At 35.1% G+C, this 144179-nt stretch overlaps 9 protein-coding genes and 1 pseudogene across 10 annotated transcripts; 7 read left to right on the forward strand and 3 right to left on the reverse strand.

Moving 5' to 3' along the window:
- The first annotated feature begins 33858 nt into the window (after positions 1 to 33858).
- LOC131626642 (uncharacterized) lies at positions 33859 to 36945 on the forward strand. Its single transcript, XM_058897476.1, has 6 exons — positions 33859 to 34475; positions 34816 to 35083; positions 35172 to 35262; positions 35343 to 35470; positions 35582 to 35672; positions 35760 to 36945. Exons 1-6 carry the CDS (start codon positions 34338 to 34340, stop codon positions 35929 to 35931), a joined length of 888 nt encoding a protein of 295 aa, XP_058753459.1. The 5' UTR covers positions 33859 to 34337; the 3' UTR covers positions 35932 to 36945.
- An 826-nt stretch (positions 36946 to 37771) lies between these two features.
- LOC131626641 (protein LIKE EARLY STARVATION, chloroplastic-like) lies at positions 37772 to 40771 on the forward strand. Its single transcript, XM_058897475.1, has 4 exons — positions 37772 to 38283; positions 38949 to 39745; positions 39932 to 40122; positions 40266 to 40771. Exons 1-4 carry the CDS (start codon positions 37869 to 37871, stop codon positions 40654 to 40656), a joined length of 1794 nt encoding a protein of 597 aa, XP_058753458.1. The 5' UTR covers positions 37772 to 37868; the 3' UTR covers positions 40657 to 40771.
- Positions 40772 to 48069: 7298 nt separating this feature from the next.
- Positions 48070 to 49949, forward strand: LOC131626625 (calmodulin-like protein 8). The gene is made up of 4 exons (XM_058897459.1): positions 48070 to 48243; positions 48327 to 48484; positions 48578 to 48658; positions 49149 to 49949. The coding sequence occupies exons 1-4, from the start codon at positions 48168 to 48170 to the stop codon at positions 49284 to 49286; spliced, it is 453 nt and encodes a 150-aa protein (XP_058753442.1). The 5' UTR covers positions 48070 to 48167; the 3' UTR covers positions 49287 to 49949.
- A 273-nt stretch (positions 49950 to 50222) lies between these two features.
- Positions 50223 to 51620, reverse strand: LOC131626624 (uncharacterized). The gene is made up of 2 exons (XM_058897458.1): positions 51373 to 51620; positions 50223 to 51286 (listed from the first exon to the last, which is right to left on the reverse strand). The coding sequence occupies exons 1-2, from the start codon at positions 51413 to 51415 to the stop codon at positions 50445 to 50447; spliced, it is 885 nt and encodes a 294-aa protein (XP_058753441.1). The 5' UTR covers positions 51416 to 51620; the 3' UTR covers positions 50223 to 50444.
- A 366-nt stretch (positions 51621 to 51986) lies between these two features.
- Positions 51987 to 56981, reverse strand: LOC131626643 (pentatricopeptide repeat-containing protein At4g21300-like). Its single transcript, XM_058897477.1, has 2 exons — positions 54061 to 56981; positions 51987 to 53170 (listed from the first exon to the last, which is right to left on the reverse strand). Exon 1 carries the CDS (start codon positions 56834 to 56836, stop codon positions 54776 to 54778), a length of 2061 nt encoding a protein of 686 aa, XP_058753460.1. The 5' UTR covers positions 56837 to 56981; the 3' UTR covers positions 51987 to 53170; positions 54061 to 54775.
- Positions 56982 to 58509: 1528 nt separating this feature from the next.
- LOC131626634 (uncharacterized) lies at positions 58510 to 60977 on the forward strand. The gene is made up of 4 exons (XM_058897469.1): positions 58510 to 58893; positions 59221 to 59880; positions 59987 to 60085; positions 60759 to 60977. The coding sequence occupies exons 1-4, from the start codon at positions 58510 to 58512 to the stop codon at positions 60975 to 60977; spliced, it is 1362 nt and encodes a 453-aa protein (XP_058753452.1).
- A 16686-nt stretch (positions 60978 to 77663) lies between these two features.
- LOC131626640 (uncharacterized) lies at positions 77664 to 78707 on the reverse strand (annotated as a pseudogene).
- An 11173-nt stretch (positions 78708 to 89880) lies between these two features.
- Positions 89881 to 91441, forward strand: LOC131626635 (uncharacterized). The gene is made up of 3 exons (XM_058897470.1): positions 89881 to 90882; positions 90994 to 91151; positions 91246 to 91441. The coding sequence occupies exons 1-3, from the start codon at positions 89881 to 89883 to the stop codon at positions 91439 to 91441; spliced, it is 1356 nt and encodes a 451-aa protein (XP_058753453.1).
- Positions 91442 to 100153: 8712 nt separating this feature from the next.
- LOC131626626 (uncharacterized) lies at positions 100154 to 102098 on the forward strand. The gene is made up of 3 exons (XM_058897461.1): positions 100154 to 100328; positions 100436 to 100543; positions 101670 to 102098. Exons 1-3 carry the CDS (start codon positions 100229 to 100231, stop codon positions 101900 to 101902), a joined length of 441 nt encoding a protein of 146 aa, XP_058753444.1. The 5' UTR covers positions 100154 to 100228; the 3' UTR covers positions 101903 to 102098.
- Positions 102099 to 132678: 30580 nt separating this feature from the next.
- LOC131626644 (protein argonaute 10-like) lies at positions 132679 to 140513 on the forward strand. Of its 2 annotated transcripts, none has more exons than XM_058897478.1 (22): positions 132679 to 132971; positions 133998 to 134556; positions 135139 to 135347; positions 135488 to 135637; positions 135728 to 135861; positions 135952 to 136061; positions 136321 to 136427; positions 136523 to 136664; positions 136750 to 136866; positions 137126 to 137233; positions 137325 to 137396; positions 137560 to 137682; positions 137769 to 137928; positions 138123 to 138244; positions 138391 to 138528; positions 138624 to 138766; positions 138895 to 138957; positions 139087 to 139150; positions 139234 to 139369; positions 139477 to 139550; positions 139725 to 139851; positions 139998 to 140513. In XM_058897478.1, the coding sequence occupies exons 2-22, from the start codon at positions 134095 to 134097 to the stop codon at positions 140183 to 140185; spliced, it is 2949 nt and encodes a 982-aa protein (XP_058753461.1). In that variant the 5' UTR covers positions 132679 to 132971; positions 133998 to 134094; the 3' UTR covers positions 140186 to 140513. The 2 variants fall into 2 exon arrangements, with proteins under 2 accessions (XP_058753461.1, XP_058753462.1); XM_058897479.1 differs by lacking the exon at positions 132679 to 132971 and adding an exon at positions 133075 to 133613.
- The last annotated feature ends 3666 nt before the right edge of the window (positions 140514 to 144179 follow it).

Raw genomic sequence — 144179 nt, forward strand, 5'->3', positions numbered from 1 at the left:
AGGTTAAAACTAATTTGGATCCAAGGCCCAGCTGCTGCGTTTTATGAAGACTATATATTTTACGAAGAAGCTGCAGACTAGGATTAGGGTTTTGTATTGAGAAGCTTTGAGAGTTCTTTGTTTTTAAGTTTTGCGTTCTAGCTTTCTTGTAAGCCAAACAATCATCATGATGATTGTCTTGGTCTAGGTGTTTTGGTTTGAGTTGTAAGAAGTACTCGAAGCTTTTAAGCAAGAGTACTATTGTACTTGATCAAAGCTTTTAAGCAAGATCAAGTTGTGTCTTTGAAGTGTGTCTTCTTCTGTTATTAGTTAGAGCGTTTGTCATCACTGCTGTGATTGAGGGGGAAGTGAGTAGGATCTCTGATCTAAGAAGTTTTAGATTGAAGTTGCAATTGGGGTAGATATTAAGTGAAAGGAGTAATCTTGATCTGTATTACCTTGAATTAATATTACTTATAGTGGACTTCCTCCCTGGCTTGGTAGCCCCCAGATGTAGGTGGTGATTGCACTGAACTGGGTTAACAACTTTCTTGTGTTGATATTCAGTTTACTTTCTGTTCATTTGTTTAAAAGCATTCAGATAGTAATGTCGTGACATCCTGTACGACATCGCGTGTCTGAGTCCAGAATTTCAATTGGCATCAGAGCAGGCACCCTGCCTGTTTTTTTTTTACTGGGTGAGATCTAGGGACAGTATTTTCTTGGTACTATGGACAAAGAAGGTGGTGGATTTGTGATTAGTGTCATACCCTAATTTTTGACCCCCCTGAGATGACATATCTTCAGGATTTTTCATCAGGTCAAGACAAGTACCCAGAGCAGTCATTTCTCCATCTGGTACCTAATCGAGGATGCTCAAAAGACAAGAAAGCTCAGGCAAAGGATCAATCAATAACAAAGACTAATCTCTAATACAATCATGGGGCTCAAAGACTTCATTTTTTCTCATCTATGATTGATTAGACATCCAGTCATCTGAGTTACAGGTTTACTCAGGTCACCAGACTAGGGTTTTGAGCCTATCAAGGACTAAGATCAGGGATCACATTTGGGAAACCCCTAAAAAGCCCCAGAGGGTCATTCAAAAGACATCAATCTTCTTCAAATAACTCATATTACAAGATCTACTGGACATCACACTTCAATTCAAAGTCTACAGTCATTATTTTCACCTGGTCGACAAATTAGGGTTTTGACCTAATTCACCAAGATGGTTGACTTTTGATCAGGGAATGAATCCAAAACTCAAGACATGATTCAAGGATCTCTACTACCTCAATATAATCCATTTACATCATTCATTTGAGGAAAAGATCTTGTTTCTACACAAAAACCCAAAAATTCACTTTGTCAGGAAAAAGTCAACTGTGAAGGATCATCATTGACTTTTAAGGTTTTTGGTCAAAAAATGACTTTCAAAGATCAATATCATCAATATATGGATGTCAAAGTCATTTGGCCAAAGAAATTCAAAGAAATTCATCAAGGAGCGAAAAGTCGGGAATTAGGGTTTTTGAAGGCATGGTGAGAACTCAAAATTTCACCTACACAACTCAAAAAACTTCCAACATGAAAGTTGTAGATCTTGCAAAATAAAACAACATCTTACAAAGGAACTTTTTTCAAAAGATCAACCATTTATGAAGTTTTGGAAATTTTGAAGTTTAGGTCATAAACACTTAGAAATTTTTCTAAGTGTTTTAACCTAGTTTTCTTCCAACTTTGGCCTCATTTTTCACAAATTTCCCAAAGGATTCTGAAGAAGACATAAACTAATGATTTAAAGTAGATGTTTAGGGCTTTCCAAATTGTGTTCAACCTTCTCCAAATTCAATTTGAGCTAAGAGTTATGCTTGTCCAAAGTTGGCCTCATAAACTAAAATTATAGGTCATGTACAATTTGGAACTTTGCAATTTTGTGCATCTTGCTTCACTAAGTGGTGCTACACGACCTCTAATGCATCTGAAAACATACCATGCATCAATTTCCATCATTGCATAAAGATTGAAGAGAATATTCCAAAACCAAGCCATGTGATTAAGTAATGATTACATTCTTGAATTTATGGCAAATGATGAATCATCAAGGAATCTTCTCACTAGCCAATTGGAACCCTCCTCTGAATCAGAAATGTCCCCCCAAGATCCTGCAAGATCAATGGTTGGGGAAGCTAGCCCGAAAATGCATCATTGCACTTGGATATTTTCCAAACTTTCTTCATGGCTAAGGAAGCAAATCAACTTCACTAAGGAAGCTCACTCCTCTACTTCAGTACTGAACCATTTGCCTATAAATATAGAGGCATTCCTCATTCAAAATCACACCAAAGCAACCATAATACTTGCTTTCTCATTCTCTCCTTTTGCTTATTGTTTTTCAAAGTTCTTTGGCAAGAAGAATCGATTTCTTCAAACCAAGGCTCATCTTTGAAAAGTAAGCCTTCTATCATCCTCAGGGGGTTCATTTGAGGTGATCCAAGCACCTGGATCACTTCTGTAAGTAGAAGAACACCATTATCGAGTTCATTTTGGAGCACTTGCAGTTGGAGGACCATCGAGCAATTCAAAGAGTTTCCAACAAAGCCAAGCATCCAGGCACGTTCCTCTGGTCATAGTGAAGCTAACCAGATGGCTGCAGCTCATCTGTAACTCCAAATTCAACAACCTCCATGTTCACTTGAAGCTGAAATCGAGGGAGGTCCATAGAACAATTCAGAAGGATTCAAGTCACAATAAGCATTCAGTTAGCATCACTGGGTTACAAGGAAGCTATCCAGATCATCCATACAAGCCCAGGTGCTCTCAATCATCCTCACGACCTCCATTTTCAGAGGTAAGTTTTCAAGCTCCAGCTCCTTAATTCAAGTACTCTTTATGAAATAGCTCGATTCTATCTTGTTCAGCATCATCAGAGGATTAAAAACCCTCTATCATCATTCATTTATTCATCTTGTGCATCATTTAATTTTAAAATTAGGGTTTACGTGTTCTTCGTGTTCATGCTAAAATTAGTTAGTTACACTTAAGATAAATAAATTCTGAATCCATGGCCATGTTCCTCGTCCAAAATCAAGCAAAATTGATGTTTACATCACACCATTTGGTTGAGAAACAAGGGAGTTAGAAATTCAAAATTTCTGAGCTCAAGGTTGAAGACGAAGATGGTGGCGCGCGAAATTTGAATCTCATGGGTCTTTTTAAAATATAAACAATTCGTTGCATCTGAATAACAAGCTGCGCGCGCAGCTCAGCTGGTTATTGTTTTGTGGTGTGACCAAAGGGGCGTGGGTTCGAACCATACTAGGGCCAAACCAATTTTTTACCCCTTATTTTCTTTCTTTTTTTATACAAACTTCACTTAATTATTTAATCTATCAAATTAAGTCATTTTTACTTCATTTTTCACACACATGTCACTTAATACATATATTTTGTGTTTAATCAAAAAAATCATAAAAATATTATTTATTTCCTATATTTTAATTAGGTTTAAAATCATATGTTTTAAGTTATTTTCTTAAATACTTAATATACATTTTCACTTTGTATTAATCTAATTAATTGTGTGAGTAATTATATGATAAAAACCCTAATCATTTAGGTCTTAATTAGGTATAGATTTTGTCTGTACTTCAATTAAGTTGACTTTTGTCAAAATTCAAATTATGTTCAAACTTCAAAGTAAACAGACAATCGAGGTCTTCAAACAACAGAACCCCGTATCTTTTCAACTGTTTTCATAAACAGTAAACCATTTTTTAAATTGGGCCTCTAATAGAGTGTAAGTCCCAAAAACCTTCTCTTCTTAGCTTGTTTTCAAAACTGTATTTTCAAAATCTTCTTTCTGTTTTCAAAACATTCTTCTGGTATTTGAAGGGCATTATTCCCGGTGAAACTCTTCAGATACCTATGTGACCTTTGTCCATCTTCACTTCTTCTGTTTTCAAAAACCATTAACTGTTTATCATATATATTCAACTGTTATCAACAAAACAACAAAAATACTGTTGAGGCTCTGTACATACTTCTTCAATGGCCTCCACTCCATCCAGGTTAGGCTTTACAAGCTTTCAATTTACAGTCTTTATTTAAATTACTGTCAAATATAAACTGTGCATATATTAGTTTAGAACTGCGTTTGAGTATAAACCTTAGGACAGTTAAACTATATATATTATAGGAATATGACCTAGGATTGAGAATGTCTTCCCGGTGAAGGCTCTTTCCTAATTAGAGATCTGTAGTTCAAACCCCCAAGATGAATTATTCCCGGTGAAACATCTTGGCAAAAAACCTTAGAATCCAAATAATAGGACACATCCACCCAAAGAGGAATTATTCCCGGTGAAACCTCTTACCCATTTGCTTAGAGCCAAAATAAGTTCAAAACCACATAAGCTTTCTCTTGTGCTACAACAAGGACCCTCGATTAGCCTCCTCTTGGGCTTTGTACAAGGACCCACAGGCTTCTTAAAAGCATTTCCAGCTTCCTCTTGAGCTTGTATACAAGGACCCATCAGGTTTCTTACAAACATAGGAACAGGTCTTTAGTCACCTTTTAGCCTACCCTGGTGAGTTTTCTTCCAATTTAAACCAGACTTTAAAACAAGCTAAGTTTGTCTCAATTTTGCATTGAGTACACTCTTTGGAATGAGAGACATGGACAGTCTCTGTCACCCTTATCTTCATCAATCCTCCTTAGTAGAGTCTAGGATCTATGTTTTGGTCATCCTCAGCATTGAGTCAGCCTTCATCTTGGGCTTTAAACAAAGAGTCTCCACTAGATAATCTTTCTGCCATCCTTTTTTTCAATCTTAAATTCCCTGGAAAGGGTTAGCCTCCAAAGTCATTTAAAATCAATCCATTCCTTCATTTCAATAAAAATCCCTGGAAAGGGTTAGCCTCCAAAATTAATAAATAAATAATAGACTTCATTCTCTTAGGTAACAATTTCCCCAAAAGAGTCAAAATCCCTGGAAAGGGTTAGCTTCCAAAAGAAAAACAGTCTTTTTAATCTCCAGTAGAGTGAAAACCAACAAAAACAGTTAGCCTCAACCTTGGGCTTCATACAAGGCACCCAAACAATAAAACTCCCCTGTCAAGAGTCAGCCTCAACCTTGGGCATTGTACAAGGCAGATAATAGAGTCTCCCCAGTGAGTTCTTCATCACTCAGTAGCCACAACCTTGGGCTTTGTACAAGGCAGATAAACCATATCTTTCATGTGTCAAAGATTCCTAACACTTAGGATCTTTCCCCATATAGTCATACATACTTAATTCATTTAAGAGTCCGCCACAACCTTGGGCTTTGTACAAGGCAGAAAATAATATTTTCCCTAACTAGAGTCATAGTCTAAAAAACCCCAATTATCCTCAATAGTTAGCCACAACCTTGGGCTTTGTACAAGGCACACAAATAGAGTCTCCCTAAGTAGAGTCAGCCTCAATTCTGGGCTTTGTACAGAACACAAAAATACCCTGTAATTAATCCCCAGTGGAGTCATCTCCCAGAGTCAATAATATTAATTAATCAATCAAAAAGCCTCAAGCTTGGGCCTCATACAAGCCAGCTAAATTCAAATCTTTTATACAGTAGATAGACATAGCTTATCTCTATAGAGAGATATTTTTACTACTCTACCACATTCAAACAAACAAACATTTCAATTTCAATTTCAAATTCAATTTCAAATCAAAGTCTCCCATTTAGGACTCTGAAAGACATGCTCTGGCACATCCCCAGACTTGTACACTTTCCCTAATTTGGACGAGCATCTTTCTTTCATTTAAGAGGCATCTGACTGGCATACTTGCACACACACAAGTAAGGTCCCCCTCTTGAATGAAATGAATCCAGTTATTCTGTCACTCCTTTAAATGTTTGTGGTAGAATAGTACAAATACCTCTCTGTAGAGATAATTTCATGTCTCTTTACTGTAAACAGAGATTTAATTCCAAGCTTCAACCTTGAGCTTCAAGCAAGGCACCAAAAACAATTAATTTCCCTAGTTAGTTCCCCGAACTACATTAAGCTCTGACTTCCACTAGGGATATGTAGGCATGAGGTTCACAAGGAATCTCAGCGAGCTAATAAAATACCAAAAATAGTCAGTCTGTCTGTCTGTCTGTCTTTTCAAATCAATTCAATTCCTTCTCCTAACACAAAGGAGAAACTTTCCCAATCATAGCAATAAGCACAAACACAATGACACAGAGAAGGTTCCTGTAGAGTACTACAGATATGTAGGGTGTTTAAACACTTCCCTATGTATAACCGACCCCCCGGACTCCAGAATTTCTAGTCTAGGTGTAAATCCCCACACTTAGCAAACTCCTAGGGTTTAGTTGAGATCTTTTTTCCCCTTTCCTACTCGTAGGACAAATAAGAAAGTTCGTGTGATATCGTAGGAAGAACTGAAATAAAATTCATCCCACCACGGGCGCATTCTCCTTCCAAATTTCGCGTGAAGGGTCTAGCGTGCCGTCCTCCCAAGTGAAACGGGGAGGTAAAAGAAAACGACACCACAGTAGTGTGCTCATGAAAGATCTTGGGTGGAAACCCCTTTGTCATAGGGTTTTCTATCATTTGAGTTTGTCCTTAAATGTTCTATGAAAATTTATCCACTTTGTACTCTCTCCTTTTGCCCTTTCTTTTGGAGGTACTTGCCAAGTGAGCACTCTCTATCATATCTTATTTCACTCTCTCTTATTCTTGCACACAATATGAAATAGTGTTCTTAAGAGACCATTTATCCTTTTGACAATTATAACTTATCTTAAATTGACCAAATTATATGGGAAGAGATAATAATGCTAAATGCACGAGTAAATCATCCGACAACTCAAACTTTTGTGCATTAAGTTTGTTGGAAGCAATATTAGACATTTCTATAATGTACTCTCTTATGTTTCCTTTTCCTTTATACTTTATAAAAATCAAGCTTTGAAGAAGTGTTTATTTCCGCCTTACCGCTTTTAGCAAAGCACTTTTCAATATCACCAAGAAAGTATTTGTCACTTGTTATTTCTTCTCAAATAGTACCCCTAAAGGCCTCTAAAATGTCGCGCTTTATGAACATAAGATTCATGCGATTGAAGCGACCCCACTTCTAATGGAACTTTGTCCCTATGACTACCGTATAGCCTCCATTTTATGTCCATCATGCTGACTGTGGTCAATGTACACACAGTACGACAAGATATGATCATTCTCTCTCCTGGGACAAACTTGCAAGCATATGACCAATCAAAAGTGAAAGCTAAGGAACGTTTAAATTCGTGGATGATGTGATAATGAGCAAGGATCCATCCCTCAAAAACAATAAGAAAAAAGTATCAGTAACAAATATAAACAATAAAAATTAGTTTGTAACATAATAGTTGAATTTGGAAGTTACCGTAAGTAGGGTGCACGAGCTTGTCATCTGCTTTGTCGTCCACTTGCAAGCTTCATTTAGGTTGTGATACATGTAAACCAAGTACGCTGCCCCCTAATTCCACACGCGAATGGACTCCAAGTTGATGAAATATTTGAGGTAGGCCATATCAACATAGGTTGCACTTTTGCCCACAAACATGAGCGTGTCAACCAAGAACATGAAGTAGCACCTTAGGGCACACTCCCTGTGATACCCAATCCATAAATCATCGGCGTTCGAGTTTTAAGCTAACTCCAGGTTGTTGTGATACAATGTTTCCAACCAAGAGAACTTGCCATGTGCACCTTTGGTTGTTCTACACTGATTAAATGCTTCTTCGAGGGAAGCTCCCAACAAAGTCACCCTCATATCAATCGCATCAGCTCTCCTGATCTTAGAAAGGAAAGCTACATAATCCAACATGATAGTCATTTTGCTGATGGACAGGTGGAAAGATGACGTTTTTCTAGGCCATCTCTCAGCAAAAGCAGCTTGCATACCAATTATGATGTTGGTGTACCCGGATGCATAAAGAGCTATACAAGGCCTGAGTTTTGGAGTACATTTTGGAACCAGGCATCCTCGAGTTGATAAATATGGTGATTCTTTATTACATGATACACACTTTTCAGACTTGGACACTCCTGTTGAAAACAAAATATAACATGATCAGTTGAGTTTAATTTAGATACAAATTAAATAATTTAGGAAGTTCAGAAATATACCTCTTTGTCCCAAACATGAGGAGCCACATGTACATTAAAGTATATCAGCAAGGAAGTGTCCGTCGACCCTCTTGGAAACGGATCTGCAAGGGCAGCATCCGCAACAACTAGAAACTGAGGTGCAACAGGCTCATCCTCGTCATGGGGCTCATCCCCGTCATGGGTTGCACTACTATGTGATCCTAACCCCCATGAAAGTTGACTCTTAGAGGCCGACACCTCCCTATCATGAGTAAGAGGGGGGACGAGTGTAGCTTGCTGGTGCTAACTAACCCTCTCGCGACGAGTTAAGGAAGTTAGGGTGGGTCAGCCAAGCCTTATCCTTCCTTGCTTTACTTGGTTTTCAGCCATATCCTTAAAAATACATAAAAAATGATGACACGACAAAGAATTCAAATATGTATCTCCGAACACGTGAAACAACCAAACTCATTCATAACCCAACCAAACTCATTCAAATCATATAAACAACGTATCCAAACTTGTACACTAACCTATTTGAGTTATATAATGCAATAAAACGAGTACGTTTGAGTTAATACATTAATAAAAAATTCAAAAAAAAAGTTAAATGATAAACTTACTCTTAAATGTGTTAGTGAAGGTGTAAAGTACTATGATGTTGAATGTAGTAGGTAGAACGAGTTGGGGAAGGTAAGAAACACGTGAATGTAGCTTCAAAATTTGATCGTGAGTGTATACTGGAAATAGGTTGAGAGAAACTTTTATTTTTCTGAAAAATGAAGAAGGAGAAGAGGGAAGGTCTAGTGCGACCTTTAAATATGTTTATCTAGTTCGGAGATGTATCTCTGAACTAGTTTTTTATTTAAAAATAAATAAATGTTCAGAGATGCATCACCGAACATACCCTTTAAATTACTTCAATTGTGCATCTCTGAATTTTATTTTCAAAAAATGGAGTTTGGTGCAACGGAGATGCATCTCCGAAAACAGGGGCAATTTTGGAATTTCGTGAAGAGGCTGAGAGAATGTATAAGGATGGAAAGAGAAATTGCCTAAAAGTATATATATATATATATATATATATATATATATATATATATATATATATATATATATATATATATATATTAGAATGGGCTTGGTTTATCGACCACTTCATTAGACCTGTATTTTAACATGAAGTGGTAAAAAAGGTGTTTCTCATTATATCAACAAGTTTTCCAAAACTTTGAATGTCTTTTTTTAGAAGTTATCTTTTATCATGATGTTCATATGATTTTGTCAATTTTGGCCTCTTTTTCTAAAGCACTTCCCCTTTTTTCGATCTAATGTTTGAGAGATGGTATATTTTGGTCTCATTTTCTAAAGCATTATGTCCCTTTGGACCTCATGATTAAGGAACTCTCACTATTCTTTTATGATTCTTTATAGTCAAATAGGCTTCCTCACACTTTGTGTAAAACATTCCATATGTTAATGTAGGTTTTTTATAGACATGTCTTTATCTTTTGACATGAATTTCTTAATGAAGACCATCAAAAAGTTTTATGTATCTCCTTCACTATCATAATCACAATCAGACCAAACGATTGAGAATCCCTTTTTCCGTTTCTTTAGGATGGTAGGACATTCTAATTTGATGTGACCAAATCCTTCACATTCATAAAATTTAGGTACTTTTATTTTGATATGACTGTCTTTGTAACACCCAAGGCCAAGGAGGGAGAGGAGTGGTTGTCGGTGTATGAGGCATGATAATGAGACACTCCTGGGGTCAAAAAGGGCGAGGTGTGGTCGCCGAATTCACATCGAAATGAGAGGGATCATGAGGCTGTGCAGGTGTGGGACTGCATGGTTGAAGAAAGGCTTATAAGGATTGATTGGTACTACATATACCAACAAGATGCATCTTCTTTTCGGTAGCATAACAAATAAGAACTCCATTGTTAAGTGTGCTTGACTTGGAGTAGTATTTGGATGGGAGACCTTCTAGGAAGTTTCTTAGAAATCATGTGAATGAGGATAAAACATGCTGAAGTGACTCGTGTTGGTTTGTGGAGTCAGTCAGTAATCCTGAAAGCAGTTTGGGGTGTTACAAATGGTATCAGAGCAGATCTCTCCTAGTATGATGTGATTTAGGGATGAACCAAGCAAAAGTTGGTGGGCATGTAACACCCGAGGTCAAAGAGGTAGGGGAGTGGTTATCGGTGCATTAGGGATGACAATAAGACACTCATGCGGTCGAATAGGGCGGGGAGTGGTCGTCGAATTCACATCAGAACAAGATGGATCCTGAGGCTGTGTAGGTGTGGAACTGCATGGTTGATGGAATGATTATAAGGATTGATTGGTACTACATATACCAAGAATATGCATATTCTTTTTTATAACCTAACAAATAAGAACTCCATAGTTATGCGTGCTTGACTTGGATTAGTATTTGGATGGGTGACCTTCTGAGAAGCTTCATGAAAAGTGTGAGGAGTTAAAGCCTTGACATCCTAACCTTGGATGTGTCTTACTGATCAGTATTGAGTTTCTCTCAAGCTTCTTTAGCTTCAGTGCAAGTGTTGATAAGTCTGAACATGTTCTTGTCAACACCATTGAATATGGCATTCAGGGCTTTTTCATATTCAAGAGCTTCGTCATCTTCATCTTTGGACCAATTAGCTTCAGGATTTAGGCTTGTAGAACCATCTTGAGAAGTGATAACAGGATGTTTTCAACCTTTAACCACAACCTATGGATTTTAAAAAAGCAACCATAATAGATTTCCAATAGTTATAATTTGTGTCATCCAAAACAGGTGGCATGTTAACTGAACCTCCATCTTTAGTCTTGTCCATTTGAATACAAATATCCTCCTTAGAGCTCACCCAAATAGAATAGGGTGTTTTCTCTGGTGCCAATGGAAATTTTGTTTTTAAGGGACAAATGTTTGGACACAGTGTTGGAACAACTGGTCTAACAAGCTAAACAAGACTTATCACATAGATGGATAACAATACATAGTCAATTTAAAAGCAAATCTACACCAAACCGGAATCCAAACCAAACCATAGTGTTTAAGTCAGATTTTTTTAGTTCGGATAAAAACCAAACCAAACCAATGAAATCTGATGTTAATTGGTTCAAGCAACAGATTTCTACAATTCTACTTGCGAGCCCATTAACCCGGACCAACCAAAATTTATTCGTATAATTTATATCATCATTATCTTGAAAAATAGTATAAGGTATTTGTTAGAACAAGATTTGTTCTGATCAATATTCTTAGTTTTGATGATAACAATGTATATGAATTTTGTATGAGATAATGTGGTACTCTAATACTATGCAATTTCCATTTCAGGAATTATATAAAGAGTATGCACAAAATCAGCGCAAGAAGCACTGACTCAGAAGGTTCAGCATGCAACATCAGAACATGGTCTGGCAAGACATCAGAAGATGGTCAAGCAGAATCAGAACATGGGTCTATGGAAGCATCAGAAGGACTTGAGATCAGAAGCAGAAGCACTGAAGTTCTCATGGTATCACGCTCAAAAGCACTTCAAGGTCAGAAGACAACAAGATGCTCTGCACCAAGCTGTTTGACTCTGATGATATTCAAACGTTGTTCACACAAACATCAGATCAGAAGCAAGTACTAGCTGGCAGGCTACGCTGACTGAAAAAAGGAACGTTGAAAGCTATGAAAGTAATGTCAGTAGACACAGCGAAAGCAAGGCTCGAGGTAGTTGACAAAAGAGTGAAACATTAAATGCAATGTTGTACGGAATACACAAAGCATTAAATGCTCTCAACGGTCATCTTCTCAAACGCCTATAAATATGAAGTTCTGATGAGAAGCTAAGTTATGAATTCTGAATACAAGACTCTTATGCAAAAACGCTGAAACGTTGTTCAAATCAAAAGCTCTCAAACTTCATCATCAACCTCACTACATTGCTGTTGTAATATATTAGTGAGATTAAGCTTAAACTTAAGAGAAAATCACAGTTGTGATAATAGCTTTATAAAAAGCATTGTAACTCTTAGAATTTGTTTACATTAAGTTGTAAGAACTAGTGATCAGGTTGTTGATCAGTATACTCTAGAAAGTCTTAGAGGGTATCTATGCAGATTGTTCCTAGAGTGATCAGGTTGTGATCAGTATACTTTAGAAGACTTAGAAGTTGTCTAAGTGGAAAACCATTGTAATCTCGTGTGATTAGTGGATTAAATCCTCAGGTGAGGTAAATCACTCCAAGGGGGTGGACTGGAGTAGTTTAGTTAACAACGAACCAGGATAAAAATCATTGTGCAAGCACTTAACCGTGTTTAGAAAAGATTCAGGAAGAGAAAAACACTAAGTCAAGATGGTTGAGACTCCACCACCTACATCTACATCTGGCTCAGCTGAGCAATACAATGGAAATGGTAACAATGGTTATACTAGACCACCAGTATTTGATGGTGAAAACTTTGAATACTGGAAAGATAAACTTGAAAGTTACTTCCTTTGTCTAGATGGTGACTTATGGGATCTTCTGATGGATGGTTACAAACATCCAGTGAACGCTACTGGCGTAAGGCTTACAAGATAAGAAATGAATGATGATCAAAAGAAGCTTTTCAAAAATCATCATAAATGTAGGACTGTTTTGTTGAATGCTATCTCTCATGCTGAGTATGAGAAGATATCTAACAGGGAAACTGCCTATGATATATATGAGTCATTGAAAATGACCCATGAAGGAAATGCTCAAGTCAAGGAGACCAAAGCTCTTGCTCTAATCCAGAAATATGAAGCCTTCAAGATGGAGGACGATGAAAATATTGAGAAGATGTTTTCAAGATTTCAAACGCTAACTGCTGGATTAAGAGTTCTGGACAAAGGCTACACCAAGGCTGATCATGTAAAGAAGATCATCAGAAGCTTGCCCAAAAGATGGGGTCCAATGGTGACTGCATTCAAGATTGCAAAGAATCTGAATGAGGTTTCTTTGGAAGAGCTAATCAGTGCCTTGAGAAACCATGAGATAGAGCTGGATGCAAATGAGCCTCAAAAGAAAGGTAAGTCTATTGCATTAAAATCTAATTATAAAAAATACACTAACGCTTTTCAGGCTGAAGAAGTAGATTCTGAAGAATCAGAATCAGAAGAAGAAGATGAACTGTCCATGATCTCCAGAAGGGTAAACCATCTCTGGAAGAGCAAGCAAAGGAAGTTCAAGAGCTTCAGAAGTTCAAAGAAGCTTGAAAGAGGAGAATCTTCTGGAGGCAGAAGATCTGACAAGAAGAAGGTCATCTGCTATGAGTGCAATGAGCCTGGACACTTCAAGAATGAATGTCCAAAACTTCAGAAGGAGAATCCCAAGAAGAAGTTTCATAAGAAGAAAGGTCTTATGGCAACATGGGATGATTCTGAATCAGAATCAGAATCAGACTCTGAAGGAGAGCAAACAACACTTGCACTGATGGCCACAGTGGATGATGGATCAGAATCTACATCAGAATCAGATTCTGAAGAGGTATTTTCTGAACTATCTAGAGAAGAGTTAGTTTCCAGTTTAACTGAACTTCTGGAACTCAAGGCTCATCTTTGTATCAAATACAAAAAGCTGAAAAAGCAATTTGAATTTGAAACTAAGAAGCTGGAAGTGGAAAATTCTGAACTGAAGGAAAAAGTTTTAAAATTATCCAAAGATAGTGGATCTCCTTCTGAATCAGAAAAATCCATTCCTAGTCTCAATCATATTCTGAAAGAATATGACTCGAGCTTCAGAAAGTTCCTATCTATAAGTATTGGCAGAAGTCATCTTGCTTCTATGATATATGGTTTTTCTGGAAACAAAAGGTTTGGTTTTGGCTATGAGGGTGATACCTCACATAAATTTGAGGCTGTTGATGATTTGAAAATCACATACAAGCCATTGTATGATCAGTTCAAATATGGCCACTCACATGATATTAGGCTCACTTCACATGCACAGAGTTTTCACACTACACACACCAAGAAGCATGTGACACAACCTAAAAGATATCATGCTGCCAAACCTAAAGAATATCATGTTGTTCCTCCTGTTACTTATAATGCTAAACCCAAGTTCAATCAGAACTTGAGGAAAACTAACAAGAAAGGACCCAAGAAATTGTGGGTACCTAAGGAGAAGATAATTTCTGTTGCAGACATCCTTAGCAGCAAAGAAGACAAAGCACAAAATGTCATGGTACCTGGACTCTGGGTGCTCGCGACACATGAAGGGAAGAAGGTCTATGTTCCAAGACCTGGTGGTTAAATCTGGTGGAGAAGTCAAGTTTGGAGGAGATCAGAAGGGCAAGATTATTGGCTTTGGAACCATAAGTATTGGTAACTCTCCTTCCATAACTAATGTACTTCTTGTAGAAGGATTAACGCATAACTTATTGTCCATAAGTCAATTAAGTGACAATGGTTATGACATAATCTTCAATCAAAAGTCTTGCAAGGCTGTAAGTCAGAAGGATGGCTCAATCCTATTTACAGGCAAGAGAAAGAACAACATTTATAAGATTGATCTTTCAGATCTTGAGAAGCAGAAGGTGACTTGCCTTATGTCTGTTTCTGAAGAGCAATGGGTCTGGCACAGAAGGTTAGGACATGCTAGTTTGAGAAAGATTTCTCAGATTAACAAACTAAATCTGGCCAGAGGTCTCCCAAATCTGAAATACAAATCAGATGCTCTTTGTGAAGCATGTCAGAAGGGCAAGTTCTCTAGACCTGCATTCAAATCTAAGAATGTTGTCTCTTCCTCAAGGGCGTTAGAACTTCTGCACATTGATCTGTTTGGACCAGTCAAAACAGCATCTGTTAGAGGGAAGAAATATGGATTAGTCATCGTAGATGATTATAGCCGCTGGACATGGGTAAAGTTCTTAAAACGCACGGATGAGTCTCATTCAGTGTTCTTTGAATTCTGCACTCAGATTCAATCTGAGAAGGAGTGCAAAATCATAAAGGTCAGAAGTGATCATGGTGGTGAATTTGAGAACAGATTCTTTGAGGAGTTCTTCAAAGAAAATGGTATTGCCCATGATTTCTCTTGCCCTAGAACTCCACAGCAAAATGAAGTTGTAGAGAGAAAGAATAGGACTCTACAAGAAATGGCCAGAACCATGATCAATGAAATCAATATGGCTAAGCACTTCTGGGCAAAAGCAATAAACATTGCATGTTATATTCAGAATAGAATCTCTATAAGACCTATTCTAAATAAGACTCCTTATGAATTGTGGAAGAACAGAAAGCCCAACATTTCATACTTTCATCCTTTTGGATGTGTTTGTTTTATTCTGAATACTAAAGATCATCTTGGTAAGTTTGATTCTAAGGCACAAAAATGTTTCCTTCTTGGATATTCTGAACGCTCCAAAGGCTATAGAGTATACAATACTGAAACATTGGTTGTAGAAGAATCAATCAATATCAAATTTGATGATAAGCTTAGTCTTGAAAAGCCAAAGCAGTTTGAGAATTTTGCAGATATAGATATTGATATATCAGAAGCTGAAAATCTCAGAAGCAAAGAATCAGAAGATCAAGTTGCTGCATCTTTAGAGAATCTCAGAATTTCTGAAGAGCCAACGGTCAGAAGATCTTCTAGACTCACCTCAGCTCACTCATAAGATGTGTGAAGGATAGAAAAACACTTAGAAAGGGGGGGATTGAATAAGTGTAACTTTAAATCTTGGACGATAAAAATAAAATGCACAATTATTTTTATCCTGGTTCACTGTTAACGAAGCTACTCCAGTCCACCCCCGCAGAGATGATTTACCTCAACTGAGGATTTAATCCACTAATCGCACGGATTACAATGGTTTTCCACTTAGCCGCAAATAAGTCTTCCAGAGTCTTCTGATCACAACTTGATCACTCCAGGAACAACTGCTTAGTTCACTCCTAAGACTTTTTCTAGAGTCTACTGATCAACACGATCACTCTAGGCTTAGTTCACTCCTAAGACTTTCTGCTCAGCCAACTGCTAAGACTTCCTAGAGTATACTGATCACACGATCACTCTAGTTCCTTACAACTTAATGTAATTCTAAGAGTATTACAAATGCTTCTTAAAAGCGATAATCACAACTGTGATATTTCTCTTAATCGTTTAAGCTTAATCTCACTAAGATATTACAAAAGCAATGTAGTGAGCTTTGATGAAGATGAAGATTCTGAGTTTAGATTTGAACAGCGTTTCAGCAAGTTAATTTGAATTGTCTTTGTTCAGGATCGTTAACCTTGCTTCTCATCAGAACTTCATATTTATAGGCGTTGAGAAGATGACCGTTGAATGCATTTAATGCTTTGCGTGTTCCGTACAGCTTTGCATTTAATGTTATACGCTTTTGTCAACTACCTCGAGCCTTGTTCACGCTGTGTCTACTGACGTAGCCTTTAGTAGCTTTAATGTTCCTTTTGTCAGTCAGCGTAGTCTGCCACGTGTACTTCCTTCTGATCTGATGTTTGTGAATACGACGTTTGAATATCATCAGAGTCAAACAGCTTGGTGCACAGCATCTTCTGATCTTCTGACCTTGAAGTGCTTCTGAGCGTGATACCATCTTCTGATCTTCAGTGCTTCTGATCTCATGTTCTTCTGATGCTTTCATAGACCCATGTTCTGATTCTGCTTCGACCATCTTCTGATGTCTTGCCAGACCATGTTCTGATGTTGCATGCTGAACCATTTGAGATACAACTTCTGAGCGCTGAATTATGCGTACTCTTTATATATTTCCTGAAAGGGAAATTGCATTGGATTAGAGTACCATATTATCTTAAGCAAAATTCATATTATTGTTATCATCAAAACTAAGATAATTGATAAGAACAAATCTTGTTCTAACAATCTCCCCCTTTTTGATGATGACAAAAACATATATAAATGATATGAATTTGCGATCAGAAAGAGTAGACGGCAAAAGACAAATTACACAGCTATAGCATAAGCATATGAATAAGTCTCCCCCTGAGATTAACAATCTCCCCCTGAGATAAATAATCTCCCCCTGAAATAAATACTCGAAGAACTTTGATAAAAGACTTCCCTGATTATTTCGGTAGAGACGATCATATAAGCTTTTGTCTTCAGAGAATTCATAGCTTCTGACTTCTGCTTCCATTGGACAGCTTCAGAACTTGAATTTCTTTAGATCCTTAGAACACTCACAGCTTCTGACTTCTGCTTCCATTCAGGACAACTTCAGAACTTGAATTTCTTTGATCTTCAGAACATTCACAGCTTCTGATTTCTGCTTCCATTCAGGACAGCTTCAGAACTTGAATTTTCTGGATCTTTTAGGACATTCACATTTTCTGATTTCTGCTTCCCTCGGATAGCTTCAGAACTTTGAATGTCTACCAACATCACTTCATGCTAGATTTGTATCAGAACATTGTTGAATGTACCAGAGCATCATCAGAGCATCTCTACATCCTGAAATGTTACAGAACAAAAACTAAACGACAAAAGTCAGCATGAGCGAGTTAGAACATAAAACGTATGTTTTAACACATTATATGTATCAGAGCCATATAGGCTGAAATAATGTATCAGAGCAAATAATGTATCAGAGCCATAACATTATATGTATCAGAGCAAATAGAATTTTGTCAGAACAGGATAGACAATGATATTCAAATTCTATTATCAGTGCTTCTGATTCATTCTTCTTTCTTGCTTCTGATCTCTGAAGCTTGACAGCACTCAGCTTGCTTCAGTTTCCATGGTTTTGCTTCTTGTGTTTGCTTCTGAAGATTCACTTCACTTCTTTGTACCTGCAAAACACTTAAACCATATAGAACTTGCAGTTCTTGTTAGTGAATGTGTGGGAGCCTTGTTACCCAGCAACTGATAGATTTAATCAAATCATTTATCATTTATCTTTCTCCCCCTTTTTGTCATAACATCAAAAAGAATATTTAAAAAGATTCAGATGCATAAGACGACAAATAAAATGAAACACTCGGAGAAAGAAGTTGATTTCATTAAAGTTTCAAACAACAGGTTCAGAAGTACATGAAGAAAGGAAAGATCAGATGCACAAAGACAGATGCAACGAGAAGAAAGAAACAACACAGACTCAATCTAAGATGGCCCTAGTCTTGACAAGATCTTGGTCAGCATCTCTTGAACCATATTGTTGTGTCCTTCTTGCCTCACCATGAAAGCACTATACTGATCATTGAGTGAGCTTTGCTCATCCTGTCTCCTCTGAATCGCTTCTAGAGTCCTTGCAAGACGAGAAGGTTCATCAGAAGAAGCTTCACCGCTTTCATAGAAGCATCTCCATACTCTGCAGCAGGAATTTCAGAGTCTCCATTTTCTATTGCCTGAAGAATGGCAGCTAAATTCCTGGGAGCAGAGGGACCTTCAACTACGGGTGGGTCAACAACTTCTGGAATGACCAAGTTTGGATCTTTCTCAGACGGGTTTTCCCTCAGATAGTCAAAGAGAGTCTTGAAATCTCCGAGCAGAACAGGATATTGAGGTATCCAAACCACAATCTCCCTGCAAGGATTTGCTTCCAATGCAGCAGCGAGTCTTAATTGTTCCATCTCATCCGCAAAGGGCTTCTCTTCCAACAGATATCTGCCTCTGAGACGAGCAAACCAGAAGTCTTCATAGTTTCTCAGAATTCCACGAGGCCGTGGGGCAGCAGCTACACAGGCTTCCTGAAGTTCTAAAAACAGAGCATCTGATTCTCTGCGAAAGATCCTCCAGAAGTTCCGCATAGCAACATCATTCAATCCAGAACTTTCAGCGAGTCTGAGAGTATCAAAGGTACTTCTGAGATTCCTCTTTATGTTTTCAAAAACTACACCAATAGGATATACGGGGCGGGATTTTATTTGGGTTTTTGAAAAGGCAGGTTTGGAAGTGAAGTACGGATGAGGTTCTCTATCCAACCTATAAGAAGATTCTGCTTCAGTATCAGAATCTAACACTACCACTTCAGCTTCAGGACGAGGCTTGGGAGTGTAGTTGCAATCACGGAGCAGCTGCTCATGTGATGCAGAGGTTGGAAAAGGAGAATCACAAGGATTGTTTTGAGAGGTGGAGGGAGAAGGTTGAGATGGAAAGAGAGTTTGAAGGGGTTGTATATTCAAAACAAGATTGTCAACAGCTTGATCAGAGACAAGATTAGTGGAGGGTGAAGGAGACGGAATGGATTGAGGAGATGGTGGAGTTTTTGTGAGGGGAAATGGTGAGGGAGGAAGAGAATTGGATTTGTTTGCATGTGAAGAAGGAATGGTTATAGGGGAAGATGGTGGTGTAAGAATATGGACAACAACGGGTGATTCTGATGAGGCTTTTTCTGGTTCAGGGGTAGATACAACTTCTATTGGTGTAACTTCTGATCGAACAACAGGAACAGAAATAGGTTCAGAGATGCATATACCTTTGGAACCTTTCAGAAGCGCTTTGGTCACATCCTCCGTTTTCTTCAGCTTTTTACTCTTCGGCTCTTCAATAATCTTTGCTTTGCCTCTAGAGATTTCTTTTCTTCTGGCATAAGCCTGAACTTCTTGTTGATTTTCAGCTTCTTGAGGGATATTGTCTTCATCAGAGCTTTGAATAATCATTTTCCTCTTCTTGGTTATCTTCTTTTCAACAACTTCAACCATCTCATCATTTTTGTTTGACTTCTTCTTCTTTTTCTCTTTCTCAAAGTCATCAGATACGGCCTTAACAACATTAGCAATCACCTTTTTAGAAACCTCTTGTTTCTTAGAGACAGCAGAAGGATAATCATGCTTTCTTTTAGTCCTTTCTTCCCTCTTGCGATTTACTTTGAAAGGGGCACCTTTGTCTTGATCTTTAAAGCTCTTATTCTCTTCAAGAGATTTCAGATAAACAGTTTTGACTTCAGGTACCTCACTATTGAAGAAGGTTTCAAAGTCAGCCAGAACTGGTTCTCTTATGGTTCTTGTTCCAGCTAGAGGTTCAGGAACTTTGAGAAAAGTGTCAATGATTTTCATCTTCTTTAAAGAGAAGGCATTCAGACAAGCTCCAGTGGTGACAGCAAGATCTTTGATGATACCTTCAGACTCCAGACTTTCAACAATCTTGGAATGTATCAGAAGGTTTGTAATAATCCTACCAAAAGGAATGGTTGTTCCAGCATTTTCCTTTCTGAAAGCATTCCTGGAATCCTTTACTGCTTTCCACATATGGTTGAAGATAATGTAAATCGCATCAACCTTCTTCTGAGTGGCAATGCAATAAAGAATATACCTTTGATCATTACTGATGAAGTCCGAGGCATGAGTTGATTTCCTATGGTAGAAACACCCGAGAAGGATCTTTGTCCAGATTCTGTAGATATCTTTCAAATTCTTAACATGTGTAGTTTTCTTGACATTTGAATAGAGAGTGGATAGAATATCTTCCACATCTTCTCTTTGATCAGATTCAAAAGCCCCTTCAGGATTTTTCAGATCAAACATCACTCTTAGGATGTTTTCAGTAACAACGACAGACTTTCCATGGACGAAGGAGAGAATATCTTTTGGTGCAACCACAGCATGTACCCAGAACTCTTTGACAAGATCCGGATAAACAGGGCCAACGAACTCAGCAAACAACGAGGTCCATCCTTGAAAGATGATGTCTTCTTTAAGATGAAATTGATTTTCTTCAAGGTTATCAAAGTCGACCATGAGTTCACACAAAACTTCCAATTTGTCTTTGGGGATGGAGCATGCAACAACAGGGGTGAGTTCCTGGTGTGTTTCATCGTGCATATGAAGAAGAGTAGATGAACCAGCAAAATGAGATGAAGAAGCAGCCATTGAACCAGAACGATCAAGAGAGAAGAACAAAAATTGGGTTTTCGGTTAGGGTTTCAGAAATACTAAGAGGCTTTCAGACAGAATGTATGCAGGAAGAAAGTGAGACAAGGGAGCGAAAAAAATATGAGATGATTTGAAATGAATATATAGGAACGGATTTTAAAAAAAATTAAACTGAACAGTTTCAGAATCAAGAGAAATCAATTTTATTAAATGATGAGTGACGTGAGGAGAGAGAACGTGGTAAATGAAATGATTTAAAACAGTTACCTAGGTCGGCGTCTTTTCAACTGCACGCTTTGTACAAACCGTACAGACACGTGTTCATCATCAGATAATAGAAGACAGCTGTAAATATCAGAGAGATTTTACGCCTTCAAATTCTGATTACTGCTTCTGAAATGATCTAATTTCTCTTCTGGAGATACTCCTTCTGAAGTGTGCTGATATAAGTCTGAATGATCTTCTGATCCATTACTTCTGATGTACACAGCTTCTGGAGGTTCACTTCTTTGTTCTGCAGCTTCTGATAAGATAAAACTGTATCTGCAGAAATTCTTAAGCTCTTTGTTTCATCAGAAACAAGTTTATCATCAAAACAGATGTTTATTGATTTGTCCACAATCAATGTTTCACTGTTGTATATTCTGTAGCATTTAGAGCATTCAGAATAATCAAGAAGGAAACATCAAAGCCTTAGAGGCAAACATCATAGATGGTTCCAAGACTAATAAGCTTCTTTTCAGAATTCCTACAAACATAGTTTCTTCAACAGATTTAAGAGCCAGAACTTGGAAGACAATCTTTCTTCCCTTCAAGTGTTGAGACCAACTTGAGTCCAGGTGTCATGTCATGTTGATTGTTATCTTCTTTGTTATCAAGAGAATCTGCAAAAGAAATAATCCTTTTCTTTGGTACCCACATCTTCTTGGGTCCTTTCTTGTTAGATTTTCTCAAGTTCTGATTGAACTTGGGTTTAACATTATAAGCAATAGGAGGAACAGCATGATAATTTTTAATGTGAGTTTCATGATATTTCCTAGGTTGTGTCACATGCTTCTTGGTGTGTGTTATGTGAAAACTTTGTGCATGTGAAGTGTGCCTAATATCATGTGAGTGGCCATACTTGAACTGATCATACAATGGCTTGTATGTGATTTTCATCTCATCAACAGGTTCAAGTTTGTATGGGGTTTCACCCTCATAACCAATGCCAACTCTTTTGTTTCCAGACACAGCATATATCATAGAAGCTAGCTGACTTCTGCCAATACTTCTGGATAAGAACTTCCTGAAACTTAAATCATATTCTTTCAGAATATGGTTTAGGCTAGGAGTGGATTTTTCTGAATCAGAAGGAGATCCAACGTTATTGGATAATTTTAAAAGCTTTTCTTTTAATTCAGAATTCTCCAACTCAAGCTTCTTTGTTTCAAATTCAAATTGCTTTTTCAGCTTTTTGTATTTGAGACTAATCTGAGACTTGAGTTCCAGAAGTTCAGTTAGACCGGAAACTAACTCATCTCTAGTAAGTTCAGAAAATACCTCTTCAGAATCTGATTCTGATGTAGATTCTGATCCGTCATCTTCTGTCGCCATCAGCGCACAGTTGGCCTGCTCATCTTCTGAATCATCTTCTGACTCATCCCAGGTTGCCATAAGACCTTTCTTCTTATGAAACTTTTTCTTGGGACTTTCCTTCTGAAGATTTGGACATTCATTCTTGTAGTGTCCAGGCTCATTGCATTCATAGCACATGACCTTCTTCTTGTCAAATCTTCTTTCATCAGAAGATTCTCCACGTTCAAATTTCCTTGAACTTCTGAAGCCTCTGAACTTCCTTTGCTTGGTCTTCCAGAGTTGATTTAGCCTTCTGGAGATCAGGGACAGTTCATCTTCTTCTTCAGATTCTGATTCTTCAGGATCTTCTTCTCTAGCCTGAAAAGCGTTAGTGCATTTCTTGATATTTGATTTTAATGCAATAGACTTACCTTTCTTTTGAGGCTCATTTGCGTCCAGCTCAATTTCATGACTTCTCAAGGCGCTGATAAGCTCTTCCAGAGAAACTTCATTCAGATTCTTCGCAATCTTGAATGCAGTCACCATAGGACCCCATCTTCTGGGTAAGCTTCTGATGATCTTCTTCACATGATCAGCCTTGGTGTATCCTTTGTCAAGAACTCTCAATCCAGCAGTCAGAGTTTGAAATCTCGAAAACATCTTTTCAATGTCTTCATCATCCTCCATCTTGAAGGCTTCATACTTCTGGATTAAAGCTAGAGCTTTAGTCTCCTTGACTTGAGCATTTCCTTCATGAGTCATTTTCAAGGACTCATATATGTCATAGGCCGTTTCCCTGTTAGATATCTTCTCATACTCAGCATGAGAGATAGCATTCAGCAAAACAGTTCTACATTTATGATGATTCCTGAAAAGCTTCTTTTGATCATCATTCATTTCTTGCCTTGACAGCTTTACGCCTCTGGCATTTACTGGATGTTTGTAACCATCCATCAGAAGATCCCATAGATCACCATCTAGACCCAGAAAGTAACTTTCCAGTTTATCTTTCCAGTATTCAAAGTTTTCACCATCAAATACCGGCGGTCTAGTATAACCATTGTTACCGTTGTATTGCTCAGCAGAGCCAGATGTAGATGTAGTCTTTTCACTTTCATCAACCATCTTTTAAATGAAGCGTTTTTCTCTTCCTGAATCTTTTCTAAACACGGTTAAGTGCTTGCACCTTAGAACCGGCGCTCTGATGCCAATTGAAGGATAGAAAAACACTTAGAAAGGGGGGGATTGAATAAGTGTAACTTTAAATCTTGGACGATAAAAATAAAATGCACAATTATTTTTATCCTGGTTCACTGTTAACGAAGCTACTCCAGTCCACCCCCGCAGAGATGATTTACCTCAACTGAGGATTTAATCCACTAATCGCACGGATTACAATGGTTTTCCACTTAGCCGCAACTAAGTCTTCCAGAGTCTTCTGATCACAACTTGATCACTCCAGGAACAACTGCTTAGTTCACTCCTAAGACTTTTTCTAGAGTCTACTGATCAACACGATCACTCTAGGCTTAGTTCACTCCTAAGACTTTCTGCTCAGCCAACTGCTAAGACTTCCTAGAGTATACTGATCACACGATCACTCTAGTTCCTTACAACTTAATGTAATTCTAAGAGTATTACAAATGCTTCTTAAAAGCGATAATCACAACTGTGATATTTCTCTTAATCGTTTAAGCTTAATCTCACTAAGATATTACAAAAGCAATGTAGTGAGCTTTGATGAAGATGAAGATTCTGAGTTTAGATTTGAACAGCGTTTCAGCAAGTTAATTTGAATTGTCTTTGTTCAGGATCGTTAACCTTGCTTCTCATCAGAACTTCATATTTATAGGCGTTGAGAAGATGACCGTTGAATGCATTTAATGCTTTGCGTGTTCCGTACAGCTTTGCATTTAATGTTATACGCTTTTGTCAACTACCTCGAGCCTTGTTCACGCTGTGTCTACTGACGTAGCCTTTAGTAGCTTTAACGTTCCTTTTGTCAGTCAGCGTAGTCTGCCACGTGTACTTCCTTCTGATCTGATGTTTGTGAATACGACGTTTGAATATCATCAGAGTCAAACAGCTTGGTGCACAGCATCTTCTGATCTTCTGACCTTGAAGTGCTTCTGAGCGTGATACCATCTTCTGATCTTCAGTGCTTCTGATCTCATGTTCTTCTGATGCTTTCATAGACCCATGTTCTGATTCTGCTTCGACCATCTTCTGATGTCTTGCCAGACCATGTTCTGATGTTGCATGCTGAACCATTTGAGATACAACTTCTGAGCGCTGAATTATGCGTACTCTTTATATATTTCCTGAAAGGGAAATTGCATTGGATTAGAGTACCATATTATCTTAAGCAAAATTCATATTATTGTTATCATCAAAACTAAGATAATTGATAAGAACAAATCTTGTTCTAACAATGTGATCCTTGGAAATAAAGATGATCCTATCAGAACTAGATCATTTCTAAAGAATGGTAGTCAGAATCAGTGACCAGAATCAAAAGATGAAAAACTCTACTCTCATCAGAAGCAAATACAATACAACACAGCTGTCATCTAGTGTTTCTGATGGTGAACACGTGTCTGCACGAATGGTAAAAGCGTGAGTGAATCTGATGGGACGCAGACCTAGGTAACTGTGTAAATCATTTCAATTACCACGTTCTCTCACCTAACGTCACTCATCATTTAATGCAGTTGATTTCATTTGATTCCGTAACTGTTCATTCTCATAATTTTATTGCATTCTTTTTCAAATCTGTCTCTATAAATACATTTCAAATCATAACGTTTATCTTTTTCGCTCCCATTCTCTCTCTCCTTGTGCATGCATTTTTGTAACCTCTTTGCCCTTTTCTCTAACCCTAAGCGCAAACCCACAATTTATTCTTGCAATCTCAGTACTGTTTCAATGGCTGCCTCATCATCTCTCAACGCTGGTTCATCTGCTCCTCTCCATCTTCAAGAAGGAGTTCAGGAAATTGTTCCAGTTATCGCTTGCTCTATTTCCAAAAAGGAGTTAGAAGTTATCTGTGAACTTATGGTGGACTTTGACAGTCTTGAAGAACATGGGTATCATCTTAAAGAAGATATCATATTTCAGGGATGGACCTCTTTATTTGCTGAGTTCTGTGGACCGGTTTACCCAGATCTAGTAAAGGAATTTTGGGTGCATGCTGTTGTTGCCCCTAAATCTATTCTGTCCTTTGTTCATGGGGAGTTTGTGGTTGTTACTGAGAACATCCTGAGAATGATGTTTGATCTAAGAAACCCTGAGGGTGCTCATGAAATTGATCAAAGGGCTGATTGGGAAGAGGTCTTGACTACTCTTTATTCAGACGTAAAGGAGACAAAGCGTGTCAAGGACATGAGGGACCTCTACAAAATCTGGACCAAGATTCTTCTGGGGTGTTTCTATCACAGGAAAGAAACACATGCTTCAGATTTTGTCAACAATGAGCAGATATACATTCTGTATTGCATTGTCACTAAGAAGAAGGTTGATGTTATCTACATAATCTTCAACCACATGTGGAATGCTGTGAGGGATTCCAGAAATGCCTTCAGAATAAAGAAGTGTACTATTATTCCTTTTGGAAGAATCATTACAAACCTTCTGGTTCATTCCAAGATTGTTGAGAACTTGGAAGCTAAAGGTACCATCAAAGATCTGGTTGTTAATACTGGAAGTTGCTTGAATGCTCTCACCTTGAGAAAGATGAGTATTATTGAGACTATCATCAAAACCCCTCAACCTCTTCCTAGAGCAAGAAGCAGAAGAGATCCTATTCTTGCTGACTTTGAACCTTTCTTCAGAAGTGAGATGCCAGAAGTCAGAACTAGATATCTGAATTCTCTCAAGGAAGAAAAAGTAGAACAAGAAAAAGTAAAAAGTGCTCCTGCTAAAGGAGGTCGCAAGAAAGCTTCCACCTCCAAGCCTGTTGCATCAGAAGATGTTTCAGAAGTTGCTCCTGAAGCAGCTGAGAAGAAGGAAAGAAGGACTAAGAGAAAATTTGATCATCCTTCTGATAACCAGGAGAAGGTAGTCCAAAGTGTAGCTGCTGCTACTGAAGTTGTTGAGAAAGCTGCTCAAGAAGAAGTTGTTGTTGAAAAGAGTCTGCTGAGAAGAAGAAGAAGGAGAAGATAAATATGAAAAATAAGAATGTGGAAAGTAAAAAGGCTGTTGAAAAGAAGGAGACAAGAAAAAGAAGATTAATCTTAAATAATTCGGATGCAGAAGAGTAAGAAGCAGAGGAAACTAGAGGTTGTTGTTGAGGCTATTCAGAAGGTGTCCAAAGGAATACATCTCTCTGAACCTGATTCTGTTCCTACTTTACATTCAGAAGTTGCACCAATAGTTGTTGCTCAAACCCCTGAACCAGTAAATCAACCAGAAAAAGCCCCATCAGAATCACCCATAAACATCCATGTTCTCACACCTCCTTCCTCTCCTGTAACCAAAACCCTTACTCCTCCTCTTTCACCCATCACAAATGTTCCAATTCCTTCATCTCCACCCACAACCAACCTTGCTTCTGATCAGACCATTGAAAACCCTGTCCTTGATATACCACCCCTTCAAACTCTCTTCCCACCTCACACAAATATATCCATTTCTCAACCCCCACCTCATGCAAACTATGAACCCTTTCCTTCCACCTCTCAAAATAATTCTGTTGTATCAGATATTCCAAACTCTGCATCACATGAGCAATTGCTCCGTGACTGCAATTACACACCCAAGCCTCGTCCTGAAGCTGAGATGGTAGTGTTAGATTCTGAGAATGAAGCAGAATCATCTTTTCGTTTGGATAGAGAGCCTCAACCCTATTCTGTCCCAAACCCAGATTCCCCCATAACCAAAATAAACTCCCGCCGAGCATACCCTATTTGTGTAACTTATGAAATGGTAAAGAGGAACCTCAGAAGAGTCTTTGATACTCTCTGAATAGTTGAACACGTTGGCTTAAATGATGTTGCTATGCGAAAATTCTGGAGAATCTTCCGAAGAAGAGCAGATGCTTATTTTGAAGAGCTTCAGGAAATTTGTGTAGAACTTGCTCCACGCCCTTGTGGAATTCTGAGGTGTTATGAAGACTTCTGGTTCAGTCGTCTCGGAGGGAGATATATTCTTGAGGAGAAGATATTTGCTGATGAGCTTGTAGAAGCAAGGATTGCTGCGGCAATGGAAGCTAACCCTTGCAGGGAGATTGTGGTATGGAGACCTAAGTATCCAGTTCTGACTGGAGACTTCAAATCTTTGTTTGACTTTCTGAGGGAAAATCCTTCTGAGAAAGACCTCAATTTGGTCATTCCAGAAGTTGTTGACCCACCAGAAGTTGAAGGTCCTTCTGCCCCAAAGAATCTTGCTGCCATTCTTCAAGCTCTTGAGAATGGAGATTCTGATCTACCTGCTGCAGAATATGAAGGAGATGCTTCTATGGAAGAAGATGATGCTAAAGATCATCTTGCTGAGTCTGTTCCTGTTGAGGAGAATCAAGATGATGATCTGATTATGGAAGCTGCGGTTCAGAATGCTGTCCCTCTGGACAGAAGTTGTGAAGCTTCTTCTGGTGAACCCTCTCTTCTGGTGAAGATTCTAGAGGTTATTCAGAAGAACCAAGCTGAGCTATCGTCTCGCATGGATGCGCAAGATACTACCAATGATGAGTTCCGCACTTTCATGGAGAGGAAGACTGAGAGCAATGTTGGGATTCATGACATGCTGGCCAAGATTATGTCTAAGCTAGGGTCTTCTTAGTCTTTGTGTCTTAGTAGTTTCTCTTTGTTTCTTGCATCTGCTTTTTATGCATTCTCCTTGTACTTCTGACAATTCTCCTTTGCTAATCAATGAAAATTATCCTTCCTTCTCTCATATTGTTTATTTTTCATCGGAATCTTTTATGTTTTTTGATGTTATGACAAAAAGGGGGAGAAAATGTGATAAATGATCTGATTTATATTATCAGTTGCTGGGAGAAAGTCTCCACATTTCTAACAAGAATTTGCAAGTTCTGTGTCTTTGAGTGTTTTGCAGGAAGTGAAGATATTCTTAAAAGCTCAACATGAGAAGCAAAGACATGTGGAAAAGCAATTCTGTATGGAATCAAGTTCATGAAAATTGAAGCAAGCTGAGTGCTGTAAAGCTTCAAGATCAGAAGCAAGAAGGAAGAATGTTCTGATATTCTGATGATAGAATATGCTCTAACACATTCTTATTCCTTATATGTTCTGATGCATGTTTTAGTTCTAAATATGCTCTGAAACATTATTGTTTTTGCTCTGATACATAATTATATGTTCTGATACATATTTTATGTTCTGATTCATTCATGCTCTGACTGTTGTCGTTTAGTTTGTTCTGTAACATTTCAGGATGTAGAGATGCTCAGAAGATGCTCTGGTACATTCAACAATGTTCTGATACAATCTAGCATGCAATGATTCAAGAAGAAATTCAAGTTCTGAAGCTGTCCTATGGAAGCAAGAATCAGAAGCTGTGAATGTTCTGAAGATCTAAGCATATGTGATCGTCTCAACTGAAATGGAAAATACTCAGGGAAGTTCTTTATTTATAAATTTCTTCAAGTATTTATTTCAGGGGGAGATTAATTATCTCAGGGGGAGATTGTTAATCTCAGGGGGAGACATATTCACACACTATGTTTATATGCTTATGCTATAGCTGTGTAATTGTCTTTAGTCGTCTGATATTCTGATCGCAAATTCATATCATTTATATATGTTTTTGTCATCATCAAAAAGGGGGATATTGTTAGAACAAGATTTGTTTTGATCAATATTCTTAGTTTTGATGATAACAATGTATATGAATTTTGCATGGGATAATGCGGTACTCTAATACTATGCAATTTCCATTTGAGGAATTATATAAAGAGTATGCACAAAATCAGCACAAGAAGCACTGACTCAGAAGGTTCAGCATGCAACATCAGAACATGGTCTGGCAAGACATCAGAAGATGGTCAAGCAGAATCAGAACATGGGTCTATGGAAGCATCAGAAGGACTTGAGATCAGAAGCGGAAGCACTGAAGTTTTCATGGTATCACGCTCAGAAGCACTTCAAGGTCAGAAGACAAGAAGATGCTCTGCACCAAGCTGTTTGACTCTAATGATATTCAAACGTTGTTCACACAAACATCAGATCAGAAGCAAGTACTAGCTGGCAGGCTACGCTGACTGACAAAAGGAACGTTGAAAGCTATGGAAGGCAATGTCAGTAGACACAGCGAAAGCAAGGCTCGAGGTAGTTGACAAAAGAGTGAAACATTAAATGCAATGTTGTATGGAATACGCAAAGCATTAAATGCTCCCAACGGTCATCTTCTCAAACGCCTATAAATATGAAGTTCTGATGAGAAGCTAAGTTACGAATTCTGAATACAAGACTCTTATGCAAAAACGCTGAAACGCTGTTCAAATCAAAAGCTCTCAAACTTCATCATCAACCTCACTACATTGCTGTTGTAATATATTAGTGAGATTAAGCTTAAACTTAAGAGAAAATCACAGTTGTGATAATAACTTTATAAGAAGCATTGTAACTCTTAGAATTTGTTTACATTAAGTTGTAAAAACTAGAGTGATCAGGTTGTTGATCAGTATACTCTAGAAAGTCTTAGAGGGTATCTAAGCAGATTGTTCCTAGAGTAATCAGGTTGTGATCAGTATACTCTAGAAGACTTAGAAGTTGTCTAAGTGGAAAACCATTGTAATCTCGTGTGATTAGTGGATTAAATCCTCAGGTGAGGTAAATCACTCCAAGGGGGGTGGACTGGAGTAGTTTAGTTAACAACGAACCAAGATAAAAATCATTGTGCAAATTGTTTTTATCTTACAAGTTTTAAAGATACACTTATTCAAACCCTCCCTTTCTAAGTGTTTTTCTATCCTTCAGTATTCAATTTCTTGAAGAAGAAAATTAAACGTCATTGGTGTCATTCACAACCTATTTGGAGAAACGAAAAAAATTAAGGATTTTTATTATTATGGAAAAGTAGATTATGTAAATTAGATATTTTTAAAAATATTTTTGCACATTTGTTTCTAATGTATCTAATTCATCCAACTCAAACCAATCTGTTGTTTCTCGATTTGGTTTGGTTTGGTTTGAGCTTTATCGCAAGAATGTGCAAATTCAATCTAAATTAATCCATATATTTTTTAGGGTTAAATATGTTATAGGTCCCTGTAAATATCTCAAAATATGGTTTTAGTCCCTCTAATATTTTTGTTCAAATAATGGTCCCTCTAATATTTTTCGTCCCTATTATGCATCCCTGCCGTCAACTCCACTTAACATTTTTTTTAATTAAACTGTCAGCCAATATTTTCCACGTGTGTAATCAAATTACCAACATAAATGTTCACAGCCCTTTGCCATAAACGCATATTGCTTTCTTCTTCGCCAAATTCGTTAGCATTTTCCTGTGCTAGGGTTCCTAATTTCTCCTTGCTCAGTTTGTTTCCAGAAAATCAAAGTCATACAAAGTAACATTCGTCTTCTTCGCTTAAGATTCACTGATGTCTTATTCCAGAACCTCGGATTCAAATCCCATGAACACTGGGTCTTCTTTTGTTCGCGGCAGACGAGGAAGGTAGTGTGGATGTGAAACACGAATGGTTTCATACACTTGCAAGAACGGTCGAAACAAAGGCAGGCTCTTCTAGAGGCGTCCCTTTTGGCAGAGTGGAGATACATGCGATTAATTTATATGGGACGAAGATTTGGCTGAAGACGACGGTGTTGGTGTCGAATCGGTAGATGTCAACAAGCTAAAGGAATTGGAGATTGTTGAATTGATGAGAGAGTTGTATCAAGCTTCCATGAAGAAGAACACGAAGCTGCAAGGGAAGTTGAAATCAGAGGCATGGACTGGAAAAATCAAGTTGATATTTTTGTTGGTTTCTCTTCTGATTAATGTTTACCTACTATGCAAATGTAATTGATGAAAAACATCAGTAATGTAATCATTGTGTCATTGGCAATGTAGTAACTCTGTTATGGTGTAAGACTTTGGTGTAAGATTGTGTTATAATAAGATTTTGTAAGATTTTGTTATGCTTAATGAATTCTTGTTTATGTTCTTCATGCTAAAATAAGCCTTAAGTTATAAAGTCTGTTTGGAATGTGGACATAGTTTGCACCAAATTGGCATTTTTAAAGCAGCGACATTATAGCTAAGAATTCAACAATAGTGCTCAAAATGACATTATAGGTTTATCATTAAAATATGTAATCCAAAACAAACCCATTAAATGGACTGAGATTGTACATTGACCAAAATAAGAAAGTTTGCAACTTAAGACCTGAAGGAATTACAAGCATCTGCTAAAAGTTTGCAGCAAACATAGATTGTAACTGGATCATAGTTATACATAGTTTTCAACACTAAAATACAACAAAAAGATCTAAATAGTTTCCTCATTGAGTCATGTTTTTTTGTATGTCTTCCTAGCTTTTGACACCCTTCTTGACTGGTGGCTCAGAAGTATCATCTTCAAGGATCACAACTAGATCATCAACCTTTTTTCTTGGTCCCTTGATGTTTTTAGTTTTCACAATCTTAAGTCTCTCACTCTTTCTAGTCTGCACCTGGCCATCACTTTTGCTAGATTGCACCTTAGCACCTGGCCCCTGACTCTCACTGGTATGCATATCAGTATGGTGGACATAGTTCCTCCTAGCCTCTTTTAGAGCTTCCACCTAAAAATACATACCACAGCAGTAACCATAGTCAATACCAGAAATAAATTACAAAACAAAAAGTATGTAACAACATTCAGTAATTATAGTAACCATAGTCACTTACAGGATCTTTGAAAGCTGGTTTCACATGCGATTTTTTTACTTTTGGTATAGACCCAAAAAAAGTTTTTGGTCCAGATTTCTGTGCTGCCTGATTTTTTATAGGACTTAGGTCAACATTCAGTGGTGGAATGTCAAGGACAATTCCTTCCTCGTTGTTGATATCATTGAGAATTGCCTCCAAAACATCTGGATCGATTTCATCAAGGCATTGTCTTCTATCTGGGTTTGGTGCAGAATCACTAGGCGGAACTTCATGATTTACTTGCACAGGTGGAACTTCATTATGAGCTTCAGGGTTTGCTTGCACAGGTGGAACCTCAACAGTGTGAGCTTCAGCATATTCTGAGTTTGGTGGAACCTCAAAATTGTGAGCTCCACCACATCTTAACTTTTTTGTAGTCAAACCCAGGATCTATGGACATAATTAAATCACAAGAATCAAAAAATGACCACAACTCAGTGTCTTGACCAGTAAAAGCATAAACTTCCCCACCCTCGTAGGTCAGATTTGGATCTTTTGCAAAACGGCCCTTAGTGTAAAATATTATCTTAAATGTACCCATCCCTAAAAAAACAGTGAAAACGACAATAAGCATTGGACCCACAATGAACATTTTTTATACCAAACCAAGATTTGTAAAAGAGGGATCTAATAATAGACAACTGGACCTACCTCAGATTCAATGTCGAGGGACCACAAGCTTTCACCTTTCAACCCTTGTTTGGGACCACAACACTATCGTGAGAAGCAAAATGTAGATTCTGCAACCATAACAAACTTAATCAAGTTAGCATAAGTATAACGAAGATTGTTAATGTTGGCGAAAATGAATGGAAGTGTGGAGAGCAGCTTCACCTTCTTTTGGGGAAAAAAACCCTAGCAGAGAAATCTGGGAACATAAAGCGTGAAAGAGGAATGAAGAGATTGTAATTTAAGGGTTTTTTACTAAGTTAATCTTTGAATTGACAACTCAGCATATGTTATTTAAAAAAATTTTAAAAAATGCCAAATCATGGTCCACATAAGCGTCTGTTAAGTGAAATTGACGGCAGGGATGCATAATAGGGACAGAAAATATTAAAGGGACCATTATTTGAACAAAAATATTAGAGGAACTAAAACTATATTTTGGGATATTTACATTAAAACATATTTAACCCTATTTTTTATCGGTTTGAGCATCACATTCTCTCAAAACCGAACAAAAACTGTCAGCGAACAACCCTATTGGTTTATATTCTTATTTATGACGTTTGTTAATGCGCATTATAATTAATTTATTGTTAAGTCACATAAGTCAAGTGAGAGAATGTAAGAATATTTTATAATTAAATATAGAATATGTCTCATATGAAGAGGTATTATAAAATAGTGTTATTTAAATAATATGAAGGGGTGTTATTCAAATAACATAGACCTTAAGGAGAAATTAAGACACAATAACAAACCAATACACAATAAATATAAAATTTTCCAGAATCTTAAATATTATTTAACTAAAATATAAATCATATTTATAAAACTCAAATAGACGAACAAAATATCTATACACAATAACAGCTATTATTAATGGAAAGTAAGTCGATATAAGAAGAAAAAAAAGTGAAGTGAACATCATATATCTACAATATAAGAAAGTTTACTGATCTGGAAAGTACGATTCTGCCCCTTTGCTTCCACAGTCTGCCACTTGTACACCTTCTTTGCTCTGCTTTTGTGGAACTATACAATAAAGTCTGTTTCAAACTTCACCTTTACAAAAATTTAAATCTAATAATTTTATATTGCTAGCTTTCTTGGTAAACGGGATTATAATCTTTCCCATACTCAACCTCTCCATAAGGTCTTTTCGATAGGTTTTTTTTATCTCTCTTTCTATCTACCACTCTCTGCTGTATCTCCATCTCTCACCTCTTTTGAAAACTGCGCCAGCTCCAATCTTCAACATCTTCATCTTCTATCTTCAACATCTTCATCTTCTATCTTCAACCTCTGCATGGCTCGTCCGATGGAAAAAATTGTTGACATCAACGACACCAAGGAGTTGTGGAAAGTGGCGGTGAGAGTTGCTCATAAGTGGAAGGTTGTATCGAACAACAAAGAGCACTTTGAGATGATCTTCCAAGACAGAGAGGTAAGTGAACAGATCTGTTAACTTTTGTTCTTGCTTTACGAACGCGCGGGTTTATTTAACATATACGGTGTTTATTGTGTTGTTCTTCACTTGGTTTATGAACATCTGTCTGTGCGTGTGATTGTTCGCATAGTTTTTTAACTTCCGTTATTGTGTGTGATTGTTCATATGTTGCCGTCTATATTTGTGTTTTGCGTCGAAGATCTTTACCTTTTGAATATTTTGTTTTTACCCTTCATATACTTTCATATGTTCGTTTTTTATGGTTAGCCTATTGTGTCTTTTTATTTACGACGTGTATGAAGTTGTGTTCTGCATTTAACCTTTTGTAAATTTCTAGGGCTGTGATATACACGTTGTTGTTCCAACTGCATGCATGGCCGCGTACAATGAGAAGTTTGAGGTGGACCGCACCTATACTGTCTCAAATTTTGCGGTTCAGTCTAATAACTTACTTTTCAAACCAAGCTCCCACAAGTTCTTGGTGAAGCTTACTGGAGGAACTGCGGTTGGTGATGTTGACAAACATGACATACCCCTCAAACCACGCCCCTTCACCAGTTTCCCTGACATCATTAACGGAAACTTTCAGAAGAATGTACTCATTGGTAACACTACACCGCCATATCCTTTTTTTTTTGCATTTTATAGTAGGTTTGAGAGTTACTTATCAATTAGTTTTCAACTATCCATCAGATGTTATTGGTATGCTCGAGAGTGTTGGGTATCAACAGACGCAAAGTGGCGGAAAAAAATGTCAGGCTAATTTTCTACTGAGGGATGCAAGGTATGTCGTTCAACCATTTACTTTTGGCCTATGTCCATCTGATTCATGTCTTTTAATGAACCCGTTTTGATTTATTGCAGCAACAACACCATTAATTGCACCCTCTGGGAAGACTATGCCAAACAGTTTTTTAAGTTTACCGAGGACAAATCTGCTACAAGTGGGCCTATTATTGTTTTGATTCAGTTTGCAAAAGTTAAAGAAGCTGGTATGTTGTTCTATCGTACGGATTTTAAACTGCGGCTATCACGTAATGTGATTGCATTGTTATTTTTGCTTCTGTCATTCAATGCAGAACTGTTGTTAATTTTTATTGTAGGCCACTACCCTCTCTCCGTTACCAACACATTCCATGTTACCAAGCTCCTTATCAATTCAGATCTCCCTGTTGTCAAGGAATTCCTTAACAGGTGGCTTCCATTATATTTTTCTGTTTAAACTCATCTCAATTTTTTAGGCCTCTCATGTGCAATATTAATTCTGATTTCCTCATGCAGTTTCCCAAAGGAATCCTTACGTGTTGTTTCCACACAGCTAACCTCTCAGTCTCAACAATACTCCCGCACATCGACAAATGATAACGGTGGACAATGTCATATGCAGAAGTTGCTGAAAGGTGCTATTTCAGTTCCACAGACGCATGATACTTTCTACTTACATGCCCGGTAGCAAACGTCGGATTCTGTTGTTTCCCTTTGCCTTTCCCACGGACTACTGGAATTTCATCGTCTTCCTCGACCATGGGTTCTGTTTTCACCTTCGTTCTTTCAATTTCTTCCATCGCAGCTATACTTTCTTTTTTCACACGTCGTGCCTCTTCCAGCATTTGTCTCAGAACATAACTGCGTGTCCGTTTGAAATTCTTTTGTGTTGAAACAACACATTCTTCATCTCTGCATACGAAAAATATAGCTTCATGAATATATGACCGACAATACTTTTAACACATATCTAATACCCATTTACAGCCACATGCAAGACAAAATAAAAGTACAAATCGACCGTTAGTGTAACAGACCGATAAACCCATCAACACATCTCTATTTCGCATATATATTCACATGCAACAGAAAATATAACTCCAAAAACTGAGTTAATATAACAGACCGATAAACTATGGGCATATAAATACACATGCAATAGAGAACAAAACTCCAAATCGTCATTGCATGTAACTTTTCGCCATAACAATTAGTTTACGGCGATGATCGGAAAAGAAAACTTTCAAAGAACAACAACGCTTCCACTGGAGTTTACAACAACTAAAGAGTAAAATACCTTGCTTGGTTTGGGTTAACCGTATCTGGGTTGTGCTTCGCTGCCATTGATTCCGTGAACTGACTTGCCATTTTACTCTCAGAAAGGGTTGAGGGAGACAAAGCGATTAGGGTATTCCTTTTATCTCAACAAATGCGTTTTACAAATAATAACTTCTGTTTCCAACTAATGAGCGTTACATTTCCAAAATCCGACCATTAATGTCTTTTACTTCAACATTAATTTCTTTATGTTGTTTCTTATTCCATAATAAACAAACCTTTTCTTTTAATTCCAAATTTAATTTTTTATATTATTTATTAATTAACCTATGACAAACGTTTTTTGTTAATTATTTGTTCACGTCTATTTCTTTATTTTTTTTATTATATTACTTGATTACCACTACTTTTTATTGTAGATTAATTTTTAACCACTTTTTAACTTTACTACTATGTTTTTTATATGGGTAATATTCACTTAAATTTGTTACTTATTAACTTTACTATTATGTTGTTTTTTTTTTTTTTTTAATTGTCACTTTGTTATCGCAATCTATATTTATTTTAAATACTTCAATTGTACAACCTAAAAGTATTTTTAATTATAATATCATAACTCCTATTGGGGACAGACCTTTTATTTTAATCGATTTTTACTATTGAAAAATGAACACCATAAATATTTTTTGACAAGTAATATGGTTTTCTAAACTAATCTTTGTATAATAAACATATGATAGTATCAAGTGGGGATTTAAAAAAAATGCGCAACCCACACCAGAACCCGTGCGAACGCACGGGTTTGTTACTAGTTATTGATAACAATTTATTATCTCAAAAAAAAAAATCACTAATTTTGTGACAAAAATCGCCATAGCTATCTTAGCTTTATCACGTGACTCCCGTTGATGCAATTCGCGGTAAAACAAACAGTTGAAGGAAAACCGTTTAAAGCGGAAAAATGTTTCCTGAAATTTCCATTCTTACCTTCAACGCAAAGTAAATGTCCGTTCTTTTTCTTTTTTCTAAAAGGTAATTATTAAACAAACCTTCTAATTCATCCTTTTTCACAACCATGCCATTAACCATTTCCACATCATCATGTCGACAATCATTATTAAGAGTACTATAAAAATTTTAGATTCACATTCACCCAAAAATATTAAATAATTCACCAAAAAATCTTAGTCCGTCAAAATTTATAATAGAAAAACAATAATTATAATGAGAAAAAAGGACATATATAAACAAATAGCTAAAAAACAGAAAACGGTTCATGTCACCGTTCTCTTTCTCAATACTCCCTTGTCATTCCCTCTCAGTCACAGACATCAAACTCTCCATGCAATGGCGACCCACCTGAGACCATTCACCATCGGTACACCTTACACATCACCGCCGCACCTTCTCCTCCGTCAACAACAACACCAACTAGGAAGAAAGAGAACAGTATGGACGAGGTTAAACGTTCGAGCGAGCTCATCGTACCTCGACATGTGGAAGAACGCTATAGAAAGAGAAAGAAACACCGTACAGTTCAACAAAATCGCCGCTGCGAGTGATAGCGGCGTGGAAGAGGATGTGGAGAAGAAAACTCAAGAGTTCCAGAAGCTTCTAGAGGTTTCCAGTGAGGAGCGTGACAGGATTCAGAGATTGCAGGTGATTGATCGTGCTTCTGCTGCGATTGCAGCTGCTAGGGCGCTTCTTAAGGACGCTAATAGTAATAGCGTCCGTTCTGAGTCCGGCACATTAAAGGAAAATGGTAACTTTTGTCTGAATTTCTATTTTTGTTTCGTTTAATTTGAAATTGTGCTCTGGTTTTTTTTCTAGGGTTTTGAACTTGATGGTTAATTGAATATTGAAGGGACTGTGATTAGTGGTGGTTTGATGATAGAGATAGATTTTAAGTGTTAGAAAACTGTCCGTTACCGGAAACGCCCGCGACAAAACGGTATTGGACGGTGCCAAAACCTTTTTCACCGTTTTCATGATAAAGAACAAATTGTGATTAATTTAGACTGTGACAACCGCAATTAGTGTCACAAGACCTGAACTGATCCTGCATTTCACTTTTTCTCATATACTCATTTAAATCTTTAGATCATTATAAATATTTGAATTTAATCATGTTCATATTTATCTTAAGCCATACAATGGATGTTTTGTAATTGATTGATATTATAAAAAGTTTATGTTTTTATTATTTTACATATTTAGATATTTGAAAACATGAATTGAGATCAAGAAAAGAAGATTTTTGTTTTAGTAGTAAAAAAAGAAAGGAAAATAAAAGATATGCTGAAGGAAAAATATTTCCATAAACTAACAAGGCTCTTAGTTTTTTCATCTAAATGGATGTTGTACTTGTACATGGAAGATGTTAGTGGTTGATGATGTGCTTTTTGTTCATTTTCAATAATTTGACAGAATCAGATTCGGGAAAACCGAATGAGAGTCTTTCTGTGCCAGAGTCGGGAACACAAAATGGGAGTCTTTCTGTGCCAAAGTCGGGAACACCAAATGGGACTCTTTCTGTGCCAGAGTCGGGAGCACAAAATGGGACTCTTTCTGTGCCAGAGTCAGGAGCACAAAATGGGACTCCTTTTGTGCCAAAATCAGGAAAACAGAAAGATGGTATCCCAGGTCCTGATTTTTGGTCTTGGACACCTCCGTCAGATGATAATCTTCCTTCAAACGATGCCAATGGGTTACAGTTAGATACCAAGTCTTCAGCCAATCCAACGTTATCCAATCCTGTTCTGGAGAAGGAAAGATCATCGCAATCTCTCTCGATTCCATTTGAAAGTTTACTTACTCAAAGCAAACATTTTCCTAAACTTCCACCACTTCAGTCGTCATTGGAGGTTGAAACCGCTGCTTCCATAGAGTCTCCTTCCTTGGAAGAGGAACAGAAACGCGATGCGTTATCTTCCGACTATGCTGCAGAAATAGTCCGCGCCCTTGATACAAACATTTCGCCTATTGGAGTGAATCCGGATGGAACAAGATGGTGGAGAGAGACCGGAATTGAGCAAAGACCTGATGGTGTCATTTGTAGATGGACTGTAATTAGAGGTGTTAGTGCTGACAAAGCTTTAGAATGGCAAGACAAGTTCTGGGAGGCTTCTGATGAACTTGGATATAAGGAACTTGGTTCTGAGAAATCTGGACGTGATGCAGAAGGAAATGTTTGGCGTGAATTTTGGAGAGAATCCATGCGTCAGGTTAGCAATATTTGATACATTTTAATTCGTTATTATATTGTGTCATATGGTTAATTGAAAATCAAGTAGTTGAACTGTTGTAGTTAATGAGTTTTAGTTCAGTCAAATTGATCAAGCGCACCCGAGTTTCATACATTTTAATCCGCCAGTATATCGTGTCATACTGAATACAATTTTGACTGGCAGGAAAATGGGCTAATGCATTTTGAGAAAACTGCAGACAAGTGGGGAAGTAATGGTAGAGGTGATGAATGGCACGAAAAATGGTTTGAACACTACGATGCCTCTGGTCAAGCAGAGAAATGGGCTCACAAGTGGTGCAGTATTGACCCAAACACACCACTTGACGCAGGTCACGCTCATATCTGGCATGAAAGGTAACAACAGATTTGAACTAGATTAGAATTTGAGCTATAATCCTCTTTTCACAGTATTTTTAGTCCTTAAAAGTTTAGTGATCTTTCGCTTCTTACAGTTTGTTCTTTATTTTTAATCTTTTTATATGATGGGCCTGTGCTAGGTGGGGTGAAACATATGACGGGTATGGTGCTAGCATAAAATACACCGACAAATGGGCCGAGCGTTCGGGAGACGGTGGATGGGAGAAATGGGGCGACAAATGGGATGAAAATTTCGATCAAAACGGTCATGGTGTGAAGCAAGGAGAAACCTGGTGGGAAGGTAAGTATGGAGAGCGCTGGAACCGGACATGGGGTGAGCAACACAATGGTTCTGGATGGATTCACAAGTACGGAAAAAGCAGTAGCGGGGAACACTGGGATACACACCAAATGCAAGATACTTGGTATGAGAGATTCCCTCATTTTGGGTTCTTTCACTGCTTTGAAAACTCAGTCCAGCTCAGGGAAGTTCAAAAACCATCTGAAAGGCAAGAACCCGAAACCGTGTGAAAATATAAGAACTTTAATAATCGAAGTCGCGTAATGAATGAATGAATGAATGGTGTGTAATAATGATATAATAATAGTAGTAAATAATGGTGTGTATTGCTAGAAATTTTTCATAGAGTGGCTTTTGCAATATGTATCAAGAACACACAAATAGTTAATGTGAAATAATGATATAATATGCAGCCAAACTTAAGACAAACAGAATGCTGGCAAGACTAATACGACTCTTTGAGATTGATGGATACAAAATCAAATCAAAGATGAATGTTTAGAAGGCTTAAAGATTCAAAAACTGCAGAGAATTGTAATTTTTCTTGACTGTAAACAAATATTTGTTACAACACAATCAATCATTGTAATCGACTAAGCTAGTTGTTGATTTCAGCTGTTCTTATATATAAAAAAAAAAAAAATCAGATTATAGGAAACACAATGACAATTGATTATCACCAATTAGATTCATTTTCCATTGCTTCTCTTCAACTTAAAGCTCTCTGAATAGCTATTTAAACCAAATGATCCCGCAAGTCACTAATACCATGCCCTATATTTAGCCTCACATCTTAAACTTACAATTAAAACTAAAACTTCTTCCTTTTTGAAGGTACGAAGTAATGGGCCAACAATTACACAATAGTTAGAAGTAGGGGTGTGCTTGTTATTTTCAAAAATTAAATCATAATCATTTTAAAACAATTTAAAAGTTTTGGATTTATAACCATAACCACATTTTAATCAAAATTTGTTGTAAATTTAGTTATGATTATATAATTGATTTTTTTTTTTTAAAAATCCAGTTTTGAAAATTATTTTTTCCATTTTTTTTTAAAAAATAATTTATTTTGAAAATTAATTTTTTTGAATTTAGATAATAACCGAATCCAAAATAATTTAACTGATTAATAGCCATTTAATTATATCTGGATTATATGAATGGATAATCAAACCATTAATAATTAAACCGGTTAATAACCATTCAATTATATCCGAATATTTCAAAGTGATTTAGATTTAGTTATGGATTTAGGCATCATAACCGAATATTTTGCACATCCCTAATTAGAAGTAATTTTCTATCCATGTCTGAGTATTTCCATTAGACAACTAACTGTTCAAGTATTTGAGTATATCATTTGTTTTTTTATAATTGAGTTTTTATTCCTAGAAGCACCTCTGTTAAGCCTAGCTCATAGGACACCTTAATCAAGACATAATTTCTATTTAGAAAATACGTAAAAAACAATTAATATTGAAATGAAAAAAAATTATATTTCTTTTCTTAACTTTTACAACTCAATGGGCTCAAATATATAGGTGTGTTCTTTAACAGCGAGCCCACAAAATATAGATCGGTTGATATAACAAACCAAACTATAGAGACAAGTAGCAATTAATTAAAATTAAAAAATACAATAAGAAAAGTAATTATGTGTAACACCTTTCCTCAAACCTCAAACTGGAATATATGTTGTGCATGCCAAGTTTGCAAGATAATGCCACAAAAGGATCATGGTGCAAGACCTTTGTGAAAATATCAACTATTTGTTTGTGGAATGTATCTGCACGAGATAGATGATATTTGAGTGAACTTTATCCCTATGACGTGACAGTCTATCTTGATATGTTTGATGAGTTCGTGGAAGACTAGGTTGTTTGTAATATGCATGGACGACCTGTTATCACAAAAGACGGTAACATGTTTTGTATGATGAACACCCAGGCCTTGTAGTAGGAATAGCAACCATTGAACTTCACAAACTGCGTTGGTAAGTGCACGACACTTTTTCTCTGATGATGATCGAGAAACTATGTGTTGATTTTTACTTTTTCAAGACATGATTGAGCTTCCTAGATAGAAACAGAAGCATTTAGTAGAGTGTCTTGTCTCTTGGCATGATCTTCAATCAGAGTTAGTAAAACCAGTTAGAGTATTGCTAGATTTTGTCTTGAAGAATAGACCTTGCTCAAGGGGTTGTCTGTATATACCGAAGGATGCAGAAAGCTGCTCGAAAGTGGACTTATGTGTAGTTGGAAAGGAAACGATTTAACTTGCAAATAGAAAAGTTAATGTCAGATCTTGTGTGTTTTAAATATAAAAGCTTGCCTATGAGACTTTTAAAGGTGGTTGGGTTGGATAAAAGATTGTTGGGGTCAGAATGTAGTTTAGGATAAGGACCCATGGGTGTTAGGTTAGGTTTTTCCCTTAGAAGACATGTCTCTAGAAGGAGATCTAAGGTGTACTTTCTGTAGCAGATTGAGATACCCTCTGAAGATCTTGCCACTTCAAAGCCCATAAAATACTTGAAATTTCATAGGTCTTTGATGCAAAATTTTGGATCTAAAACAGTTTTCAAATTGGATATGTCATCCATGTTATTACATGCAATAATCAAATCATTAACATATCCTAACACAATAGTAAAATGATTGTTGTTAGTTTTGGAAAACAATGAATAATCAGATTTAGATTGTACGTAGCCTAATTCAACAAGAGTAGTAGTGAGTTTATGGTTCCACCGTCTAATATCTTGCTTAAGACCATAGATAGATCTATTTAATTTATAAACTAAGGATTAACTTGAAACTTTCAAACCAGGTGGATTTTCATAACATCTTCATCCAAATTACCGTGTAAAAAAGTTGTGTTAACAACTAGTTGGTGAAGAAACCTGTTATTATAAGTTGTTAGGGATAGAAGAATGCAAATAGTAGACATTTAAACAACTCGACTAAAAGTTTCAAGGTAAGAAATACCTTCAGTTTGATTGAATCCCTTGGCTACTAAACGAGCCTTATATTTTTCAATAGTCCCATTGGCTAAAAATTTAATTTTGAAAATCCAATTGTAGCCAATGAGTCTCTTGTTAGAAGGAATGTAGACTACACTACTACAAAATATACCTTTTGTAACAAACTATTACATCGCCCAAAGTATCCACCGTGGTAAAATCTACTCTACTAGGCGTGTTTCTTTTATTTTCATTTCAAGCAATTTTTTACCACAGTTGGAATTCTAATAGTGGTGAAAAGTGGGGTCTGGTCATGGGTTCAAATCTCAGCACCACTATTTTTGACTTTTTATTACTTTTAAGCAACTTTTATCACAGTTGGAATTTCAACCATGGTAAAAAGTGGCGTCTGGTCATGGGTTCGAATCTCAGCACCAACAATCTTGTTTTTAATTTATTTTTAAGTCATTTTTCACCACGGTTGGAATTCCAACCATGGTGAAAAGTGGCGTTTTCCTGTTTTTTTAAAGGGATGACTGAGTTTTCACCATGGTTGAAACTCTCAATCGTGATGAAAAATGGTGTTTTCCTATTTTCTTTTTTATTAATTGGGCTGATTGACTTTTCATCATGGTCGAAACTTCCAACTGTGGTGTAAATGGCGTTTTTCTTTTTTTAATTTTAAATTAAAAATAAATTATGTTTCCAAAATATATAATGCTTCATGTTCATTCACTTTTGCCCTAGATATTCTTGAAGTGTTCAAGAACGGTGTGAATCCTCTTGTCAAAGGTGCAATGGATGCACAACGAGCAACACATAAGAAAGAGAAGAAGAAATATTTCAAGGCGTTGATACGGATAATTTTGAGAAATTCAATGATTCATCGAAGCAAGCGTGGGAGATCCTTGAGAAGGCATACGCAAGGGATGACAATGCAAAGGTTGTGAGGTTACAAACTCACAAAAGTTAACTTGAATTGATTCGAATGGAGGAGAAGAAGGCAATCAAAGATTTCACGACGAAAATTTATCGGTTGGTGAACCAAGTAAAAGCATGTGGAGAAATGATACAGAGCAGTATGTTGTCGCAAAAATCTTTTGTTCTTTAACGTTAAGATTTGATAACATAGTTGTAAAGATAGAGGAATCGAAGGATCTTACGACAATGAGCAAGGAGGAGCACCAAATCTCTCTTTAAGCGCATGAACAAAGGATGTAAGAGATAAATAGTGATAAGGCAAAGACGAATATCACTTTGTAAGCTCGTTTCAATGAGAAAGACAAGATGTCGAAAGGAAAATGACCCTTGAAGAGTTAAGGAATTTTTTTAGAAGTTTGGTAGAAGAGAATCTCAAAATTCCAAGAATCCAGCTTGTAAAAAATGATAGAATAGTTGCAACAAGAATGGTGGTCAATGCAACTTTAAAGGTGAAAGGAGAATGATTGACAAGAGCAAGATGTAATGCTTTATTTGTCAAAAGTACGGTCATTTTGCAAGAGAGTGCAATGCAAACAATAAGGAACCTCAAGTGGATGAAGCCGAGGTTGCAAGACAAGAGTTTGATTATGACAACACACTTTTGGTCATGATCAGAGAAGGGGAATGTAGTTGCAGGCTATGAGACAGCAACAACAACATTTTTGGAACCTTGCAGAAACATGTTGTAGCAGTTTACGTAAAAGCTGTAACCGATTACAGGCAAAAGAAAACATAATGGTGAATTTAAAAGAAGTAGTGTAGTGCAGCGATCAATAGTATTTGGAATTCGGTTGTTCAACACATATGAGAGGGAGGAAAGATTGATTTGCCAAAATCAATTGTGCCATGAAGAACAAGGCGAAGTTCGCGGACGACACCACTCTAGTGGCGGAAGGGATCGGTGATGCATTGATCGAGAGGAGGAATAATAGACATTCTTTCATATAGGATGTGTTGTATATTCCTGGAATCAAGTGTTGTCTTCTAAGTATTGGCCAATTACTTGAGAAGGGTTACAAGATTCATATGGAGAAGGAGAACAAGGCGCTACGCGTTATGGATGCAAACTGGGTTTTGATCCTAAAAGCTCATATGGATGCCAATAGAATTTTCAAGGTTGAGTTGAAGGTTATGGAGCACAGGTGTCTTTCTATAGCAGCTATTCGAGATGAGTGGATATAACACTATCGTCAATTGGGTATTTCAATTTCCGAGATCTCAACGCATTACAAAAAAACGAAATGGTAACGGGGCTGCCATTGATCAACATATTGACTGAAATTTGTGAAGAATGTATGCAAGCAAAGCAACATAAGAGTAAATTCAACAAGGATGTAGATTATAGAACCAAGCATCCCCTATAGGTGGTGTATTCCGATGTGTATGAATCGATGCAAGTTGATTCGATTGGTGGCGATAGATATTTTGTCACATTCATTGATGATCATGGTAGAACATGGGCAAGGAAGTTCTTATAATGGATTAGCAATAGATATTTTGTCACATTTTTTCACATTCATTCTTGCCCTATGAGTTTATCACAATTGAAGTGTTCAAGATATTGAAGATGACCATGTGCATGAAAGACTTTAAGTACTTGAATTAAGGTGGTATGTTAAGTGAAAAACAATAATTCAAGTGTTGTAACCGGTTACTACATAGATGGCTATAACTGATTATAGCTGTGAAGAAAAGTTAAAAAAAAAAGTTAAAAATAACCGATTCTGTCGAGGGTGTAATCAGTTACTCATTCGTAGTAACCAGTTTCAATTGTTATGTTTTTAAGTTTGCAAACAGCTATAACCGGTTACCGGTTTTGCATAACCGATTATAGGCAGTTAAGCTTTTTTACTTGTATCACAATCCGTTGTATTTTGTATAAATACCCAAGAAATATCTCAATAATGCTAACACAAATTTCCCACCCTCAATTATAATTTTTCTAACTCTCTCTCTCACTTTCTCCCTCTCTAGAGTCGATTACTTCATTTTCATTAACCTTGTGATTTGAAATTCTAATATCTATTATATTATACCTCAAATCATTTTAAAAAAATTAAAAGAATATTTAAACATGTATACAAATAGTTAAAAAAAAATTAAAATAGTATTTTAACATTTAGTTTATAACATGATGACAATTCCAAATCCAAAATCAAGAATCCTGAAATAGTAGTTTAATATCATAGATAGTATTTAAACAATTTGTTTATAATAAGACGATAATGCCAAATCTAAAAACAAGCATAGGTTAAGCTAAGGCACTATTTCTAATATCTTGACTCCTTCCACACGTAGTACATGGTATAGTATATATTTTTCCTTTGGAAAATACTAACTCAAGGCGTGTTCTGCTTTTATTTTTCCATAGAACCGCGTTGACAGTGATCTTTCTATCAATAAACGCTTAAAGAAAAAAGAAAACTACGTTTTCTAAATTCAACTTTTCTAGGTCTTTTCTCTTGCAGGCAAACAAGCGTGATTTTTAGGTTGGTGTAGTTTCATTGAAATTATTGAAAACTATACAATTACACTTATCTCAAGGTTTTAAATAATTTTTTGGAGGTTAAAGATAGTGCACTAACAATGTAAAATAATTTTAAACTTTCATCTAATTGATATTCATCAATCAACCATATCACATGACTTTTTTAAAAATATCAATGTGATTTGGCGCTTAACATAATCGTGATTGATTGACAATGTAAAATTATTTTACAGTATCAGTGTATATCTCTTTTTCTCATACTAAATTACTTTGCGTCGTATATAGACACTTTCAATTTTGATCACTACTGATGTTACAATACTGATTGTAATTGTCGCAGTATGAACCAGTGACAATTTATTTTTTATCATAAAAACAATAGATAAAAATATCAGGTATCAGTATCCCTACAAAGTGTATAATAATACATAGTCCATTCCCTCTTGCCTATTACTACTACCCTTCTAATTAATGACTTTTGTCCCCTAAATATCAAAGCTTCCAGCTGTACAATTTTCCTCTCCATTATAAAAACTCAAAAATCATATTATTAAATTGTTTTATCAAATCTACATGCTCCCACCTTCTCTCTGTGTATTTGGATAGAGATAAAATGCTTGCAATCTCACTCTTTTATTTCTTTTCATAATAATGTGATAAACTACTAACTTGTCAGTTTATTATATCAAATATATGAATACTATTATTTAAGGGAATGTATCCTTTTTAATAAAGTGATTGGCTGATATTTTTCATACTAAATGACAAAATTGCTATTTTGCAAATTTGAGTGATTAAATAGAATGGACAATTACAATTTCAAGGATTTAAATAATTATTTACTTGTTTAAATAATTATTTACTTGTTTAGTTAAGACTCATAGAACAATAAAGAAGAAAGTGAGCGAGAGAACCAGATATTCTCTCGTTCTAATACATCACTTACTGCCCAGATTAACTGGACAGTTGTTCATATAGTCGCGTCCCTGCAAGAGATTTTAACCGTTCCCAGTAAAAATAAATTATATATTGAGAGATTAAAAAAATAATCAAAAAGAAAACTTATATTAGAAGTTGAGGTAATATATATGTATATAACCAGAAAATGCAGTCATAAACGTGCATTGACCATTCTATACTAATTAAAAATTAAAATTCAAAAAAGAAATCTTCCTAGACTTTCCCACACTGAAATCTTCATATAAGCCAGCTAAGATTGAGCTATACTCTACCACATTTTTCTCTCTATCTCTCTGTCTCTCTTCAAAATTCAAACACTCTTTGAGACTTGCTATATTCAGTTTTCTTTATTAATGGAAGAAATTTTGAATGAAGACCAAATTGTTGAGATCAAAGAAGCCTTTTGCTTGTTTGACAAAGATGGAGATGGTAAATTTGTAATCATTTTTTTCAATTTTTTTTTAAGAATATAATGTTCTTACATAAAACTATATGATAAAATTGTATAATAGGTTGCATTACTGTGGAAGAACTTGCTACGGTAATTCGGTCCTTGGATCAGAATCCAACTGAGGAAGAACTTCAAGATATGATAAATGAAGTTGATGCTGATGGCAATGGAACTATTGAATTTGTTGAGTTCTTGAACTTAATGGCCAAGAAAATGAAAGTAATTATTCTTTTCTTCCATTTTAATTTAATTTCTTCAATATCATTGTATTAATGTTTTCTAATTTTGTTTTTTGTTTTTCTTGTTAATTAGGAAACTGATGCTGAGGAAGATCTGAAAGAGGCTTTCAAGGTTTTTGATAAAGATGAAAATGGATTTATTTCTGCTACTGAGGTATTAATTTCTTCTCTCTAATGGATGTTATAAATATTTATTTAATTTATATTTCAATATTATATGATAATAAGGTCACATTAATTTCACATGCACATCTATCTTACCAAGGACAGTACTTTGTACCTTTCCCCAATCAATGAATATTAGCTGTATGATTTAGTGCATGCATTAGGGTTTAATATTAGAGTGCTAAATACAATTAATACAAACAGCCTTCAAATTCTAGTTCAACTGGAAGAAAAAACGATATTGTTAGGTTAGACGTCATTATCACTACACGGTTGTGTGAGCGAGTTTAAGAGTCTGTAAATCCTAATTCAACAGACAAAAGTCGATATTGTTAGTTTGGACGTTAATATTATTGTCACAGTTATGTGATCGAGTTTTAGGGGTTATGAATAGTTCGTCTGCATATTAAAAAAAAAACAATTAATATGTAGAAAAATGGATAGACTTATATATATTAAATGATTGTGTATTTATGCAGTTGAGACATGTTATGATCACTTTGGGTGAGAAATTAACTGATGAAGAGGTGGATCAGATGATTAAAGAAGCAGATTTGGATGGTGATGGTCAAGTTAACTATGATGAATTTGTGAAGATGATGATGACCATTGGATGAACAAAATAAACTCTCAAATATTTAACATAAAATCATTTCATTTGTTATTATTCAAATTTGTTTGGTTCCTTATAATCACATTTTCTTTCAAGAAATAATTAATGTTTCTATTTATATATTCATTGTTTGTTGCATTCTTCTTTTGTAGTTGTAGTCCATTATGTGAATAACCAACTCATTAGTGACATCTCAGCCACACCTTTTGATTTAATTTGTTCAACTCCAGCCCATAATTTATTCTCTTAATTCAAGTTTAATATTCCTTTAATTGGGTTTAAACTAGTTAATTAATTAGGTTTATGAAAATCAATTGTAGAAATTCATCATCTAATTTTTTTTCTAGTAATCTAATAGTCGAAATTTTACCTCTTAAAAGTGAATAAGTATCATGTCGCAGATTCAAACCTGCACTTTTATACACTGATGTCTATGTACAACTACCAACTGAATTGAATTGGTCTAACCAAATATTAGTTGGAAGCATGTTAATGTTGAATGGGAACACTTTTTGCTCATTTTCATGGACTTTGACTAAACCAACCATTGGTTTAGATTTGACCACATGATTTATAACCACAAAATTATATGGTGTATGAGTTTGTCATTTTCTTGACTTGTAGCATTAGTAGACTTTTTTTCATCCTTAAAAAGTAAGGTATAAATTAAAGGGCCCCCTCATATTAGTTGTTACACTAATTAACCTTTAAGTTAAGAATCTTTCTTCAAAGTTAATAAAAAAAACAGTTGAACTATATAGATCTTGCAATTAGCTGTCTTATTGACAAGCATGACACATGCACATTGTTAATATGTTCTCCTCTCATGTGACTTTTACAGCAGAGACCAGTTAATTCTGAATCTGTTTGCCTCTTATCTTGCATTTTTTAAGTTATAATTTCGCTTATAAAAATTATATGGACACCAAAAATTCTCACATTGTTTGAAAATTGAATCAAATAAATTCATTTCGGTCCACAAAACCGTAATGGCTTAAATAACACCAAAAACACGCAATACCTCAGAAAAGTAGTACAACCGAGTTGAGGTTGGAATAGACACCAAGCAAGCAATATTCTCTCCACATCAAATCATTACTTCAAGAAAAATAAATCAGAAAGAAACTCAAAATAAAAAAATAAAAGTGAGATTCTAAAAGTTTTAATTTGGCAAAGTTGCACAAGACATGCAGCTGGTGAAGAAGTAAGACATAGACTTGTGCTTTTCTTTTCCTTTAGGTGAAGTAGATGACAACACTTCCATCTTTGAACCAGCATTGTTATCTTGTGTCTGTTCCGTGACTAGAAGATCAGCGGTTGCTTTTTCTTCTCCTTTCGAAAAACCAATGAATGAAGATTTCGAGTAACTTCTTTCCATAGTAACTATTTTCTCTTCGATGTGATCATCTTCATCATGAGGCATTGAGTTACTAAGATTTTGACTTAACTTGTTTGACAAGCTATCATTTACGGACGTACAAAGCAACGGAATTTGATCCGATTCTTCTTGCCTTGGTTCGATTCGGAGGTTGAGATTGAAACTTGGTGATTTTTGCATCTGAGAAGTGATGTTTAGATTATCAGGGTTTGATTCAGTACTTAACCTTGTTATAGTGTCCCTTGTTTCATAACCACCATTTGCAAATATAGCTGTTGAAATCAATTGAGTTTTCTCTTCCACATGTTCTCTGTGAATTTCTTCTTGCATCGAAACTTGTCCAAGTTCAGTTGGTGCTTTCTCCTTTACATTTTCCACTTCACCTTTTGGATGCATTTGGTTTTTCATATTTATGTCATAAGCATCACTGGCGTCAGCTATCAAAATGGTTTGAGTTTTCTTCCCTCTTACATCATCATCATCTGCATCATGAACATCTTGCGGTATATCTTTGGTTAAAGATGATGTTGGTACATTCTTATTTTCTTCTCGCAACACCTCATGTACATGGTCACTAGTATCTTCTAAGAGATTCGTATTATCAACTTCCCTTATGTTATCTTCCTCTACAAAAATGACATGAAATTTAAAAAAAAAAATACAAATCTACTTCAACAAATTTTCTTCAGCCTTTCAATAACAAAACATGTACCTTTGAGAGCAGAAGTGTTGTTATTTCTCATTTCTTTGCTCATACTCAAATTTTCAAACCTGCAACATAAACAATATTAAGAGACTATGAAAAAATTCAGTATTATTCAAAATCTAGAAGAACAATAATGTTATACTATTACCATACTATGAGGACAGGTTGATCTAAGTGAAATTGCCAGAGTGTTTTATACTTGGATTTGAACAACCAATAACATGGTGTTTCTTAGTGCATAAGGCCTCACTTTGGGTCATATGTCTTCTTAATAAGTATATCCAATAACTTTGGTCATGAATTCTTAATAATCTAAAGAATGGTGTGACCAAATAATGTTCACTTTCGGTGAGTCCATAATTCTGAAGTAGCTCATATACATACCGGTCTCATTATTTAAAATGCTTTTAAAATGAATCTGACACAAACATCTAACACAACACTGACACTTCCATACTGACAATAATTCAAAAACGAAAAGAAATTGAATGTCTGAAATCAACGTGTCAGATACTAGACACACCTTTAATCAGAAGTGTCAATACTACATAGGCTTAGGTAATTTGGTGTATTGTTTTTTCATTAATGTTTTTTTTATTTTTGTTCTTGAAGTTTATTCTATACACGCAAGGTGGCATGAGAAATTCAGAGTTGGACTCATCATTGTGTACATTGTCATTCTTTAGTACTCGCTCTACCTTTTTTATATGATAAGAAAAGAAGTTAACAACTCAGACTTTTCTCAAATCTTTTTCGCTTTCAAAAAGATCATATATAAAGAAAAGAAAAGTTGGTTACTTTTACATATAACTAACAAGTAAAGATATAAAGAAAAGAAAAGTTGGTTAGTTTTATATATAACTTACTTGTAAACATCTTTTGCTCTAGTTAGAATCTTAAAATAGAAGTGTGAAATTTTGCTGTTTGAAAACACTTGAGTTAAGATAAATATTAGTGTTATTGTCATTCTCATGAGCAAACTGTCTTGTTACACATTTTTCGACAAAAAATTAACCTTGAAATAATTGTGGCTGACAGCATCCAAGTAAACTTTTTTCAGTTTATATTCAGTCTGAGAACCCTAACTGCAGAATATGAACATCATTTATCATCCTTTTAGTATCTTAAGCCAGAATTCGTCTCGTGGAGCTTACAGCAGATGGATAGTCAATAGTAATATTGGAACATAATTATTGAGCTTAAGAGAATAAAAACCAATTTATCAGTGTAAATTCGGAAGTTGCGCAAATATTATACACGTAAGAAGAATATGATCCAATCGCAACACTGCGTGAAAACTTTACAAACATACTACCACTTCCCTAGTAACTTAATTTCCATGCTGATCCTGATCTAACATGCTAGTTGCTGCTAAATTCTTTTATATATTTAAAACTTTCTGTCTGCTTTAAGGTCATACCAGTGCTCTAGTACACTCTGTCATGTTAAAGGTACTACAGCATCGTCATAAACAAGATACCAGGCGGTGAAATGAACGTGTGAAACAGTGAGAAATCAGATTATATGATTTATAGCAAAAACTATTTTCAAGTCATTTATGAATACCAGCCTGTTAAATAAATGAATTTCATTACTTAACATGTTATCCGAGTCTCTAACTCTCTTTTAAAAAATCATAAAGATTTCAATCATGTCATTGCCATTTCCTATTTATCAAATTTAAACTTAGCACAAGGAAAGGTTGAGCTGGTTTTTTTCCACACTTAAAGCAAAAAATGCATACACATGAAGGGGGAATGGCAGGGGTAAAGTGAAAACTAATTCTTCTTGGACCACTGCTTACCTGTGTCAAAAGTAAAGTCAGAAGAACATGATGAAACAGCTTTCAGATATTTTAAATTATCATATAAAATCAATCTCAACAACTCATCAAAGTTAATAACGCAGAACGACAACAGTAGATACATTGACTTATTTAGATGTCTTCGACATAAATTTACGAAGCACGGACACATACACGATACTGATAGAGAAACAGACACCAAGAGACTGCTAATAATTTGAACAATAGAATTGAATGTAATCACATGTGTCGTGTCATGTCGGTGTCTGACACTAACACGCGTCGGACACCAAATACACTTTCAATCTGAATTTTTGGTGCTACATTGATGAAAACCGTCTATTGGTTTTCAGGTAATATTTGTAAATCTATAAGCTCCATAGTTGAGTTCGAAATTAAACTTTGAGTTAATATAAATTAAATCAGACAAGGGAAATCATCAATGGAGCTTAATTGTGTCAAGATATATCCTTTAATCCCTCAAGGAAACAAGAACCGTATATTTAATCTACTTTTCATTTTCTCCTTGACTCAAAGAATCTCCAAATGTTGCATTTACATTCAAATAACTTGAGATTTACATCACAGGTAAATGCTATCTGAAATTTAATAGATGTTCCAAGTTTAAAATAAATAAATGGAGAGTAACACCATTTTTCTTGATTGTTTGTTACTTGCACATGTTTAAATAGAAATTGAAATAAGTGATTTTGTTCATTATATGTGAGCTCCACTAGTTCAAACCACGTGAAGTGAATTACAGGCAATAGCCGAAGGTAAAGATACATGTATAACCCAACAATAGGATATAGAATATAAAAAGCTTAAATCAATTGAATGTGCCGATAAATTTTTATCATCTAACAACTAGAAAAAGAAATAGTATGTACCTGTATTTTGTCAAAATCGTCAGGGAAAGAATGTATCTTATCTTATCCAACTCCACTTTCAAAGTTATTGACCTTTTGATGCCCATTAATACTCCACTTATAATACTCTTGGGGTGAAATTGCACCTTTAAGAAGTCGGTCGAACCATACTCCATTTTCAACACATTCAATTATAATCCATCTTATACTAGCTTTGATACCATTAGCCACAACATTAATATCATTGACCATATAGCAAAATTCTTCTGTGAAGATATAGACATCATAAGAACAATTTTTTTATATAGTTTATACCCCGTAAATGGGGGCCTTAATTTCAGTATAAGCTATACGAAGAAAAAGGCATGAAATTTTCATCACACAAATTTCAAAATGATAAATTGCAAATCTGAAAGATAGTGGCAAATGTTCAAGAGACTCGGATGATCTGACAAAATGAATAAAATTAATTGCACATAAGTTGTTTGAATAAACAATTTAATTAAGTGCTTATAGTATAAGCGTTTATCATATAAGTGTTTATAAATAAGTTATTTCTATAACAAAAATAAAATAAAATCTAACTGTTTTTATATAAGTTTTAAGTTGTTTTCATAAACTCTTCCAAACAGTTTTGTAAAATCTTATACCAATAGATAAGCTCAAATAAGTCAATCCAAAACCCATACTATGCAATATGCATGTTGTAGTCTCATTCACATCTGACAAACCAAAATCATTCCAAACATGCACTATATCCAGGAATACTTCTCACTTTCGTATTCTTTGTCACGGCCCTTATTTGAGCTACTTCATCCCACCTCCCCCCTTGGGCTCGTATACTTGATATCAAAGCATGAGCACCTGAGTTATGTGGTTGCAATTTTAATATTTGTTTTCCTATAGCCTCCCCAATCTCTGTATCTCCATATAATCTGCAAGCAGAAAGCAGAGAAGACAGTGCAGCAGAACTATGTGTTGTCGGCATGCTTTTGACCAGATTGTATGCCTCTTTAAGTCGACCAGATCGGCTTAATAAATCTACTATACAACTATAATGAACTTCACTTGGAATTATTGCATACTCCTTCATCATTATCCCAAAAATTTGTAAACCCTCTTCTACCAATCCTGAGTGGCTGCAGGCAGTGAGGACTGAAGTGAAAGTAACTTCATCGGGTGTGACTTTTGCATATTTCATAAGATCAAAGAGCTCTAATACCTCTGTATAGTTTCCATGCATCGCATATGCCCCTATCATTGCATTCCATGATGTGAGACACAGTTCTGTCATTTGCTCAAATATGTATCTAGCCATACGCAGTTTTCCACACTTAGCATACGTAGTAATAAGGGAATTATTTACAGAGAGCTTGTTACCATGGAAAAATCTGTAACTGACACAGTGAACTTCCTTAACAAAATTTAGACATCCAAGCTGGGATAATGCCTGAATGAGACCAACTAGAGTAACAGAGTCAATATTTAGATTTTCTTTTTGCAGCAGACGAAACAAATTTATGGCTTCGTCAATGTGGCCGTGATAAATATAACCCATTATCATCGAAGTCCATGAAACCAAGTCCCTTGTTCTCATCCTATTGAAGACTACCCTTGCATCCACTACACGCTCACATTTTGCATATGCATGAATAATTTGATTTGCGATTTCCACATGCGATATGTGCTTATGCCTCAATACATAACCATGTATAGACCTGACTAATCTAATGTCTCTCAATTTTGATACAGCAGAAATCAAATTAAGAAACAAAGCCACATTCGGATTAACATTCAACTTGACCATTTCACGATAAACATTTACCGCCTCCACAGGTAACTCATTTTCAAGATAACCAGACATCATAACATTATATACAACAACATCCTTATTCCCCAATCTTTTAAACAGTTTCCTAGCTTTGGTTACACTAATTTTACAGTATAGATCAACCAAAGCAGTGGAAGCCACCAAATCAAGTTCTACCCCCATCGTGATCATGTATCCATGAATGCTCATCCCTCGGCGTAAAAAATTCAATTCACCACAACACAGAACAGCATTGGCCAATGTTACCAAATCGGGCAAAACATTTCTACATATCATTTGACGAAAAAGTTGAAAAGCTTCTAAAGCCTGACCATTTTGAAGATAAGCAGCTATCAAAGTGTTCCAAGAACCGACATTTGTTGTTTTTCGAGCATCCATCTTGGCAAAAACCGAAGCAGCTAACCCTACACCATCACATTTATGATACATATCCAAAAGGGTTGTCTCAAAAACATCATCACACAAACCAATTTCTCTCCTGACAGCATAACCATGAATAGCACGGCCCTCTTGCAGCAATCCTAATCTCGCCGCTGCATGCATCAAACTCACTAACGTAACTCGATTCGGAAGCAGCCCTTGCTGCTGCATTGTAGAAGCAATTGTGAAAGCACCATAAGCAGAGGAATCACCAGAGTGAGCATATGCATTGATAATGGAAGTGTAAGCAACAATATCTTTGTTAGTAATTTCATCAAACAGCTTATGTGCATATTTTATTTTCCCATATTGTGAGTAAAACCGAATGAGAGAAGAACCTACAAAACAGTCAGAGTTGAAACTGAGCTTGATGGAATCCACGTGAACCCCTCTTCCAAATTCTAGAGTGCCTAAGGAAACACAAGTTTTGAGGCAAATGGTGATAGCTGAGGGACATAAACCGAATTTGTTGTGTTTGGAAGATAAATAGCGACGGAATATGTCGTCGTATTTGACGAGCGTCGTGGAAAGGTTTTTCCGAGTCATCAAAAGCACGTCCAGTTTTCATTTCATCTCTGTAGTATCAATACCCATTTCGATTTTGATGCACATGCTCTGTGTTATCACTGATTTCTTCTTACGATGTTTTATGATTTCCCTATTTCTACAAAAAATTTACTGTGTTTTTTTAGCTTTGCCTATTTTTTTGGTCTTGCTTAGTATACAATAGTTATATGAAAAGGGTTTTACCAACAAAAATTTCATTGACCCTCGATTTTTATTTTTAAATTTCATTAGAAAGATACTCAACCCATCTCATGCTTATCTTATACACCACATAAAATTTCATAGTTGTCTCTGGCTTTCGTAGATTCTAATCCGGAAGCATCTCAAATTTTGAAAAAATTTGATTCCTTCCGTAGATGCTTCTACGGAAAGATAATAAACTAGTGTTTTTTAAATAAAAATACACATTAAACTATGTTAAGGGAAGCTTCCGTAGATGCATCTATGGAACAACTTAGCGCCACATCATTCCGTAGATGCATCTATGGAAGGGTCTGATATAGTTTGAACCAGCATGATCACTCCCCCATTGTTCCATTTCTCCAAACTCATCATACTCCACACCCTAAAAACCCTACATCATCATTACCTTATTTCACTCCAACACTCAAAGTTTTTGGTGCAACAAATTAAAGGGAGCAAGAAGAGTCTGAATTTCAGGTAAATAATCACTTTCAACCACTACATTCTTCACATTGTCGATGAATTTTTCTGCAAAAAAGTTACGTTGCTTCCGTAGATCCATCTACGGAACGTGTTGAAGATGAACACTTCCGTAGATGCATCTACGAAATAGTCCCAACAGTTTTTTTCCGGATCTTGTAATTCTGTGTGATTTTTTTAAAATAGGTATGGTGCACCCCGATAATATTTCAAGAGAATTAGGTACTTTGGTCGATGTAGTTACGAGTATCGATGGGGTAGTCGCAAATGTGGTAGATGTCGGAGGTGACTTTCGTAGCAAGCAAGACTTTGATGATCGTGAAAGCATGCTAACATGGATTCGTAGGAATGCAACTAGTCTTGGTTTTGGTGTGGTGATATGAAGATCGGATAATGGTACGGCAAGAAGAAACCCGTTTGTAACAATATTGTGCGAAAGAAACGGGAAATACCATCCTCCTCTAAAGAATTTTAAAAGAGACTACACGGGCACTAGAAAATGCCAGTGTCCATTTAAAATCTGTTGTTACATGTTGGCTAGCACGAAGTGGAGATGCTCTGTTGTTTGTGGTTTGCATAACCATGATTTGTGCGCAAAACTACAAGGTCATCCGGTGGCATGTCGGCTCAATCTGGTTGAGAAGGCATCTATTAAAGACATGTCCTTGAATTTTGTTCAACCGAAAAATATACTTACCACATTGAAAAGGAAGGAACCCGACAACATTTCAAATATAAGGCAAGTGTATAATCAACGGTACCGCAATAAAAAGGAGAGTAGGGGAGATAGGAGCGAGATGCAACATTTGTTGAAAATGTTGGATGATAACAAATATGTGGTGCGGTACATATATTGCGATGACGAGGTTATGGTCCGAGATATTTTTTGGACTCATCCGGATTCCATAAAGTTGTTCAACACTTTCTCGACAGTGCTCCTTCTCGACTCTACCTACAAGACCAACAAGTATTGACTCCCATTATTCGAGATGGTCGGCGTTACATCCACCGAGAAAACATTTGCCATTGGTTTTGTTTTTTTGGAGTGTGAAAAAAAGGATGGTTTTAGGTGGGCCTTGGAGGTGTGTCGCTCACTTTTGAAAAAACACGTCGAGATGCTTAAGGCGATTGTTATGGACCGCGACCCCGCTTTGATGAATGCAGTTGCAAAGGTATTTCCTTCTTCCGATGCATTACTTTTTCGATATCACATATCATGTAATGTGAGAAGTAAGGTTAAACCCGCCGTGGGGACAAAACAAGTAGCGACCGAAGGTGGGAAAGCGGTAAAGCCTGTAGTGATTGTTGACCAAATAATGGATGCATGGGCTCGTATTGCAAGTTCGTCGACAAAAGAATTGTACGCCGATGTCGTATTGCAATTTCGGAAAATATGTGAAAAATATCCCGATTTATTGAAATATGTTGAAAGCACCATTCTTGACAAGGTGAAGAAGAAGTTTGTTTGTACGTGGACTGATAAGGTCAGACACCTTGGGAATACAACCACCAATAGAGCTGAGTCGGCACATGCTACTTTGAAAAATTGGTTGTTTGATAGCAAAAGTAGTTTGTGTAAAGCATGAGACACCATAAATCACATGATTTTGAACCAACACAACGAAATACAAACGTCGTTTGGTCGGAGCATTACGGTTTTCGAGCATTGATTTAAGAACAACATTCTTTACTCTCAACAGATCGGCAATGTGTCTCGGGCCGGATTGAATTATATCTTTCACGAGGCGAATCGAGGTGAAACAATTGGTGGTGATACCGCAAAGTGTGGTTGCACTATTACTATCACGTATGGTCTCCCGTGTGCTTGTGCTACTGCTAAAAAAGTGAGATTAGGTGAGCCAATAACAATGAATGAAATCAATCCTCATTGGAAGAGACTTAGTTTTGATGATGATGATGGTTGTGTCGAAGAAGATTCAAATATCTCTATTATTTATGAATTGGAGGCGATACAAGAGAGGTTTTTGAAGGCCGATGACTACACGAAATTATACATGAAAGAACAATTGAGGAGGATTGAATTTCCCGAAACAACCGACATGAAACCGCCGTCTCAATCCGTTAAGACAACAGATGCTCCGAAGAAAGTGAGGTATACGCTAAATGACAACTCGACAACACAGTCTCCTTCATATAGTGAGCACGTTGACAAAATCTTTCCCGACTCACCTACTACGAAATCTCAAAAGTCCCAAAATAGTTCAAACAAGGGAGCTCGCCTAAGCAAACCGCCTCCGACACCTATTCCACCGCAAGTTCCACAAGTATCGACACCGATTCTTACACCTATTGTTCCAAAAGTTCCGATTCCAACACTTATAGCTCCATCAATTGAAGAGGTACAAATTGCTCCAAAATTTCATTCATTGACGAGATTCCAGTTTTTATGCATAAATACATCGACCAAATCGTCAATGTGGTGGGGGCGGTAATTGCGGATTTCAGGTCGTATCGACTTTGCTTGGTAAGGGAGAGGATGCCCATGAGCTTGTCCGTCATGATCTTATCGACGAGTTGGTGAACCATAAAGACTCGTACACGCGGGTATTTGGAGACGAAACTGAATTTCAATCGGTCAACGAATCTCTTGTTCCTTGGGGGGCGCCTACGCACCGATTTCGCGTTGGATGAGATTCCCGTAAATGGTACATCTTATCGCATGCGCATATGACATGGTATGCATTGACTTGACGCGTTATGGTTTTTCGGAAACCTTTTTTTCCACTCCGCACCGCACCTCCTACAAATCTAATTGATCGTATTATATGTGTTGGATGGCTCGCCAAATCGCGTCATTTTGTACAAGTTTACTTGAAATCGGGATGCCCCATACCACCTACGTCACTAGAATGGAATCTTCATCATACCAAACTTTCTGATACGTGGCCGGATGTGTTGTTGATAGGATGCATGAATTCGAAAGATTGAATAATATCGATAAAATCTCAAATGCGGAAAAGTCAAAATTGGAACCACCAATAGATTTAGCCGGCGACAGTTCTTTTGATGTATTTATCTAGTTTCAAAGTGTAATATATTTAGTCTATAACATTGAAATATAATCCTTTTTTGTGTTTGTTTGTTTGTGTGTTTTTGTGTATTTGTCTCCTGAAAAATGATGCTACTGCTTTCTATTTTGGTTTCAAATTAGCAGGAAAATTTTCGTAGATCCATATACGGAAGGGTGTTAAAATGAAATTACAGGTTTTTCCTGTAGATGGATCTACGAAAAGGTGTTACGTATGACCCTTCCGTGGATACATCTACGGAACTGTCTGTGACAGAGATTGTGTGGTCCATATTCTCCAAAGGCTTCTATATATTTGGGGTTTCTAGGTTTGCATTGCACACAAGCACAAACTCTAAACACAAACACACACCACAAGCACAAAAATGTCTCGCATTAGGCCAGATGGATGTCACCGAACATCAATGAAGCATCCCGATCCTGAACCGGAATACCGCATAAGGGATGGGCATGTCATTTTCTCTCCCTTCAAACCACCTGTGCCGGTGAACTTTTGGAATATCCATTCATTCGACCAATTCAAGAGGACTATCATGTCTTTTTTAGAGGGGGGTACAAACCCGGAGAAGAAATCAAAAGGATCCAGAGGCTTAGAACAAGTACCTCGTTTGCGACCGGAAACACGGAACGTTGGTGGGTTGAAGTGAAATGGGACATGGATTGCATTCAAATGATGCATGAATTAGATGACATTGTTTTAAACGTTGTAATTTCCTAGATCTATTAGTTTTCTTAATTTTATGTTTGAAATTTCGGTGTAGTATCGGTTTATCAATGAAATGTCTTTTATGTTTACAAATGCTTCTGTTTTGCTTCTGTTTTTGTTTTCTGGGTGTGGGTTTATTCCGTAAATGCATATACGGAAGGCTTCCGTAGGTGCATCTATGGAACAGAATAACGTTAAATAAAAAAAAGATGCTTCCGGAGATCCATCTACGGAAGCACGGGGACAAAATGGTAAATTCGATGGTGCGTAATAGGGCCATGGGGTTGAGAGAGAAATTCTCTTTCATTATGACTAAACCTTCTGAAATGCTTAAAATTTTCATGACAAAATAAAGTGTGAAAATTAGTCTGTAATACTGTGTTTGGTATGTGAGAAATAGCCAAGAGAGAAATAGAGACGAGAGAATAAGAGAAGAAATGCATTATTTCTCTTGTTTGGTGCACATGAGAAGTAGAGACGATTGATAAAAAACAGCATAGCCCCACTTGTTTTTTCTTCTTCGCTGATTTGCACAAAAATACCAAGAGAAGCCTTTTTTTTGTTATTCCAACATTGCCCTTATGTAAGTATGCCCATTTGAACACTATGTATCTTTCTGCTTTAACTTAACAGTAATATGTTATACTACAATTTATGAGACAATCGTATATAAATTATATATAGATGCAGCAACTTATATATTTTTCACAAATAATAACTTAATAACAACAACGTTAGTGAATGGTGAATAATAAATTATTTTTATGAAAATCAATTAATATACGTTGAACTAGTGTAAAATGAAATTTAGTTATTAAATAATTAATTAAAAACAAAATAAATTTAATTAGTCAAATTAGTTTAAATAATTAAAAAAAGTAAAATGATTTAAGGATATGTTTGGGAGTTTGGAGGAGAAGGGAGGGGAGGGGTTTGAAAAATAGGAAGAATTGAGTGAAAAGAATAAAAAGATTTTGGGTAGGAGGGTTTTGGAGGGTTTGATTTTATTCATAACACCAAAAACCCCATAAAACGGAGGAACTCAAAAATTGTATTGAAGGAGGGTTTTGAAGGGCTTACATAAATTTTCCAAATATCTTTTAGGTTGTTATACTACTTTGAAATTTAAATTTTTTGTAATAATAATGACTCTTTTATCATTCTAAACAAAATCATTTTTTCAAAAAATGTCAAACATTTTTCTATTTTTCTTTAAAAATTCGTTTTCGGAAGCCTTCCCCTCCAAACTCCCAAACATAGCCTACTGGATTTTTAAAAAAATTAATTATTGATTCTGTAATTAAATTAAAAAATATTGATAAAAAATAATCCCTAAAAATAGTTAAATTAAATAATATACTATTGTGTATTATTTTTTTAATTTAAGGGTATATTTGTCTTTGCAAAAATAATTACATTTCTCTCTCTCCTATCTCTCTTATACTTCTCTTATAACAAACAATACATCAAATCTACCATATTTCTCATCTATTTATCTCTTCTCACACTCTTTCTACATGTTTCTCTCTTCTCATTTTCATCTCATTGCCAAACACACCCTAAAAGTTACCTACTAGTAGATTGTTTTGTCTAAAGAACACTTTGACATTTTTCTAATTGATATAAAATTAAACACCTACCATAATGGTCATGTGATATGAAAAGACAAAAGATGAGGGTTTGTGATTGGTAAATTAGGATTAGTAAATTATACCACAGTATAAAATATCATATCAACCTATTGAGTTTATTTATTCTTGTTGTCAATCTTTAGGTGATTAACGGAACCTTAAAATTATAAGCGTGAATGAAAATAAATTGCTCTTATCAAATGTCTTGCTCTTATTAGGACTTATTAATGCCTTTGCATCATCCTAATGTTTTTTACTATGAAAATCAGTGCTCATACAAAACTAACTGTTGTTATTAACAACATTTCCCTCATATCTTTCCATTTGTTGATTTTAACACAGCTCATTCTATAGAGTACAAAACTCAATTTAACTTTGAATTTATTGATTCAACTCATTCATACAGTAACCATGGACTGAAAATGTACCTAAACACTTATAATAATAATATAAGCACTCGTGGTAACTACTGTTAGGAATAAATATAAGAAAATATTATTTGTACACCAATTTCAACACCTACATCGTATGTTTATACATAATATGTACTAGTTTTATTTTTTAATAATTTATAATTTTTGGTTTCCGTGCAAAGACATGTTAACTTGTTATTTATATATGGTGTATTACAATACGGTGTATGAAAAAGGTGTAGCAATAGCACACCTGATAAATACATGACATTGTGTAATTATTTTGAAATTGTGAGACTTCAATCTTACAACTTTATATTTGTTATAAGTTGCACTTTTTATATTTATAATTGCAACTATAATTGCTAGAATTTTCCTTATTGGCCTCTCTTCATATTGTCTTTTATTTTTATAAATTTTGCTAAATAAAATTGTTCATTCTTTATTAATTAAATATTATTTTTACTATTTGAACCAAAAACAATCGTTAATTCATCTCTAATAAAATATTTTGTAAGATAATTGAAATGCTACCTTTCTCATTCATGTGAACAAAGCATATATATATATATATATATATATATATATATATATATATATATATATATATATATATATATATATATATATATATATATATATATATATATATATATATATATATATATATACACACACACACCAAAGTGGCATGAAGAACAGGAAAATGGAACTCCAAGAGAAGATTGTGAATCTAACATGATTCGGAGACAACATTGGCAACACTTATATATTCAGTTTTAACACTAGAATAGGAGAGAGTAGGTTGCCTTTTGAAAGATCAAGAAGTAAGGTTGTCACCTATAAGAACACACTAACTAGATGTAGAGCATTTGATGTTAGGACATTCACCCCAATTAGTATCAATGTAGAAGATAAGCTTTATAATGGGGAATGTTGATAAATGTAACCCAAAATGTATGGTGCAGGAACATAGCGAAGATTGTGCTTGAGAGCAACCATCTGTTATGTGCAAGGTGCATGCATGTCATTACAACAAATAATGCATTTTATGATGGAATATTTCACCTCATCCAAGAAAAGTGTAAACCATAGACGCGTCACATTTTAATTTTTTTTAATTATCTTATATTTATTTGGTTTTGCTGGAAACCGAGGTGAAAAGTATTTAGTGGACACGTCTTCAAATCCCAACGACTACATTTTATCACCTTTTAATTTTTTTAAATTTATTTATGACCTATTACCTTGATTTTGCTGAAAACTGAGGGGTGAAGTATTTAGAGGATATGTCTTCGAAACCTAACAACTACACTTTATCATCTTTTAAATTTTTTAACATGATTTTACCCCTCGGTTTTTGTTAAAAACTGAAGTAAAAAGTAGCGCAGTTTTGAAAATCCAAAAAATACAGTTGTTGGGGATCGAACCCATGACCAATATCACCTTAAAAAAAAATTAAAATTTTATTTATTACCTACTACCTCAGATTTTCTAAAACAATGATAATGAAAGCAATAGCAGAAAAATATTTCAAGGTTAGTTTCTTAATGTAATCTCTTATCTAGTAGTTCATTGTTAAAATTGTTTAATGTTAGTTGTAGTTATATCAAGTAAAATGTTTAATATTGTTGTTGTAGAAATTTAGTATTTTACGATTCTATTGATTTTGTTTATTTGTCGTTGTTGTTAATGTTGTTGAGATTTAATGTTAAAAGATTTCATGGATTTTGTTGTTGTTGTTGTTATTACTTCTGTTGTTGAGATTTAATGTTTAAATATTCTATTGATTTTGTTTATTTGTTTTTGTTGTTGTTGTTGTTGAGATTTAACATTTAAAGACTTCTTAGATTTTGTTGTTTTTGTTGTTAGATTTAATGTTTAAGGATTTAACTAAGATTATATTCATTTTACGTCCGAGGTTAAAAACACTTTTTGTAGTAGTGTGTGAAGACAAATTTGCTGAACTACATATGATATGTCAGGTCGAGTGAAGGTGAGGTACTGTAAAGCCCCTTGATATTAGAGGGATCCTCATAAGACCACTTCCAACGGGAGGTTCTTCCCATTGGTTTCCCAGGTGGCAGCATGTTTTCTCTTTCCACAGTTTCCACAGTTACTCCAGCTGGCAAACGCATTAAACATTGCAACGGTTCTTTTTATTTTTTTTATATTAAAAAATTCAAACTAGCCGTTGAACGGCTAGTTTTTTTTTTCAACTTATTTTTTAATTATAAATATTGTTTTTTAGGAAAACAACACTAATTTTCTAAAATATTTATATGAATAAAATATTAATATATAAAATAAAGTTGTGGGATTCAATATAAATTTTTCAAAGTTATATCATTGGAGTGAAAAACAAATTGAATTGCTTCAAGCTGACGTGGTTTAATAGGTCCCAAAAAAAACTTAAAAATGTGTTCACGGCGGTTGGAGATGCTCTAAGGAGAGCATGAGGAGATGCTGAGTTTTTTCTTTGTGTCAACAGGAGTGGCTCGCGGTTTGTAGAATGTCATGCCAGCACGTTTGATGATTACTATGACATAGATGTTTTGACTGAAAAAGTTGCCACTAGAGTGACGAGATACTGCAATGCCCAAAACTATCCAAAAAGTAACTCATTTATTTTTTTGATTTAAAAAGTAACTCATTTAATTTCAATTACATGTAATTTAATTTGTTCTAATTGATTAAATATATTGAGGGTTTATTTTTTATTTATTTTATTTTTAAATTTGTGTATTATTTGAAATTAGTAAATATTCACTTGTGTGTTATTTTTTTTTTTAAATAAGGTTATATATCATAAAAAAACTAAAACAAAAGGAGGGGGACATAAACCAAAACCCTCTCATGAAGTGATAAACTTAAAGAAAGGCAAAGCAAGCCTATTCTTTACAAAATCTGCCCGCAAAAAACTAGGAATGCTACTATAATTAGTGTAATCAATAATAGTTAGACCTATATTAGTCAGAGAATCCACACAACTGTTTCCTTTGCGGACAATATGAGACACCAAAAAAGAAATACTTTCCGTAATATTAACACAATTAATCCATCTTGTGCGAAGTTGCCAAGGAACACATAAAGGAGGAGAGAAAGCACGCACCACTGCTAAAGAATCTGACTCCAGCCAAATCTTTCTCCAACCCCTCTCATGGGCGAACTCAATAGCTAACATAGCTTCGGTGTGATCGGCAATGAGAGAGTTAGAATCACCGATAAAACTAGCAAAGGCTCCAAGGAACCTACCATCATAGTCTCTAGCAATACCTCCACAAGCCGAGGGACCCGGATTGCCTAGAGAGGCACCATCACAATTGAGTTTAATCCAATCCCACGGGGCGGCTTCCAAATGACTTCCAACTTGTGGGTTATTTGAAATAATTAAATATTTGTTCTAAATTATTAAGTTAAGTATTTATCATTAAGAATATTAAAAATAAAAATTGATTTGTCTAGTTGTAAATTGATTATCATTTATCGGACTTAGGTTCGAAACCCCATTAGTACAAATTTTATAATTTTTATTTTAAATTCAGAATTACTTAATAATATTAAAAAATTATAAGAATTATTTGTCATAAATGCATATTGGCCTAATGGTAAAAACTTAAAATATTATTTAAATGATATATATATATATAAAATAAAAAATAAAAAATAAATAAATAAACTAATTAATTGATTAGTGATAAATCACGTGGTATTTTCTAACCACTTTATACAAAATGAAAATAATGTGAAACAAGTAAAATATGAATAAAGTATGAAAAAAGTGGGAAACAAAAACGTATGAATTGTACTCCAAAGGTTATTATTATAGTTAGTGTAAACTAACTTTTCTCTCATTTTTATGTTGATTATATTAAAAATCTGAATTTTAACCGTTTATTTGATGTTAAATATCTCTTTTATGCATGATTTTGAACTTAAATTATAACTACTTTATTATAGTTATTTACATTTTTTTTTGAAAAAATTGAGGAAAAAACTCTAAATTTAGTTAGTCAATTCGTGATAAATAATTGTTGCTTGTTCAAATTGTACGCTTCAATGACTTACTTATTTCCTGAATAATAAAGTGGCGATATTTAAGTGTGAAATCTTATATAATTTGTGTATTTTTATTTTCTTTTCATTTTCATTTTGACGTCATTACATAATAAATGAATTTTACGTAATTTTTAAGTGACAAACAGTTGTCTCATCTTTACTTCTTTTTTTACTTTCTATAATACTCCAACCATTAATTTAGTAATTTATTTCTCATAAAATTATGTGTAAAAGTTATAGCTAATCATATATTATAATTATTCTTTTTTAAGTTTAAAAGATGTAAATTTTTTTTTAACTAATTGATTAATGACAAAGTATTTTCTTTCATGTGTAAAAATTATATTCTAAGGGTTTCTTATGTGACTTACTTTAAAAAGTGAATAAATTATAGTTAGTGCAATATAATTAATTTTATTTTTATATTGATAATATTAAAAAAACACTTAATTTAACCAATTATTTAATGACAAATATTTGTCTTGTATATGAATTTTATTATGAATTATAGTTACTATATTGTAAGATTTTTTAATTTATTTTAAATATATGAAAAAAAAGATAAATTTAATTAATGACATATAGTCCATATAGATTATCCGCCAAAATCTATAAGACATTAGGGTCTTAAAATTAGAGTTTATATATATATATATATATATATATATATATATATATATATATATATATATATATATATATATATATATATATATATATATATATATATATATATATATATATATATATATATATATATATATATATATATATTGAATATGTTAGTTATTTTATATTAATATTAATATCTTGATTTTAACTTTTTTTTTAAGTCATAACTCCATGTAATTTAAACATTTTATAGATATTTCTATCTATTTCAAATACATGTTATCATTTAATACTCAGAATTTTAAGTATATAAATAAAAATTAATTCTTAATTTGTTTATGCTAAATTGTGAAATGAGTAAAATATGTCTTTATTTTCTTCATACATGATAAATCTATGGAGCAAGTACAAATCAAAAATAAAATAAAATTTTCAACAAAGAGAACTAATATTTCATTTTCAGTGAAAGATAACAAAAATTAAAGTATTATTCTCCAACTTATTCGGAAAGGTGAATCATGCACATATCACAAAATTTAAAACTAAACAAACTATTAAAAAGTAATAATAAAAAATAATAAAAAATTGAAATAAAATAAAAAAATGGAGAGAAAATTTGTTGTTGGAGATGGGTTGTTTCAAAGAATAACTTAATAAGGAAAAGAAGGTCTCTTTGTCATTTTAGAAAACCTCCCAACTTAAAACAATTAATGATACAAAGTATACATGTATATCCTAAAACTATATTTTATAGTACTTAATGGGATTATAATCATACAAAAATTATACATGGCTATTGAAATTTGAATTTAGAATAGAGATGCAAATTATACATGGCTATTGAAATTTGAATTTAGAATAGAGAAGTTGTATTCAAACCTTAGATATGCCGTAGTTAAGATCTCTTACTCTTTGAATTGATTTGAAAGGAAATTTAATGGATATGAAAGATGTAACCATAATTATTATGTGTGTGTCTTCTTTAAATAATATTGACCTTGAATGCAAATTGATAAAATCTTTTCATATTTGATATGTTTAATGGGTGAAGCATAAGTTTTGAAGAAAACATTGTTTTTTATATTTTAGAGTAACTAGATTCATGGTACTCATTTATACCAATTTGGATTTTTTAATGAATCTCACCCAATTTTTTAAAATTATTTCATACTTACTAATTACTCCCTCCGTTTTTTATTATAAGAAAAATAATAATTATTGTATGAAAATAAGAAATTATGAAGGTTTTTACAAAATTATCCTTCATTAATGGCATGTAGAAGATAAATTTATATAATTGAAAGGAGAGAGAATAATAAATATTTAAAGATATAATAAAAAAAATGACATTAATTATTCATTGATTGTAAAGCTATATATATATATATATATATATATATATATATATATATATATATATATATATATATATATATATATATATATATATAAATACAAGTTTTTTTCCAAAACGACTTATAATAAAAAATATATGAGTATTTAAATAACCCATCTTTGAGAGGATTCTCATTACACCCTTAATGGTTTTCCCACATCCTATGAACTTATAAAAATATCCTTTTCTCATTGTTTGAATAATAAAATTCAGACGAATCAACAATACAACACACCAACTTTACACTAAAATACATCTAAAGTACAAATGAGTGTGTCCAAATATTACTATTTAGACAACATCCTAATAATATTATCCCGAGGCATCCATTATAATCAAATAAAGTGTCTTTCCCTTCTCATTCGATAACTTTTGAAATCAAAATAACAATTAGCTCAATAACGTTAATAAGCACTCTTTGAGTTAGAACTAACAAAATCTCTCAATTCCTATTCATTCTCTTTCAAACTAAGTCCGACAATCAATTATGATCATTCATTCCATTGGGGTGCACCATTTGAAGGAGTTCAGGTATGCTCCATTTAAGGTAAATTCTTTTATTCCTTTTAGGTTTATGGATGTAAGACATGTGGCAAATAACAAATTAATGGTTGAGATTTAAAATTAATAACTTTTTTTATTTAATAAAAAAGAGAGAGAAAAAACCACCTTCTTTTCCCTCACGTTGCAATTTTCATTTTTAATACAGAAAAATTCTTAGGTGGACACGGACCTAAGAATTTGTTTTACACACAACCAATCACATAATTTTAATTAATTAAAAAATAAATTAAGAATTTTTTCTCTCCTTCATAATCTCAACCACCCCATGAATCCAATTAAAAACAAAATTAAAATAAAAATAAATTAAAAATTACTAACTTCTTATTGGTTGTGCCTAAGAATATAGATTTATGACCGTGTCCATGCAAGAATTGCTCTTTAATAATAGAGAGAAAACCATTTTCTCTTCCCTCACATTGTAATTCTCATTCTCTATCATTTTCTTAGTCTCATTTTTTTTTTCTTTTTTATCTCATCTCCTCCGCCACAATTCATAAACCATTATAATTCTATTATTGTAATTTTATTATCGAAATTTATAAATTATTGTAAATTTGTAATCAAAATTCATATATTATCGTAATGCCGGTGCCGGAATTCGTCGGCATTTAGAGTTGCCTGCAATCACCATTGTTGGCCATAGTCATATCTCCAATAACAATTTAATTCAATTAAAATCTGAAAAATTCAATGTCACCAATAATTTAATATCGTTGCTGTAATATCCGTCATTCAATACCTTCATTATGCTAAGTAATATCCATCATAATTCATAAAAACTGCTGGGTAAAAAATACTGATGATTTCCTTTTCCTTCTAGAATAACAATTTGTACATTGAAGATAAGATGAAGGAGAATAAAGATCTTTCGCATCAACTAGTTTCAACACTAAAATCTTAAAGGATTAGCTAATAACAACTTTTTTCATGTAATAACAAAGTAGATTAGCTAATAACAACAAAAAACTTAATGAAGTAATTTTTGTGTGCATAAAGTATACTAATTACATACCTTTGACAAGACAGTAACAACGATAAGGGAGGTGAAATAGTGAAATTCGGCGGCGGCGATGAAACAAAGATATCTAACTGCGGTAATACGATAATGACTGATAGAGGTGAAAGATTAATAGGTAGAGATGAATGAAGAAAAAAATGAATTATAGGAGTCTCTAAGCATTTAACAAGAGAGAGAATGTATTGGAAAAAATGGTACTGTAATATGAAGAAGATGGACTGCTGGAAGTTAGGACGTGAGGGAAGAGAGAACGTGATATTTTTTTTTCTCTCTCTCTCTTCATTTTTATTAAATATTTAAAAAAGTTATTAATTTTAAATTTCAACCATTAATTTGTTATTTGCCACATGTCTTACATCCATAAACCTAAAAGGAATAAAAGGAATTTACCTTAAATGGAGCATACCTAAACTCCATTTGAAGAATATTGGATAATTTTAAAGGCTTCACATCTTCACATTTCTTCTTGTGATTATGTTACAACCATTTTCTTCCTAATTTTGAATTAAAGTATCTTATATTTTATATAGGACCTGTAACAACCCGTTTTTTTTTATATAGTATTTATTTTATTATATTATTTTATATTTTTAGTGTGTTAAATTAATTATTTAATAGTTATGAGATTTAATTATTTATTTAATTAATTAAACTTGAGTGCATTTGTGTTTAATAGAATTAATCAAGTTATTAGGGAGTTAGATTAATTGGGCCTATTTATTAGAGTAATAAGCAATTGGGGGGTGTTATTATTTTTAAAGCCCAAAATAATAAATAATGATAGTAAGAAAGGAAACAAGGGGTAGAGACATCATTTTATCATTTTGCTGGTTTTCAAGAATAGAAGTGGAGGAGAGGAACAAGAAGAGGAAGCTAGGGTTTTGGAGGAGAAAACAAGAGGTAAGGGGGAGAATCCCAAATCATTATGGGCTAGTATAATGGGGTGATTGGTAGATTATTATAGTTATATTTGTTCATGGTGAATCTTAAAATATATGTGTTAAATCTTTATTAATATACTGCATTTTTTTTGAAATTAAAAACTATACCGGAATGAACAGTATTGTGTTCACACTTCCATGAAAGAAACGAAATTAGGAAATGGGTATAGGCACTGAATGACATCACTGCCTGGGGTGATGACCGAAGGTGGTATTTAGGCTAGAAGCATACCGTTCATCTTCATTGTTTAATTCATTCATGAACTAGTTGTTGATGTTGTTCCTTTGAGTAATTGGAAGAAAACGTGGGCCCACACTCATAATGAATGGAGTGCCTTGTTCCAATTTTGTTCTAGTTTCTTTAATTCATGATTAGCTGCGGTGTTCTTTCTTTGGCCAATTGGAAGAAACGTGGGCCCTACTACTAGTCAGTAAATGAACACCACTTGATATATTTTCTTTTGCTGTAGCATATTTACATGAAGAATGAGAATAGACTCTTCTTTCCATTGCCCTGTTTCGGTTTGTTTTCTTTTTTTAAGAAGCATGATGTACCCATTTTCCTTAGCCAATAGAAAACATGTCCTACTCCACTTTTCCCAAACTACTATTAATAATTATTTGAACATACCACTTGCTGTTAGAGTAATGAACACACATACACTTTAGTGATAGAGAAATGTGATTGTGCTAGCTGCTTTCCATAAAACCAAAACGTGGAACTGCCCCCTAGGAATAAATGGCCACTGTTCATTACTTTTGTCAAATTGATAACATAAACACACCAATTGTTTTCTTTAAAATGAACATGACACTCTTGTATACATATAGCCAACATGAAACGTGATATATATGTATATATACTTATAGTAGTTAATAAGTGTGAGATAAATTTTATCTTGATTACTAGTATATATACTTGATAGATTTCATAGATTAATTAGTAAATAATTATAGTTTAGTGAAATCAATTATTATATTAAAATAGTAGACTTCTAATAGAAATGACACATAGATATGGTTCTATTATTGTTCTAAGGTAGAATTTTTTTATGAATAATTAAGTAGCATAATTCTAATGGCTTATTGGTTTATTATTAAAGGAGTAAATCCTATATAATTGACAAATTGTGAGTTGGCATATGAGGGTGTTAACTACTAGTGTTAATTGAAATGGTGGATTGGAATTGTGTGTTGATTATTATATGTGAATAATGCTTATGCGATGAGAATGTTGTGTACAATATTGTGTATAATTCATTGAGTGAATTATTGTGATATGCTAAATATTAAGATGGTAGAGATGATCTTAATTGCATATGTTTGATTAACATTGTACATACATTCATATCATGGATGCCTTGAAACAAAGATGGTTTGCTTTGAAACAAAAGCGAGGCTTAGATTCTAAAGTGAATCGGAAGCGGTAAACTATATGTTTACGTTTGGTGGGCTTTGGTCTTGTCCGGATCGGAAGTGTGGCTTGGATTCTAAATATTGAATCGGAAAGCGGTGAAACTTTGGGTTCACAATTCGGTACCACATGCATAGCGTCACATATCTTGCATTGAGTCACATTAAAATTATGTGATAATTGAGTATGTGAAATTGATGTGGTTGTGATATGTGTATGAGTTTGATAATTGAAACAAGTGAAGCTTGAATACATATTTGATTAGATGCATGAATATGTGAGAATTATGATTGTGTACCTAATTGAGAATACACTTGTGGAATTGAAATATTATACTATTTAAGCTTGTTGTATACTCGATAACATGTGAAATATGTGTTGATTACTATTATCTATTCCGTTTTACATAGTATGACTAATTACTTGAAGTATTGATTTAACCATTGCATTCTGTTATACTTTCTTCATAATGGTTCATATTCTCACCCTTCTGTTTTAATGTTGCCCTCGTTTGGCGACATGAAGGTTCTGGAGTTTAGTAGCCGCGTGTGACCTAGCCGGAGGTTCTTCCTTGGTTATTGGTGACTAGGTAGTGAGTCGATGCTCTGGTCATGTAACACTGGGTAGACTATGTGTATTGAACTCATGTTATATTTGCGTATGTATTATGCTATGACCGGTGAACTTATTTATTGGTTACATGTCTTTTGAGAGGCTTACAAGCCAAACCATTTTGAGTATGTTTATGTTGAATTGAGATTATTAGTCGATGTATGATCATGGTATGGGACATGAATCATTATAAATCACATGAGTATCATATATTTCTGATGTGAATGCATATCCAGGTTAAATTGTGATTTGATATTGAGTGTTATTAAAAATGACCAGGAGTATTGTGCTGTATAGATAAATGTTGTCAGTTTTTTTAAGGTTTTTAGTTCTTCTAAAAGCATCAATGTGACGCCCTTTTGAATTATATGCATGTTATTCTCTGATTATTTGTTAAATATTTTGGGGTATAAAAAGGGGTGTTACAGGGCCCGTTTATTTTGGCTTTTTTAAAAATTATTTTTATAGTCTAATATAACTGTGTTAAAAAAGTTTATAATGAAATTTTTCATGAAAGCTTTAGATGAAAATTTGATTTGAATAGTTATTTTTAAATGTTATTTAGATATTTCATTATTTTAGTGAAATTTTTTTTGAATATCAAAATTTCAAAAAAATCACTTAATTTTGAATCTATTTCAAATAGCTTTCATAAAAATTATTTTTAAAATACAACTTTTTCTAAAAATTGTGATTTCGGCTATGTGTTGATCTTCAATAATGTATGTTTATGTTATAGGATGTCAAAATTAATCTTTCAATTTAGAAAAATAAATATAAAAAAGATTGTAATATTTTGAAAAACAGTTCTATAAAATTCATTTTTAAAAATACGAAGAAAAAATTTATTTCTTTTAAAGCTGAAACAAATAGACTCATAATTACTATGTTCCATCAATTTTCTTCCTAGTTTGTTTGAGCTTTGAATTTGTTAAACTTTGGGGTTAAGGTTGTGTCTAGTACGAAACACACGTCCGAATAACAATATATGGAGACCCTTGTCCACATATGGTTATTTAAACACTAGACGTTTACATATATTTTCAATTTGTTTAGATTTATGTAGTGTATTTCCAATCTATTTTTTAGTTATGTCAATTAGAGGTTGGTTACAATTGTATGTAACTTATTGATGTAGTTGAGATGCATATCTATACAAGCCTTGGTTTGATGCTAGTTTGATGTCACAACAACTTATGTGTGGCTAACAAACAACCAAGGTACATGCAGTTGAGGTACTAATGATTTTATAAATGATATTGTGTTTTGTGTTAAAAATATGCCACAAGTGTATGGTAATTATATTTGGTGTGAATAGAATATGGTTAAACTAAACATAATTTTATGTATGAGTAAGTAATTATATTGTCATCGGGGTTTGTCCGTATATTGTTATCCATACACACATGTCTTGTAACCTGATACAAAAATGTGTAACATACTGCCTCAGGGGTGTGTTTGAATATTGTTATCAAGACACACCATGTCATGTAAATACAAAATGTGTAATGTATTTTCTCAGGGGTGTGTCCTGATATTGTTATCCAGACACATCATGTCTTGTAATTTGATACGAAAATGTGTAATATAATACCTCATGGTTGTGCTTGGATATTGTTATTCGGATACACCATCAGGGCTGACCCATCCTCTCCATCCTCTTCAGAGGTCTAAAGTCACTTTTAAAGTGAAGCATTTAAAATATATTTAAAAAATAATAATTTTTGTGGTTGCCAAGAGTTGAAACAAAAACAAAAAAAATATGTGACATTTCTTTTATCCAGTCTACTATGAAAATATATGCAATTTGTATGTCATTTTAGATATTTAAGTTCTGTTTGGCCCAGCTTTTTCACAGTCTAAAAGTAACTTTTAGAATAAAGTTATAAATAAGAGTTTTAAAAATAAAGTTAAAGTTGTTTGGTAGTTATTTTATTTTATTTTTATAAAGCTACTTTTAATTAAAAGTTATTTGGTAATGTGTTTCTATAAAGCTTAATTTTCTTTTTGAATAAACATAACAAATAAAAAAATATGTACTCACAAAAATTAATTTAACATACCATGAATAAAGATTATTCAAAAATAAAAAGATAAATATAGTATTGTAAATAAATAATATCAAAAGGATTGACAAATAATTCAAGACTACGAATGTAAATCATATAAAATTCATAGATTTCTACTTTCCATCAACGCGTGACCAATTTGGTTTCTAACTCTATTCATGTAACCTCCATCTTTTACTCTTTTTGCATTATATAAATCCACCTCTTCAATTATATTTATTTCTTCTTCGCGACCAGTCATACATTTAGAGATATCATCATATTTAATAAATTCCTCATCTTCAACTCCATATATTCGAATAAAGTTGTGGAGTGCTGTTGTTGCAACTATGATCTTCTCTTGTTTGATTAGTGAAAATGGTCTCATATCACATAATATATGCCACTGTTTCTTTCAAACTCCAATTGTTCTTTCAATGACATTTCTCAATGAAGAATGTATATGGTTGAATACTTCATGCATTCCTTCAGCTTGACTTCCATCTCTAAAATCAGGAATATGATATCTTTCACCTTTGAATGGTGATAGATACCCTTTTATGTTTGGATAGCCAACATCAACTAGATAGTATTTTCCTAATGATTATAAAGATGACATTGTTAGTTTTATAAAGAAAATTAAATATATGTGTGAGTCAAAATTTATTGTATAACGAATTTATACATACCTTCAGGAGGATGAGGGAACACATTTTTCATATCTTCAATCACACATGATAGAATACGAGTGTCATGTGCAGTACCAGGCCAACCAACAACAACAAAAGTAAATAACATGTCTAAATTGCACACTAACATGACATTTTGTGTTGGATATCCCTTTCTACCAATATAACGAATTTGATCTTTAGTGGGAACAATGGCAGAGATATGTGTTCCATCGATTGCACCAATACATCCTTCAAAATGAGGCCAATACCTACGATCATTTTTTATTTTGGATGGAATTTCAGCAAATTTAAAATCTGGAGGCCTTACAATTTCTTTTGCTAATAAACATAAGCTATCCAAAACTTCCCCAAACTTTCTACTTACAGTCTCTCCTGATTTTTCAAATTTATTTTGAACATTTCTATTAGTCTCACTATGTGCGCAACTCCAAAGAAACATAGCAAGTGCTTCTAATGATGTCATTTCAACCATCCTTTGCTCACCAATAATTTTTCAAGTTTCAAGAGGGTGTGAGATTCCATCCTAAACATGTTATAACTTTCACCAGGAGTGTTAAGAGTTTCTCGAACCCAAGTCCATCCATGAGAATAAAGAAATCTATTACCCTGCTTCATTAAGTACTTCACATGATAGTCACATGCAATTGCTGCTGCAACATAACATATCTTATAAAACCCACATTTTCTTTTTTTAACTTTTCTTGAATGCTCTTTGATTTGATTTGAAGACATCTGATAGTCAATTTAAAAATCATAAAATAAACGTAAATAGATTATTTCTTGCTCAAAGTAGTTCAATTGCATAAATATAAATCTCAATATAAAGTTCATAATCAAACAGTTAAAGACAAATTACAAATTAAATAGAGAACTATAAAATATATCATAAAGTCAAATCTCAACTAAAAGAGTAAAAGTAAATAAAAATGGAAAATAAAATTGAAATCTTAACCTAATATTATATAATTTTTTGTCACTCATACTTCTCTCACTCATACTTGTATAGAATCCACTCTACCAAAGCATTTGTAGAATCTTTTAAAGACATCAGTAGGATTCTGTTATTTTCATCTTTAAGCATCTCTAAAGCATAACTAAAAATTGTTGTGATCAAAAAAAAAAAAAAAAAGCATAACTAAATTGTTGACCATTTAAAAGCCCTTCCTCTTTTAAATTTTTCAATATTTTAACACAATCTGGAATTGAGTATTCTCCGTAAACATGAGATGTGGCTGTAATTTCAGCCTTTTCAATTTCATTATGACCTTCCGCTGCTTGAACTAATCGCTCTAATGTATTTCTCATATTTGTTGCAGTTCCAACCTTTGTCTTACCCTTTGTCACTTTGTCACTCATATCTGGTAAAGTCTTTCTTTTCTTCTTTGGTTGAGTAGTTTCCACATAAATAAGTTCATCTTCATCAAATTCAATATTTTCTAATAGTACATCATCAATAGTATTTTTGCCACTAGATTCAAATGGAATTCCCAAAGCTGGTGTCCATTGGTGTTGACTCGTTGCAACACTCTCCCCAAAAATAAACTCCAACTCATCACAAAATTCCAATCTTTGATATCGAAATTTTGCATATTTCACATTCTCCTGTGTAACCAATTAGTGATAAAACTTAGTCAAACTATTATTTTACTCAACTTTCACTAAATAAAAATTAAAATATTTATAATGCTCACCCTTATTTTAGCATCCCACCATGCAGGGTCAGCTTCAATATTTCTTGTTTGAGGATTCCATCCCAAACCTGTTTCTTTACCCAATAATTGTTTCCAGGTAGTCCAATCAACTCTCAAATTATCCATTCTATTTTTCAATTGTTTTTGGGTGTAATTTTTATTAGCACCTTTGCTGCACGTATCTCTTCCCATTTTTTATTCCTAAAAGCAATTCCTGGTTTTCCACATTTTCGAATCTCATCCATACAAATGTCAAGTATCATTTTGGTATCTAATGGATTATTCCACTTTGCTTTTCCTAAATTTTCAGATTTAGATATAAAATTTTCCTTGATAAACATAGCTGCAATATATTAAAAAATTATAAATAATTATGAAAAAAATATCATTTGTATATGAAAGACACATTCAATTAGTTTCATTTTAAGAGAGGTTAAGTTTAAAATATTTCAATCAATTTTTTATTTCATAAAAAAATTCAAACCACTTCTATATTTCAATTACATCTTTCTCACATATTTGATAATAGTCACATTCCAATAAAGTTGATAGTATGTAATTTTTATGCCATTCAGTCAAGTTAGATTATTTTTTATTATAACATCATCATACAAGAGTGAATTTTTTTTTTGAATAACCAATTTTTTAAAAAAAATTCCAAAAATAACAAGGTTTTCAAATTAATTACCAAAATGTCACTTTTTTGCTAAAAAATACACGTTGTCGCCAGGGGGGGTGGCGACAATGTTGTGGGCTTTAGTGTGGTCGCCAGGCCCACTGGCGCCTACGTTGTTTCCTTTAAGTGTTGTCGCCACCCCCCCGGCGACAACACCCCCCCTATTTTTTTTTCTTTTTTTTTTTGGTATTTTTTTTAACTGTTTTTTTTTCATTTTTTTTTTCTGTTTTTTTTATATTACTTTTTTAGTTGTTTTTTTATATTTTTTAAGATGGAAATATAATACCAATATATTAAACATAACCAAAATACAAATTACATTGAATTGAAAAACAACACAAAATACATTAAACTGAAAAACAACTCAAAATACATTAACGATACAAATAAAAATCTTATTGCGCGCCACGTGGACCATGGTACGACCCACATTGAGGTTGTCTAATGGGTCGTGTAGACGGTTCACGAGTTGGTAGTGCCCCCCTATTCTTGCAACGACGCCCCCCTCTATTTGGTTCGTCTTGTGCTTGAGTCGACGGCCCCTCAATGAAATCTGGGTCTTCAACATCTGTGGGCCGTCCTTGACCTCTAGAATTCCCTCCATAGGATAGGCGGGTGCCCGCGGCGCTGTCAAAGCTTTGTCTAGGCGGGTTGAAATTTCTCCTAGTGGGTGCGGCCTGGAAGTTTTGGAAGTTGGTGGTGGAGCCGGTTTGGTTAAAATACAATGGTTGTGGTGGTGTGTTGAGGTCAAATTGTTGGTTGGTGTACTGTGACGTTGGTTGGTCGAATGTGGTGTATTGCGGGTATTCTTCTTCTATGCCCATGTCGAGGGTTATTGGTGGTGATCTTGAAGAGCTCCCCGCATGGAACTCTTGGAAATGTGATCTGGAAGAGCTGCCTACATGGAATTCTTGATTTTGTGGTTGAGGGTGGGATGGAAAAAACTGGTGGTATTGCTGGGAATGTTGTTGGTAAAAAGGTGTTTGTGGTTGGATTGGTTGTTGGTGGTAACTTTGTTGTTGTTGTTGTTGGTGTTGTTGTGGGTAATGTTGTTGTTGGTAATTTGGTGGTGGTTGTTGTTGTTGTTGGTAATTTGGTGGCGGTTGTTGTTGTTATTGTTGGTGGTAATTTGGTGGTGGTTGTTGTTGTCCTCCAAAATATGGAGGCTGTGCTCGCGGGTCAGCTAAATAGAAAGGGGCAGACACAATCATTTCAGGATTTGTGACCGATCTGTACCAGTTAACATAGTCAACAGTTGGCTTCATTTCTCCCGGCGCCACAGGAAATTCTAGAACATATTTGGATCGACGAGCCCATATTTTACGCTGATCTATTGCAAACGTCTTGTAATTTTCTACGTACCACTGTTCGCTAACCTTCGCCAGATGCCAACGTCCCAAACAGTCAGGCTCAGGTGGGTCAGGGATACCTTGATGCATGCCGAACTGGAGCTTCACACGGTCACTTTGGTGCATCTCCACAGTGGTGAACCGTATGATGGGCGATTTTGTCGTCCAAATAGCCGCCTCGTCAAGGTCGGGTTCGTGATCCAATTCCAAGTAAGGTCTCCAAATAAACTGCAAAGCAAATAATATTAATTTCAAAATATAGAAGATAGTTAATTTTAAAAATATATTTAGAAAATGGAAATTTTTAGTGGTCTTACCTCTTGGGGTCCAAGTCGATCTAATACTTGGCGGTAGAAAATGATTTTGGATACAGGCGTATTGGTGTAATCCATTCCGATTGCATTGAACCTAAACACATTAAAAGATATAAATCAATATAGTTACAAATAATAATAGAATAAAAAGCAGTAATTAAAATAAGATCCAAAAGTTACCTTGAAGCGTAAGGGAAGGCGAAACTGTGTGGATTTGCAGGGGCCAATACCGGCATTCTCCACCATGCCCATGCTTGTAGCAAGAATGCGCATCCACTAAATGTACAACTATTCTTTTTTGCACATTTGCACAAGGAACTATAGAGGTATGCTAACACAGCCGAACCCCAACTATATGTCTTTATTGCATCAATGTCCCCAAGTAAACACAAGTACATAAAATTAACACTATTTCCCGTGCCTTCGGGAAATAAAAACTTACCAAACAATAACATAATATACATCCTAGTTTTCTGTAGGATACTTTCTTCGTCAGAAAAATCATTCAATTTAAGGTTATCATAAGCTAGTTGAAGGCCAGCAAGCTTTATACCTTGTCCCCTACCCCTTTGTCGCCCCTCACCCTCTATTAAATCCACACCCAACAATTCGACGCAGAGAGCGTTTGGTTGTTGGACATTTCCATACACTGCCTTTCCATTTGTTTTGAGACCCAATAACATGTACACGTCCTCTAGAGTGACGGTACATTCACCCATTGGAAGGTGAAAAGTATGGGTCTCAGGCCTCCAACGCTCACACAATGCTAATATAAACTTCATATCAACTTTGCTTTCTGTTAAGTTCATTACCTCACCAAATCCCGCACGTTTGACGTAGTCCTTAATCAAAGGGTCAGGAGCATTCATCGGTCCAGCACGGGTCCTAAATCTCGTGATATCCTATAAAAAAAACATTACCCATAAGTATTTGAAATTAGTAAATTTAAGGTGAAAAAAAATTAAGTGTTTACTCAAACTTACAAAATCAGCAATGTTTGCAATGGTTCCTCGATGCTCTTGACCCATAGTTAGGAGAGACATGTTTGTTGATGATGAAACACAAAGTTGCTCTGATGATAAGTTGCTCTGATGAAAGTATAAGAGGTGATGAAGAAAATGAACAAGTTTGGGAACATATTTATAGCCAAAATGCATAGGTTATTACGAGATTCCCTGCAGTGTCTTGTCTCGTCATGTCTGTGGTGGGGACGAGATTCCCTGTAGTGTCTTGTCTCGTCATGTCTGTGGTGGGGACGAGATTCCCTGCAGTGTCTTGTCTCGTCATGTCTATGGTGGGGACGAGCTTCCCTGCAGTGTCTTGTCTCGTCATGTCTGTGGTGGGGACGAGATTCCCTGCAGTGTCTTGTCTCGTCATGTCTGTGGTGGGGGGACTAAATTGCTATAGAGGCATGCATTCTTGTCATGCTAAATTATGTTATACCATTGCATGCACCGATTTATCATAACTTTTATTTTTTATTTAGATGTTTTTATTTTTATTTTAATTCATTTAACACATATACTTATTGCTTCATTTCTTGTGCATTAGCCTTGTGTAAGAGGTGGGGTCGAGAATCTTTTGTGACAAATTTTTGAAGAACCACTTGGTGAACGCGGGGTATGCCTTAAACCAACCTGGATTTCAATACTACCGCCGAGAAATAGCGTTGACAAATCCAGATGCAGGGAGGTGGATTGACAGCATTGATAGAGCAAGATGGACTAGGTCATACGACGATGGGGCTAGGTGGGGCCACATGACTACAAATCTTGTGGAATCAATGAACGGGGTTTTCAAAGGCATACGAAACCTACCTGTAACTGCCATTGTTAGTGCTACGTATTTTCGGATGGCAACTTTGTTCGCCACACGAGGTAAGAGGTGGAATTCAGTGTTACAAACACAACAGGTATATAGCGATGTCTGCATGAAATATATACAACAGGAATCTGCCAAGGGTAACACTCATCGAGTGACCGAGTTCGACCGTCATGGCCACACCTTCAGTGTCAAAGAAACAATTGACCATAACCAGGGGCTTCCACGACAAGAGTATCGCGTCAATATCCCAGGTCGTTGGTGCGACTGTGGCCAATTTCAAGCATATCGCATGCCTTGCTCCCATGTCCTTGCAGCATGTTCACATACTCACTTTGATGCATTATCTTTGGTATCAGAAATTTATAAAGTATCAACGTTGCTCAACGTATACGACAATTACTTTCCGGTGGTAGCAATGGAGGCATATTGGCCTGTGTACGAGGGGGAAACAGTTTGGCATAACGATTTAATGCGTCGGAATAAAAGCGGTCGACCAAACAGCAGGCGTATTAGAACCGAGATGGACGTAACTGAAAAAATGCAGAGGAAGTGTAGTATATGTCGTGAGGTAGGACATAATAGGACCAAATGTCCCAATCGTGGATCTAGCTCCACAACATAGTTTTTAGTTTCGATGATATTTGTAATTTACTTTTTCAATGAAATGAACTTTTTTTAATAAATTTTATGGGTTACAACACACAAAAGATTACCAAAAAAATAATGGATTCATGAATCATATTGAAAGAAATTACCAAATATTACCATGGAAAAAATATTTGGAACCAATAATATTTACAAACATTTAAGACAAAATATTACCGAAAACATTAATGTTGAAAGTAAAAAATTACCGAAAATATAATACCATGGAAAAAAAATTTATATAAAAAAATCATGTTGAAAGAATATTTGAAAAATATAATATAAAAAAATTTAGAAGGAAATATGTTAAAGAAAAAAAATAACAAAAAAAAAGAAAAAAAAAATATGGGGGGGTGTTGTCGCCGGGGGGGGTGGCGACAACACCTAAAATTTACATGTAGGCGCCAGGCCCACTGGCGACCACGTTTTGGGCCCATTGTTGTCGCCACCCCCCCGGCGACAACGTGTTATTTTTAGCAAAAAAGTGACATTTTGGGAATTTTTTTGAAAAGCTTGTTATTTTTGGAATTTTTTTTAAAAAAATGGTTATTAAAAAAAAAATTCTACAAGGGTCACATATATTTAATATAATTTTCTTTTCATGGAATGAAACAGTATGATAACGTGATACAAGTTTCACCAATATAATTATGTAAATGGTTGCACATGAAACAAATATTGATGATGATAGTTATACAAATCAAATTTCATATATAAAACAATAAAATATATGAATAGCTAATGATGGAATACAAAAGAAGATAAAAGTACCTGGCCCTGCAGAAAGAAGTTTACGAAACGACGCAAAAGAAGAAAAACCCCGCGGAAAAAAAATAGGGTACACTGTTAACATGAGAGATTCTTTTATAGTAGTAATAAATTAATAAAATAATATCCAAAAAAATGAAAAAAAATGTTGCTAGTAGGATTTGACCCGTGGACTAAAATATTTACCTCCGCATAAGCTAATTTAAAGTAGCTATTCACACCTTTTCTAAAAGCTCCTTTCATGAGTATTTTTTATTTTTAAAAAAAGTTCTTTTTTTATTAAGAGCTTAATTTAAATTGTGTTTGGCCAGCCTTCTCCTTAAAATTAAAAATAAGTAGAAAATAAATCCCTTGTTTGGCTCACCATATCCTTAGGGTGGTCTTACACCCCATGTTATGTAACTAGGTAGTGGTATGAAAATGTGTAATGTATTTTTTTCAAGGATGTGTCAGGATATTGTTATACGGACACAATTTTTTAGCGATCAAATTATTCTTGAAAAAAATGCTTAAATAGTTTTTTGATCTCTGTAAGTTTGTGTGTTTTAGATTTTAGTCCCTAAATATTTTTTTTTGATGAGGTTCTTATATGTTGAGTTTTGTTTGATTTTAGTCCCTAACGTCAAACCTCTGTTTCAAAAAAGTTGAGGCGGCAAACGTCCGATGACGTGGCACTAGTGACATGACATGGAAAGATGAAATCCAAAGAAGTATTATTTTACAAAACATCTTCTTCTTCCTCAATCCATCTCCAACATCCATTTTTTATATCATGCGAACTCCATCTCCAACCCCCATTTTTTCACCTTCAAACTCTATGTCAATTCTTGATCAAACTCATTTCAAAGACCATTATACTATTCAAATAAAAAAGATCGGTCTGAAAAAATTATGGGTTTGTGTAAAGGTTGGGGATGAAGATATGAACATAAACCCAAAATTCTGGATAAAATAGTATTTCTGTCCCTATAAGTTGGCGCTTTTTTGGTTATAGTCCTTGTAATCTAATTTTTTTAGTCATTTATTTTGGGTTTGTGTTCATATCTTCATCCCCAACCTTCATACAAACCCATAATTATTTCAAATTGATGAGAACATGTGTATTTGTTTATGAGCATGTTGCATCTTCATTGGTCATTCTTTGATTATACATTAGCTATTTTTTTCCCAAATAATCAAAAGAACGCAGTTAGTATTCATTTCCATTAATTCATTCTCTCTTTTCAACTTTCTCAATCTCTCACTTCTCTCTTCCCCACCCATCATCTTAAACCCATAACTTTGAATTTCTTCAAACCTTCATCATCTGTGTTCATTCAACAACCCAGTAACTCAATAATATTCAACCGTTCTTTAAACTCCAACCCAAAAAATGGTGAACCTTCTTTAATCTTTAACCCAGAAAATAAAAAATCGTCATCCATCTTCATACTTTCTTTTAACTTCAGCCAAGAAAACCTACATTACCGACAAAAACTCGATTTCTCCTTCACCTTCCACTAAGCAAACCAAGAACATTAAGAACACCTCACTCATATTCATCGTCAACCTCTCTTCAGTGATTCCAAAAATATCTTTCAATTGACTTATCATCACCATCTTCGCCACCACATAAAACCCATTAACCATCATTCAAACCCCCAAAATCAAAACCCTAATTTCAAGAATATACAAATTATCCAAAATTTGAAGAAAAAAACTCATATGTTCTCATCGATTTGAAAAAATTATGGGTCCGTACACTACTACAAAAAATACATTTCACCTCACACGCGAAATGCATCTAACATCGGCTACATAAGCGAGTTAACGAAGGATGTCATTAAAAGTTGTCATTTTACCCCTCGATTTTTAAAACAGCGAGGGGTAAAGTTATCTGCACATGGGTTCAAACCCCGGCATCTGCACTTTTATGCTTTTCAAAACTAGCGCATCATACCTTTCGATTTATAAATAAAACCAAGGGGAAAGATAAGTTGTTTTTTTAAAATTTGTTACGTTGTTAACACATATTATTAATAAAGGGTTACTAGTTGTTTACCCCCCTGTAATATGAGCGTGTTTCGGTTTACCCCCCTATCGTTGCCAAAAGGTAGGGAGGGGGGAAAAGCAAAATTCGCTGACATTACAGGGGGTTGAATTACTATTAACCCTATTAATAAATTAATTTGTTTACAAACTAAATTATTTACTCGGAATATTACATTGTTTATACATAATATTAAAGTAAAAATTAATTTGTTAGTGAAGATAAAATGTTGGATCTTCGAATCATTGAATTTTGGGGAAGATCAAATGTTGGATTCCAGGATATTTTGAATTACTTTTGCTTGCATTTGTTTCAGATATAAAACAAAAAAAAAGGTTAGATAAATAAATGATTTTTTCTGCTCAAATAAATATTTAAGAACACAAACCTTAAACCCAAATAATTTTGTGTTATTCCAATCCATCATATATAATTTTTCATGGAAAATACTTTTGCAAACCTTAAAGTGGTGGATGTACATAGTTTCAAGTGCTTCATAATGTTTCATTATCAATTTTTGATATTCATAATTCTTTTATGATATAAGTTTGTATGTTTCACGCGGATCACTATTGGTAGTGTCTTGAGCGTTGATACTCATGAAATGGACGATGAAGATTTGTTTAAGGATGATGATCAATATCCTCAATAATCACACTAAATTATCCCCTTGGTTTTGACAAAAACCGAGGTAAAATATGTTTATCCATCGGTTTCAGCAGAAAAGCGAGGTGAGCAAGCTTTTTTTAAAACATTACACTGTTTACACAGAATATTAAAATGCATTGATTACAACAAATCCAGATTCATCATCGTCGTTGTTATTTTTAGAGAACAACAAATCTTTGATTTAATTTAGATTTTGTTGCATATCTTGTATGCATCTAACTTCTAATAAGTTATTGAAGGTTGATCTCCCTTCTTTGTTTAACTTGAAGGAAATATATTTTTTCTGCACTTGCAATACATCACAGAGAACTTTTCTAACCTTCTTTAACTTAAAGCAAATATTTCATTATCTTGAGCAAATGCTTTCACAGGAATGAGAATAAAATATATAGTGGTGGATGTAATAGTTTGTTGTGGATTGATGTCTTGGCAATGTCCTGACCATTGTTTCTTTATGATTGTAGGATAGGGATTCATTGTATTAGCTGTGTAACAAGACCCCTCGATTTTGATAAGAAGTCAAGGGGAAAAGTATTTTCTTTTTTAAATAAATAAAGAACAACCCCCCCCCCCCCCCCCCCCGTGTTTTAGTAAAAAACTGAGGTAATAAATTTCAAGAAAAAAAATGGTGAATGATAAAGAATTGAAAGTAACCTGTCATGTTTCAATTTCAATTTTTTATCAGTCACCATTTTTTGTGTGCAGTTTACACCAAGTTTAAGAACAAATTTCTCAATGTTGTCAATCAAGGAAAGTAATGTTGTTTTCTTTGATTGAAGACATAGGAAGGTTATTCCAAAAAAACAACAACATCAACACCATTATGTGAGATAGATTGCAAGGGTATAAAAAATATTTTGCACAAGATAGAATAACACAGAACATTGAAGATTTTTCCTGTCTTGCAATCCATCCCAAAGAATGATTCATACGAGTTTGGGACGGCTACATATAAGTTAGGATTACAGTAAAATCTGTTTAATGAGTGTTTTTATAGTAAAATCTGATTATTCTATCCCTCGGTTATTATAGAAACCGAAGGGATATATCATTTAGTTTACACTTATAAAGAAATAAAAATTTAAACTGCAATAGCTAGGATTCAAACATGTCTTGAATTATTTTTCCCCTCTGTTATATTAAAAATCGGGGAAATATGTTTATTTTTATAAAAAAAAATAAAACATGGTGCGCCTTAGAATTATACCTCATTTTTTGTTGGGTGAGGTGAAAGTTTTGTCATGAAATATATTATTTGTAGTAGTGGTATGAAGGTTGGAGATGAAGATATGAATACAAATCCAGAATTAAGGACTAAAACCAAAAAAGATTTAGATTACATAGATTAAAACAAAAACGTGTCAACTTACATGGACGAAAATGCTATTTTATCCATAATTTAGGGTTTGTGTTCATATCTTCATCCCCAACCCTCACTCAGAATTTTTTCAAACCAAAAATTTTTCTTTGAACATTATCATGGTTTTTGACATGGGTTTTTTTTATCAAGAATTGACATAGAGTTTGAAGGTGAGAAAAAATGGAGGTTTAAGATGGAGTTTTAAGGTGGAAAAAGTTGGATGTTGGAGATGAATTAAGGAAGAAGAATATGTTTTGTAAAATTATATTATTTTTTTAGATTTCGTTCTCCCATGTCATGTCATTGGTTCCACATCACTAGATGTTTGACACCCCAACTTTTTTTATAACGGAGAGTTGACGTTAGAGACTAGAACAAAACGAAACTCAACATATAAGGACCTCATCAAAAAAAAAAGATTTAGAAACTAAAATAAAAAACATACAAACTTACAGGGATCAAAATATTATTTAAGTTTTAAAAAAAATTATTGTTGCAATGTATAATTAAATAGATGATAGTATTTGCTAGTTTGGTTAAATGAGTGCGAGCGATTGGTCTAGTGCTTGATCATGACAATAATATTTCTTTTGTTTTTTCTCGAAATGTATTATTGTAAACAAATTGTTGATATTTATTGATCAACAAATTTTAAAAAATAATGAATTAAAATATATTAATATTTAAAGTAATATACTTTATATATTATATACTCTCTCCATTCCTATTTATAATTGATGTATCTAACTTTTATATAGTCTAAAGACATCATTTATTCAATGAATTAAAAAAGTTAAAATTTATTTATAAAAAGGAATAGAGGGAGTATACAATAAACATTATAAAGTTTTTAAAAAAATTACAAAAAAAAACAATATGTTTAGGGTCAGATAACTCGCAGCCCTCATAAAACCGAACTCAAATAACACATTTTGAGTAAAAAAATATGATTTTTGTTTGCCCTTATAATATTCACGCCCTTTAGGACCGACCTGTTTAATGTTCAATACCAATTTTAATAGTTCTACATGTAAACATAATACATTATGTATGGTCAAAAAGTACGACCTGTTTAATGTTCAATACCATTTTTAATAGTTCTACATGTAAACATAATACATTATGTATGGTCAAAAAGTACATGTGTGTATGATATCCATTAAACCTTTATTATTATTACATATTTATTCTTTATATATATATGGTGAAATTAGTAATAATGCAATTAGAGTTTTTATCAAGGGTTACTATCATGATGACAGGTGGTTAGGGTTGTTGTTCTGGACTGGGCCGAGCAGGCCCAACCCTTGTTATCAGCCGAGCAGGCCCAATTCCCTTGGGCCCAATTGTTGGGCAACCGATAAAGGCTGCCCTTCGCGAAGATTCTGGCCGAGCAGGCCCAAATCCTTGGGCTCACTCATTGGACAACCGTCAAGAGTTATCCACGCAAGAAGACCACGCGTCACGTCTCAGCGAAGGATTCGGTCAACCATCTCCGAACCCTACGCTATGTGCATCCAGAACGTGAGTCTCCTGCTGACTCAGCCCTAGCACGGGACGTTCTGGCAGTTCCCTAGCACGTGGGCCTCCAATTGGATCTGGCCCAATTAGGGAACCTTGGCCCAGCGCTGGGGGCTATAAATACCCTCTTTCACTAGAGGGTCAGGTATTCTATTCTTCACTCTAAACCTCATTCTCTGATAGCTACTGGCTTAAGCATCGGAGAACCTTGCAGGTACCCCCCCCCCCCATCTTGCTCTTCAAGCCAGATATTGCGCCTTGACGATTCTCCTGATCAGGTACGATCAGTGGCGCCGTCTGTGGGAACCTTGCTCCCCCCTCTTTTAACAAAGATCAAAGCATAACCTTTCACCATCGTCATGGCCAACAACAACATACCCAGTCCTGATCCCTTCGTCCTGGAACAACTGATTGAAGATTCCAGCCGCGAAATGACGAATCGCCGTCGGCAGGAACGTGCTCTTGCCGGACAGAGAAGACCGAGGCATGAGACCTCGCAGCCCCAGAGGCAACAGATTCAGCACATTCAACATGTGCACGGCCTTCAACAAGTCCAGAATGTCGAACAAACCCATCCTGAAGGACAAGTTCAGAACGGGGAAGACGGGCAGACCCGGCCCCAGACTGAACCAGAGCAGCTCCAAGTGGTGAATGAAACTGATACCCGAGACGGGCAACCCGCTTCCTCGTTCACTCACACCTCTAGCAGACGAAGAAGCCGTAGCCCAGACGAGGAGGAACAGATCAACATTCCCGAGGGCGCTGATCCAACCGCAATCCTCCTACTCAAGGAGCTGCAGAAAACCAACCGCCTCATCCGCCTACAGAGCGACCGCATCCACGACCTGGAAAGGAAGCGACGATATCGCTCCCCCCAACGGAGACGCCATCGGTCACGTTCCTATTCCTCTTCGCGGTCTCCTCCGAGGAGAAATCGCAAGCGCATTCCATCTAGGTCTCGCTCCCCCTCGAGAAGAAACCGGCGCCAACGGTCTTATTCCCGCTCTCCACCTCGAAAGACTCAGAAGAATCAGAAACCTGAAACCACTGAAGCCAAGAGTCTCTCACCCGAGCAGGAGCACCGAGGCCCCTCCAAAGCCGCGAAGAAAGTCCGCGAGCACTCTCCAAAAGACAACCGCAAAATCTCGGGCAAGACACGCACTAAATCCCAGCGGGGCAGACATTCAAACTCCCCCGAGCCTAGCGACAAAGAAGATTTCCGCAGTCCCTTGTCCGAGCAAATCCGGCGTGTTCGTCTCCCCCGGGGAATGGAAAAACCACCAGCCTTGGACCACTATGACAGGACCACCGACCCCGATGACCACATAAGGAGCATCAAAGCTGTCATGGACTACCACGTGGTACGAGGATCCATTAAATGCCGCATCTTTCCGACCACGCTAAGGAAAGGCGCGATGAACTGGTACAGGAATCTGCCCCCTAACTCCATCCACTCCTGGACTGAACTGAAGGATCTTTTCCTAAGCCACTTCACCGCGTCTCGTCGGCAACCGAAATCAGAGGCAAATCTTGAGGCGGTAATCCAAGGTACCAACGAATCTTTGAGAGACTACCTCGACAGGTTCAACAAAGAAGCTGTCCAAGTGCAGACCGAGGACTACATGAAGAGGTACCTACTCGAACGAGGGCTCCTCCCCGGAAGCGACTTCAAAAAGGCCATCAAGATTGAGGAAGTCCACTCCATGAACGCCCTCCTTCGCAAGGCTCAGGCCTTCATCGCATATGAGGAAGCAGAGGCTGCTGCCACGAGAGCTTCGCGGGGCAGCGACGCCGCTCGCAGTTCAAACTATGAGCCCTCAACTTCGAGGCGCGGGCACGAGAAAAGGAAAGACGACAGGTCTCTCGACATCAAAGAACACCGGGGACCATCTGGTCGCTTCAATGACTACACCCCTCTGAACACCTCGCGAGAGAGGATCCTGGCCGAATGCCAGAACACCGACTTCAAGAAATCAAACATCAGGCCTCCAAAGTCGAACCCCGCAAGGCCGGGAACCGACAAATCAAAGTATTGCAAACACCATAGAAGTCACGGCCATCTGACCGAAGAATGCATCCATCTCAAAGATGCAATTGAAACACTGATCAAGGAGGGCCGCCTTTCAAAATACACACAGAAAGGGGAACCTTCCCGAAGGGACGACCACAGAAACTCTGACGAGGGGAATTCACCGGACAACAGACCCTTGCAAGTAGCCCTGTCCGTCACCCGACCTGAAGACTTCATACCATCGGTCGGGGTGTCTGCCACACTCAGCAAATGGGAAGAATTTCCATTCGCCATGGTCGTCTCCAACGGCGGAGATCCGGGCTCCCTCACCATCAGTTCAGCGAAGAGAAAGTTCGATGAGTTGCTCAGCGCCAACACAGACCTCGGCCCTACACTGCGAAAGTTTCGAGGAAAGTCTGAACCAATCACCTTCTACCTGGAAGAACTGCCCGGCGGTGCTCCAAACGCCACGATTCCTCTGCTCGTCCGAGCCAGAATGGCGAACTTCGATGTCCGACGAGTCTTAGTCGATGAAGGCAGCTCGGTCGATATCATGTACTCTCATCTCTTCCGGACACTCCAGCTGGACGACTCGCACCTTACTCCCTATGTGGGTTCAGACCTTCAAGGTTTCAACGGAGCTACCACTAAACCATGGGGTTACGTCGAGCTGATTGTCACCTTCGGAGAAGGGGAGGCCTCTAGGCAGGTCAAAACCAGATTCTTGGTGATCGACTGCAAAACCCTGTACAACTGCATCATCGGACGCCCCACTCTGGCCGAGCTGACCGCCGTACCATCCACTGTCCACCTGAAGATGAAGTTCTACACGAGAACAGGACGAGTGGCCACCATCAACGCCGATATTGAAGCAGCCAGAAGAATCTTCGATGCCTCCGTCAAAGGATTAGAACTGATCGCTCCACCGACCAACTCCAACAAAAAGCCAAGGGCCGAAGACAAGCATCCTCGAGAAGACCAGCATCAGACAACCAACGTCAGTTCAGTCGACCTGGATGCCCGGTTTGCAGAGGAAGAACTAAAGACTGTGGAAGAGACGCGGTCGAAGTCACCTCACCCCTTCCGACCAGTTCCGGACGGAGATTTCGAGCTGGTCCCCTTGGGCGAAAACCCTGACAAAGCAGTGAAAATCGGTAAAGGGATCCCAGACCTTCCGAGGAAGCAGCTCATAGCCTGCCTCCGAGCCAATGCTGATCTATTCGCCTGGAGCGCCGCGGAAATGCCCGGACTCGACCCCGAGGTCGCCTGCCACCACCTCTCCATCGATCCAGCCGCAAAGGCCGTAGTTCAACGTAGGCGTCGGCAGTCTCCCGAGAAAGCGGAGGCTGCCGAGAAAGCTGTAAAAGACCTCCTAGAGGCAAATTTTATTTCCGAGGCCAAGTATTCAACTTGGCTCTCAAACGTTGTACTTGTTAAGAAATCTAATGGAAAATGGAGAATGTGTGTTGATTATACTGATGTTAACCGGGCATGTCCAAAAGACGCCTATCCTTTACCAAACATTGATAGACTGGTCGACAACTCGGCCGGCTATAAACTATTGTCTTTTATGGATGCTTATTCAGGTTACAACCAGATCCCCATGGCGAGGAGCGACAAGCAGTACACGGCGTTTATGACCGAGTCGGGCAACTATTACTACAACGTAATGCCCTTCGGCCTCAAAAACGCGGGATCCACGTATCAACGGATGATGAACAAAGTGTTTCGAGGGGAGATCGGCGACACCCTCGAGGTATACATGGACGATATGATCGTCAAGTCTCGAGGGGACACCGACCACACCTCCCATCTCGAGCGCGTATTCGAGCGGGCCAGATCCTGCAAGATGCGCTTCAACCTAGAGAAATGCACTTTCGGCGTCCGAGCAGGAAAATTCCTCGGCTTCTATCTGACCGAACGGGGAATAGAAGCCAACCCGGATAAATGCCGAGCATTCTCTGAGCTCCCTACTCCTAACAATAAAAAATCCATCCAAGTATTAAACGGGATGCTCACTGCGCTATCACGTTTCGTCGCGAAATCAGCCCAGCACGCCCTCCCTTTCTTTAAACTGCTACGCAAAGAAGCAGCCTTTGAGTGGTCCGAAGAGTGCGAGCAAGCACTGGCACACCTCAAGCAAGTGCTTTCCTCGCCGCCCGTCCTTTCTCGACCCGACGACAACGAGCCTCTGTACCTTTACCTGGCCGTCTCAAACGAGGCAGTCAGCGCGGCTTTGATCCGAGAAACCGTAGACGGGCAAAAACCTGTGTATTTTACCAGCAAAGCCCTACAGGGACCCGAGGTACGATACCAACAGATCGAGAAAGTCGCCATGGCCCTAGTAATGGCGGCCAGGAGGCTGCGATACTACTTCCTCGCCCACACAATCTTCGTTCGGACGGATCAACCCATCAAACAACTCCTCAGCCGACCAGACATGGCCGGCAGAATGTTAAGATGGTCCCTCGAGCTTTCGGAATTCGACGTACAGTATGAAAGCAGGAAAGCATTAAAAGCTCAGGCGCTAGCGGACTTCGTAGCCGAGATGACCTCTATCGCCGACTCGCCTGACACAACTAAAGACAAGTGGACCATCTACGTAGATGGCGCGTCGAGCAGCTCGGGCAGCGGGGCAGGCATTATCTTGGAAAACAACGAAGGTCTTATCATAGAGGTATCTTTAGTCCTCTCCTTCAACACGTCGAACAACCAGGCCGAGTATGAAGCCCTCCTCGCGGGACTGAGACTCGCCGAAGACATAGGGGCGCGAGAGGTCAAGATCTACACTGATTCCCAACTCGTCGCATCTCATATCAGCGGCGAATACCAGGCCAAAAACGACGTACTCGCCGAATATCTCGCGCTCGTCAGAGATAAGATGAAAAAATTCGCCAAAGCAGAAGTCGAGCATATCCCCCGAGAACACAACTCGCGCGCCGACATACTGTCCAAACTTGCGAGCTCGAGAAAGAAAGGGGGAAACAAATCGGTTATCCAAGAAATTCTGCCCAGGCCAAGTGTAGGCGAAAACGCGCGAGTTCTACAGATATTCGCCATCGGGGACGACCAATGCTGGATGACCCCAGTGTACAACTTCCTCACAAAAGACGAGCTCCCCGCCGACGCGAGAGAAGCCTCAACAATTAAGAGACGAGCGTGCTCATACACTATCCTCGAAAACAAGCTATACCGACGAGGTTTCTCCATCCCCCTCCTTAAATGCATCGATGCCTCGCAAGCACTAGAGGTACTCCAGGAGCTCCATGATGGAATCAACGGCCAGCACCTCGGTGGGCGGTCACTAGCTAGGAAAGCCCTCAGAGCCGGCTATTACTGGCCGACCATGCAGCAGGACGCCAAAGAGTATGTCAAGAAATGCGACAAATGCCAGCGTCACGCCGACATGCACCTGGCTCCACCAAACGAGCTCAAATCTCTCTCCTCACCTTGGCCTTTCTCTACGTGGGGAATGGATCTCCTCGGACCTTTCCCGGTCGGATCCTACCAAAACAAATACCTGGTGGTCGCTGTAGATTACTTCACAAAATGGATAGAAGCTGAAGCGCTCGCTAAAATCACATCCCAAAACGTACTCCGATTTTACAAGAGGAAAATTCACAGACAGAAAATTCCAGGAATTCGTGGTCAAACTCGGGACAAAGCAACACTTCACTTCGGTCGAGCACCCCCAAACCAACGGACAGGCTGAAGCCGCCAACCGGGTCATTCTCCGTGGATTGAAGAGAAGGCTGGGCGAAGCGAAAAAAGCTTGGGTCGAAGAGCTACACAGCGTCCTCTGGGCATACAGGACGACCCCACATTCAACCACGGGCGAAACACCATTCAGGCTAACCTATGGAACCGAAGCCGTGATCCCCGTGGAGATCCGAGAACCGTCTCGTCGGACTGAGTCACCTCTCGAGGAAGAACTCAACGACGAAGCTATGAGAGAAGAGCTCGACATGGTCGAGGAGATCCGAACAGGATCCTCCCTGCGAGAAGCGAAATTGAAACAACAAATAGCGTTAAGACATGACACCAAAGTTATCAAGCGCTCCTTCGAAGTCGGAGACTTAGTGCTCCGTAGGAACATGAAAGATTCACGCGAAGGCAAACTAGCCCCGAACTGGGAAGGCCCGTACCGAGTTTACGACAGAACCGAAAACGGTGCGTATTACCTCGAGAACCTACTCGGTGAAAAACTCGCTCGACCTTGGAACGCTGAAAAACTCAGACGCTACTACAGTTAGAAACAACCTAACGCTACTCGGCCGCTCGTAACGAACACGAGGAAAGCTGGGCAAGGACTCGCGCCATGGTACAAGCGCGTATGCTCCACGACAGCTTCAGTCGGATAACCCCACCAGGAGGCAAAGCCGACTACGCGGCGGGCCTTACACACAGACCCTCCGCGGAAGTACCTGCACGGCAGAACCCCAGCTCGCGATGGGATCGTTCACGCCGCAAGCACCTGGCCCCGACCGCGGCCTCGAGCTCGCTTATAGCGCACACCTACCCTGCGCACCCGGACCGTTCCCCACACGCCCGGGCCATAAACCTCGGTCGAGCACAAACATAATTCGAGCATAAACATCAAAACATCCAACGATAAAAATCAGATAAACACAAATAAATGTTGAAGCATAAAATACTGAATGGTATTAAAATCCGACCAACCCGGCCAGGAAATCCAAATATTACAAACATTATCCGGGCATTGCCCCTTTAAAAACATTGGCACGCAGGCCACAAAACATTGGCACGCAGGCCACAAAACTGGCACACAGGCCACAACCAAAGTTAAACAGGTCAAACATCACCATCCTCGTCCTCGGCACCGTTGTCCTCACCCGTGGACTCTTGCTCGTCTTCCCAGTCCTCGAACTCCGGGTTTGCGTCAATTCGCCCGTCCACGACCTTATGATAGGGACCAATGCCCTTCGTCACCAGGCGCGGATTGAGGACTTTCAGCTGATCCACTGCAGCTTTGAAACCGACCCCCAAGGTAGCAACACAGTCAACCTCCAACTCCCTCACCTTGCCCAAAAGCTGAGAACGCGTCACCAAGGCTTTCTCGTCTTCATCCTCCTCGGCAGCAGGGAGATGAGCCCTCTCCAACTCAGCAATTGGCTCGCGGAGCCTTTTTCCCTCGGCCTCCAACTCCGCGACCTTATTCTGCTCTTTGACGAGGTCCTCCACTATGCCGCTCTGGACCTCATATTTGTCCTTGTACTGTTTGAACTCGTGCTCTAACTGATCATATTTAGTCTGGAGAGCATCGTAGTCCTTCTGAGGACAGACATTTTGAGCATTGAGAGCCAAGGCCAAGGCGGCCACCCTCATCATCCCTTCGAGGTCCTCGGACAGGTCCTTGTCTCGAGCCACCCGGTCCCGCCTGACAATGTGCCTCACCTCCTCGCGCTCGAGGAGCACATTCTTCTTTGAGAAGATTCCCCTGTGCAGAGTACAAGAGGGCAGCACTATATCTTCATCGGAGGGGTTGTCAATGATAAGAGGACGAAGCTCCGCGGTCCCTTCATTCTTTTGCTTCTTTCCGGCTGGAGAACCACGCGAGGTCGTCCCGACTGACGAAGGAGAGCCACTGTCAGGGGCACCCGCGGCAGCCGCCTTGACCTCCTCGACCCGCGATCGTTTCCCAGACGCTTTAGCGGCCCCCTTGTTCTTGGCCCGCATCTTCGTAACTTTGTCGTGCAAGTCGGCCATTTTTCCTGCAAAATAAAGAGTTAGAACCAAAAAGGTGTTGTTTGAACAAATAATAGTTATCTCACCTAACAAAATCATAGCGTCCCCGTAACTTCCGCATTCGAGGACAGCTTTGGTGTTGATGTGCCGAGGCTCCAGCATAGGGCCTCCATCTTCCTCGAATAGGGGATCCCCGTTGGGATATGTACATATTGCCGGTCTAAACCCGTCCACAAAAGAAGCGAGCCGCTGATACCCCCCTGTATCGCGCTCATTGAGATCCTCGTCCCGGAAAATGTAATAGTCGGTCCCACGCTCGAAATGGTCAGGTTGCCACTCTAACGGGAACCGAGCAGCTGGGCCCACTCTCCTCACCCCATCCTCAATATACTCACGCTCCTCGAACAAATGATTCTCGGCATCAGGAGTGAGCGGCTTAATTATAAAATACCGACTCTTAAAATGCTTGACAGAGTCCTGGTAAATGGCGAACAGCTTCTTCGGCTGCTTAAACGACACCCAACTCCACTTGCCGTCCGGATCACGCAACCTCTGCAAATGAAAAACTCTGAAGAAAAGGGGCAGAGTCGCTTCGATCTCCAAGTACCCGCATACGATCTCAAAGGCCCTTAAGAACGCTAAAGCGTTGGGATGAAGCTGAGACGGGCAGAGGCGCAACCAACTGAAGACACTCCGTTGCAAATAAGTGAAGGGGAGACGGAGACCAGCCTCCTTAAAGACGAACTCATACATTGCGAAACGGGGGCCGGGAAATTGCGAGCAGATCCTCTGGTGAGATTTGGGCACAAAGGCGCCCCAAGAAGGCTCCTCGTCTTGATCAAGGTCCTCGATGACGTTAAAGGCTTCCTTGGGACGACTCGTGAAGCGCGATGCAATCATCCTCGGAGCAACGGCCACCCATTCTTCAAGCGCCCTAGGGGAGGTCTCGACGACGGGAGCGTTCTCTTGCGAGCCAACAGCTTCGTCCCCATCTGAAATGTCGAAGACGACATCATCCTTGTTCTCATCGGCCATTTACCTGAAAAGCAGAGGAAACCGTGAATTCGACTGGTCAAATCCACCCTTCCACCGCAAGTCAAGTGAAAGGGCGAGGAAAAGGGACGAGGAAAATTCCCCCAATCGTCGAATGGCCGACGAGCTAAAGCGCCCAACATAGTCGTCGCACGCGGCGGAGGTCGGCGAACTCGTCCCTCACCGAGACATGCAACCTCCGCTGCTCGTTGCCTTCATACTACTCCCTAGTAATCCTAAAAGCTGGACGTCTCATTCAAACGTTCTAGCTCCGTTCACTCAAAACTCACTCGGCAAACGCATAGGAGAAACGATCATCTTCTAAGTTTCCTCGACTAATTCATAAACCTTGCTCGTCACACTCATCAATCGCGCCCTCCGCACTCAAAACTAATACATAAAACTTAAATAAAAATATGAAGGAGACGAGGAACTTACTTGAAGAAAGCGAAGAAGATATGAACGAGACGAGGAGGAGAGCAGTGAGCGAATCTTGAAGGCTTGGAAAATGTTAAGTGTTAAATGAGTGACCTCCTCACTCCTTATATAGGGAAAGAAGGCTGCCACGCGTCCCAAAGACGGCTCCCTCCACGAAAGGCTGCCACGCGTCCCAAGGGTCTTGGGAACTCCAAAAGACGCCGTTTAATTCCATCCCTAAAAACGGCGCAGTAATGATTACAGCCTGTACAGCTGACACCTGTCAATCACGCTGACAAGTGACGACCAAAGACAACGGCCGACCAAAGTCCTCGAATAGCCCAGGATTCAGAATCGTTACCTGTGCTCGGCTAAACCTCCTCGTTAAAGTCACCACCCTCATAAGGCTAATGACTTGGGGGGCTCCTGTTCTGGACTGGGTCGAGCAGGCCCAACCCTTGTTATCAGCCGAGCAGGCCCAATTCCCTTGGGCCCAATTGCTGGGCAACCGATAAAGGCTGCCCTTCGCGAAGATTCTGGCCGAGCAGGCCCAAATCCTTGGGCCCTCTCATTGGACAACCGTCAAGAGTTATCCACGCAAGAAGACCACGCGTCACGTCTCAGCGAAGGATTCGGTCAACCATCTCCGAACCCTACGCTATGTGCATCCAGAACGTGAGTCTCCTGCTGACTCAGCCCTAGCACGGGACGTTCTGGCAGTTCCCTAGCACGTGGGCCTCCAATTGGATCTGGCCCAATTAGGGAACCTTGGCCCAGCGCTGGGGGCTATAAATACCCTCTTTCACTAGAGGGTCAGGTATTCTATTCTTCACTCTAAACCTCATTCTCTGATAGCTACTGACTTAAGCATCGGAGAACCTTGCAGGTACCCCCCCCATCTTGCTCTTCAAGCCAGATATTGCGCCTTGACGATTCTCCTGATCAGGTACGATCAGTTGTTATCCTAACAACCTTAAATTTATATATAATTAGATTAGATTATATTAGATTAGATTAGATTAGATTAGGAGTCCGTTTGTTTTAGTTTTTTTTTAAATGATTTTTATAGTGTTATATAATTTTGTGGAAAAAAATTTATAAAAAAACTTTTTATAAAACTTCAAATAAAAATTTTGTTTGAATAGTTATTCTTAAAATATGATTTTAGATATTTCATTTATTTATGGGGAAAAAATTTGAATATCAAAATTTTGAAAAATTATTTAATTTTGAAGCTATTTCAAATAGATTTTTATAAAAATCATTTTTGAAATTCAACTTTTTGAAAAAAATTGTAGTTTTAACTAAGTTTTGGTCTTCAATAAGATATGTTTATGTTATAGGATGTCAAAATTAATATTTTATTTTAGAAAAAACCAATATAAAATTGTAATATTTTAAAGATACATAGTAGTTTTTTTTTCTCAAAAATTTAAATTTATTTGAAGAGAGTGGGTGGACAAAAGCATACTACTAGTATTGGTTTTATCAGATTGGGTTGGATAAGAAAAATCTCACAGTGAAAACCAAAAACAAGAGCAATGGCGGGTTCTGCAATTTCGCTCGGAAACACTTCCGTCTTGGCTTCTATGCGCACAGTTTCACCAACCAACTCTCACAAACCTTCATCCTTCTCACCCCGTAAGTAACTAACATCTTCTCAATTTCAATTTCAATTTCATTTTGCTTTCTTATGTTGTGCTGAATCTGTGTTATCAACAATACTCGTTGCAATTTCGTGGTTTCAGAATTAGGGTTCCTGAATTCTCAATTTGCTGGTCTAAGAATCTCCTCTCAGACTTCACTGAAAGTGACTACACCTATCGTTGCTTCCCCTTTTCGACCCATTGTTGCTAGTAAGTTATTTCTCTATTTCAATTTCACTTCTGTCAGTTTTTCCTTTGTATTACAATGCTCCTTTTAGAGTAGGACTATTGAAAACACTAATTACTACTCTAATTGATTCAAAAATAAATAAAATTACCTCTTTGATTCTGCACATTTCATGGAATGTGTGCCAAACGAAACACTGACGCAAAGACACCGATAATACTAGGAAAAAGAAAAAGAAAAAGGAAAGCGAATGTATTAACAAAATGCGTCCGCATCTCACACAGACACCCACACGTATCACATTGAACACACATTTAATTAGAAATGTTGTTGGCTAGTTGCTAATACTAGTTTGTTTATACAAACGGACTATATACAAAGAGGGAGTTTTCTTTAAGTGTAATAGCCATAACAATATAGCTCAGTTTCATAACAATAGTCCGCAAATCTTAGCTTAGCTGAAAAAAATCGATATTGCTAGGTTGGATGTCAAACTCCAGGTTTCAAATCTTGACTCTCACGGCTGTGTGTAAGTTTCTAGTGATTATGATCACTTTGTCTACCGATAAAAAAAAATTCATTCCAATAGGGTTATCTCATCAATAGGCCATTTCTTCTTCTTAAACTATGGGGAGGGATGACTATCGGTCAGAGTGACCAACTATGTTGTGCATTTTTTTTGTTGTAAAATTTGTATTGGTGGGTTAATTTATATTTTTAGTTTTTTTTCCGTGTGGACAGAAGATCGCAGAAATATTTACTCCAACTTCATCTTTAGAATGACACATACTCTTCCTACTTATGTTGGCTTACTATGTTAGTTTACTTTTTGTATATAGAAGAACATGCTTAACATAGTATGGCACAGTCGACCGATAACTGAGTTCCTTTAGCATGTGGTTAACTTGTTAAGACATCCTATTGCCAACCATGGTTACTATTGTCAAACAATTTAACTAGGTTGTTAGGGATTACATACTTAGTTTGTTTTCACGTTTGGAATGCGTTATACATGCCTATACAATGAAGCTGCATTTTGTAGCTTCTACTTTTTCACGTTGGAAATGCCTCGTAACGCGAGGAATGCATGTTTAATGAGTTTCCAAACATACACTTACTAGCCGTAGTACTTTGGTTTAATTTTTTCAGAGAGAGTGTGTCCTTTCACCGGAAAAAAAGCAAACAAGGCCAACAAAGTATCTTTCTCCAACCATAAGACAATAAAATTGCAACATGTAAATCTCCAGTACAAGAGAGTTTGGTGGGAAGCTGGAAAGCGCTTTGTAAAGCTTCGTTTATCGACTAAGGCATTGAAGACCATAGATAAGAATGGACTTGAAGCAGTTGCGAAAAAGGCTGGAATTGATCTCAGGAAGAAATAAGAGCCTAATTCGCCTTGTAATTGAGTGAAATGATTAATCCATGTTGATGAACTTTTCTGGTAGAATTTGTTTATTTATGTATTATTTTTAGGGACTATGGTTGACTTTCTATATGGTAAAAAAGATTATGAGTTGATAAAATTACTTGCCATACATCTTGAATGGAAATGTCTTTGATAATCCCCTTCATATTGAAGAGTTTGAGTCATATGAAATTAGTATGTTTGTATATTGATTACTTCATTAAATACAATCTGTAAGTGCAAGAAGCGTTAAATTTTGTTTAGCAGATTTCATACTACACAACAAACTCAGGTGAAAGCAGTTTATGTAAGGAAATGTAGCAAAATCAAATATTTGACATATTTTAAGGGGTGTAATTGTTTTGTCCTCGTGTTTTGGATTTTGTCCAAATCTGTGAGATCACTGTTGTTGTGCAATTCTGAATTGTGCTGTGCCCGTGCCCAAGTACATCTTGTGCTTGGTGCAAGTGTTTAGAGTGACTAGTGTCGCTGTGAACGCAATGAATGGGAGAAACACCTGAGTACATTTTGTGCTTGGTGGTGCAAGTGTTTAGAGTGACTAGCGTCGTTGTGAACGCTATGAATAGAAGAAACACTTGTGAACTGAGTACATTTTGTGCTTGGTGGTGCAAGTGTTTAGAGCGACTAGCGTCGCTGTGAACGCTATGAATAGAAGAAACACATGTGAATGCCATGAATAGAAGAAACACCTATTGTAATATAAACTCAATCTTTGATAGAAATGAGCCATTTGCATACTAGGCACCTTGTGAAAGACACACTACTTATTCATCCAAAATCTTAAGATAATAGGTTTATGGGCTCTCTCACTTATAAATGTTCAAATCTCCACATTTATAACTAATGTGGGACTCTAACTCACATTTGTTATTATTCTTAACACCATTGATTCTATTCAATTATTCTTTTTAAGAAGAAATGTTTCTAATGTATATAAATCTCCCGAAGTCACCTCTTTTATCTCCCTACAAGTATGCTTTTTATTTATTTTTTTGACACAACCATCAAAGGGTGAATGATGAATGAAAAACGAATCCAGTAGTTAGAGTATGTTTAACTGTAGTAGCTGCATCAATTTTTTACTGCAGTGGATCTTGTATCGTTTCTAAGAATAAACCTCATGATTATTACTATTACGTAGGTACAATTTTTGTAAATATAAAGCACTCTTTCTAAACAATATTGATAAATATGGAATGTTATGTTACTTATAAAAAGGAAATTAAATTTAATGAAATAAAAAAAAAATATTAATGAAGCAATGCATATGAAACTTTAGACAAAGTTAAATAGTTTATGAGTTGCTCTGGATCACCGGCTTACTACAATGTAACTGGTTTGTTATTTTTTATATTTCCTTCCAAATAAATAAATAACAAAATATCTCATGATTAAGTAACTAAAGAAAATATAAAGGGGAAATCAGGTAAAAAATTTCATCTATTTTCTTTATTATTATATTTTTTTATGTAAATATCGCACATTTTTAAAACATGTAACATATAGTTATTATTTATATAATTTTACATACATAAATTTATACTAATATAACTATCCATTTCTTAGATTCTAGTGAAAAAAAAATACATTTTCAAACTAGATATTACATATCGATTAAAGAATGAATCGATGTGTAAATAAAAATTTTCATTTACATTTTTATTTGCATTTTTTTTTTTTAATTTCTCAAACTTACTTTTTGTTTTTGTCTGTTTTCTCATTTGCATTTATCTTTCTCCTTCTTTTGTTTTACTTCTCAAATGTGTTTTTTGATTATGATATTTTTGATTTCATGTATCCAATATCTTCTAAGAATGTCATATGGGATACTTTTAGAAAATTTCTTTACCCACCTCCCTCTTTTCTTGGCCACCTCTGGTGAAAAATTCAAAATACCCTCACTTCGGAAATGCATTTCCGAAATGTTTATTTTTTTTCAAAATTTGTCTTATTTCGGAAATGCACTTCCGAAAACACGAAAAAAATGTGATTTCGGAGATGCATTTCCGAAAACACCTCCTTTTTTGAGTTTTCGGAGATGCATTTCCGAAAACAAATTTTTTGGGAGGGGTGTCTTCGGATATACACTTCCAAAATATTTCAAGACCAATTTGGTCTTGGAATGTTTCGGATATACACTTCCGAAATAATTAATAATTATTAAAAAATTAAAATCAAGGTGAATCAATACAATTAATATGTATAAAATCAAGGTGAATAAGTGAATCAATAAAATCAAGGTGAATCAAAATTTCCTAAACCATTTTAAAGTTAAAAATTATTTTACTAACTTATATAAATCAAAAACATTTTAATTCCATAAGTAAATTTTGAATTATATAGAATTAAATATAAAATTTATTCATTAAATAAAATTAAGACAATTTTTTTTAATTTTATTAAACTAAATAAAAAATTATCTCATTTTTAATTATGAATCAGAATAGAAATATATAAATATATAATAATTACTATTAATTTTGTAAGTGAAATATATAAATATATAATATATAAACATATAATAATTAATATATAAATATATAAATATATATATATATTAATTATTATAAATTAAAACACTATTTTTTTTAATTTTTATAATTATTATATAAATATATAAATATATTTATAATTAATATATATTAATTATTATATAAATATATAAATATATAAATATATAATAATTTTTATAAATATATAATAATTATTATAATTATTATATAAATATATAAATATATAAATTAAAACACTCATTTTTTTAAATTTTTTTATAAATACATAATGATTATTATAAATATATAAATATATAAATAAAAAATTATAACTCATTTGTAAGTGAAATTATTTTAGTTTTTTAATTAAAATTATTTTAAATTTTAAAATATGAATCAGAATAAAAATATATAATAATTATTTTTCATAACTAATAAATTATATCAAAATATATAATTATTATTATTTATTACTCATAAATTATATCAAATTTATGATATATGAATTAATTAATATCCTAAAATTAATTTTTGGAATTTTTAGATTTTTTTTTGTTTTTTCGGAGATGCATCTCCGAATTAATTAAAATCCCAATTTTTGATATTTTTTCGGAAATGCACTTCCGAAGTCTGGGAAAATTTAGAAAAAAAAATATTTCGGAAATGCATTTCCGAAGCAGGAGTAAAGTGGGGTTTTCGCTGGGAGTGACCTCCATAGAGAGGTGGGTAAAGAAAAAACCTACTCAATGCTCCCTGTTTGTAATTTTAAGACTTTTGTTTTTCAAATTGAAAAAAAAGACTCAATGAAATTTTTATTGACGAACATTGGTCTCTTTCAATATAAGATGAGTTAAATTAGTTAAGTTAATTTGAGAGAAACAATATTTGAGAACTTGTTCTCAAACCTTCATCTAATATAGTGTTTGTAATCAAATGGGGACATAAAGACATAGATTTTGATGAGACTTATGCCCATGTAGCTAGATTAGAAGTCATAAGAATGTTTTTAGTTTTTTCTCACATTTTAAATATCAAACTCTTCCGAATGAATGTATAGAGCGTGTTTTTGAACGATTACATCTAAGAGAAAGTGTATGTTAATTAACCTCCCGAATTTATAAACTTCTCTTATCATAATCATGTCTTCTAGTTAAAAAAGACTCTCTCCAGTTTAAAACAAATCCCTAGTATTTGGTATGAACGTTTGAGCAAGTTTATGTTTGAAAACAACTTTCAAAAAGAGAATGTTGATACAAAACTTTTTATTAACAAAATCAAGCATATCATTATACTTCTTGTGCAATATATGTCGATGATATTATTATATTTTGTGCTACTAATGAGCCCTTGTGCAATGGTTTTTTTTAATATGGTGCAAACTGAATTTGAAATGTCTATAATTGAAGAAAATTTTATTACTTTCTTGAATTAAAAATTCATCAATCAAAGGAAAGCACATTCATCAATCAAGCTAAATATTATAAAAATCTATTAAAAAGATTTGGTTTAAAAAAAGCTAAATCAATCTCAACTCCAGTGAACTCTTCGTGCAGTTTTGATAAGGGCGGCGAAAGAAATGCAATTGAGGAAATCAAATATTAAGGTATCATTGATTCACTCTTTTATATCTTAGTGCATCTCCTTTCACCTGATGTATTTTTTCATTTTTTTTGAAAAGTAAGAGTGGAGTCAACCATGTAACTTATTGATTTTCATCTTTCTTTCTTTTTTTTTTAAAGTCAATGTTTATCATTTTGCATCATTTTCATTTAAATTCAATTCCATTTGCCAATGTAAAAAAAAAAAAAAATCAAAAAAGGTCAAAGTTTGGCTTTTTTTATTTTTATTTTAAAGTATTTATTCCAATTTTGAATTTAAATAAATTGATGATTTATTCTTTGTTTTCCAACATTTTTTTATTTACTTTTAATTCAAGACAAAATGAAAAATACATGTAGCCAAAATTCAAGCTTGCATTTCGAGCCAATTAATTTCCAGGCTAATTACAAGCCATTTATCCCAAGCCACATTTTGAGCCATGAAATCAAATTACATATGGGTTCACATAAACCTGGCAAGATCACGTTTTCTTCACACCATAGTATAAACAACCAAATTCCATTTCAATTTCCATCAAATTCACCATTTCATTCAAATTTGAAACAAAAACTCCTCGTTGATTTCGTTCACTTTTTTTCATTTATACTTATTGCTAATTTCCTATTTCGCTTCGGTTATAAAGATGTAATTGATAGATGAATATTGGATTGGGGTTTGGGTCTTGAGAGTGTGCTCCTCTCAGGGTCCTGAGTTCGAATCCTGCTAGGTGCTATCAATCCTTGTGTTGGGTCAGTCCATACAGAACGGAACCCCCGCTAGTGGACGGTGGGATTGATCCCTCTTGGATTAGTCGGTGGCCGGATACCAAGATTTAAAAAAAAATGGGGGGAAGGGCATCGTTATGCTTTGTTGATTGATCAGTGAACACGTTTACTGCTTTGTTTGTTTTTGCTAGTGCGATAAGCTCAGCGTTTGAGTGAGCATTCATGTCACCAATATTTGATTGATTTCTGTATGGGTGAGTTTTTGATTTTGTTGTTTTTTCTTGTTCTTCCTGCAATTGAGTTGAAGAAAAGGAACATGGTGAGTGAAAGAAGGGAAACAGGGAAAGATAGGTATGAGACGGAACTGAGAAGAGGTATGTGGGGAGGTTTGCCTAGGTCATTTCTTAGGTTTGGGTTCAAGGGTTTTGGCTTAATGGCCCAACCCAGTTTTCCTGAAGGGAATTTCTCTTTTCACTTGGTGGTGGTGAAAATCACCCATGAAAAGCTTTAATATACTCTTAGATGCATCTTCCATCGCACTATAAAAGAGGTATTTTTGGATATGCATCTTCGAAAGTACCCTTTAATGCAGGTGTTTCGGAGATGAATCTCAGAAATAACCATTGATAATGATTTTTTAACGAAAATTATCAAAGTTAAGTTTTGATACGGATAATAAAAACACGAACGGATTAAAAATGTTAAACAACAATAACCACAAACGATAATAAACGATAAGCACAACGATAACAAACGATAATGTGTTGTTCTGAAATCCAAAAATATTATACATAAATTGTACTGGAGTAAAAACAAGCATAGCTTGTTGCCTACTGCGTATGCCTAATCATCACCCCCTAGCCTCTCCTATGCCTCATGTATCTCATCGCAGTCTCTGTCTCGCTAACCACCCTCTGCATGATGGTCACCGCCTCAAGTCCGTCCCTCTCAACGATCCCTAAGTCCAGAGCCTCCTGCACAATCGCATATATCGGCTGACAGATTTGCAAGACATCAGTGGCATGGTCATCCTTGACCTGCTAGTTCTTCAAAATTTCCTCATAAGCTGGCCTAGGTAGATGTCCGAGAGCATCTGGTGTCATGATAGGGTGTGACACTGTGTAAAACCATGTCATGTATTCCTCTACACAATGCTAAATGTTGGATGCCGGCATCGTCCGATAGTCCTGTGGCACCAAATAATGCTCCAAATCATCAAAGATCTCATCGAGATCCCAACGGACAATGGTGTCGGGAATAGCTTGAGATGGAGATCTGGGTATGATCTGGACATAGCAAAACTATCGCATGCATCGCTCCGGCAGATACCTGACCATAATATCGTTTCCACATGCCAACCACCTAGAGTACAAAGAGATGGAGTCGAATGGGATAACCTCTATGTGGTCCTCGAACGGCGTCCATAGGATGTCATCATGAATAGTCCGATCAAGATACACCCGGAACGACAACACAAGCTGATTCCCTCTGTGGGGGAGATACATGGAACCCTCAGCATAACCTCCGTATAGTCAAGATGAAAAGAATATTAATGAATGCGGTGGAAGTGAGAAATGATTCATCCTTGAAAAATGAATAAGAGTCGTGTAAGAAAAAATTATTAATAGTAAAATAAATTTAATAGTGGGAATGAAAGGTACTGTCTGCAGCGTGAAAGATCCTATAAGTTACCTCGTCCTCTAATTAGAGACTTCATTCAGCTTTTGGTATAGGTATACCAAACAGCTAAATCCCCAGTTCCACTCATTCACCGCATCCAAATCCATAAAGTACCGAAGGTATGTTACATCCACGTAGTGAGCACTTTTGTCCACAAAAAGGGGCGTGCCAACCAAGTACATGTAGCAACACCTCAAAGCACACTGACGGTGATACTAAACAAAGAAGTCGTCGCCCTCAGATTCAGAATCAGCAGCTGCAATAAGGTGGTCGTCATAAATGTCCTTCAAGAACGAGAACTTCGTATGTGCCCCATTAGTCAGGGAACACTGCTCAAATGCCATCTCTAGTTGAGCATACAAATATTCAACCATCCACTCAATGGCAACATTATGAGTGATGTGGTATTGGTTATGGAGACTCCCTTGGATAGGAAGGTGTAACAGGCAGGCGAAGTCATCCAGAGTGATCGCCATCTCTCCAACCGGAAAGTGGAAAGACGACGTCTCCTTGTGTCATCTCTCTAGGAATGTCCCCTGCATTTTGTTGCTAATGGTGTTGTAACCAGAATAACAGAGTCCTGAAAGTCCTGAGGCAATAATGGCATTTCCATAACCAATTTGCAGCAGGATGATTCAGAGTGAATATTTTGCGAGCGTGGTTCAATGACTTTAGTACCGATCGCTCCTGTAAAATAAAAATTAATATCAAGATGGAGGTATATAATACAAAAGTGTACTAAAAAAAGTAAAACTGTAATAAAAAATACACCTCTCCATTGGAATAATGTCGGGCGACATGATCGAAGTAATATATCAAGAGGGAGGTGTCAGAGGGCCTTTCTGGGTAAGTCGGGTAACATGTATGAGTTTCGGCACACAAACCTCCTCATTTATAAGAACACGAACCTCCTCGTGTGCAGGAACATGTACCTCCTCTGGTGCCTCCTGGGATGAGAACGCACGGGATAGACGACTCTTGGGGCACAAGTGGATGGTCCCTTCACTTCCTCTCGCGGTACCCGATGGCGTTCGCGACCCCTAGAATGCTCAGCTCTCTCACGCCGAGCGGAGGCAGTTTAGGCTGCCCTGCCAAGTCTAACTCTATCTGAGTTGTCAAATATTTTTCCTAGAAAAAGAATAATTACAAGAACAGGTCAGGTTTGAAAAAAATTTTAAAAAAATAACTCAGTCATTATTTCGAAGATGCATCTCCAAAACTACTTGCGACCTTCATTTTTGGAGCTTCAATCACAGTCACCCAAAAAAGCTATTTTTACACAATTTAAACTTCAAACAACCAACATTATACAATACCTACTAACTATAAATGATTCTAAATATTTTTTTATACACATGCAAATAGAAAAAGAATTTTTCAAAAACTTACTCAATGGATAGAAATTTATTGAAATTTGTTGAATGATGTTGCAATGAATGAAATAATATTTGTTGAAATGGATTGAAATGAAGTTTGGAAGTATATTTTTTAGAGTTGCAATGAATGAGTTTTTTGTTTGAGATTTGAACAATACACACAGAATGAGGGTGTTTCTGTCGTGAGTTATATAGTCTAATTCGGAGATGCATCTCCGAAAAGTCCAAAATTAAAAAAAAAATAGGTTTATTCGGAGATGGATATGTGAAACACCCTTGATTTTAAAAAAAAGTAAATTTAAATATGTATTTTCGAAAACACATATAAAAAGAATATAATATATTCAAAGATGCATCTCTGAATTATAGGAGTAAAAAATAAATTGCCTCAGAAGTCGCTGAAAAAGTGCGGGGTGAAAAGAGAAATACTCTTCCCTAAAACACTTCATTCCGTGGCACCCCCTTTTACTCACGTCAGCGTTTGGCTCTGTGAGCCTTGATTAGAATATGGCCTCATCTATGTTTTATTTGCAACACACATTGTCATTCAACACCACCTCATTTTAAGTTCATTTCTATTTCAATTAAAGTCATTTTTAATAGTTAGTAAAATTTATAGAATAATTTTGTCTTAATTAGTTTATTTGTCTAATTAAATTTAATTATCTTGATTAATCAATTAAAATATTTTTAATTGATTATTCTTGATAAGTAATTCAAATAGTTAATTGATTTAATCAATTAAATTTGCTATTTAATCATCATCCACATGTTTAATTATTAATTACTTCTTCCTATTCCAATGTGACAATTGTATCCCTATCCCTTAGTTTCTAATTCCTCGTAGCATTTCGTTCTGATTCTTTTAGATTCATTAACTTAATTGAACTAATTAATAACAACTTGACGCTCTAAAATCAATCATCTCTAAAAGAATTTAAAACGTTTGGTCCAACGTCAAGTTAAAAGATACTGTCAGACACAAAAAATAAAAATCCTAAAAACATTTTCTTTCTCCTTTCTCACATAATAACTAGAAGATTGCAAAGAACTTAAACTAATATTCCTTCGCAAAACTAATTAAATGGGTCATGTTGAGTACAATGGGTCCTTCACAAAACTAATTAAATGGGTCATGTTGAATACAATGGATGTGAGGGGTGCTAGTATCTTTCACTTGTATAACCGACTCCTGAACTCAATTTTGGTTGACAACCATTTTCTTTTCTTTCGCAGGTTTTATTGATATTTTTCTTTTTTTTAAATAAATAAAATTTGATATCGAGTCTGTTGTATTTTGGAGATGCGATAGTTCCGATGTTTTTCGTGCCGTGGTAATTTTTTATATTTTTTAGATTTGATTTATGTCGCTCAAACTTTTTTTATTTGGCATGATTAGTTGGATAAATAATTGAAAAGTTAGAGGAGTGTTCAATTCAATATATTTTTTTTGTATTGTTTGTGATATTTGTAAACCTTAACACTACTATTAAATTTGCATGTCTGCTAAAATCAAATATTTGACATAATGTAACACATGCTAGTAGACAAAACACTTCAAGAATCATTCATTAAGATGATAACTAAATTTTAGTTTTTTGTGTTATGTAATTACACTTGAACTTATATCAAAAATGTTTTTCCCAGTCAAAGTAAAGCAAAAAGAATCATGCATTGGATTTGAAACTCTCTTTGGTCACAAACATATCCATTATTGAATCCAGCTTTCACTTTGCAGATCAAACAAAAGTATAAAGTGAAAATGAAAGGAAGCTATACCACTAGCAAAAGTTCGGTGCACTTTCAAAGAAAATGATGTTACAATCTCTTTTTTTCTTTTAACTTTTATAAATCATTAACCTCATCTTGTGCATATGATTGTTTTGCAAGGGAACTACTAAATTCAAAGGATCACATCATTATTATTAAAAATGATTGGAAAAATTCCACTTTGTGATGTTTATCACTCCATCATCATAAGTAGCATAGTTTGATCGAATGGATAAGGATTCGTCTCATACTCTTTTAATGTAGATTATTTGATATAACATGAAAATATGTTCAAGAAGTAAGGTATAATCATCATCTTATAAATTGATTTTGTATAATTGAATTAGGCTTAACTATAATTTTAAGATGATAACTATTGAGAATCTTAAATTTCACATTGATTACAAATAGAGTTTAAAAAAGTTTATATAAACTAACATCTTTTACTTTATAAATCAATTTTTGTAGAAATGAATTAATTACGTTCAATCCAAATTCTAATCATTTCAAAACTTATTTTAAATTTATTGAGTCACTTTCTATCATGTTTTTACTATCGAACCGCGTGCCATTTATATTTACGGACCAACTTCAATAATACTTCTAAGTGTGAGAGATTGTGTTAATGAGTTTCAAATAAATTGAGATATATATAGTCTTAAAATATGTTTATATATAGGATGAGTTATCACCTTGCAAACATATATAAGAATATATGTTAGTATTTTATGAATTTTAAGGTTGATTTTGTGTTACAGAACAAGAGATAAGTGATAAAGAAGAGTTTCTCTAGTGCGGATGTATGCGTCTTTGATATGGTGGAATGTGGATGGACTTGTAAAGTTATCTCTTCAACGTTCAAGTTGATGAGATAAAAAAATATATTGCAAAATTAAAAAGAATCTTGTTTATATATAATAGACAGTTAAAATTATTTCTGCATGATTTAACGCATATTGCATAATACTGTCTGATCAAACGTGATAGTCATATTAGGTGTGATGCTCTTTTGGCGAGGCTCGACATACTTGTCTTTTTTTAACTAGGTAAGTCTTTGAAATTGAATCAATATTACTTAATATTTGTCAGCTCTTAACCCGAATCCAACTTATCTCAATTAATAATGTCAAAAAAAATATTTTATCATCATTATATAATATATTAATATATTAATGTCGTTCTCAATATATGTTTGCCTTTTTCTTTGATTAGTCAAATTTTGTTTGTAAATGTGATTTGATGCATGCAAAGCCAAAACTATACGTTGGCCAACATAATGCTAGCCACCAACATTTGGTCTGGAAAGTACCAGCTTAGCCCAGTTACTGTAGTGATATGGCCCATTAAAAAGACTAGCCCATGTACTTTGTAGGGTCCAAATAGGACAACCTATCTAAAAAGAAATTTTTTGCCACTAAAAAAAATCCCTATTTCACTTTTAATAATTTTATCATGAAAAACTCTTTCTTTTTTTAATTTTCAGAAAAACTCATGTTCAGGTAAATTGAAATTTGAATTTTTGTAGAAGTCCTAGAAAAATTGAATAAATAAAAGTAATTAAAAGCAAAAAGGTAATAAAGATACTTTTTTATAAAATAAAATAAAAATTACAAAGTGAGTAGACTACATATGGAAATATAAAACAAATAATTTTGTTCTTTTTCTCTTTCTAATATATGAACGAAAGTACCCTTTAAGTCTTTAACCAGTCTTTTTGGCTTTGAAATATATAATAACCTATATAAATAAGGATTTATGTAATAATCAAACACGATAAAAGGAAAAAGTTAAAGTGAAAAAGTGCTTTGTGTTTAGGATTCTGACCATTTTTTCTCTTTAATGAAGGATAGCTAGTAACAAAGCTATATAGTGTAGTAGGCTCAAATTTGGAAAGCTCATGCTGAAATTTATCTTTCTTTAGGAAAAAAGAACAGAAAAAGCACTTATTCTGGAGCCACACAACTTAAAATAAATAGAGATACAATTTAAAATATAAAAAAATTAGTTAAGTATATTTTCGATTTTACTTTTGGAGGTATGAGTAATTTTTAAAAGTGTAAAATTATATTTTGTCATATTTTATTCCATTGAGATAATATTTAGTTTACTTTAGAAATTGATTTTACTTAAAATTAAAAAATATTATTATCAATTTTTTTAATAACTGCAAATTAAAAATATCAATAATTTATTTACATTAATATATAAATATAAATAAATATTATTGTTAAAAATTAAACCATAAACAAACACTTTACACTCATTTAACTCAATTCACATATATCAATTGAGTTATCTTTCTGACTCAAATGTAATTTTTAATTTATATTGATTTTACTTTTAGATATAAGGTGAGTCTAGATATTTTTTTTATTTATGATTCTTTTAGTTATTCTCTTTAATTCTAACATAATTAACTATAATTGATTTAAATCGTAACATTGAATTAGCTCTCTTCTCTTACGATTCAATGTGTTTGCACCTATCAATTGATTGGTTAACCACATCACTATTCTATTTTAAATATATTATTTGTTTCGTAATGGCTAAAGTAGTTTCACATTGTCAAGAAATTGAGACTAAGAATAATTTATATACAACACCCACACTCCTCAATCCAACGAGAAAACTTTCATAAAGGACAAAGTTGTTAGGGTTCTCATGCCCAAAAAGGACAATACTTCGTAACCGTAGTGACGCAAACTTGAGGTCGACAAGAACATTGACCTTAGAATGAGGGGTTAGGCCCCATGCTCGCCTCTGTCCCTTAGCCTCGACTGAGGGTCAACTGTTGCGAGCTACCTTTAAGAAATTGAAACTAAGAGCAAGCGCAAAAGAATAAAGTTTCAGAACTTCAAATGACGGAAAAGAAAGAAAGAAAGAAAGAAATGAGCTTTTATGGGTATTCCTAACACGACAACCATTAGATCTCTTACATGTAGAAGAAGAGCAAACACTATCAACGGTCCAGATCTCCTCGAAAGTCCTCTTAGACACTTAAGTGTCCTAGGATCACAAGACCATTATTATTGGCATGCAAATGGGTGCATATCAAGGGTGCCTCAACAGAAAGATGTAAGGCACAAATAATACATTTAATGTACAACTTTTCAACTTTGGTGGTAACCCATCACTGTCTTTTATTGAACTTAAACGCCAATGGATCCAGGGGCATGAATGACAAAACTTTTTCCCTACACGGCAGAGGAAAAGGTTTAGGGGCAATTGTTTTGGGTCTCCCATAAGGACCAATAAGAGAGGCGTAAAACCAAACATTAATAAGGATTACACGCGAAAAAAGAGGACCTTCATACTCTTGAGCATAGGCAATCTCAACCTCTGACTCATCACATACCCTCCAGATCAATCGCACGCTCCCAACACGATACACCACATTTCACGTGAGGCGGTTATAACCTCTTTCACAATATAAAGAGAAAAAGGCGTCAATTTGTATGTAATTCAAATTCATCTCTATTTCTCATCATTTCTCATTCAATCAATGACTTGGACGTTAGATTGTTTACCATAAAGGCAAAACCCTCACGCCTCTGTATCTGAAAATTAAGTGGTATTTAACTCATCCCCACTGGTACTCGCAAAAATTATCCACAATGAATAGGATAAAAACCCGCAAAATAGTTACGGACAAGGGTAAAGGCTACCTACTAAAGTAATTGGGTATAGGTACAGTTACAACTACCTTAGTACCCACCCTATACCCGTAAAATACATATTCTATATTTTTATTTTTATTTTTATATACACATGCATACTTATCAATTTTATTAAAGACATCATCATTAAACTTGTACACATTTTAATATAAGTATTTATTTATTTTTTAACTTAATAATAACATCTCTGAAATTTTTTAAATGTTGTTAAAAAATTAAAATGACATGATAAATTATAATTGATTAATAATTTTTTTTATTATAAATACGGATAAATGTGTATGATACAAATACTTAAATACCTATATAGTATAAGTACAGGTATAAACATTATATCCACACCAATATGGATTTAGATACGAATATTATTTCAAACCGCATATATAAGTATGTGTAGTATAATATCCTCCCCAAAACATAGTTATTATCATTCCTAATAAACACTATATTATTTAAAATTTAATTTGTATTTAATAGCTCTGATAAATTTTATTTGTATTTAATAACTTTGATAAATTTAATGTAATTGTCTATCATTGTACACTTAATTAATTTTCAAAAGAATTCTGCATTTTCCTCAACTTATTATTATTATTATTATTATTATTATTATTATTATTATTATTATTATTATTATTATTATTATTATTATTATTATTATTATTATTATTATTATCATCATCATCATTATCATTATCATCCGTTGTTATATTTTTTTATAAAAATAATTGTGATATAGTTTACCTATTTATAATTTTTATTAGATCTCTTATTTTAAATTATTATGCTAATATAATTTTTAAGTGTAATTATGTTCACTCCTATATTTAGTAAAAATTAATTATAGGTTTAATCTCTTAACTTAAGTCACTCACAAAACTAATCTTTTTATTTCGAATTCAAAATAATTTTGATAATCATCTTACATTTTTACACTAAAAATTGATTATGTGCCCTTTTTTTTAAATGATGTGTCATTTATATTTCTGATTTATCACGTCTCACTATTATTTTTATATGATCACTTGTAACTTTTCTCAACTAATACATCATTAAAAAGGAACACATCATAAATTTTAAGTGAAATACATGAAAAGAAATTAAACCTTTTTAATTTGAAATAAGAGAACTAGTTTTTGTTGACCAATTGACTCTAAACTCGAGAAGGGGTTAAATTGTGATATTTAAAACTCGTGATTAATTTTTAAATCTTTTTTTGAAAATGTTAATGTTAGAGGTTAAAAATAAGATAGAAGAACGAAGGAGATGAAGAGAGCAACGTAACGGAAATAAAGTAATCAACAATAATTAATGAGAAAAGAGTTAAGAGAGTGTGCATCAGACATTTATACAGGTTTTGTCAAACCAATTGACCTACTAATGTTCCCAAGAGTTATCTCTTGAGAATTCCAATAAGATCATATTTGAGCTTTTGCTGGATCAGCCCATGAACCTTCAACAATTAAACAGAGCTTTTAACACGGACTAAGCTCAATAACCTTCACGCAAGAAGTTTTAGGTTTAGATTACAATCTTTAAGTCATTTACAAGTACAATTCACAAAAGAATCACACTCTTAAATAAAGCGAATGAAGTACAATACCGATTACAACAAAAATCTCATAAGTTTTTTCGGTCTTTTAGCACTACGACAATGCTTGTGAAAAGTAAATATGAAAATAGAAAGTGTAAAAGAAAGATAGAAGGATTTCTATTCAGAATTTTGGTGCAAAATGAAATGATGAGAAGCTTCCTTTATATAGGAATAAAATTGGCTCATAAAGGAACTGATTTGTGAGTCATTTTAATGTTGTAATCAATTAACCCTAGCAAGTAATCGATTAAAACCTTTTAAAATATGGAAACCCTTATCTAAAAATGGTAACCCTAAAATGGGATATCTTCTTGACCAGGTTTGATGTTGTAAAATCAATGCAAACAACAAAGTATAATAGGTTTCTTTCGGCAAGAAACCCACAAAGGTAAGAAAAAGTAGGGGAGCAATAATAACACAAAAGACTGGTTATAATTGTTATTCTTTACTTTCTCTTGCAATCTCAAGATTACAAGAATAATAAATAACTCTCTCACCCTAAATTAGGATTTGCAGTATGCAATGATGAGAGACTAGTATGTTATTTATAATAAACCTAGTATACTAAACTAATGGGCTTTTTTCAAAAACACTCATTACAAGCTAACTTAAACAATTGGACTTAACAAACAGGCACAATTTGAAATACTAACAACCCTAGCATTTCAACACCTAGATACTATAACACACTTCGACTACAGTATGTAGGTCTTCAACACCGGCATGTGAACATACATTGACGATATGCATAAATCCTGTCAAACGAGAAGCTACTCTTCGACCCAATAGAGTTCTATCCAACTATCACAAATCTCCATCTTAGAACAAACTCTATAACATTAAAGTACAAACTAGATTTCTTCATGCAGCTTTATCAACTGCATACAGTGGAAAAACTTGCAACTCAGGAATGTCTTGGTGATCATATTAGCAGCATTGTGATCTGTCGAAATCTTCAGCACTTGGAATTTTCCTTGCTCGATTACTCCTCTGATGAAATGAAACCTCACATTGATGTGCTTGGTTCGCTCATGATAGGTTGAGTTCTTCAACAGGTGTATTGCACTTTAACTAGGCGTAGAAACCCATTTTCATGTCTTTCTCATCAGTGAAATGTCGACTAGGAAAAAAGTATGGGTATGAAGCTCGTACGGTGTTCTACTATTACAAGAACATTAATAATAAAGGAAGGCTCTTCTAGAGATGTCCATTTTCGCAGAGTCTTCTATACATGCAATCTATTTATATGGGATGGAGATTTGGTTGAAGTAGAAGATGTTAATGGTGTTGGAAATGTATATAGGAACAAGTTGAAGGATTTGAAAGTTATGGAATTGTTGAAGGAGTTGTATGAAGCTTCAAAAAATAAGAACAAGAAGTTGTAGACGAAATTGAATTTAAAGGCTTATGTTGGGAAATTGAAGTTGTTGTGTTTTGTAGTTTTCTGTTGACTAACATCTACCTTATAATCAAGTGCAGTTATTGAAGGAGAGCAATGTTAGTGTTTTCCATTGTTGTTAAGTAGTTATTATGTAATGCAACCATCTAAATATAATGACTGATTTTTTTAATGGAATGTTGGTGTTTGTGACATACTAATCATATAACATTTATTAATTTTAGCCTTACTGGGGTTATATTTTTAGAGTCGGTATGAACAAAAGGCCTTTGATTTTAGCATTATTTTGCCTAATTTTGGCCTACTTTGGTATGCCTATAAGAAAATAATTTATGGAATAATTTTGACATAGTATGACATAAAATTTAGCAGAAATTTCCATTAATATGGTAATAAATGTGGTAGCGATTTCCAACCACCTTTTTCAATCAATAATGCTAAAATTATTAGCAATTTCAAAATAAAAAAGACCATATGATTCATTGATGACATTATAAACTAGTTGTTCCACATAGTATTGATCCAAAATACAGCTTAATACAAATAAGTTTTTCAGAACCAAAGATTTTGTTTTGTTTACTACATAGAAAAAATACAGCTTAACGCTTGTAGCATATTCAAAATACATAGACAAAATACATCTTCAAAATATCATCACATGTTCAAAATATCATCACATGTTCAAAATGTATGAAGTTTATCCTAACTTTTCTTTCTCCTAGCATTCCCACTTGCACATATTGAAATATCCTCTTCACGAATTACAACTGGATTATCTAGATGTTTTCAGGCCGCACTATGTCTCTTGTTTTGAGAGTTATAATCTTGTCACTCTTTCTACTATAACTTATACCATGCTTGACTTTATTCCTCTTTGATAACATACTCTTAACCTATAATGGCATGTAAGAGTTAGGACACTTATCTATGTTTGTAAAACTATATGAATGCATAAATTTGACATATCACACTTACATAATCATTGGTAGTAGGCTTCAAAACTCCTGGAGGTTTGAATGCTCTGAACTTAGCCACTTTAAGTGCTTTACGAATGAAGGTTCTCACACGCACTGACTTTGAATGAGTTAGGTTTATATGGGTGTTGGTTTGGCAGGAGTTATGTCAATACTAATAGATCGAATTTCAAGTACGAGATTGTTTCCATTGTTGACATCATTCAACAATATTAATGCTATTATATAAGAGTCTATCCTAGGGTACCTGTCAAACCAGTTTCAATATGAGCATCTGGACCTGGAACATCAGCATCTAGGTCTCCAATATCAGCATTCAGATCTGCAGTGTTCTGAGTTGGGCCAGCTTCAGTATGAGCATCTAGGCTTGCAATATCACCATTTGGGTCTGCAATATCAACATTTGGGGCTGTAGTGTTTTGAGTTAGGCCTACAATGTTTTGACTTAAGCGTGCAGTGTTTTGAGTTGGGCCTGCAGTGTTGTAATCTAAGCTATTATTAGCCCCCATTTACCTTTTTCTTATCAACTCCTTTTCTTTTTTCTATGATCCATTGTCATTCACCGGTCCTTAGGTCTCCCTTGAAAGAAATAAATATTAAATTCATATGATGTGATGAACTCTTATGATATGATGAACAATAATACTTCCTCCATTTCAAAATGAGTGTCGTTTAAGGTTTTTGCACACGGATTAAAAAATACAATTACGTTCTCATAAGACATAACACTTTTACTAAATTAACCCTATTAATGTGTTGGAAATAGTGTACAGTAATAATTAAAGAACATAATTGAAAAAATAAGAATGACATTCATTTTAAAACAATTTATTTTTCTTTAAAACGACACTCATTTTGAAACAGTTAAATTAAAAAACTAAACATTTTCCTTGGTGCCTTGTTGGACATTGTTAGTCTGATTAATAATTTAAAATAAAGTTGAAATATCTCTTCTTTTAATATAAGTTTCTAATCATCAAAAAAATAATGAAAGAGGGTTACTACCGAAGAGAATGACAGGCTGATGCTACCTATCACTAAGGCAGAACTTCATGCAGCAACTCTTGAGATGCACCCAGATAAAGCCTCGGGGCCTGACGGATTCAATCCTGCTTTTTTTCATAACTTCTGGGACTTGTGTGGAAATGATATTTGGAAGGCGGCTACGAACTGGCTGGAGAGAGGTTTTTTCCCTCAATCTCTAAATGATACTAATATTTGCCTAATTCCCAAGTGCGTTAAACCACACGACATGAAGGACTTCTGACCAATCTCTTTGTGCAACGTGGTTTACAAATTAGTGTCCAAAGTTCTTGCGAACAAAATGAAAGTTTAGCTTGGAAAGTGTGTGTCGGAGGAACAATCGACTTTTGTTGAGGGGCGTTCTATTCTAGATAATGCGATGATTGCTATAGAAATTATTCATGCACTCAAGCGGAAGACCACGGGTAACAATAAATGTTTTTATAATATTTATTATTACGTTAAATTTTTATTATGTCAAATCGTAATAGGATTTTCACGTGAGAATATTTTTTTTCTTCCGTTGTTGTTTTGGGGTTTTTACCAATATCAATATAACTAATAGTCTTGTCTTGTGGTAACAATCTAGTGGTTTGAGGATATTGTATGTATAATTTTAGGAATTTCATATTCCCCTTCTAACAAATGTTCATTGTTTTTTTTCTTTGTATAATATCATGAATAATTTAGTTTTAAATTATAAATATACTTTTTTTTACTCATTCTTCCAAAAAATTGTTTAAGCAATAGTCTTTAAAATATTTTCTATTAGTAAAGTTAATTTTTATTATTAAAATCATGATTTAAATAGATAAATTGTCCCTTTAAGTTATTAAGTTTTTAGTTTTCGTTTCAATATTTTTTAGAAAAAAAAATTGAATATTAATAATAAATAATTTAAAATAATATTAATACAATAATAATTAATATTACATTGTACTTTAAAAATAACATATATAAAAAGGATAATTATATTATATAAAACAATTACTAAAAAGAACTAATGAAGTACTAACATTTATTCATAATTTGTCACCCTATGGGAAGAAATTCATAGTTTATAGTAATTGCTTAGCCAAAAAAAGCAATCTCTGGCTTTGTCTTTTACACCAACACAAAATGTTAGAGGTTGATAGGTTAAACTCATTATTATTTATATGAAAGTTAAAAAGCTTTGAGTGGGTCATCACAAGTCCACACACTACACTACACACATAGCATAATGCCCACTATATCCCTTTCCTATGGCATAGGAGACCCCAACAACACCCAACATTGAAATGGGTGGAATCATAGACTGCAACATTGCAATGGAGCAGTGCATAATGTACAATATTATTGGGATTGGGATGTGTTGTGTGTACAGAAAATAGCCATAGGTAGGAACCCACCATAACCCACTTTCTCTTGATTCTTTTCTTTGCTTAGGAATTCACACTCCACCATCACTATACCATATGTGTTATCGCTCTCAAACATGCTTTGTCTTTGTCTTATATCACATTATTTTATTTCATGGTTTAATAACCAACATGTATTGCCCATAACACAACTTATATATCTACTTATTCATCCTTAATCCACTCATATTAGTTCAATTAGTTTAATGTAATTAAATAGTTAGGTAAATTTGAATAACCATATCTTCATGCCCAAACAAAATGAGCCCATGTCTTTCATTAGTTGGTCAAACATGTCCATCAGTCGATATTTTGCCCGTGCTTTTTTTTTAAAACGAGTTAAGATTTTAGGTCTGCTTTTATCTCATATTTTTTTAGACGTGGACATCATCATAATTTTTTTTGTCATTATTAAATTTAGATTCGCACTCTCAATAATACTCATCTTGCACTGTAATATTTTTTTTACGAATTTTTACAATGTAAAATGAATATTTTATTTGACACTTCTATAACAAAAACAAAATAAAGTTTTTTCCATTATTTATAACAAATAAAATAAAATTTTTCTATTTTTTTATAACAAAAATAATATTTTCTATGGTTTTCTTTAGGTGGAAGTAATGATTTGGTGCATTAAATGTACTGGGGATCTTGTGAGAGCATGCAACCAAAATAATTTAAAAAAGATTCATTATTATATGCTTTGTTATATGACAATTATGGTCCTCACTACTAACTCTATTTAAAATCATGTGAAAAGATGTTGTACTATTTTTTTTCCCTTTGAACCGTAAAACCATTATAGTCGGTGGTCCCCTCACTGCAATTTTAGTGGCCTCCTCAAGCATAAAATCAAGAGCTTGTTTCTTGGGTCAAAGATAAAATTCGATGTACTTGAATTATTATTTTTATTATAGAGGTGTACTTTAAACAATTTGTTGGTAATTTCATAATGAAGGATATTTTTTTATAGATAAATTTGTTTCTCTATCACAAACCTATTTTTTTATAAATAAAATTAGTAACTTTAAATGCGTTATTATTTTTTTATTTTTTTTTTCAATTTAAAACTTTTGAACTTTTTTATCTATTTGATTTTTTTTTATAATATATCAATCTCATTTATGGTGTGACGATAAAGTGATAACTCAAATTTAAAATAAGATTAATATACAACAACATTTTAATTAAATATATAAATTATGTTTTTTTTTAAATGCAAAATGATATATATATATATATATATATATATATATATATATATATATATATATATATATATAGGGGACGACTCAGGTGAGAACACTTGGTTATTGTGAGAAATGAGAACAATGAATCACGACCATTAAATTTTGATTTTGTTGATTTTAATGGACTGGATTGGTTTCTCTTTCTATGTTGATTTAAAATAAATATTAAGGATTCTAGAAAGAGAAACCAATCCAATCCATTAAAATCAACAAAATCAAAATTTAATGGTCGTGATTCATTGTTCTCATTTCTCATAATAACCAAGTGTTCTCACCTGAGTCGTCCCCTATATATATATATATATATATCAAAATCAAAACAAGTCAAATCAATATAAGACTTATCAAAAATGACAAGAAAGAATTCAAAATTACAACTCAAACTTTTGAAAAAGATCTCCATAACATATGATAAACAAATTAAAGGATTTAACTTTTAATATTGGTAATCACAATTCAAAGTAACATATTTAGACTTTAACCACCAAAACGACTGAAACTTTACCTTTTCAGATAACGTCTGCACATGGTTTGCTTTATTCTGAAAAATTCGCCTATTTCATTCTTTCCAAATAACCCAAATACTGTTTAAGAGTCAATTGAACATTCTTCGAAAAACCACCAAGTCCACAAAACTGCAAGAGATGATCCAAAATTGTTCCTTGGGATATCATTGAGAACTCTGACCAATTAAAAATAATAGGCCACAATCTACCGGAAAAATCACATATTACAAACAAATGAGTTATGTCTACATCCACGCCACAATTCAGCACATATATTTGATCATTCGTAGCAAGAGTCCTCCACCTAGCCAGATTGTTATTCGCAGGGCTACGATTCATTAACAACCGCAACACAAAAATAGATACCTTAAGCAACACAGTCTTCAACCATAAAAATTGAGAGTTTTCCTGATTGTTGTTGACGATAATTTCAGACAAATTTTTATAAGCACTGTTGATCGTGTAGCAAGAAGAGAGATGTGTGATCCAAACACAATAATCTTCTACTTCCATCTGTAAAACAACTGAGGTTAACCGCTCAATACACTCTCTTACTAACTCCTCATCCCAAGCAAGCAACCTCTTATGCCACATCCACAACTCACCATTCTCCCCCACCCAACTCATTCATTTTTGCTACTGTCCTCCTCTTATTCTCCGTTAAATCAAACAACCTGCTAAATCTTACCTTTAAAGACATACCATCAAGCCAAAGATATAACCAAAACAAAGTAGAAGATCCATCTCCTATTATCTTATCAATTTTATCAAGCAACCACCCTCCATCAACCAAACCGACACCCTTCCTTATGTTTTTCAAATTCCTCCATAAAAAAGAACCACCACTACCCCCAAAACATAATCGCCCCTTCGTCACCATACTGAGCGCACAATACCCTATACCAAATACTTCCTATCTCATTTAGAATCCTCCAATACCATTTACCAAGTAAGTTAATTTAAACTCCTTTAGCCTCCTAACCTTTAGAACTCCATTTTCTTTTTTCAAACAAATATTATCCCATTTAATCCAGGAAAAATGCATTAAAAATATATATAAGAGAATAAATTATACTTGAGGACACCTGGAAGAAGGAAAAAACATAGCGAGAAAGCGACTCTTCCACCCCGACAACCTTATTTTGATACGCTCAATCAGAGGATACCAAAAATTAAGCTTCCTAGAATCTCCACCAATAGAAAGCCTCAAATACAATAAAGATAGGCGACCGTGCTTACAATTCATAACCATCACTGCCTCTTGCAACCATGATTCAGAGACAATGACCTCAAACAATATGCTTTTATGAAAGTTAACTTTTAATCCCGATATAGCTTCAAAAAGAATCAACCCCGCCTTCAAAACTCGGACATTAGCCTAACTTTTAACCACCACCAATAATGTATCATGAACAAATTGTAAATGAGAAACAAGAACAACATTTTGCGCCCCCACTCCATTCCCTGTATGTTGGACTTAAGACTTCACACAAAAGAGAAGGTGAATGGTATGGTTTGGAAAAACTTGGTTTTAAAAACTTTTCCATATTAAAAACATAGTTTGAAAAATTTAGACAACAGAAAGTAAATAGCAGAAAATAAATTACAAAATTTTAAAGAGTTAAGGGATAATGAGAACGCTAAGAATTATAGAGGTTCGATAAAATCAAAAGGACATACTTCTCTCCCCAAGAATTGTTCTTGAGAGTTTCTAATAATAGTTGAGAGCTTTTAGTAGGAAAAACTCACGAATCCCCTTATACAAGGAAATGGTGGTTGATCTTCAACTAAATAATAGAAGACAATGGATATGGACGTTTGAGCTTTTCTTCAATATATTGTTGAGAGTGAAGCGGGCAATCTTCCTTCCCAATGGTGGATTAATATTGTTAGTCTTCTTTCCACGAACACGGACATTTGAGCAGTTAGTCTTCAAGTTCCAAAAAACTAAGCTCAATACTCTGGTTTTAACCGGGTTGATCTCGAACTTATGAAGTTTTTAATACCATGATGAGCTTCAACCTATCTTGGTTTTAACTGGGCTGACCAAAAAGCTATGAAGATTTTAATAAGGGCTAATCTTCAACCAAACTTAGGACTGATCACACAGTCCCCCAAATATAAGCTTTTTATAGGATGGGCTTATAACTCATATAAATATCTAAGGTTAATATTTCCTTGGTGAATTTTATGATTATACCTTTCCAAAATTATAAATATATACTCACTCACAAAGGAATTTTTCTCACAAAGGAATTTGGCTAAAATATTTAGTGAGAGAACGTTAAATAAAACTTTATATATATATATATATATATATATATATATATATATATATATATATATATATATATATATATATAGAGAGAGAGAGAGAGAGAGAGAGAGAGAGAGAGAGATGAATGTGTCAAGATATGGTTTTAGATGCTTTTAAATGAGAAATGAGATCTCTCTTTATAGCCATGAGGTTAGCTCAAAAAGGAATTTGAATTAAACGCATTTTACCATTAGCTATTCGATTAGAGCAAGTTGATAATCGGTTAAATGATGAAAATATACGTTTGTAAGTTCTCAAATGAAAGTTTAGGATATATATATAGCTATTTCACATAATCAAGGTGTAACACCCTTCTAAACCCCGCGGCAATTTAAATAAATATATCAGAGTAAAACATAAACACAAGGGTGCCACAATTATTTAAAATAAATAAACCAATCATGGTCAGAGTCATGCTTCATTAGGAAACGATTTAACAAAAACACAATTATGTTTATCACAGCGGAATAAGAAACATCATTAACGTAATCAAATGAAAGTATAATCCAACACCAATTAAAATAGAGAATTCTCATAAATCTCTATAACTATCGTCCCCCAGTGTTACAAGATCAGAGCATGTCCGACACGACCCAACATAAATGGATAAACTCTACGATTCATCCTCACCGAGCACTAATGCCGCTACTCCTCAATCTGAAAATGACAACATGTAAGGGTGAGTCTCATTCTCAATTAGTAAATATTATGCAATTCATAAGCAACAAGCATCATAATATACCGTTCACCCAATTATACACATTCAGATCCACATCTATTATTCATTAAATCACACAATAATAGATTACAACACGAACACAGAAATCAATACAATCATGTTATGACAAAATGCATATGACACAACTGACACTATGCATGTGGTACCAAAATTCGTGAATCACATTCACAGGACTTCTCTCCTAGATACTGCCCTTTAATCGCTCACACCCCACATGGGCACACGATTAACCTCATCGCTCACACCCCCATGGGCACACGATGACTGCTTACTAATCTCCGCACAATGGGAATTAGCCACCAACGATCCACTCATCAACGGGATCCATCATCAAATGCATATGAATGAATGAAACACACATAACATACTTAAAACATCACCGAATCACGATGAACAACTCACCTCAACATCACATCACCGAATAAGTATGTACATGTTTTCAACATCATTCAAATAGCCATGCATTCATCACAATCACAATATCAATCACAACCAATTCATCATCACATCAAACACATTGTCAGACCTATCTCATATGCACACAATGTTCAATTCTTATCAAGTAATTAAATCGAGTTTTAAAGAAATAAAGTCGGCCACCGCCCATATTCATCATTCATCATTAAAACATTCAATTACTTGCACAACGCCCAAAATGGCACTAAGAAATGATTAACGGATCAAAAGATACGTCATTTTAAAGTTTTAGAAAAATTCACACTCAGCAAGGTTCGCTCAGCGAAGCAAGGCAGAAGCGAATCCTTCAGACCTCCGTTCAACGGACCTCTAGCGACGTCCAACAAAAGAAAACTACGTTGGGACCTCCGCTCAGCGGACCCCCTCCGCTCAGCGAACCTGCGATTTCAGCAAACCCTAAGCCTGCGACAAACCCTACGATTTCACACCCTTTTCACCCAAAAACGATTCCAGACATCACATACAGGCATATAATCATCATATATTCAATTATACACCACAAAACATCATTTAAACGCATCATTAACCAAATAGTTCACACAATTATCATCAATTCAATCCAATTATAACAACCTAACCTAACAACCCCAATGTCTAATTGAATCAAACCATACATCAATCTACCTATTACCTAAGATCACATAAGAGATACTAAAAGGAAGAGTCCCCCCTTACCTCGATGAATCTCTTGAATGCTCTCCTTCCGGTTCCACGTTCTTTCCTCTTTCTCTTCTCTTGCTCTTTTCACGTGTTCTTCCTTTCTCCCAAATGATTCCTTTTTCTTATTTTATGAAAAATAAAATAAATTAACCACAACTTAGTAAAAGGCCTAACTAATTAGCACCCCTCTTTTACTAACATCACACCATAAGCCCAATAGCTCTTACTCCATCATTTTCCAATTAAATCCAAATAAAATACTAAAATTCCAATTATTTAATTTAAATCCAAATTAAATTTATAAACTGAAATTATGGGATGTTACACAAGGCGCATCCAAAGTAGCTTCGACCTTAAGTTTGTGCATTTTTAATCGATTGGGCATATGCTTTAATCGACTAGAAAAGTCAAAATTTCTCCCATAGCCTATTTGAATACTCCAAATTCATCTGATATAACTTCCAAATGTTTTTTAAAGTATTTTCTATTGGAAAAAAATTGGTTTATACCATATCCCGTAGGTTTTGATGATAACAAAGTATTTATAGAACAATTGGGAAAATTGATGTGTGTTTGAGTGTGCATGTACAAAAATTAATATGCTGATTTGAAATTAGTTCTGGAAGTGCACTGAACATTCAAAGAAAATCTCTTAAGTGGCCGATGATGAAGATCAAACTCTGAAGAATCAACTTTTGATCAAGTCATCTTCTGACGGTCAAAACCTAAAGACTCCAGACTTTGATCAAGCCAACTTCTGAAGATCAAGTCAAGCTCTAAAGAATTAGAGTCTAAAGAATAAGAAGCTAAGACCCAGACTCTGAAGCACCAGAACCTGAACCGAGTCAAAGCTTAAGAACCAAGGAATTTTAACAGGTCGTTATCAGACTCTGAGGTCAGTTTGACATATATTGGTCACGTGAAGACTTAGCTGAAAGTTGCAGAAGCCCGAATATTTACAACTGATAATTCCTTTTGTAGTATGGGAGTTTCAAATGGGATTGCAACAACATTAACCATTCAAGAATCTTTGCAACTTATTTATTGATGCGTCTCTCAAAGACTCTCTTGTGCTTGAAGTTATCTCCAATGATTCTTTCATGGAACTCTATAAAAGGAGCTGAAGATTTGTAGAAACATACAACATTGCGTCTTGACAATAAATGAGAAGTTAATCTATCAAAACAAAGAGTACAAGGTAACTTATAACTTCTTACCAATTGTAGATTCTTATAAGTTCTTAAGTCTCAAAGTTTTTTTTGTGTTGTATTATGTTTACACATCTGATTGTATATTAAGTGTTATTATCACTGTATCACTATTATTTATTTGCTAGATAGATTGTAGGAAGTCTCTTACTTGTGTGCTTGAGCATTGAAGTTTCTTGCCTGTGTGCTTGACCAATTAGAAGTCCCTTACTCGTGTGTTTGAGCATTAGAAGTCTCTTGCTTATGTGATTGAGCATTGAAGTCTCTTACTTGTGAGTTTGGGCATTGGAAGTATCGTGCTTGTGTACTTGAGCAACTTGTAATCATATTTAATTATAGTGAAAATATCTTGAAAGTGCAAGTGGACCGAACTACTCCTGATTTGTAGGAGGAATCAGGATAATTTCTTGCGTGTTCTCTTGATCTCTTATTTATTTCTGACCAATATTATCCGTTGATATCATTATCATACTCTAACTTAGATTCTGTCCTTGTGATCAGAATCTAACAAGAGATTTAAAGAGAAAAAGAAGTAAAAGTCAACACAATTCAACCCCCTTCTTGTGTTTTTCTCACCTTCGTTTTATTTTAGTAAGTTATGTTGAAAAAAGGTTTTAGTGTGTGTGTGTTTTATCCTTGGGATTTTATGAAAAAGCCCATTTGCTTTACATATGTTCACTCAGTAACTAAATTATGAGATTACTTCTTTTCTATAAGCTTTTACCATGTGCCGCTCTTTATCTTGATACTGCTTGAGATCTCTTAATATGAGGCTTTAAATTATTTTCATTTAAATTTTCCTCATTGGATAGTCAAGTTTATCAAACCATAATACTTAGGTTTGAATACTTAACCTCTTAATTTTTCCATGCTTGAGTTATCATAGTTGTCATCATCAAAAGTAGATGTTATGCTACCTGCAAAACAAGGTTCCACACTGTAGACATTCCTTTTTCCACTATAACATTAATCAAAACATGTAACCTTTTAGCTGCTATCAGAAAGAGAAAAGGGGAACACGAATCACCTTGAAGAATACCTCTTTCCATGTTAAACTCATTAGTTGGGCTCCCGTTCAAAAAACAGAAGCAATTGTCGTAATAATACATTCTAAGATCCATTTCTGCCACAGAGTCGAAAAATTCATTTTACACATAACATCGTCCAAATACCTCCAATCCACTAAATCACATGCCTTTTCAAAATCAATCTTAAATAATAATAATTTTTTCCAAACTACGTGCATCGTCTACAATTTCATTAGTTATAAGAATGTCGTCCAGAATCTGCCTATCTTTAACAAAAGCTGACTGAGACTCAGAAATAACACTTCCAATCAGGTTCCTCAACCTATTAGAAAGAACCATAGATAGAGTTATATATAGACAGTTCACCCAAGAAATAAGTCAAAAAATCCAAAAAAACACTAAGGACTCTCAAATTTAAGAATCAAAGTAATAAAAGTACTATTTGTTCTTTTAGTCAACTTGCCATTACGGTGAAAATCACAAAAAAAGTGAATCACCTAGTCTTTTAAGACGTCCCACAAGTCTTTGATAAAACCAAAATTAATTCTATCTGGTCCAAGACTCTTAAAACTGTCACAATACCAAATTGTTTGCTTAATCTTAACCTCTTAAAAAAAGGTACAATCAAAACTTACCCCTCTTCCCTAATGGTAAAAACCTCATCAAAAGGGACAATGAAGATAAAGATAGAAGAGTTAATGGCTGTCAATAAGGATTCCAGGAGCACCTCAGCCAAGACCCTTTACATATTGATACTTGGATTCTAGGATAATAAGAAAGTTGAGGGAATCTCGAATGATATTTTCCACGTGGTCATCACCGCCACAATCGGCCACTTCGATGTATCTCATATACTGCTACAACCCACAACCTTTGGTCTCCGATCAATTCTAGTTCTCTAACTTAATATTATCCATTACATTCATGTTTTGTATTTTACTTATATTTTTATTAGTTTTATATGTCATTCCTAATTGTTGTACTTAATATTCTTTAAAAAAATTTACAATCTAATAACAAAGTTTATTCATTGACATAATCACTTGAAAAAAAAAAAATCACACTTAAGGACTAATAATCAAATCTTTGATTAACTTCTAAATTCGACTACATTCTTTTATATAATCACTGAGATGTAATTATTAGGTACTTTGTTTAACACTCAATACTTATTACTATATAAAACTTAAAAAAAGAGAAAGTATAAAAAGTGTCAAACAAATTTAGGCTATGTTTGGTTATATAATTGAAAATTGAAAAAGTCATGATGAGTAAATATTGTCATATGATTCGCTTATTTTCTGTTGATAAGATTTGCTCTGTTTGTCACAAAGCGTGCTTCGATCCAATAAAAAAACACACTATTTATTGTAAGGAACTTCCATGATTCAAATATTGATATGATTTTGTTAGAGATGTCCTATTTAATATATTTAGACGTGCAAGGATATATATATATATGGAGAAATAGACGTTTGTGAATCTTTTAATTGACCCACATGAGAAGAGATAGACTCTCAGGTCAACAATTGTTATGGTGTATGGATGGATAGGAGGGAAACATGCATGTGTTAAATTGACAGAGATTTTTTTACATATGGAACTGAGGACTAAAGATTTTACTGTGAGACATGTAGCTCTCAAAGCCACTTCAAGTTATGTGGCCAAACATAAGAAATCATCTTCCGACAATCAACATGCTTTTATACCATTTATCTATGACATTTACTTTCTAGCACCAGAAGCCGTGAATCTTTTACAGAGACGGTAAAAGTTCATGCATAACAATGTTGTATTATCTAAAACAATAAATATAATTTTTAAAATAATTAATTTAATCAACCAAATTATATACACAAGACATTAAAAGAATGAACGATTAAAAAAAAACTGACAATTATATTTGTAAAATAGACTATTCAAAGAGAAACGAGGATCATGATAGGTAGAGTGCATCACACATTATGTGGGCACCCTTGGAGTCAACAAGTAATGATAGTAAGTAAAAACCTAGCAGTATTTCAATATGCAACAATCCAAATTACAATCGAGTATCCTTTGATCTCATCCAATCCCACACTTCATTTTCCACCTTAGATATCATTGTGGACTGGAAACTCAACTAACCTCTTACAGTCTCAGGATACCATCATAAACAATCACTACCTCAGATTTTGTCCCTCACACACACAATATAATCCAATGATTACAATCCACCGTAATCCCCACTGCACCTCCACACACATCAAACTCACACATAATAATCATGATCAAGATTCACCAATCCAAATCCATCAACAGTGTTACTCATTCTGGCCCACCACTCATCAGGTACACCGAGAAGCACTGAATCATACCCAAAAAGTGAAGATACAAATAAAATGAAAAAAGGTGTTGTTGTTACATGACTAGGAAAAGTGGACCCAAATTGAATCGACCGTTACAAGGGAAAAATGGATCATGGGCAAGTGAACACTTAAACAAAAACTATCAAAAAGATTGTTGGAACATTTACATAGGAAACAGTGAAATTATTAACTAATATTAACCTTTAATACTCTTTTGTGTTTTCAAATAAAATGAGGTGATAAATATAACAAAAATTCAGAGTTTTTATTATTATGAGAAAGAAAACACAAATAGCAGAAGTCTGCAATAGAGATGACTGCAAGTTCGAATTATTCTTCTTCCTTGTATGATTGCTTTTATAATCCTATCAGTACCTATTTTGGACTCACTTACTCACTTTCTCTCTCATAATAAATTTTCAATTTTCCATTTTATTTTTTTCTCTCTTTTGTTTTTGCATAAATATAATAAGAGTTAAAAAACCAAACCATCATAGGGAGCAACTCATCAAAAAAGCAAAGTGAGGGACAGAGGCAAAGCCTTTTACACGTGATAAAGAAAACACCAAAAGCTCTTTTGCATGCGTGTATAAGATTCATCAACATCATCATCTTCCTTTCTCATCTTCTCCACTTTTTTTTATATTATTTTTTTCACCCTTCAAAATCCTACAAAAAGACTCCATTTTTATCTATTTGCTTACCACCCATCTTCCATTTTCACTCTCTCATTGATCTTACATGTGTTCCCTAGTTTCCTAGCTAGAAATAAGCATAAGGGTAAGTTCAAGTTTTGTTTTTTCTTATGATTTTTTTTTCTCTTTTTCCGTTTTCATGTAAGCTATAGGTGAGTGAGTGAGTTAGCTTGTTGGTTGGTTGGTGAGTTTTCATTTTTCTGTTTTTTGACTTTGATTACACTTCAAGGCATTTAATAAAGATAGCATTTTTCTACTCTATAGCCTTAGCATTAATTGTTTTTTTTTTTTTTGAGTTTGGTTTTTCTGTCTATATATCTTCTACTAGTAGTAGACAGTAATTTTGCTACCCTTTTCAATGTTTATTCCTTCACTAAGGATGTTTTGTTCTTGATTTTTGTTTGTTTGTGGTTGTTTTATTCTCTTCAAATTGCCTTCACTTTTTTATTTATTTTAAATTCCAATTATTTATTTATTTATTTATTTATTTATGTGGCTATGTAGTGTTTATTGATTTTCATTCTTTGGTAGGTGACAGGCCTAAGAAGCTGGTTTTGTTTTCTGGGTTTTTCACAAGTACTACATTAAAAAAATGTTTTTTTTTAAGTTCATCTTTTTTTTGGTTGTGTGATATTTCATGTCGGTGTCAATAAAGCCATGATTTTGAAGTCCAAATTCATATTGAGATTTCCTTGTTTTCTGGTTGTTTGAAACTTCAATCAAAAGGGTATGAGAAAATGTCATCAAAATTTGATTTTTGTTGTTGTCTTATCTTATTCAGTTAGTTTCATTGTTCATTGTTCAAGTTCAATCTCTGACACCATTTTTGGGTTTGCTTGCTGAAAAAATGGTAACTTGTTGGATTTTCAGTTTTTGCAAAGGAATAGTAATGTTTTTGTTTATGTTGTATTCTTAAACAGTTTCCTTTACTTTACACTCTCACGCCATACCAGTTTTATCTTTATGCATTGTTTCATTATAAGCTCAACAACTCATAATTGGGTTTTGCTTTTTCACTTTATAGCAATAATAACTTCTATTTGTCCTCTCACCTATAATTTCCACCTTTGTTTATGTGTTCTCAGCTGAAGTAATTTTCACTATTTTGCAGTTATAGGCAAAAACTAAACGTGAAAAACTGGTTATTTCTGTGAATATCACTATCTATATATCTATATATTCCTGCAAGAACTCGGCAAAAATTCAACATGCCTCTTAGGCAAATGAAAGAGAGTTCAGAACAGCACCTTGTGATCAAACCTCATCTGCCAAACACTATGAATCAAACTAAGAAGGTTACTAAAGCTGTTCAAAATGGTAAAGGTCCACCATTGTTGTCACAAGAACAGCATAACCAAACTTCACCACCACCACAAGGAAGGAGTGGTGGTGGAAGGAGAAGGAGTAGAAATGGAAGAAAATCTGATCAAGTTGATGTTTTGATGAGACCAAGTTGTAGGCCTTGTACTGCTGTGAAAAGTAATGAAAATGGTCATGTTGTTCAAAATGGAAACGTAGTTTCTAGTGATGTAGAGATGAGTTTTCCTACTTCAAGCAAGTCTTTGAGTTTTGCTCAAAGGCCTGGTTATGGACAAGTTGGTACAAAATGCATTGTTAAAGCTAACCACTTCTTTGCTGAATTACCAGACAAGGACTTGAATCAGTATGATGTAAGTTTTTTCATTGGTTTTTACTAGTTTAGCTTTAGCTTTCTGCAAAAACAATATAGTTTGGTATTCTTAGTGATTCACACATAGCCCTTTATGGAAGCATTTAAGTATATCCTTTAATTTCCTCTTATGTCTTCTGTTCAATTGCAGAATGAATTGAATGAGCTTCTGTTTTAGCTGTCCTTTTTCTATAGTACCATTTATGAGTTCTTAAGTTTTGCTTAAAGACTTCATTTGTGTTATTTCAGCAACATAATTTGGATAAATTTTGCCACAATTATTATGTGGTTAATTGCGTTTGGTCGATGTTTAATGGATATAGCAGATGTCAAACTGCATTAACCACAAATTTAGACACGATTAACCACAATTTTTAGGTGTTCAAATCTATATGTATTATGGTTCACCACAACCAAGTTCATGGTAAATGAGCTTCTACACGTGATATATTTGTTAATCATCTACTAAATGTAATTAACCATTCAAAAACTGTCGCGAAAGTTTTTTTTCGTAAGGCTTTGTTCTTATTGTTGCTTCCTTTAGTTTAATTTTAATGCCATTATTTGTTGCTGTATTTTATAGGTAACTATTACACCGGAAGTGTCTTCCAAAGCAGTTAACAGATCCATTATAGCAGAACTTGTGAGGCTGTATAAAGAATCTGACCTTGGCATGAGGCTTCCAGCATATGATGGCAGGAAAAGTCTGTACACAGCAGGAGTTCTTCCCTTTTCCTGGAGAGAGTTTAAGATTAAGCTCATAGAAGAAGAGGATGGAATTAATGGCCCCAAGTAAGATTTATTGCACATGTGTCTTGTCGGTGTCAGACATGAACGTGTTTTCAATCTAAAGTGCCGGTGCTGCATAGGACTTTATATATATTATTGGTTTGTACTAAGTTAAATTTCAACCGATACATGACATTTTTCAGGAGGGAAAGAGAATACAAAGTGGTGATCAAGTTTGTTGCAAGGGCTAACTTGCATCACTTGGGGCAGTTTCTGGCTGGAAAACGTGCAGATGCTCCACAGGAGGCAATACAAATTCTAGACATTGTACTAAGAGAGCTAGCATCCAAGAGGTACTTTTACGAAATAATTATCATTTAAAACTGTGAAATTCTGAAGGTTACGATTCTCGTTTTTTCTAACAAAAGCTGCACTTTTTAAAGGTTTTGTCCCATTGGGAGGTCGTTTTATTCACCTGATATTAGAACACCACAACGACTCGGAGAAGGATTGGAGTCATGGTGTGGATTTTACCAAAGCATAAGACCTACTCAGATGGGCCTTTCCCTCAATATTGGTATATTATTACTTTTAACCTATTTCATTTCCTAATGAAAATGCAATTCAACCGTTGATTCATCTTACATTCTCTTGTTGCATTTTGTAGATATGGCTTCTGCCGCGTTCATTGAACCTCTTCCGGTGGTGGAATTTGTTGGCCAGCTGTTAGGAAAAGATGTTCTGTCAAGGCAGTTGTCTGATGCAGATCGCATCAAGGTACTTGATTTATTGGCAAAAATCTTGATTCACTCATTTTCCATGTTGTCTTAAAACTCTAAATTTAGGCCATGTTTGGATAAACATCTTAATGAAGGCTATAGCTTAAGCACTTAGTATTTAAGTGCTTATATATAAGTTCTATGAAAATATGTTAAAAACAATTTATGAGCATATCATATGCTATTTCTATAAGTCCTAAGCTCAAATAAGCCAATTCAAACAGGCCCTTACAAAGCTACTTTAACATGTTTAACAGATTAAGAAATCCCTTAGAGGAGTTAAAGTTGAAGTGACACATAGAGGGAGTGTTAGACGAAAGTATCGTGTTTCTGGTATAACTTCTCAACCAACAAGAGAACTTGTGTAAGTTAATTTTCTTTCTAGTCTTGTAACTATTGATTGCTATACAGCAAATTCAGTAAAGTTCTAATGATTTTCCATAAATGTATTTCTTTTAGGTTTCCCGTTGATGAGAACTCAACTATGAAATCAGTTGTTGAATACTTCCAAGAGATGTACGGTTTCACTATTAAACATACACACCTTCCTTGCCTTCAAGTTGGTGGAAATCAAAAGAAAGCAAACTATTTACCTATGGAGGTAGTGACAATTTCATGCCATTGATGTTACTGCTATACTTGCTCATAATTATATTGAGTTTTCTTACATGCCTCTGGTTCCTCAGGCCTGCAAAATCGTCGAGGGACAACGATATACTAAAAGGTTGAATGAAAAGCAAATTACCTCACTACTGAAAGTCACATGCCAGAGACCCCGTGATCGAGAAAATGACATTTTGCGGGTAAATACTAAAGTTTGCATTTGATTAACTTTTATCAAATATTATGTTATCAAAATTTGACGTTTATGGTGACCTGGTGAGGTCATTTTTGAGTGTTGTAACTAATAAAATATTAATCAATGATGTTGATTAAGGTAAAGTATATTCAACTACGACACTTCATATTTTCACTCACGATTAATGTATAGATTTTATAATATAGAAGTTAAATATTAATGTAGGATCTTCATATTAATAATTCAACTTTGCTTACAAGCAGACAGTTCAGCATAACGCATATGATCAAGATCCTTATGCAAAGGAATTTGGGATTAAAGTCAGTGAGAAGCTAGCTTCAGTAGAAGCACGAATTCTTCCCGCTCCTTGGGTAATGTGCTTCTCCAATCGACGTTAGAAATCTAAAATGCAATCTATTTTTTTCTCTCATAATTATTCATTTAAATTGATTTTGTTTGCAGCTTAAATATCACGAGAGTGGCAAAGAAAAAAATTGTTTACCCCAAGTTGGCCAATGGAATATGATGAACAAGGTATTGCAAATTGATATTACATCTGTCATTTCAATGGCATCAAATAGTTTCAGATTATTGTAAATTTTTATTAAATTCCAATTGCTTTTCTTGTTTGACATGGAGTTTCGTGTGATGGCTTTTAATGCTGGTATGTTTGTTTCCTAATACTTGAATGATGCAGAAAATGATTAATGGAATGACGGTTAGCCGTTGGGCATGCATAAATTTTTCACGAAGTGTGCAAGATAGTGTGGCCCGTACATTTTGTAACGAGCTTGCGCAAATGTGTCAAGTATCTGGCATGGTAAAGTTCCCCATCCTTTTGATTTGTCTGTGTTTGAAATATAACCAAAAATATACTAGATTCATAATGTTTTTTTGTTGTTTTAGGAATTTAATCTAGACCCCGTTATTCCGATCTACAATGCAAAACCTGAGCAAGTGGAGAAAGCTTTGAAGCATGTTTACCATGTATCATCAAACAAAACCAAAGGAAAGGACTTGGAGCTTCTGTTAGTAATATTGCCCGACAACAATGGTTCTCTCTATGGTAAGCCATATTGGTTGAAATACATGTACAACACTGCTTTCAAAATGAGGACGTTGAAAATTATTACATAACTAAAGTGGTACTAATAACTATTTTGCAACCGTCTTCTAGAGAATGAGGATTTTGACTGAATGACAATGTGCCGTTCAAATTCTTAATATTCATGATTTTGTGTCAATTTCTTTTATTTTCAGGTGATCTCAAGCGTATTTGTGAGACTGACCTTGGTTTAATTTCTCAATGTTGTTTAACAAAGCATGTCTTTAAGATCACGAAGCAGTATTTGGCAAACGTGTCTCTGAAAATCAATGTTAAGGTTTGTTTGCTCTCAAATCTCAATTACTACAAACCCCAAATGAATATGCGTTACTGGTTGAATATGATGTTAGAACTCTAACTGCTCTAAAATGATTCTAAGTTCCAACAGCTAGTTAGTGATCATTTGCCATCTTCTTGATGCAGATGGGCGGTAGAAACACTGTTCTTGTTGATGCCGTAAGCTGCAGAATACCGTTGGTTAGTGACATACCAACAATAATATTTGGAGCAGACGTTACTCACCCTGAAAACGGAGAAGACTCCAGCCCCTCAATAGCAGCTGTACGGGTTACTTTTTATACAATCTATCTGTCTCGATTTTTGATATAATGGTTATAAAAAATTTTGATTGCTAATATCTGTTGATGAATCTATAGGTAGTAGCGTCACAAGATTGGCCTGAAGTTACAAAGTATGCAGGTTTAGTTTGTGCTCAACCTCAAAGACAAGAACTTATACAAGACTTGTACAAAACTTGGCAAGATCCTGTTCGTGGCGTAGTTAGTGGTGGCATGATCCGGTAATCTTCAACTTTTGTAATTCTCATTGTTGTTCTTGGTTGTTTTACCATTTTGATGTTAGTATCTATTGATGTTAGTGCTAGGATATTAGTATTACCATTTTAAGTTTTGTGTCCTATTTTTTCAGAGATTTGTTGGTTTCGTTTAGAAGGGCGACAGGACAGAAGCCACAAAGGATTATATTTTATAGGTCTGAATCTTTAATTTATGACCAATAAAGAATTAAGAGTTAGAATGAGACTATTTGTATATGTATTTTAGAAAATAATATCATGATTTATCAAAAGGATGAAATCTAATTGGACTACTAATTGTACAGGGATGGTGTAAGTGAAGGACAGTTTTACCAAGTTCTACTATACGAGTTGGATGCGATTCGGAAGGTTAGAACCCGTTTGTTTACTCACTTTTACTGTAATTGTTTGTTGTAGTTGTTCCTATATTAACGATTAAGCATTTTATAAAGGCGTGTGCTTCTTTGGAGCCAAACTATCAACCTCCGGTAACTTTCATAGTTGTACAAAAAAGACATCATACTCGGTTATTCGCAAACAATCACAGAGACAGGAACAGTACAGATAGGAGTGGAAATATACTGCCTGGTATGTTGAATGTTCCTGAAATAGTTATACACGCAAATGAATTTATGAATTGTTCTCTTTGTTTGAATATTACGATTGATATGTTTGTACTTTTGGTATGCTTTTAGGAACCGTTGTTGATACAAAAATCTGTCACCCAACCGAGTTTGATTTTTATCTCTGCAGTCACGCCGGCATCCAGGTAAAAGATAGGCTAAAAGTGATACCTAAAATCTACTTTCTAATTTCTAGCTTCTAGTTATCTATGAAGCACTGACACCGACACTTAATTGAGACATGCCTTCAGTTGGAAGCATGTTGAAGCCAAAATAGACAGCTTTCACATCATATAAACATTCTTTTATCACACACGCAGGGTACAAGTCGTCCAGCGCATTATCATGTTCTATGGGATGAAAACAACTTCACAGCAGATGGAATTCAGTCTTTGACAAACAATCTCTGTTACACATATGCTAGATGTACACGCTCCGTATCTGTTGGTAAGCCTATTCAAGGTTATAAATATTGCTTTGGTTTTAGGCTTCCAGCGATCGATTTGTTTTTATATTATGTTTGTTTTTATTGAGGTTCCATCTTGCACCTGAAAATGCACAAAGTTAATAGTTCTTTCGGTTTTATTGTGCAGTCCCTCCAGCATATTATGCACATTTAGCAGCTTTTCGTGCACGATTCTACACGGAGCCAGACCTACAGGAAACTGGCTCCACCACGGGTGGTCGTGGTTCGAAGACAACACGGGCAGCAGGAGATTGCGGTGTCAAGCCATTGCCAGCCTTGAAGGAAAATGTGAAGAGAGTGATGTTTTACTGTTAATCTCTGAAGCAGTTTGGAAATGCATGGATGGTACATGCAGCAAGCACCATCCCTCCAATAGTTACTTGTACATTAGTGACTCTTCAACAATGTTTCTCATAGTAGATCCATGATTATAGTTCTAGAGGCCAAGTTTAGGATTCCTTGAAGTATTTGGCGAGAGAACTTGGGAGTCACTTAACATAGGATTAGACTTTAGATGTTTGGTATTGAATCAGGCATTGTTAACAAACTATGTATCAATCTTTATTGTAGAATTTTTTTTTGCCTGAAGGATCTTGTAGATGTTCAAAAGTAGAAAATTTTCACTTCCTATTAGTTTTTTTGTTTGCAAGTGTTTATGTTTTTTTTTTTTCAATTGACGAAACAGTAATAACTACTAAAGATTCACGCAACATCAGAATAATATGGTTCGAATTCTGATGATGTCCAACCTAGCACTCAATTTGTGTCACTTGAGCTAAGATTTGTGAGTTTGTAAGTGTTGAGCATGAAGTTATCATTTCTAGTCAAAACTCAATAAGTGAAACAGTTAAAGTTCTCTAAAAAGGTTTGCATGATTCATTGGTAATTATACAAAACTTAAGCAATTCATATATAGCATAAAATTTGAAGCAGCAAATAAGAGTTATTCAATAAAAAAAAAAGTTACCTTTGGGCCTTGCATCATTAAGAGGTGTTTTTAAACCTAGGAATTTTTTTCCACCTCTATATCTTCTCACAAATCTGTAGTGAAAACTAAAAAATGTTCATAGGATTCAGACATGCATTTTTGGACGTATCCATTTTTTACAAAATTGAATGCAAAGGAGTGAGCCATCCATATTATACATAATTTCAGTCCAAAGTTGTATCTCTGAACATGTATTTGGTATATTTTGGAGATGTATAATCGAAAATAACACTGATACTTCAAAGCAGAAACATAGACAGTATGAGTAAGATCTAGAAACCACAACAACTCGACATTAAATTAAAATACTCATCATTACATAGATAGTTGTTAACATAAATTTAACATTACATATAGTTATAAACGGGTAGTTGACGACGTTGCAACATATTGATCATATAAATGGAAGAAAGTGATCACCATGTCCACCCGCATGTTACACCATCCTGGCAGACATCTTGAAACTCTAGCTAAAGCCAAACACTCAACTTGAAGATGTCATAACTGGGGTGAGTATGGTCATGTAAAGCATTTTTGTTACAAATCATATGGAGTCCAAAAACCTTCTGCTCACTTTAAAGCCAATCTAGTGAGTAAAAAGAGAAGTTCTAAATATATGGATGTTAACCTTATAACTCATACTTCTTTGAGAGATTCAACCAAAGAAGATTGATACTTTGACAGTAGATGCTCTAGACATAAGACAGAGGCTCAGAAGTTGTTGGTGGATATCAGATCTCAGCCCACAGGTTCTGTTAGATGTGGTGATAGATCTAAAGGTGAAATTAAAGGAGTTGAAAAATTGGTGTGTGTTGGCTTTTCTAGTCTAGAAGATGTTCTTCTTGTGAAAGGACTAACTGCTAATCTTATCAGCATTAGTCAGTTGTGTAACCAAGGACTGTTAGTCAATTTTCCAGTCATAATGTTTAGTCAAAGATGATAAAGAGACTATTCCGATGAAGGGTATAAGGTCTAAAGACAAATATTATCTGTGGAAACCTCAAATAATTGCTTATTCTTCCACATATTTAATAACCAAGGAGGACGAAGAAAAGCCATGGAACTAGAAGCTTGGACACCTTCATCTCAGAAGAATGAAGGAAGTCATATTTGAAGGAATCATTAGAGGAGTGCCAGAACTCAAGATTCAGGAGTGGAAAGTCTGAAGTGAGTGTGAGATTAGGAAGAAAACCGAGATGTCACATCCATCGTTGCAACATCATACCACTTCTAAAGCGCTGAAACTTCTTCATATGGATTTAATGGGACTGGTGCAGATAGAGAGCTTGAGTGGAAAGATGTATTTCTATATGGTTATGGATGATTTTTCTAGGTTTATCTGTGTCAAAGTATTCAAAAGGAGCATAATAATGTGATTTTCAAGGTTAGGAGTGAGCATGACAAGGAGTTTGATAATGCAAAATTCTATGAATATTATGCTTATGAAGATAGCAATCATGAATTTTCTTTTTCCATCACTTCTCAGCAAGATGGAATTGTTGAGCAGAAGACTAGGGTTATTCAAGAATCAGCTAGAGTCATGTTTCATGCTAAGCAATTTCCATTGCAGTTTTGAGCTGAGGCTATAAATACTGCATGCTATATTCATAATAAAGTCACTTTAAAGGGAGGCACTTCAACAACTCTCTATGAGTTATGGAAAATAAGGAAGCCTCCAATAAAAGAATTTCATATCTTTGGAAGTAAATGCTATATCTGACAAAGATCAAAAGGATAAGATGGATCCCATAAGTGATAAAGGGATATTTATGGGTTACTTTTCAAACAACAGAACTTTTAGAGTGTTTAACTCCTGAACTAGAATTACAAATGGAAACCATAAGTATGGTGATTCAATCATTGAAAAAGAGTTGGATGTCGAAAACAATGTTGGAACATCTTTTATGCAGACTAATAAGGAAAGGACAAAAGTGATTTGTGAGTTCACAAGTATTAAATCAGACAACTCTCTTGTCACTTCAGGTATCTCTATTAGAGTTCAGACAGAACAATTCAAGGAAATTATTACAAGACACCTTAATGAAGAGGACATCACTGAATTAAATAAGGACATGTCAAATTCATGTCTTGTTTTTAAACTTGAACCAAGAATGAGCCATATTATTCAAGAAAATAAGATCTTAAAATGTATCATTGGAACAAGGTCTTATGGTGTGCTTTACTCTCACAGCATAATATTCATGCAGAATTTTTTTTGCAATACAAAGTGGGATAGTAGTGCTGATGGATGCCTCTCTTTGAGAAATAGTCTGATTTCATGGTACAATAAGAAGCAAATATATGCTTCTTGGTGTACTGCTGAAGCTGAATATGGTGAAACAAGAACAAGTTTCTTTCAACTAGTGTGGATGAAACAGATGGACAAGGAATGTAATGTCAAGCAATATGTCATAGCATTGTATTATGACAATCTTAGTGCTATTAATATCCAAGAATCCCATTCAACATAGCTGGAACAATAACTCTGACAGTCATAATCATCTCATCAAGAATCTTGTTGAAGGCAAGATGGTTACTCTGGAGCATGTAGACACTAAGGAACGACTCACTGTTATGTTCACTAAAGCCACATATGCAAATCAAATTGAGAACATAAACAGTGGGCTAGGAACTTGTACTATTGAGGAGTTATAACAATTACATGTGTGGAGGAGTGTAATAGATACTATCCTCTTCCTCTATTCTTTGATGCATGATAAGCCTACGCAAGTTGCAATTGTTAATTGATGGATCAAAAGATTTCTACAAGATCAAATGGCTGGTTTGAAGAAGACATGCTCTACGGGGGTGTCAAGGGAGTTCAGTGTCAACACTCCTAAAACATGTGACAGAAACAAGAAGTGCATAAGGATTTTTGACAGGGGTAAAAGTTGGAAACCATCTGAAGATGATCAAGAAATTTGTGCTTCCACCAATGATTATGTGTTTCCATATGATATTGTGTGTTTGCCTCCAATTTTATTGTACATTTACTCTATTTTTTGTCAAGATTTGACTAAAAAGAGGGAGTAAAGTGTTAGTGTGGAAGCTTGTGTGTCATGATTTCATGTCAAATGTCTTGACATGTTGATTGACACTTTGATAAGGTTGTACTATTGCTTAGGGAGAGTAGTATTTGGTTGTTTCCTATACATTATGCTGATATGTTTGCATTATGTCATACCCAATGTTCTGACATCTTTCTTGAAGTTTTTGTGGAAGCATGAGCGTTTGTTCTTGTGATATTGGTTTTCCCTGTATAGTGTGTTGAGACTACAACAAGCATAGTTCAGTTTTCCTAGCTAATTCCGGATTGAATGC

This window comes from Vicia villosa, unplaced genomic scaffold (genome assembly GCF_029867415.1).
Source record: "Vicia villosa cultivar HV-30 ecotype Madison, WI unplaced genomic scaffold, Vvil1.0 ctg.000316F_1_1_1, whole genome shotgun sequence".
NCBI lineage: Eukaryota > Viridiplantae > Streptophyta > Magnoliopsida > Fabales > Fabaceae > Vicia > Vicia villosa.

Excerpts from the sequence above, each read along its gene's own strand:
- LOC131626642 (XM_058897476.1), top strand. The coding sequence starts at position 34,338 with ATGGCTCGTCCGATGGAAAAAATTGTTGACATCAACGACACCAAGGAG. Across the intron at positions 35,084-35,171 it reads TCAGAAGAATGTACTCATTG|ATGTTATTGGTATGCTCGAG; the intron begins GTAACACTACAC and ends ACTATCCATCAG. Across the intron at positions 35,471-35,581 it reads TGCAAAAGTTAAAGAAGCTG|GCCACTACCCTCTCTCCGTT; the intron begins GTATGTTGTTCT and ends TTTTTATTGTAG.
- LOC131626641 (XM_058897475.1), top strand. The coding sequence starts at position 37,869 with ATGGCGACCCACCTGAGACCATTCACCATCGGTACACCTTACACATCA. Across the intron at positions 38,284-38,948 it reads CGGCACATTAAAGGAAAATG|AATCAGATTCGGGAAAACCG; the intron begins GTAACTTTTGTC and ends ATAATTTGACAG. Across the intron at positions 40,123-40,265 it reads GCTCATATCTGGCATGAAAG|GTGGGGTGAAACATATGACG; the intron begins GTAACAACAGAT and ends GGCCTGTGCTAG.
- LOC131626625 (XM_058897459.1), top strand. The coding sequence starts at position 48,168 with ATGGAAGAAATTTTGAATGAAGACCAAATTGTTGAGATCAAAGAAGCC. Across the intron at positions 48,244-48,326 it reads GTTTGACAAAGATGGAGATG|GTTGCATTACTGTGGAAGAA; the intron begins GTAAATTTGTAA and ends ATTGTATAATAG. Across the intron at positions 48,659-49,148 it reads GATTTATTTCTGCTACTGAG|TTGAGACATGTTATGATCAC; the intron begins GTATTAATTTCT and ends GTATTTATGCAG.
- LOC131626624 (XM_058897458.1), bottom strand. The coding sequence starts at position 51,415 with ATGAGCAAAGAAATGAGAAATAACAACACTTCTGCTCTCAAAG. Across the intron at positions 51,287-51,372 it reads CAACACTTCTGCTCTCAAAG|AGGAAGATAACATAAGGGAA; the intron begins GTACATGTTTTG and ends TCATTTTTGTAG.
- LOC131626643 (XM_058897477.1), bottom strand. The coding sequence starts at position 56,836 with ATGACTCGGAAAAACCTTTCCACGACGCTCGTCAAATACGACGACATA.
- LOC131626634 (XM_058897469.1), top strand. The coding sequence starts at position 58,510 with ATGGTCGGCGTTACATCCACCGAGAAAACATTTGCCATTGGTTTTGTT. Across the intron at positions 58,894-59,220 it reads AAGAATTGTACGCCGATGTC|ATCGGCAATGTGTCTCGGGC; the intron begins GTATTGCAATTT and ends TACTCTCAACAG. Across the intron at positions 60,086-60,758 it reads ATAAAGACTCGTACACGCGG|ATGGATCTACGAAAAGGTGT; the intron begins GTATTTGGAGAC and ends TTTTTCCTGTAG.
- LOC131626635 (XM_058897470.1), top strand. The coding sequence starts at position 89,881 with ATGGCCAACAACAACATACCCAGTCCTGATCCCTTCGTCCTGGAACAA. Across the intron at positions 90,883-90,993 it reads CTGTCATGGACTACCACGTG|GATCTTTTCCTAAGCCACTT; the intron begins GTACGAGGATCC and ends ACTGAACTGAAG. Across the intron at positions 91,152-91,245 it reads ACCGAGGACTACATGAAGAG|GCTCAGGCCTTCATCGCATA; the intron begins GTACCTACTCGA and ends CTCCTTCGCAAG.
- LOC131626626 (XM_058897461.1), top strand. The coding sequence starts at position 100,229 with ATGGCGGGTTCTGCAATTTCGCTCGGAAACACTTCCGTCTTGGCTTCT. Across the intron at positions 100,329-100,435 it reads ACCTTCATCCTTCTCACCCC|AATTAGGGTTCCTGAATTCT; the intron begins GTAAGTAACTAA and ends TCGTGGTTTCAG. Across the intron at positions 100,544-101,669 it reads TTTTCGACCCATTGTTGCTA|AGAGAGTGTGTCCTTTCACC; the intron begins GTAAGTTATTTC and ends TAATTTTTTCAG.
- LOC131626644 (XM_058897478.1), top strand. The coding sequence starts at position 134,095 with ATGCCTCTTAGGCAAATGAAAGAGAGTTCAGAACAGCACCTTGTGATC. Across the intron at positions 136,062-136,320 it reads CTGATGCAGATCGCATCAAG|ATTAAGAAATCCCTTAGAGG; the intron begins GTACTTGATTTA and ends CATGTTTAACAG. Across the intron at positions 136,665-136,749 it reads CAAACTATTTACCTATGGAG|GCCTGCAAAATCGTCGAGGG; the intron begins GTAGTGACAATT and ends CTGGTTCCTCAG.